This window comes from Cryptomeria japonica, chromosome 1 (assembly GCF_030272615.1).
Source record: "Cryptomeria japonica chromosome 1, Sugi_1.0, whole genome shotgun sequence".
Lineage (NCBI taxonomy): Eukaryota > Viridiplantae > Streptophyta > Pinopsida > Cupressales > Cupressaceae > Cryptomeria > Cryptomeria japonica.
Window position 1 is genome coordinate 674,298,677 of NC_081405.1, and position 102,500 is coordinate 674,401,176.

The window sequence follows — 102,500 nt, forward strand, 5'->3', positions numbered from 1 at the left end:
CCCTTTCCCATGAAAATATTCTCACTTAGTGAAAATTAATTATTCTCATGTAGCACTATGTCCCTTTGTGGAAATAACTATTTTGTTGTTACATTATCCCCCTTAGCCTTTATAATCAAATTCCCTAAATATTTAAGTCCTCTTTGCAATATTTTCCTTCAAATATTTTGACCCACAAAATACAATCCCTGGATAATGCCCTGTTTGACCTAATGTCAAACATTTAATGTGCAATCTCCACACTATGCATTTGTCTAAACCATATTGCTTTTAAAACTCCACCATGCTCTTGAATTTTTATCATTTGTGCAAGATATTTCTCATAATATCAAGCACGAAACATTAAAAAAAAATGTTTTTGAAAGAAGTTGGTCGCTTTTAGCTTGTTTAGCGTCTAAAAAAATCTCATTACAGAATTTAAATAATTCTCAAAGAATGAGGAGTACATTGGGAAAGGCTTTAAGTAATGAAACGGTCATAATCAACCAATAAACTAACTAGAAATCTACTTCAAACTCTAAAAGCATGAATACAAACCACTCCAACTTTTATTCAATTCAAATCTGGTATTAAAAAGTTTGATTCGCTATTCAAATTCACTTTTCGACATTAGTAATGTTTGTTGAGTTGTTATAAAATTGTGCAGGTCGTGATTAACATATCTAGGCTATTTTTGAGCTTATTGGCACTCCAAAAATACTTAGAACAATGTCAACTGGCTATTAAAGTAAGGCAAATTGCCTAAGCACTGATTGGAAGAAAAAACACCATCATTTATAGCTTGCATACAACCCCAAAAATTCTACCCAAAATGTTTGCACGCGAGAAACCATTTTTTTTGTAGATGTGAAGTTTATTTTCTATTGATTTCAATGCTGCAAACTTCATCCAATCTCTCATTCTAACATTACACATGTGAACAAGTAGAAATCTCCAAAAATAAGACAAGAAGAAGCCTCCTCGCACACCCTCATTGAATTAGGGCAACTTCCCACATGTGTGTAGGGTATACCCACTATCCCACACCATATTTGACCTGATTGCTTATGTTCTAAAGGGTAATGGGAGGGGAGCTCTTTGTTTTCATTGGTTTGAATAAAGTTTATAAACTAAAAAATTCTAAAAAATTATTATTTTCATACAGTTGCCCTAAAATATTAATTTTAAAATATTTTTAATAATTGCAACAAATTATAGAGAATTTTTTTTTAAAATATTCTCTTGTGGGACAAATGGAGTGATTTTATTATGCGATAACTGGGCATCCTAGGGCCATGAAAACTTGCAAGCGAGTGTGATAAATTGAATAAAACATGGGTTTGTTTTCTATTTTTTAGCAGCTTGCAAATTTTAGGTACTTCCCTTTGTAAACTAGTCTTGCCGATCACATCACTCAACAAAGAAAACATTAAAATAGCATACCAGATGAGCTCAACATGTTGTGAAATCAAAGATGGAGGAATTTGAGACCAAAATATTAGGTAGGTCGTCTTGGGATTTTTGAGATTTGCAACTTTTTCAGGATGCCAAATCTATTCCAACAACAGTTAGGAACACATCAAAACTCACCCAAAGACCATTGAACTAAGCAAGCTTACTCCCATATGTCCTGATCAATTTTTCACCAAGGTTTTTTTCATGATCATCACCATATTGTAAGATATAAATCCTCGAAGATGGCCTTTGGGGTATCTCTAGCAAGGTGCAATCATTCAAACTCTCTAAACCTTGAAAAGTTCGGGCTCTTAAAAATTACCAAATCCAACCATGGGGTCATGGCACTAAACATGTTCACTCATGAATATGAAGAGAATAAAAATACCGAGAGTCATCTCATGAAAATACACGGGATGCAATATTTTCATGATCAAAATGTGCAACTCGGGCATATTTAGCAACTACCATCAACAAAACCTCCAAAACCCTGTTTGCTTTGGGCACAAGAAAAATATCAAATCAACACCTGAAGTTCTGAAAGTGAACAAGGGTGCACATGAACATAAGGGGAAATGTGAATACCAATCCATTTCACTTGAAAACTAACTAACTTTGAGATATTAATTTATAAATTGAGGCACTTATGTAGACTTGACAATGTGTAAACAACAAACCTTCTATGGACCCACAAATTGAGGTTATTAAAAATATACCATATCTGATCATAGGAGTCTATAAATTGGAAAATGTGATTACTTATGATATCTGAGCATGATCTCTGAGCTATTTTGCATGATAGTCAGTAGGTTGCAAAATATCACCTTCCAAAGTAGGCTACATGGGCACATTTTGTAGAGGTGTTTTTAAATGTTGTAACCAAAATGCAAATAATAGGCACTTCAAATTTTGAAAATTTGAAGGTGACAATAGTTTGATTTCTCTCATCTCAAAGTATGAATTTTGGCATCTAATGATTTGGTTTACTCTTTCACATGGGATTTCACCAAACTTTAACAAATTTAAAATATAGAGCAAAAACATTGCTAAAAGGGCATCCTCTTAAAATACAAGTAATAGGCACTTCAAATTTTGAAAATTTGAAGATGCCAACAATTTGATTGCTCTCATCATATTATGAAGTTTGGTGTCTAGTTATTTGGTTTGTTCTTTCACATCAGATTTCACCAAACCCTAACAATTTTAAAATATAGAGCAAAAATGTTGTTAAAAGAGTATCCTCTTAAAATTCAATAGTATGAAGTATAATTTGACACGAGAAAAATGAATAATAAACCTTAATTCAAATGGATTGAACAAATTCGACTTACTTGTGGTTCATCTATTGTTTATGGTAATCCTTATTAAATGAGGTATTTGACACATTTTCTCTTCATCTAAAATTTGTTGTATCTTTTTGGTAAATTGATGATCTTTTATTTGACATATTTGTTGCAAAATATTTGATCAAATTAAATTATAATATATTTATATTTATTATTGATAATTTTTTTATGTTAATAATTGTCAAACTTTATATGTGTACCTTTGTTCTTAGAGTGAAAGGTTGTATAGAGACATGAATTTCACTTCTTTCTTCCACTGTGGGCCTACAAAACTCATTTCTAAATCAAAATTCTAGAAACCAACTCAAAATGTTTAGTGAATTCCATGAGATGGCATGGATCCAATTTAAAAAGACCAGTGCTAACCTACATTCTTACATTATTTTGATTTATGTAGAAAGCACACTAAAATTTGTAAACTAACAATAGAGATTTTAAAACTTACTATTGTTAACCATAGATCCCTTATATATCACAAAAATGATATCCAATGCATATGTAGATGAAAATTTGACATGTATATCTGAAACTAGCAATATAATATAGAGACTAGCATAAAGATTGTTAATAGCGACCAAGAAACATAACCCTCTAAAATAACCATTGATCAAGAAACACATCTAATGGCTATCACAATCACAAGATAGAAGTTGATAGTATGTCAAAGTAGTAGAGTGAATCATCCAATTAAAAATGCATACAATGACTCTCACAATACAAAGATGAAGGTTATAAAGTAGTCAGATTAGAGTTTTGTTGGTAAAGAAAATTATTTTAGTAACTATGAACAAGTCTATTTAATAGGAACTCATCCTTTCTAAAAAGAAAAAAGAAGATAGATAAGATTAAATGTGAAATTCCACACATGAATTTGAGATAAAATGGTTAACAATCATAAAACAAATTTGGAAATCGTGTATATTTATATTTTAAGATCAAATAAAATTATGGAGGTGTCAATTTTTCAATATAGATGTAGGAAGGAGGGCTCTCAAAACTATAAATACTCTTGCATAATTTTCAAATATAGAGATCAATCCTAAACAAAAAAAGATGAAGGTGGTATTGCAATTGAGGTGAGGCTTAAAGAACTTGAAAAGAATTGAGGTGAGGCTTAAAGAACTTGAAAAGAAGTAGTTTGGTAGTTACAAGGATCTTTTATAGGCAATACTAGCTCAGAACATCCATGAGTTGTAACAACTTTCTATGTAATTTATGAAATCTAAAGAAAGTTGTTAATAGAAGTGTTTTGAATCAAAAGGGTGTTGTTTGGTTGCGGTGGCCCTTCCTTTGGGTTTGCAAACCAATCACATAGTTGAAGCAATGGCAGCTATGGAAAGCCTTTAAATTATTGAGAATTTTCAATTGAAAAAACTTTGGATAGAGGGGGACTCCTTAAATATTATCAATTGTCTAAAAGGTTTGGCTAAGCCCTCTTGGAAAATTAAAAACATTATTATAAGAGTCGTTAAAATTATTGAAGGTTTGGATAGGTGTGTCATAACCCACACCTATAGGGAAGCTAATAAGGTGGCAGACACATTTGCCAACATAGGAGTTAATTTATCGGCCCCTATCAAGTGACAAGGTGAAAGCAATATGTCATTAGAGGCTAAGGAGAAATTATTTTTTGATCACATCAATGGAAATGTGACTCCCTAATTATCTAATGATGGCCCTTAGATCGAGTTGTAACATAAATTATTGTTGAGCTGGTGGGAAGTTTCTAGGTTATATGAGGTGGACTACCCTGCATGCTTTGTGGGTGATTAATTGCATTATGTGCCTTGGCTCTGCGTTTCTCTATTGGTATTGTAGAGTCTCCTTTTTCTCAAGCGAAGGAGGGATTGATTGGATTGTTGAAGCAATGGGGGGCAATATTAATAGGAATGAGCCAACGAGTTGTGAAGGTTGGAAGAAGGAACAAAAAGTGTGAAGAAGATTGCAAAAAGGAGGGTTTACAGGGTATATGGAGAAATTACATGGTAAAAAGGACCATGTTTCCAAGCTCTTCATTAAGGGATGGAACAAAAATAAAGTCACTCTATTTGGGAAGATGATGAAGTTGGATGAGAACTTGGTTGCAGAGGTCACAGGGTTGTCAATGGAGGGTGTCAAATTCTTCAGGGACGGAAAATTTTCTGACAATGCGGTGAAAAAGTTTCCTAAGGATGAAGATGAAAAGGAGAGGCTAGTTAAGCGGGACAAAACTTACTTCATTCCTAACCAAGTAAAAAGTTTCTAGAGTAAAATGCTGAAAGTGATAATGGAATTTGTTATGGTTGATGGGAGGTTTACTAAAGTCTACAACTGCCATTTCGTGTCTCTCAATCATTTTAGATATGGGAATGAGGTTTCTATTCCTCATTATATGGTTTCATCCGTAAATTATTATCTAGTTGACCACATTAAGAACCCTAAGTCGATCCCTTTGGCTCACCAGGGATTAATCCTTTTAATTTATGAGCATTTTGAAGCTAGGGCTAACAGGGTGCAGGACAATGTGGAAGATAAATATGGGGATTACACCCCTAGTGATGGTTTTGATGACTCTAATTATGAGTTTAAGGTCATCGCCTCTACCCCCCCTAAGAAGAGGGTTAGAATCCTCAAGAAGAACAATGATGTTTCATCGGGGGAGGATACCTCTAGTTATAAGTTGAAGCCCAAGGGGAAGTGTAAGAAGATAACATTATCTGATTTTTATATGGTGGGTGAGTTGCCTCCTCAAAATACTGAAAACTAGGACTCGAAACAGATGGACTTGGACTCCCAGGATTTACAAGACAAACCTGAACAAATGCTCGATATTTTGGGCACTACTAGAAGCTCCTCGGTTGATCTATATCATTTCCAACGCTAGGTGTTCCATGAAATTAAGACTTTGCATCTTAAGCAGAGAACTACCTTAGCTAAGTTGGAAGGGGTTGTGGAGAAAGAGGGTCAAGTGAGAATAAAGGAAAAGGGGAAAGGATGTGCTTCTAAGAGCAATGAATGTGCCCTGTGAAAATAAGATGAAAAAAGAATGATGATGGAGTGCCTCAAGAAAAATGGGGAGGCTATTGAGATTTTTAAGGAAATATATGATGAAAAGTTTGGGGAGATTAACCTGAGGTTGCACTCAGGAAGATAATGGAGAATAGTGGGGCTATGTTGAGAGTGTCCATTACCAATATGTTGGTGATGGTGGCTAGATTGGAGAAGATGAATAATGACAAGAACTTTGTGGATCCGGAGAAGGATGTTGGGGTTTCCAGCTCCAAGGATATCCCTCGCACTTTGAGGAGGACCAGACAAAGCATCAAGGCTGTGGAGGCCCCTTTTCCTCAGGATCTTCTCGACCTCAAGGAAGCTACAAAGACCATGATGATGCTGGAGAAAGAGGCTAGTGATTGCCTCAATATTTTCATGTAGCTGGTTTTGGTATCTTTTTTTGTTGTGCTTGCTAGCTCCTCGCTGGCTTTTTGTTGTTCTTTTCTTTGGCTGCTATGTCTCTATTGTCTTTATCTATAGCAGCTTGTTGTGTTTCTTTGTTGATAGGCTTGGTATGGTTGTGTTAATGCTCTATCTTTGGCTTTTTATGTAAGGGGTTTCTGCTCCCCTCAAAACCTATTTTTTCTTAATCAAAAACAAATATATAAGATAGGCACCTACAAGACAAAATTGTTATTCTTTTTGTGACAAGGAGCATTAATGTGAAGCTACACAACAATATGCGTATCAACATACTTAACAAAGTGGGTCCTAAGGCTATTTAGTAGTCCTCAAATACAATAAGTGTTGAACAAAAAAAAAAACCAATTACTATATAATGAAAAATCCTCAAACTAATAGTTGCTTAGGAGCTTGATGTTTCCCTTTTCACCCTATATAATGTTGTATTTATATTTTAACTCTTATACCTTTAATTTGATTTACTGATATCTAAAATCACAAATGAGGTCTTTGTTGCCTAAAAATTCATTAACTCTATATCTTACTGTAGACGTATAAATCTGATCACTTTCTTAAATAAATATTTAATATTTATTTTAACCCTATCCCCATATTTAATTAATTTCTTCATTTTCATCTATTTGATTAAATGAATTACTTAATTTATTTAATTAAATTCACCTAAACCTTTTCTAGCCTTTAATTAAATAAATCACTTTATTTACTTAATTCCCCTTTCTCCCTTTTTAATTTAATTAACATTTAATTAAAATTGATCCTTGCAAATAAACAAATCTAATTTATTTATTAAACCCCCCACTTGTATTTATGCAAGTTGCATCTATTTTGGTTGAAATAAAGTAATTTTATTTTAATTAAAATCCTTTTCCCTCATCCACTTGCATTTTCCTACATCTCCCACTTGCCTCTTAAACCCCTTTTAGATTCTTCTGATCACTTCCAGTTTAGCCTAATTCATCTTCTAATTATTGTCACATTCCTAAGCAAAGAGAAATCACTTCTCAAAGCCTCCAAAGTCTTCAATAACCATTAAAGGCTTTGTGTCTTCAAATGTTTAACCTCTAAAAGTCTTCCAAACCATTAAAGGCTCTTGCATAACCATTTATAGTTAACTCAACCTTCTTGCATGGTTAGAGACTTTCTCTCTAACTTAACCCTTAGCTAACCCAATGGTCTCATAAAGCATTCATGGCTTTAACCTTGGTTATCCTTTTAACCCTTGCACAAGAGTTTACCCCTTGGGTAAAAGCTTAATCTAACCTTAACCCTTACTTCCTAGGGTAACCTTCGTGTCTTCTCGGGTATTTAATGCTTCTTGCATCTCCTCTCAAGCAACGCCTTGTCGACAATTGTCACCATTTCATTGGTGAGAATTGTAAACATGGATTGATTAACTTTCAATCCTAGCCCTTGTTAAGATTATTCAATCTTAACCATCCATTGCCCTGTTTTCCCTATAAATAGAGCTCTCATTCCTCATTTTCAATATATCCAAGTTTTCATGCATCTACATTATAGTCTAATTTACTAAACATTTTAGCCTCTCTTTGTTAGAATATCATCATAGCATTTAGGAATATTTTAATATCATAAGATATTCATGTTAGGATAGTATATCATGCTAGGATAAATTGCTAATCTTTTATCATATCATCATCATCTTCATACTAGCTCAATCATCATAGTTTTAACATCACACACACACACACACACACACACACACACACACACACACACACACACATTGGAATGCATTCATTCATATAAATCAAATATCACTCATTCTTGGAGTTGTCATTCCTAAGTCATTTGCTCAATGATCTGAGAGCAAAACATTGACTTTAGGGATCCCATGAGATAGAGAACAATGGGACACCCCTTGGGAAGCTGAACTAATTGAATTAGTTCTTATACTTGCACCAAGAGTCTCATTGGTGTGTGGGTCTTTTGGATTCGATTTATTTGTTTTTGTCACCACATTTTCCCACATACACTTACTACATCACCCTATTGTTATGACAATTTTCAAAGGAGGATTGTGGAGAGTGTAGAACGTATAGGTTCAATTAATGGGTTGAATAGAAGTAAGGCAAAGCATACTCATTGCCTATCAATTAATGTTTCTTATTATCATTCATGATATCACACATCTAATGATTCTAACTAACTATTATAAACATATGATCGAACCTTTTAGCTTTGGATGAGGCTTCAAGCACGAAGCTCCAGTTGCATGTCTCATTCACCACATAGATTGAATTGTCTCCCTTTACTCTATTAGAAACGGTATATGTTTGTGCCTAGTTCTATGTTGATTTTATTTCAAATGGAGGCCACCTAGAAACTCTAAAGAAAGGATCTTTTAGGTTGAATTATTTCCCCTTTCATAAAGGAAACCATGTCTTTAAGGCTAGATTATTTCCCCCTTCATAAAGGAAATTTTATCTTAAATGAGCATAATGATGAATTTATCAATGAATGCCTCTCTTTTTTTTTCTTCCTCTTTCTATATTTATCTCTTTTCACCCTTTGACAACCACAAATTCTCCTTTAGTATTATTTCCTAACATATATTACTCCTCTAAGCAAGAGATATGACTGTGGTCGACTATTAAATTTTATCACCTTTTGCTAATGTTTTTTAACATGGTAAGTGGTGCATGGGAAATATTTTTTGATGAATAGGCCTTCTCTATTAATTTAAAATATTAAAGTACATATTAAAAAAAAGGCCGAGGGATACAAGATCACCCCACGAGAGTCACACGACCAGCGATCAGACGCAAAAAAGAAGAAGCTATTCATCAAAAAACTTTCTCAAGCAGCCAAAGCAGAGGCAACTGAGGGGGGAGGATTAGGATCATCTTTCTTGCCCCATACATCAGCAGGGTCAAGATTCGGATCTAGCACGAACCACCCATCTTCAGGATCTTTGTCAATTTCTCCTTCCTCCTACCTGGGAGGCAAAATCGCCAGAGCCAAGCGAGGAAACTTGGAAGTGGTGGCAGAGGGCCACCCAAAGCCATCACCAGTGAGAGGAGAAAAATTCACAGGAGCAACAGAGGGCCACCCCGAGGCAGAGCCACGACGCGGAGAAGTCGGCAACGCCTCCAAGAATCGTCTCTCCCGCCCGAGGAGCGGTGAGGAACCTAGGACCGCGGGGTTTGAGAGCAGAGGGCAAAGGAACTATGACCATAGCGGTGGCCACGGGGCAGAGTGTGGTCGTTAGAGACAGAATCCGGTGACACTCTGGAAACCGCACAAGGAACATTGCCACAATGCTGGAGGAGATCCTGAAGGTGGCCCACCTCTAGGGCCATTTTGTCAGCTTGTACCTGAATCTGCATTAATACATTATTACAAATGCAAGCTTTAGCATAAAGCAAGACATTAATATCCAAAAAGTTGTGAGTAAAAATAACTGCATTTTAATCCTTCCAAAGAGTGAATAGGATCTCTATTCTAAAAGCATGTCATATCTGGAAAAATCTAAAGGGGATTCTAGGCGAATCGCCCAGAAGAGCCATATGCCAAGAAAAGGGCTCAGGTTGAAAGAAATCATGAATCCAGCTCCAGTACTGTTGAGCTCTTCTACAGAACCAAAAAATATGCATAAAAGTTTTTGGGTGACCACAAAAAGGGCATCGGGGATCAGGAACCCCCAAATGCTTAAGTTTGGAACCCAAAGGCAACCCTTGGAAAAGCACACACTAAGAAAAGTGTGCAATCTTGGGTTTAGTGGTGGCAGACCAGACAACAAGAAACCTGAATCTCCAGGAAGTCTGAGAAGACTGCAAGTGCCACTGTTGATTGAGAATATGGACCATAGGCAAATGAGGAACCAGCCAAGATAACCCATTTTGGGTTTGTAGTTGATGAAAGGAGTCCAAGGATACCATTTCCAATATTTCCACCAAGGTTTGATAGACCGAATGCCAAGCTTATGTAACAAATTTGAGGGTAAGACCGAGACTAGAAGATCATAAGTCTGTCGATCTGGTCGAGACAGACAAAACTGGACCTGGAGGTCCTCCCAAGACCAGAGGCTCATAGAAGCTCTAGAAAATAGATCCTTAGGTATTCTAATGTCGCGTTTGTGAAAATGCAGAGCACTAACACCTTGGATTTTGGCCAGTGGTAACCCTTGCACCTGAAAAAGAGGTGACCACAAGAGGTTGTGTTGATTCATGGATAGCCCCTCTTGAAAACCATCACCGGCCCATCGAAGCCAAGGCTTGATAGCTTCCCAAGCACGCCACATGATTTTAACCACAAAAGTACCCTGGATCTAAATAGGGGCTTTCATAATGAGCAGGTTTTGAAAACCAATCCCCTTCCAAGTTGGCGTGTTGGTAGGAAAGCCTGAAGAAATGCAATGCCGAAGAAGAATTTTCCAGGCCTCGACACCAGATAAGGATCTGATAATCCATTTAGCACATAAGGAAAGCCCTTGTTTCTGGGTAGAAATAAGGGCAAGCCCTTCAGACTCCTCGGGAAGACAATAGTACTCCCAAGCGACCCTATGGAAGCCTTGATGGTCAGACCCAGAGGCCCAAATAAAGGCCTACAAAACTATTTCCAACTTCATGTAAGAGGCCTTAGAAGGAGCCCAACATGAGGAATAATAGACATGGGTGACAACCAACACCTTGGAGCAAATTTGGAATTTACTAGCCAAAGAGAGAGGCTTGGTAATCCAGTAGGCCAACTTTTTCTCAATCCTGGCTAAAACAACATTCCAAAGATCCATAGACGAAGCTTGAAAGGAAAAAGGAATGCCCATAAAGCAAAAATTTTTGTCATGATGAAGCCATTTCCAATTGTATTGGAGAATCCAAGGTGAGGTGGGCAGAAAAGACTACCTATAACATTGCATCTTGTGCCATTGAATGGACGAACTAGAAGCCAAGCAAAAGGTGTTCAAACAATGAAGAGAGGCCTGCACATTTTCTTCTTCCTCAATGAGAGTGAGAAAGGAATCATCCACAAAGTGACCATTGACAAGTTGAGAAGGTGACTCAAGCAGGGAGATACCACAAACATGCCCAACAGAGATAACATTAGCAAGTAAGTAACCAAACCCTTCCGCCACGAGAACATATAAAGTAGGAGCCAGAGGGCATCCCTGGCGAATGGATCCGAAAAGGCCAAAAGCCTCAGACTGCTGGCCATTAATGGTGATACAAGTCGAGGCATCTCCAAATAACATTTGAATAGACTAGATGAATCGGGGACCAAAGCCAAGGGCTTTGAGCATAGCCAAGATAAAATGCAACTTAATGCGATCATACGCCTTAGCGAAGTCAATCTTAAGGAAGATTGCCCGCTATTTAGAGCATCTGGCCCAGTCCATCCCTTCCCAAGGTGGGTGAGTGGCACCCTTAGAAGAGTCCTTCCCTTGCTGGTCAAGGTTTGAAACCAAAGTAGAAACCACTTGGGAAGATGGTGTCTGCGTTGGAAGTTTTGTCGTCAGCTGAGAACTGGAACCGACGGAAGTCTTTTGGGTCAAAGCCGCTGAGTTTTTACCTTTATGAACTATATTGGTCCATTGATCCTTCTTAGCTCCCTCCACAGGTCAAGAGTCGAACTCCTTAACAGGTCTTTTTATTTTCAGAGTAGCCAAGGGACAATCCCTGATCTTGTGTTCCGTCGACTGGCACCGATAACAGGTGTTGGGTAGGTTCAAATAAATCACCTTCTGGGTGAAGGTATTGCCTCCCACTTGGATATCAACAGTTTCTTTCAGGTCGCATGAAAGGTCAACCTCAACACAAACCCTCTTTTGAGGGCAAGCATTAAAAAAACGGTCTAGCTCAAGCCAAACCACTTTTCCAACAAACTGAGCAATGGTTTGCATGAAAGGCCAATAAGGCAAAGGAAGATCAGGGAACTCAACCCAGACTAGTAACTACAATTTTTTATCATCTAAGACATAAAAGTCGCAAGACCAGTGCTAAAAAACCAAGAGGGAAGACCGAACGGTCCAAGGCCCATGGGAGAGGATACCCTCGACATGGGAAGGGTTTGAAAAACGAAACAAAAAGAATCCCTTCGTGAGATTTTGGACGCCATCAAGATGGACTCCATGAGGAGACCAGGCTTTGACGACCCAATCATGAAGCATGCTTTCATGAGGGATCCTACCCATAAAATATCCTATCAAAGTACATTTTTCAAGCCATTTATAGGCATTATCAAAATCTTGAACATGAAGCACAACATCAGGCGAGGACATACCTCGCGAAAGATTTTTGGAACAAATTTGCGAGGGCGCTTGTTCTAAGGCTCCATGAGGGTTTGTCGTAGCAACTCCAGCACCAGCATCAACTGCTAGGCTAAAGTTGGTCGGAGCCATAATAAATGCAAAAAACCCATAGTAAATGTGGTCTCAAGAAAGAAATACGTAATACGCAACCTCAAACCCTAGCAGAGCTCATTTCACTCTTTCATATTTCATGTGCATGGGAAATATTAATAATACTCGCCATCCTAATTTTGAAGTCATAAAGCATTTAGTGGAAAATGTTTTGCATGAGGATAATCATATTCATTTATTTTTACTTTGTTGGGTTGGTATCACAATAATTTTGGATAGAAACTAAAAGGGATGCAATCAATATTAGTATATATAATCCATTTAAACTCAAGTTGTGGCTTTATTCCTAGTTTTCAAATTAATTTTACCGCACTATGCTTGCCCTTTTTGTAACTGAATACATTGTTTGCCACGTTATGTTGATATATCCACAAGATAAGCCAATGTGATAGGTTGAGGATGGTGACCAGTAACAGATTGCTTCATAGAAGAATTTTTCTTTAATAATCTTACAACTTTAAAATGAATGGATTGGTCTTATAGGAAGTTTCTTGTGTCCAACATTTAATGCATATTTATATTTTTGAATCAGAATCAATAAAAACCCCAAGAGGATTTTAATGAGTGTGATTCTATTTACAATCAATGCGACATGTTGTGCAACCCAATCTCATAAACATAACATCACATACAATGAGAATCTTGTGTCCATGTAATGATGAAATATGGTAACGTATTAGAAATAACAAAGGGCACAATAATATAGAGGGCATAGATATAACATGATTATGTAAGCAATCTTTCAAGTCCGCATCCATATATCTAGTGTGGAGGCAATAAAATGTTCCTACCAATAATGAAGGTCTAGTGCATATATTGAATGAAACATGTTGTTAGATATATAAAATTTGGACAAACTTGACATAGAAATGATAGTCAATGTATATATAAATGAAAAGTTGACACATAAATGCAAAACAAACAGTATAACCCTCTAAAACAACTGATGAACTTAAATAATGGCTCAATTTTGATAGATTTTTGCTATAATATTCCTACCTAGGTCTTGTGATTAGATGACATTTGGATCATGATACTCTCCTAGTTGATACCCTTTTAAGTGTTTTTGAAACTAATTTGACTTATACTTGAGGATGTCATATAATGGTTTTTAATGATTTATCTATGCAAATATCTAAAATCAATCTTAAGTATGGTTTACATTATATCATGTTAGCATTAGTATATACACATGTTTGTTGTGCACATTAATATCATGATGCATGGTCGACAAAGGAGAAGTAAAGACTAATTGGCGGTTTAAAGAAGCACCAAGCATATAGCCACAATGCAAACCCAGTCAGAGAAAAGCAGTAATGATCGAAGCCACTTGACCAGTTCTTCAGCAGGATGATTTATGAAACATTTATAATTGTTCTTAGTGGAGCTTAGATCTAGGAAGAAAGTCATGCTATATTTTCTCAACTGTAGGACAAATGTTATTCTATTTTTTTGCGCTAACTTCTTCTTCTTCTTCTTTTGTTAATAAATCATGTTCGCCTATTCCGTAGGAATGTGGTCGATCAATTAGGAGTCTGTTTTAAGTTTTCTTATAAATAAAGGGATCTCTTTCTCCTTTCGGGGATAATAGTGGAGAACGACTATAATATTTGTAATACGCAGTTTTCTGGTAATGTTATGTGTTTTTCACAGTCAAGATGAAATAAAGAAGATCAATGTGATTTTGAAACACTTAACAATTGTAATCTTAAAGTTCTGGAGATACTCACTCAAGGGGGGCACTTGGTGAGTAATCCTTTGTATGTTCCAGTTAGTTTTCATTCTTCAGCAATAGTTGTTTCAACAATTGTCTGTTCCGGCAGCCACTGGAAACAGTTCCTGTGTCTGTTCCTGCAGCCACAGCAACAAAGTAGTTATTGTTGCTTGCTAGAACATTATCATTTAACAGTAGTTGTTTAAATAATTTCTATTTGTGAGATTAATTATTAGTTCATTGAGATTTTGCGTGTTTACTTTAAAGAATTTCCTTTTCTGCAGTAATATAGATTGTTTGTGATATGAACTTGGTGCACATACAGTGCTGGCCCATTTTAAGTTTACGTCCCTAGTTGATAAGTAAATGAGTCTTTTCTAAAAAAAAGCTAGCTATTCAAGGATATTCAATCTCTAAATTGTATTTTATTACCTAGTTGCCATTCCAGTTGTAAGGACCAACATTTTTGGCATCGTTGTCGGGGATGGTGCCAAGCTAAGAACCTGTTGTAACCATTAGTTTTCTAAGTTTTCTTAGTTAGCTCTTTGAGTTTTCATCATTAATATACATGCATAGGAGGAGAAGAGATACATTAAGAAGAATTCTTCCCTTGCATTCTACTCAAGACATAAGATCAGATCAAGCACCTGAAGTAAACCCTTTTGCAAAAACATGTGCAAAATAGAGGTGTTTTTGATTTGTCAAAAGGAGACCTAGACTTCCTAAACGAACCCCCTGAACAAAACATTTTACCTCTAGTCCTTTATCAGGGACCAATGGCAACAAATTCTCCACCTCCACCTATAAACCCGACATTTGAGTTTCCCATTCCTGACCAGCATGATAATGCAAATTTGAAGAACATACCAGTTTCTTCTCTACCAAAATTTCATGGCTTGGTAACAGAAGATCCCGATACTTCTTGTTTGAATTTGATATCCTTTGCAAAAGTTACAATTATACCACTGATGCTCATAAACTTAAGTTATTCCCTTCTACTTTAAAAGAAGCTACCTTGAGATGGTTTATGAGTCTAGGAAGAGATGTAATAACTACCTGGGAGGAGATGAAGACAAACTTCTTGGATAAGTATAAAGACTACTGCAGGGGAATGGACCGACGTGGTGATGATATCTTCAGGATGACACAAAAAGAAGATGAAAGCTTGGAAGACTATTTGGAGAGGTTTTTGTTTAGTGTCAAAAAATCCAAGCATAACACTCTGAGTGAAGATTCTATGAAGTTGATCTTTCTAAGAGGAATCAACGAGGATTGTGTTGACTCCTTAGATCTCATGGGAGGAGGAGATATTACTCAAGTTCAGTGGGATGACATCAAACAAATCTGTCAAAAGTACTCCAGAGCTGCAGCCAAGAGGGGAAGACACTATAGGCCTGGTTCTTCAATTGCAAAGTCATCTACAACAATTTTAAGAATGGAAATAACTCATCTATTAAAGGAATTTAAAGAGGATATAATTAATAATATGGCGACTCAATTGGATACACTTCAAGCAAGGAAGAAGAATGAGGAAGCAGAGGCTATGCTTGCTGAATTTTGTCCTCACTGTCGACAAAAGAAGAAGGACTGTAGATGTAAACTGCTAGCTAAAATTGATAGCTAGCAGAGCTCCCCAGATTTCAAGCCAGTCTATGGAGATGATGAACAACTCTTTTATGTTGCATGATGAAGGCCTTGGTCTCCAAGACAAGGTATTCCACAAGATCCATTGTCATTTTCTAATCCTTATATGAACTTCAATGCACAAAACAATCAGTGGCAACCTCCATACTCCCAAAATTTTGGAAATTATAACCCTCGGTCTTGGAATAACTCTCAAAATGCTTGGCCTAATTATTAGAGTCCTTCATCTCAATGGCAATAGCCACAAGGGAATTGGTCACCTCCTCAAGGTAACTGGCAACAGTCACCATAATGGAGGGGAGGAAAACAATGGGCAAACCAATCATTAGGTTTCCTGCAGCCACAACAACAGTCCCAACAACCGGCTTTAGTGCCACCATCCCCTAATGCCACTCCATCCAAGCCAACCCAACTGCCAACTTAGCCTGTACCAAATCCAAATAACAAACCCCAACAACAACAACAAGTTTTTTCGACTGATCCTAATAACTATCCTGCATACTCCCTCAATATAAGTGATATTCACTTACGGTCAGGGACAATACTACCTACTCCATCTCCTCCAGTCATAATCGAATTACCATTTGAGGAAATTTCTCAGGACACCACACCTGATAAACTTGGAAACCCTGAGCATGTTCATCAGTCTGAAACTTCAAACACACATGTAAGAACTCCCCCATTTCCTCAAAGATTGGAGGTAGAGGTGTCTAGGCAGCAGGATGATATAGATTTTGATCTTATTAATCAGCTAAAACATATATGTGTCAATATCCCACTGTTTCAAGCTATTAAGGACATCCCCATATGTGGAAAAGCTATTAAGGAGGCATGTTTGAAGAAACCTAGGAGAAAGAAAAAGGACCCAAAAACAATGCATGTAGTAGGATAATTGGTTGATATTATGTTAGGAAAAATTGTTGTCCCTAAATATGTTGACCCAGGTAGCCCTATTGTGAAGGTAATTATTAATGGAACTCAAAATAAAAATGCCTTGATAGATTTAGGAGCAGCCATAAATGTGATGACTAAGGATGTCATGTAGCAACTCAACATTACTAGTCTTAGATCAACTCCAATGATCCTGCAACTTGCTAATAGCTCTACTATTCAGCCTGAAGGGATGGTTGAAGATATTGTTGTCACATTAGATTCTTGGGAATACCTAGTTGATTTTATAATACTCTCTCCTAAGGCTACATTGGGTGGATATCCAATCATTTTGGGAATACCTTGGCTTGCAATAGTTGATGCATACATAGGTTGCAGATCAGGGGATATGACAATTTCATATGGTATTACTACTAAAATACTTGCACTCTATTCTCCAGCACAACCACAACTTGATCAAGAGCAAGTAGTATGACCAGACATAGGAGAAGAAGCAGAGGAAATTAATTATGTTCAACAACTAATGATGTTAGCAAGGGAACCATTCATAACACTTCAAGAGGATGATACGGTACTCTCTAACATCATAAGAAATCATTATGGAGCAGATCAACAGTCATTGGGTATACCATTAAGTGCTCTGCACACTCTTCTTCCATCTGCAGGCTCTTTAGATTCTCCTGCAGCCACAAACATATTTCACACATTGCTACCACAGGAGATTCAAATCTCGTTTGTCTGAAATATCTAATGTTGAGTCAGTAACTCAAATAGAGGTTGCCATAGGAAGAAATCTAAATATTAATAATCAATTAGCAGCAGATCAAAGATTGTCATTAATATAATTACTCAAAACCCAACAACAAGCTTTTGCATGGGATTATCATGACATGAGGGGATTAAATCCTACATTGTGTACCCATAGGATTTATATTAGAGAAGATTGTAAACCAATTAGACAGACTCAATGAAGGATTAATCTTGCTTTAAGGGAAATAGTTAAAGAGGAACTACAAAAGTTGCTTAATGCAGGATTCATTTACCCTATTTCAGATAGTCAATGGGTTTCTCCCCTGGTTATAGTTCCAAGGAAAGGAGGGAAATGGAGAGTTTGTGTGGACTATGAGGAGCTCAACACTTCTACCAAAAAGGATCACTTCCCACTTCCATTCATAGATCAAGTGTTAGATTATATAGCAGGTAAGCAATACTTTTCATTTTTGGATGGGTTTAGCGGTTATAATCAGATCAGGATAGCTTTGGAAGATTAGGAAAAGACCACCTTTACCTGTCCCTTGGGCACATATGCCTATTCAGTTCTTCCTTTTGGATTATATAATGCTCCTGAAACCTTTCAAAGGGTTGTCCTCAGTATACTTTCAGACATATCCCATGATTGTATGGAAATTTGCATGGATGATTTTACTGCTTATGGAACTACCTTTAAGGAGGCATTACAAAATCTGACCAAAGTGTTGCAGTGGTGTGAAGATCACAATTTATCCCTCAACAGTGAAAAATGTTTTATGATGATGCAAGAAGGAATAGTGTTGGGGCATCATATTTCTCAATCAGGTATTCAAGTAGATCCAGCTAAAATTGAAGTAATACTTGCTCTTCCTACCCCTGCAAAAAAAGGATGTAAGAAGTTTTTTAGGCCATGCAGGATACTGTAGGAGATTTATCAAGGACTTTAGTCAAATAGTAGGACCATTGTATTCTCTATTAACAAAGGATGTTGAGTTTGAATGGACAACTGCTTGTGAAGAGACATTTTCTAAACTAAAAGGAGCCTTAACTTAGGCCCCTGTGCTTAAAGGACCTGATTGGTCAATTCCTTTTCACATTCATACATATGAATCTGATTTTGCAATAGGAGCAGTTTTGGGGCAGAAGCAAGGGGTTTTGGAAAATGCAATTTATTATATCAGTAAAAAAACTAAATTATACTGTCACTGAAAAGGAAATGTTAGTTGTCATCTATGCCCTCGATAAGTTCAGGCACTATATAAAAAGTTATCAAATCTTTGTGCATACCGATCATGTAGCCATCAGGTACCTCATGAACAAAAGCTCCATTACAAGTAGATTGGCAAGATGGTTGTTGTTGATGCAAGAATTTGACATTACTATCATAGATAAACCAGGTAAAGCAAATGTAGTGGTAGATTTTCTATCTAGAATTCAAACACCAGACAACCCTTAAGTCATTGATGATTCTTTTCCAGATGAGCATTTGTTTTCCATCAATTTGAACAGTCCATGATATGCTGACATAGCTAACTACCTGGGAGCTAACAAGATACCTCCTCATTTCTCACCAAAAGAAAAAAGATTGCTAGTAGAAAAGAGTTTCAACTTCTCATGGATAGCAGATTGTTTATTTTATATAGGGCTAGATCAAGTTATGAGGTGTTGTGTTAGAGAAGACGAGACATATGATATACTTCACGCCTGTCCTGATGAACCTTGTGGAGGTCACTTTGCTGCCAAAAGAACAACTCTCAAGATATTGACTACAGGGTATTATTGGCCAACCTTGCACAAGGATGTAGTCAAATACACTAGGAAATATGACAAATGTCAAAGAATGGGAAGATCAACTTGGTTTGATGAAATGCCTTTACACCCCTAGGTGATTGTTACACCATTTGACAAATGGGGCTTGGACTTTGTTGGGCCAATTGATCTATCATCAAATGGTTGGTCACACATTCTTGTTTGTACCGACTATGTCACTAAATGGGTAGAGGTCAAAGCCTTCAAGCATGCTAGAGATAATAAGGTAGCAAAATTTTTATATGAATAAATCTTCACTCGGTATGGAGTTCCTAGAGAAATAGTAACATATCAAGGGGCACAGTTTACTTTCACTTTGATTACAGCCCTGGTTAATGAATACAATGTAAGGCATAGAAAATCCACTCCTTATCATCCTCAGGCTAATGGACAAGTAGAGATCACTAACAGGGAGATTGAATCAATATTGACCAAAACAATAGCTCTTAACCGAAGAGATTGGTCTAGCAAATTATTTGAAGCAGTATGGGATTATAGAACCACCTGGAAAACAACAACAGGGTTTACACCATTTGAAATGGTGTATGTGACAAAAGCAATGATGCCTATATAATTTGAGCATAAAACCTTGAGAACGACCATAGCCTTAGATATGACTCTTTCTGTAGCACAAGAGGAAAGGCTCCTACAACTTAATACCTTAGATGAAATAAGAAAGTTTGCCCTGCAGCACACTGAATCAGTTCAAAACTAGCACATGAAGTGGCATGATTTCTATATCAAAGATAAATCATTCAAGCCAGGTGATTGGGCCCTTCTTTGTGATTCGAGGTATAAAGATAATTTGGGAAAATTACAGACATGGTGGTTAGGGCCTTATGAGATAGTTGAAACATTCTCTAATGGTGTCGTTAAATTATCTACAATTGATCCTGATAAGTTTAAATTGTTAGTCAATAGTCATCGATTGCCCCTATACCACAAACCTCTTAGCAAGGATGACTTTCTGCAGCAGTTCTCCACTATTGAGCATGTCGATATTCTTGCAACAACTAGTGATGACTTTGTCGTTACCACTCCATCTTAAATCTTTGATGCATGATCATAATTAATACTTCCAAATCTGGAGGAAGTACATTTCTGCACAATAAATATTCCATTCCGTATTCACTCATTTCTTTCCTTTCACTCCATCCATTTCCTCCTCGTTTTCCATGCATGACGGGTCATTGTCTTCAGTTGCTGTCATTATCGCGTGATGTCAAGTATGCTCGTGTGTATTTATTTTTGTTGTATGTATATAATTAAACCATATTAACTATCATTATGATATTTTGCATAGAGTCCTTTTCAATCCTCCTTTGCATGTGTGGACACCTATTAAACCTTAGGTTGGGGGGGGGGAACATACGCTAATAATGACTCTAGTAGATAATTCTTATGTCCTCTCGGATTGCATTTTAATTTTTCAAATTTCTAGTTTGAGGTGATATTTTGTATTGTGTCCTTCTTTCTGCTTAGAACTATTTTTAGATTGCATCTAGGTTCCGACCAAGTAAAGGCACATTGAGTATATTTTAGTGCAGAAATTGGGCAGATTTACGTCATTATAGAGTAGAAAGTGTTATCACTGCAATGGGTGGTCCACCTATTCGTCATGGGCTGACAGTCCATGAAGTCCTTCTTCAGGACCAAGATTGTGAGCTAATATTCCACAACAGTGGGTGGTTGGATTATTTTTTGAAGCTGACAGAGTTTAATGAGGAAATTGCAAGGGAATTTGCTTGCACACTTTCAGATGGAGAAGCCTAGGTAAAAGGTTTGACAATTGTGGTTACAAAGGAATGAATTGCAGAGGTAACTAGGTTACCAACAGACGGAGAAAAGTACTCAGAATCTAAGTATGCACGTAGTGCAAGAGCTGAATTTACACGTCCGGGAAACCCACCCTTAGTAGTAGATAGATAAGGAGCTAGGCAAGAATCTCTTCTGCCTGAATGGAAAGCAACAACATTGTATGTTTTAAAGTATTTAACCTATGAAGGAAGGTTCTCATGTCTACATTCCCATCACTTCAAGCTTTTGAGTCATCTATGCCACGAAAGAAGGATGAATGTCCCAATCCTATTGTACAACCTTCTTTCCATAAGTGCAACAGAGACCCAAAAAGGTAGGCCTCACTCTATTTCTCATCATTGCCTAATTAAGCTATTAGTTGAAAGATCTTTGAGAGATGTCTCTCCAATGTCTTGGAATGAATTTGTTGAAATTAGGATGTTTAGGGTAGAAAATATGGTTATAGAGGAACCACTTCCATCTCAAGAACAAGAAAATTTGGAAAACCTTGAAAAACCTGGTTCTCCTCTTCTTGAACCCTCATCCTCCAGGATATCATCTAAACAAAAAATTCCTGGAGCATAGGAACCCTTACAAGAAAAAGCTACAACAGGGGTTCCTTCTCAAAGTCTAATAAAAACTAGGGCTACCATACGAAAGGAAAAAGGCAAAGAAAAACAAGTTGACATAGAAAATAAGGAAGAGAGAGGTAAAAGTGAGAATTTACCCTCTCTTGCGGCTAGGAAAAGGAAAGTTGTAAAAACAGTTTCTCCTGTAACCATTGAAGTGGTTGAAGAGTTGGCTACAGGAAGTAGTCCTGTAGCCGCAAAAGGGAAATCTAGGAGAAGCAGTGGTAGGCTCCGAAAAAAGCTTTAAAACCAAGACCAATCAACAGAGCCAAATATTACCATCTTGATTGACTCTCCAAAACAAGAGCCACATGGTCCACCTCACAATGATGTTCCTCCTTCTCCACCTAATGAATCCCAAAGGGAACAAGAAAAAGATGAAGAATTGTAGAACATTGAGAAAGAACTACAACTGTAGGAAGAGGGGCGACTCCAAAACATTGGGCAACCACAGAAAGAAGTAGGTTTTGAAAGGCTGGAAAGCTTAGCATCTGCTGTAGAACAGGTTTTTGAAGCAGGGAGCAAAGTTGAAAAGAAGAAACCTAGGGCACCTATTCATAGACCACCTACTTCCCTTACTAGTCATGCAGTGGGACTTGCTCTCTATGAGGATTGGGAATTGGAAAAGGTAAAAATGCATATGATAATTGACTGGCTGAAGAAAATGATTAAACAAAAAGATGAGGAAATTGCTCAACTAAAAGCTAAGGTGGAAACAATAGCCATTATGGTACCACAATTAATGCAGTGTCGAGCACCTCCTCATGTTTATTCTCTATATTTAAAAGAACAACATATTAGTTTCTAGATGATGAGAATTGTTAGGGATCTAAATCCCTCATTGCAGACACCAGAGGAATTCTACAGTGCTTATCAGACATCTCCTACAACAATTAAGAATTTACTTTGTGAATTTTATGTGCATAACTATGTTGTTCCTAATGATGTCGATTGGAACCCTCTCCTCTACATTGGAGATATCCAAGTGAGGGCTCTTATGTCATGGATGCAGAACAAAATAGCAAGAGGAGAGCAGTTTCAGGTGCATAAAAAGGAAGAACTTGAGCTTTCATTACCATTAAGGGCTGAATCAAGGGAGCCTTGGAGACTTTATTTTGACTGGAAAAAGATTGTATATGAGCCAGATTATGCAAAGGATATCCTACCCTTAAGGGAAGAAGTGTATAAAGAATATGAACAAATTGCTCCAAGGGAAGGACAAGTAGCAACAAGACATTTAGTCCAACGCTGGAATAGCCTGTCAAATGAGTTAAGGCAATCTGAGCCACACTCTATGCAAAACTACCATGCAACCTTAAAAAGAGCACCCAAGTATATACACTTGGGAAGAACAAAGGGACAACATTGGCTGCCTCTCAATTTTTAACCTCCAATCCTCCTATGGCCACTGATGGGATGCAGGGACAATGACCCACCATATAGTGAAGCAACATAACATACCAGGTGGAAGAGATTGGAGAAAATGAAGGGATTCTACTAGAGTTTGTCTGTAGGAGGTTCTGGGCAAGTACTCCAAGCAATTTCCAAATCAATGCCAGAATTTAGAATTTTCCTGTTGCTGGAGGATCAACAAGAAGTTAGGTTAGGGGGAGATGATGAGCCTAAATAATGGCTCAATTTTGATAGATTTTTGCTATAATACTCCTGCCTAGGTCTTGTGTTTAGATGACATTTGGATCATGATACTCTCCTAGTTGATACCCTTTTAAGTGTTTTTGAAACTGATTTGACTTATACTTGAGGATGTCATACAATGATTTTTAATGATTTATCTATGCAAATATCTAAAATCAATCTTAAGTATGGTTTACATTATATCATGTTAGCATTAGTGTATACACATGTTTGTTGTGCACATTAATATCATGATGCAGGGTCGGAAAAGGAAAAGTAAAGACTAATTGGCGGTTTAAAGAAGCGCCTTGCATATAGCCGCAATGTAGACCCAGTCAGAGAAAAGTAGTAATGATCGAAGCCACTTGACCAGTTCTTCAGTAGGATGATTTATGAAACATTTATAACTGTTCTTGGTGGAGCTTAGATCCAGAAAGCAAGTCATGCTATATTTTCTCAGCTGCAAGACAGATGTTATTCTGTTTTCCTGCACTGACTTCTTCTTCTTCTTCTTCTTCTTTTGTTAATAAATATTGTTCGCCTATTTCATAGGAATGTGGTCAATCAATTAGGAGTCTGTTTTGAGTTTTCTTATAAATAAAGGGATCTCTCTCTCTCCTTTCGAGGATAGCAGTAGAGAATGACTATAATATTTGTAATATGCAATTTTTTGGTAATATTATGTATTTTCCATAGTCAAGATGAAATAAAGAAGATCAATGTGTTTTTGAAACACTTAACAATTGTAATCTGAAAGTTTTGGAGATACTCACTCAAGGGGGGCCACTTGGTGAGTAATCCTTTGTATGTTCTAGTTAGTTTTCATTCTTCAACTATTGTCTGTTCCTGTAGCCATAGTAGCAGAGTAGTTCCTATTGCTTGCCAGAACATTATCATTTAACAGTAGTTGTTTAAGTATTTCTATTTGTGAGATTGAGTATTAGTTCATTGATATTTTGCATGTTTACTTTAAAGAATTTCCTTTTCAGTAGTAATATAGAATGGTTGCGATATGAACTTGGTGCACATACAGTGCTGGCCCATTTTAAGTTTACGTCCCTAGTTGATAAGTAAATGAGCCTTTGCTACAGGAAAGCTAGCTATTCAAGGATATTCAATCTCTGAAATGTGTTTTATTACCTAGTTGTCATTCCAGTTGTAAGGACCAACAACAACCATTGATCAAGAACACATCTAATGCCAATTTCAATCATGGGATAAAAATACATAGATTGGTTCTCGCAACATGAAGATGGAGGTTCTAAAGTAGTAAGATCAGGTTTTGTTGGATATTGGTAATGTAGTGACAACATGGGTCTTGGGCCTTGTACTATTTTATGGAGAAAAGAAAATAATTTTAGTAATTACGAGCACATTTATTTCATGTGGGGCTCATCATTTCTATAAGAAGAACAAGACATATAAGATTAAATGTGAAGTCCACATAAATTTGGGATAAAATGGTTAACAATAAAAATATTCTTTTGAACCCACATTATGAATCTGGGATAAAATGGTTAACAATCAAAATATTCTTTTGAACACACATCTATGTATTTTGTAAGATCAAATAAATTTACAAGGTAAAATCTATAAAAGAAAATATAAAATGTGTAAACTAACAAGAGAGAGATGGATTTTAAAACTTATGATCATGGTGGCCTTCGTACCATCATCATTATTTACTATAAAGCATATTTTTGCTAGCTTTGGTCCATCACTCTATGAAAGTGAATACAAAGTTGTGTGGATTGACAACTTCTTCATTAGTAGATGTGTATGCTTGATTATTGGCAATGAGGGATGATTATTATTGTGTACGTTTCTATTTTCTAAATTGCTTTGCAATAAGTAGGATAATCATGACCAAAACTATAACAACCAGTAATTCAAATGCCATGATAGGAGGGCGACCAAGACTAAAACCAATAGTAGGGACAATCATGACCAAAACTATAACAATTGCCAATTCAAATATCGTGAAAGGAGGACAACCAAGAATAAAACTATACCAGTCGCTAAAGTTTCTAACATAACACAAAGAGGATGTAGGGGCATTGACAAAGTATTTGAGACAACCAAGACAAACTAATACAATAGTAACAGAAAGAAAGACATTGACAAAGTATAATTCCATTTTACACAGAGATGAATATTATGATTGCAATTATAGTTGTTATATAGGATTTGATGATTTTTTAGAATATTTGGTAATATGGAGAATCGAACATGCAGCAAACAATGTCTTAAGTGGACATTAGAAATTCAATAAATTTGTGATCTTTTATTTCCAATAAAATCTCCACAATTTTGATGTTTCGACAGATATAAAGAGACAAACAATGTAAATGCAAATTTGAAAAATAAGAGTATGATGCAAAACAACATGAATCTTTTCTTGGCAATGTTCATTTGAAATCCTCATTTTCAATAGGGTTTGACATAAACGAGTTTAAAAATAATAGGCATATATGCATATAATAAGAATAAACTTAAGTCCATACATTTTGTAGATTATTTGTATGATCTTTGAGCCAAAATAAAGAGGGAAAATATTTTGGGGTAGTGTAAAATAAATTAAAATGAATGGAATATAGTAGAAAATATCATTATAATTCCTCACTTGTGGTATTTACTAGGCCTAGGGAGACTATTTGTGGAGCCCTATGTACTGCACGCTTGTTGGTATCGACCCTAGCCCTTCATGCTTTGGCATAAATCTTATTCAAGGGTTTGTAGTAGGCATGAACCATCGTCCTATGGCCAATCCCCATCCTTGTGGCTTCACCATAAAATAAAATCGAACTTATTGTCTTGATTTCTAACAAATCAGTCACCCTCATGGCTCTTCTATGACCTTCTAGGAAACCTACCAAAATTTGGCTTGTCAAGGAAATATGATTGCAAACACAAATGGGTAAATAGAACAAGGTATGGTCGCTTGGGTGCAGGGATACTTCTAGAGTTTAAAATAAAATAAAAGAAAAGAAAAGGACAAGCCAAAATGATCTCTTGTTTGGTGGGTATCACCTCTCCTCACCCTTACTTAGGCCAAGGATGTTGCCATAATTTTTCCTCATTACCTACTACATTTGTTCCCTAATGCTGGATGTGGTTGGGTTGATGGTGCCTTCTTCCCACTTTTTACATGTGCAAACCTTAAGCACATTTTCTTTTAATTATGCAACTTGAAATCGAAACACATTTCAACTTGCAAATTAAACTCAAAAGAAATGTAGATTCTAACATGATAAAGTTTGTTATCTTGCTGCCATGAGTGTTGAATGCCCTGCTCCAATCATGAGACTAGAATGTAAAAACCATATTTATGAAAACTTGGGGATTAGGGCCTTTGCGAAATTTCCATTCCTCAAATATAAAATATAAATTTTAATTTTTGGTAAGATGTTTTTTTATTTTGGAAATTAAGGATATGTTTTAGAAGTATTAATTATAAAAAAAATCTTAAATGAGAAGATTCCTCCATAATTATTCCCTCCTAAATTTTTTATTTGAACATGATGAAAGTGTTCTTTACTTGTTTCAGATATAAAACAAAAATCTATCTCTACTTTCTTCTCTAAATATTAAGGGGAAATATAATGAAAATTCAACCATTAAGTTGAAATTTTGATCCATCTAGATTTTCCTAATCCACCTAATCCTTGTGGAAAATGTTATAGAAGCTCATGATTGTCATACGGGCATTGCGGTACATTTTAAGATATTGATATTTTTGGACCAAATTATTAAGCCAACACAACTATTTCCCTACTTATTCAGTTAAGGTAATCATGATGCCCTTGAATTGAACAAAGTTGATCATGTAGAAAGGGAAGCATTTTGGTGTTCGGCGATCATCATTCCCTCTTGGTTGGCATAATTGTTTTTACTGGTTGTAATTGTTTCTTTTGGCTTCTTGTCCAGATCATTGGCATTAAGCTTGGCTCTACCTTTGATTGTGTTCTAGGTTTTGCTAGCCTTTTTTTTGTGTGTGTGGAGTTGAGATATTGTTGAAAAACATGCATTGAACTAGCAAAGAAAATTTTGGTAGTTTTTTTTGGTTCATCTTGTTATCGCGATTCTTGTTCCAACTTCGAAAATAATCTTAGATATCGATAGTTAGATGTTTGCATATTTGATGAACTTTGTAATCAGTTCAAACATTTTTCATGATTGTTGAATCAGATGTGAATGTTGATTCAATCTTATGCTCAATATGAAAATATTTTGAATATTTCCCTTGATGCTTGCATCCCTTTTTCTTAAGATGTGAGATTACCTTGGAGAAAGTAAGGTTGGGTTTTTAAAGGGAGTTTGTCTATGTGGGCATCTGATTTATCATTGGTTAGAATTTTTTTTTACTTTATATAGTCCTTTCTCTCTTCTCTATCTCTAACCCCAATCTTTTGCCTTTTTATTTAAAGTTTGAAAATCAAATTGCACATAATTAAAAATCTAATGTATATAATCATTCAAAATTGATTGTGTTGGTCGCTAAGAATTTATTTAAAATCTATAAAATTGGTCACACCTTATCAATTTTGAAGATCTTTCTCAAAATTCCTCTAAGTTTTTCAAACTTTCAATTTTTTTTATCCCTTCTAATCAAGACAATCTTACAAGTTTTCTTTTCCTCTACGTCCCTTTAGTTCAAGTTTTAAAGTTCTCCCTTCCTCGTTCCTCAATACCTTCATCTAATAAGTTATATCAAGATATTGTCATGTTGATCTCAACACCTTGATGACATCGTGTTGAAGATATCTTCTTAAAGTTCAATTTTGATCCTTTAGTAGACATCATGTTGATGTAAGAAGTCCTAATGACATCATCTATTCATCAAATTTTCGGACTTCCTCTTCCGTCTATTCTCTCAATATCCATTCCTATTATATTTTTTTCCTTGACTCTCTAAAATCTCATCGAGTTTCACCCCATAATTCTCTAAGTTCTTCAGAGTTGGACTTTCAACCTCTCCTTAACTCGATCTTGTGCTTCCTCTTGAACTCAAATCTTGACAACTTTCCTTATTGACCTTCCCCCTTTCATCATCCCTTTTGGCATGACTTCCTTGTTAACATTGAATCCTTGATGCTCCAATACTAGCATGTGGTATGAGTTCCTTCAACCTATGATAGTCTAAAGCTCCCACCATTTCTTGCTACAACTCCCACCTTCCCTCTTGGATGACTCGAAGCTTCATAATGACTTGATTTGGCTTTACAACTATTAGATTCTATTTAATGGAATCCATATATATATATATATTGTGACACCTATATATGGATACACTGTGTAGTGGGTATAGTTTGTAGCAAGGCAACTATGAAATCCTTGTAATATTATACAATTCAGTACCTTAAGAAAGCCCCCCTTAGTGTTGCAAAATCAAAAGTGAAGGAGGCTTTACCCACCTCATTATTTGGTCTTAGTTGCTCAACCTAAACGTATGTTTCATGATACTCTTCCCCAAATTTGATACCCTAATACTTGGAAGACTATCAAACATTAGGGATACCTTGTAATATTATACAATTTAGTACCTTAAGAAAGCCCCCTTAGTCTTGCAAAATCAAAAGTAAAGGAGGCTTTACCCACCTCATTAATTGGTCTTGAATTGCTCAACCTAAACATAGGTTTCATGATACTCTTTCCAAATTTGACACCTTGACACTTGAGAGACTATCTAGCCTTGAAGATTTGTGGTTCACAACTCAAATCACTAACATGACCAATACCTCTCCTCCTCTAATTACTTATTCACATTACCTAACACCATGTTTGTTTTTGTTATTTGAATGCTTCTTGTGAAAAACCACTTTGTTAAATATGTTATATATTATGTATTAGGGAGCAAAAGACATATTCATATAAAAAATGTGAAAGTAATAAAGACACATTCATATTAAAAAAAGAAAATTAGAAATAAAGAAATCTAAATCTATTTAAATATGAACCGAACTTTTTGGGTAAACCAAACACTACCTACACATAATGAATCCAATTAAATAACCGGCAACAACAATAACTGTCCCTTTGAAACCACAGATCATATCAAGAAATTGTTAAAAAGTCAATCATTCAAGCAAAAACCACATGACACAGAGTCTGGGACAAATGGGTAGTTTATCTGACACTTAGGCAGCTCCGCCACTGAGCGGAGCATTCGAGGCACGCTTCTCTCTTCACAGCGCATAACGCCTTCGCTACTTCGGAGCCCTCCAAGCGCTCATCAATTTCCAGCAAACATAAAAGAAAAACCTCTCACACTTTAGCCAAAACAACACTTTTTTCTTTCCTTCTCTTTTCTGCCTTTTGTTTCGCAGAGGTCTCGAGTTCGAATCCACTCAAACGAAAATGCAGGCGATTCAGTGCTCTCTGTCTTCGTCTTGTGGTTTTACTAGCAATTCAAAGGCTAAGGCTCCTCTCGGCATTTGCAATGGTGTCGTAGGGCCTGCGCAGCTGTCTTTTTGCGGCCTCCGTAAGGAGGTTTTGGGAGTGGAAGGACGAAGGGCTTTTTCGACGGAACATTTTGTTTCGTTGCGAAAGCAGTTGAGAAGAGCGGGATCGCAGAGGAGGAATGGTGTTGTTAAGATTTCTGCTGCTGCTTCGAATAACGGAGGCGCTGTTTCTGCGCCGTTTGATTATGATGTTGTTATTATTGGTGCTGGCGTTGGAGGCCACGGCGCTGCACTTCACGCTGTTGAAAAGGTACTTTAATGCGAATGATTTTTTCATTAATTTTATTATATGTACGGGTTCTCTCAGCAAAGTGGATTTGTAATGATGGTTCTATTGGGAATCACAGTCCTTCGGTGCTTTCTTACCGAAGTGCCCAGGAAAAAGCAGTGATGTAAATCAAATTAATAAATAATTAAATAGAAAATCCAAAGACAGATCAAGTTGCGAGAGAAATGACTTTGTTATAAGAAAACTTGGACCTCCAAAACGTTGTTACTTATATAGATACTTTGATTTGATGGGTTATTAGTTTCAAAATATTTTCTCGAAGCTTTCTTTGGTTACCCTGATTTAAGAGTTCACGATTCATATTAGTGTAAGCATGTCTTGTATTATTCACAAACCAAGTTATGATTCTAGATATCAGCGTAAGTATACCTTATCTCACCGTACTTAAAATAATTCTGGTTACAGTACGAGGCATAAATTAATAGAATACTTATACAAGAATTATCATGAAGTGTGAACTAGTAAATTACACACCTAATAATTGATGTTTATCGTGATACTAATAATATGAGGCATTAATTCTTTTCCTCGTACTCGATTATTTTCTTGTTTTTACTCAGCATGTGAATACTGAATTTCCAAGAGTGGCTATTATATTCTCGATGCACTTTTTTCCCATTTTTTTCTCTCTAAATATGTTATATAACCTGTTTGAAGATGCAGTTCAAGAGAAAATAGTTTTGTATTAGAATTTGTTTGTATGTATATTTTTATTTAATATACAAGCCATTGTTTATTAGTTTTGAAGATCTCTTACGAAGATGATGTTTTTGTTTTTGAGGTACTGTAATAAATTTTTTTTGTCAGGTCCTGTATTGTCTCTTTAAACTTCAACATTGGAATTTGATTAATCATTGATGTTTTAAAAAATAATTAAACTTATATTTGTTTATTTTTGAGATAATAATAAACATGATCTATATTTGAATTTGTTTTATTTGTACAAACTTATTAACATATGAGCTATTATTTAGCTATTTTGAAGATTTAGTTTAAGGACGGATATGATTTATATTTGAATTTATCCATTGCCATAATGTTATGATACATTTCAATTAGAAAAAGGTATTTGTGTTTAAATTCTGTTTATTTGCATTTTCTATAGATACGAGGCATTATATAGTTGTGTTCATCTGGTTCAATGTCCCATCGAAAGGCAATGTACCAAAAAAATTCAATTCTGAAGTGTTAATTTTGTGATTTAATTCGTTTGGAATTTAATCAACAACCTTTTCTTCGATTCTCTCCCTTAATTATACTTATTGAATATTTTTTGGTACAAAGTTTGATTTGATCTAACCTTTTTACAGCCCTGCTTTAGTTCTTTCTTCTTCAAAATATGATTTGGGGATCTGGCTTTTTTCAATGAAAAACATGAATCCAGAGTTCTAGATTTTGATGTTTGTTTTTATTTTAAATTTTTAAATTGATTTTTTTTCAGCAGATAATATGAGAAGTAAGGGCATGTTACATGCTATTATTTATTTGCGTTGAAAATTTGGCTCAAGGAGGAAAGTGTTTTAAATTCTTTTTTTGTTTAAAATTGAGTACTTAAACTCTAAGTTTGGAGATAATGTAATAAGCTTATCACTTGAGAAATGCCAGGTTTTGACTGATTTGAAGAGGTAAGGAATTAATGAATAAAATTGTTTATAATTTATTACTGTGGTTAAGTTAAGATTTTAGGTTTTATTAAGTTTTCCTTTTTCTTTGTTTAGATTTTAACAGTGGAAACTTTAAGTTCTCGTCATGTAAAATCAACTTTGTTTTTTCTTTTAAATTTTTCTAATGAATTTGAACTTTGTTTTTTGAGATAATGTGAAGCATTTCTTTGTTGGTTGATAAATTCTCTTTGTGGGGTATCCTTTGGCTTGGATGTTATGACTAAGGGATATCTTTTTGTCAAATTCAACTAGTTCATGAACTTGACCTTGTTTGCTGAGTAAGCCACACTTAAAATGGCATGTTGCATTTTGCCTGATAAAAAATTGAACAATTAATCATTTAAAATTGCATGTCGCTGTTTGCCTGATCAAAATTTGAACATATAGACATTTAACTTATCTTATAGGGATTTGAATATTGGTCTCAACTATGAAGCCCTGATGATTTAACATTTGCGTCCATCCCATTTGACATATAACACAAAGTATATTTGAACATGTTTTGTTCATTTAATTTTAGTTATGATAGGAGCTTTTTTTCAATTGTTTTGAAGATCTGGCTTGAGGAGGATAAGAATTTGTATTTACTATTTAAATTTTCATTTGTGCAATGATGAATAAATAAACCAGGGATTTCTTAATCGCTTTGAAGATCTGTCTCAAGTAGGAAAGGAATTTATGTTTAAATTTGTTTTATGCATAGTTTTATTTGAATATTGTCCATTATTTAGTTTTTCTCCTTTTTAAATTACTCATTTCAATTACGGAAACTCAAGGTTTTGAGACAATATGATAGATTACATGTTCCAATTTGTGCTACCATTGAACCACATTTAAAGATTCGGCTTAGAAGGAATGAAATTTATGTTGAAAGTTGTTTTGTTTGCATAATTTTGTTTAAAATATGAGGCAGGTCTTGGGTCACGGAGGAAAATAATACATATTTAGACATATTCATTCATGCAATTTTAAGATATGGGGCATTTAACTATACTCAACATATACCTTGAAAAAAGTAATGTCAATTTATATTTAAATTTACTGATTCATCTTAATTATTTGAGATGCTAGGTATTATTTGGTATTTTTAATTTTTCATTTATTCATATTCTGAATTTGATTTGTGAAAATTTCAATTTTGGAGATAATCTGATGAAAAAATGTTCTGGTATGTGTGATTATTGAATTGTTTTGGGTTTCTGGTTCAAAGAGGAAAGAAATTATATTTTGTTTCTGTCAATTCTATATAAAATCTATCTTACATAATTTTTTTGAAGAACTGATTAAAGGAAATGTTAAAATTTGTTCATTCTTGTTTTATTATATATATTGGGCATTGTTTAACTGTTTTGAAGATCTAGCAGGGCAAAAGAATTTATGTTTGAATTTGTTTATAAGTGTGATTTTAGGTTAGAGATGAGGCGATATCTAGTTTTTTTGAAGATCTGTCTTAAGGAGAAAGTATTTTGAATTAAAATTTTTTTTTTATCAATTTTGATTTGGGAAGCATTAATTTTTTGGAGAAAATATGAGGATCACACTTTTGATATTTGCTATATTTAACTAGTTTGAAAATTTGGATGTAGGAGGAAAATAAATTATGGTTAAATCTTTTAATTCTCGCAATTTTATTTAAAATTATAGAGATTATTTAGTTGTGAATATTTGGCCTAGGAAGGAAAGTATTTTAAAGGCAATTTTAAAATTTCGGTTGCAGAAATGTTAAGTTCTCAACAGAATGTGAAAAACATGTGTATTAATCTTTGATACATGCCATTTGTCTGGCTCAAGGAGGGAAGGAAATTTTTTTAAATACAGAACTGTAGTATACTAAGAGTTGGCAATGCAATTTTTTTGTTGCAAGTGACTTTCTATGGCAAATCAACGCAGGTTAATGTTTGAATTTTTGATGAAAAGTTCCAACTAAATTCTAGAGGCCAAGTATCCTATTTGTAATTCGAATTTTTCTGCTTTTGAATTTAAAAAAAAAGTAATATGAAAATTTCTGCAACATATGCAGGGTCTCAAGACAGCCATTATTGAAGGAGATGTTGTTGGAGGAACTTGTGTAAACAGAGGTTGTGTTCCTTCGAAAGCACTTCTTGCTGTGAGTGGTCGCATGCGTGAACTTCAAAGTGAACACCACTTGAAGGCAATGGGAATACAGGTATGCATGTTTATTATTGTTATCCCAAAATCGAAAACTGAAATTAAAGAATTCAACTTGTGTAGATTGTGCTATAGAAATTAATTTAAAATTCCGAAATAGGTGACCATGGTTGTTAAAGAAGGGTGATTTTTTCTTAGTGACTAACTAGAAGTAGCTGTATTAGAAAAGTAATTGATATCCCATGGTTGACCCTTACATGACATTTTAAAGGAGGATGTCACGCCCCACCATTTTTTTGGTAATAATGTTGTCATGTACATCAATTTGTCTATTTGATAGTCGTTTGTCTTCACTCACCCAAAATTTTTCCACGCTCTTCCTCTTCTTTCCCCTTGTGTCTTTTTTTGGCTTCCAAAGTCTATGTGTTGGGGTGTGCCAAATTCTTTTAAGTGTTTATTAGTTGTCAGAGTTTTGGAGCTCCTCAACCTAGCATCCCTTCCCACCTCGGTCCAAATTTCCCTAAGTCCCTTTTGTGCCAGACTTTCGAACTTGCCTTTCTAGTTGTACCTTTCCTTCCCTTTTTGTTGGAGTGTTGGAGTTTCCCATCCTTGGGTGTCCTCCTCATGTCAAACCTGTTAATAGCTTCTTTCATCTCATCAGAGTCAAACTTTTGCACATCCGCCTACCTTATAGGTATGAGTCCCTCGCCATTCCTGACCTTGGAAGTGTGAAACTCCTACCTTACACACTGTTCATCTCACCTATTGCTTGACATGTCAAAGTGCCTTTAAAACTTGCTTTCAACACTGTGGCTTCCAAGAAAGGGTTCCTCTTGCTGGAAATGTTATTTAATATGGGGGAACATGGATCCATGTGTACTCTCTATTGTGAAAATTGAGTAAATGGCCTCAATTGCCATTAATGCAATGGTTAGGGTTGGAGCCTGTGGGTCCTTGCACCATTAATTTTTAGAGTTGTTGCAGGTCTTGGATATCTCCTTCCATGACTCTTCAGTATAGTTTTGTATATGTGGGCATAGTTTTCTACATGATCCAAAGGAAAACAATGCTCCATAGGCATGGGTGTCCTCATTTGTGTATCTCTTTAGTATTCGTTGATTTCAATGCTTGTTTTCGATCTTCTTGTAGGAGGTACTAAGGATTCAGAGCTTGAACATAGAAGCTTATTATGAAATATTTAACAACCCTAATTAGATAACCATTTTGAGCACTTGTGTTCAAACGCTTAGATTTCGTGGATCTATGAATTAGTAGAGGATAAAAACCCTTTTGGATCATGTGAGGTAGATGATGCAACCCCTTTGGCCAAAGGACTATATCACCAAAGATTGTTTCAGAAGATTCCATGGTTGTGACTAGCAGTTGGGTTGAGCTTGACCAATTTGCAGAGGGTCATGAATGTTGACAAAGAGCCCACAGTCCATAAAAGCTGCTGTGGCAGCGTTTGTAACATTTCAAGATTTCTGTGAATGTATGAAAGGCCATGTAATTCCTTTGTGCTTGTAACACGAGTCAAAATATGTATCAATGAATGTAAATCAATATTTGTGATTCGGGTTCCTCAGATTTTATCAATGTTTTGAATCTGCAGTTTATTTTGCTTGTTTTCCCAAACTATAATTTTAGCGTTTTAGGGTCATCACAGGAATGAAAGAGGAAAATCTGAGTTTATAAGGCTTGTAATACATTAAAACTCTAAATTATTGTTCTCAAATATAAATTCTGCAAAGGGCTCTTTAATTAATAGAGGCTGCATATTTAATACAGAATCATAATAAATATTTATTTCTGGTTAAAAATGGGAATACTATTAATATCTGGGAATACTACATTGGTACTAGAGCAGCTGATTAAATAATTTTTGAAGAAGCTTTTAAAAGTAATTGCATTAATATTCTAACCAAGGATACTACAGAGGATGAAGAAAAATGAGTTCATTGAATGTAAGAGTTAAGGATGACTGCCTTTTTGTTATTCAATGTGAAGATGGCCCCACATCTTCATTTATTATCAAGTTGGCAACATCTCTAAATTGGGTGGTGCAGCTATAAGACTTATTGTGAAGCATTTTCCTTATTGCACAAAACCCTCTTAATGCCATTGGGTTGCCTTTTGGTCTTTGAATTGCCAAATTGGCTTCACATTTTTAAATACGTTGGCACCAAGGCTATAATTTGAATGGTACAACTACAACTAACTTCACATTGTCAATTGCATAAAACTCTCTGAGCAACCTCAGTTTGAGAAAAACTTATATCTGTATAGTCTATTGTTTCAGATATTAAGTACTTTCCAAATGCCCCTAATATTGATGGTGAGCTGTGGTCAACCTTTTTACCATATGAACCTCCTGTACAGTTTGAGCATTGCAATGATGGTTGGGAAATTCGTTTGTTCACACAATAGCATGCCATATACATTGTTCTATCATAGGCATCTTGCATGATCCTTATGCCATTATTGGTTAGACTTATGTTTTTATAAGTGGAATCATAATGTTTGCCATTTTTTCTTGTGCTTCATTGTTTTGATTTTTAAGTGGATGTTGATAAAAACAGTTATTCAATTCTGTTGTTTTATATCATGCTATCTAATGCAGTTCTTGGCTTATGGTGAAAACCTATGTTATAAACTTTTAAATGTGTACATGCAATGAAAAATATGTTTTATCATGTTTTTAATGTTCATTTTTGTTTAATTTAATACTTTTCATTAAGCAACAACTGTGACCTGAATATTGTGTACATTTTGGCATTAGGTTGCAGCAGCAGGCTATGACAGACAATCTGTTTCAGATCATGCAAACAATCTTGCATCAAAAATTAGAGGAAATTTGACAAATTCAATGAAATCTCTTGGTGTAGATATTTTAACAGGAGTTGGTACTGTCTTGGTAAGTTTACTTTGTTGTTTCTCCATTGCAATGTGACATATATGCAAATCTGATATGCAGAAATGCAGCACATCCTTTAGTTTTCTGCTACTATAAAAGGAGGATTTCTGATGCTATCATGGCATAATCTTGTATTAAAAATCTTTCCTTAAAATAAATAAATCTTGAATGGGTGTATATATAATGAATTCATATGCATCTTGGCTTCTGGAGGGAAGGAAAATTCACTCTTATCCTTTGAATAACACTTTGGCTTTTGAAACTTTCCAAAAGGGGACATCATCCTGCTTTTGCATTTGGGCGACATTTGTAACTTTATGAATGTATATTGAATTTATCATTATAGTAACCTTTTTGAACCCCATATACTTTAGGATGATTTGGTCCTTTCATCCTCTGCAAACTCTGATTTTTTGTTCCCAAAACAGCTATTAATTACATGAGAGCCATGAAAGTTACCTTTAGCTCAGAAATGTGGGTCATGGCAATTAATGAACTAAAAAATGTGAGTTATTAAATATAAATCTCGTTTATATGTATCATGGATATAGTTATACTGAATATTAGGGTTGTAAGGAATCTCCTTTATGGTTGAGACTCTATCTCTAGGATTGCTGCTAGGTATAGTTATGTTCCTGTCCAGGGGAGGATATCACTTTAGAAATTATACTGAAAGTTAAGGTCATAACAAATATTATTTTATGTTAGAGACTTTAATTTTTCTTCTAGCTTCCTTGTGATCATAGGTTTTGTCCCCACCAAGAGGAAGGTATGTCTATCAGAAATATGCTTTGAAGAAGTAGCTAAATATTTTTTTTTTAATTTAATTGCAATTGGTAATAGAAAGCTACCAAAATTTTAGTAGAAGGTTTTGAGTATTAGACAATCTTGACGTGTTAATGAGTTGCAATAGTTATTTAAGTCTGTTGTATTCATTTGTATGCACTACAGTATACAAGCAAAATAAAATGGCTTTCATACGCGTAATGTTTAACCACAGCAAGTTTTTGCTTCCTAAAAGTGTGAACCTCCCGGCAGAAGCTAAAAGTCAAATGCAAAATATGATCTCAATTCCTATTGATATATCCTTAAAATTTCTGATTTTAAAATTCCTTCTGTTTCTTCTCTAGTCTACAGCTAAGAGAGAAAAACACATTTAATGCACTGTGATTCACTTTGTAGGATCCTATTATCATGCTGTTGTCACTCACATAATTTTCATGTCAGCATTACGGGTTTCTATTAATCCTGACAGATATTGCCAGCAACAACGCTCTTCATCCTACAAGTGATTGTAAGCTGGAGATAAATTGCACTAAAAACATGATGGAAGGGTTTAGAATTGACAAGCATTTACGCATGATGAAAGGGCTTGCACTTGACAAGCATTTACAAATGATAATAGAATAAATGCAGTTAAATTGACATCGTCATATCACCAGTTGACATTAATGTAGATCAAAAAATTTTAAAGTAAGAACTAGATTGAAAGTTCATAAATATCATAGAATATTGGAAAGCTTTTGAAAATTATTGTCACACAAAATTGCTCTAGTTCTTTAATTGTGTCTTTTGTTTTAGCTATACTAAGATTTTTTCTTTACAGGTTTGATGCTCTTTAGGTTCTTGTGGTGACAAAGGTTTAGTACTGCAACTTATCACCCATTAGGGAAACTCTTTGCCCCCTTATGGGTATTTGTTTATTAACTTGTTTGTAAATATTAAAATAGTAGTTTGCAATGGTGTTGTTTTTGCATGAACATATGATAATTATATTGTTCTACATTTTGATGTTAATGTAATTTGAAAGGATGTTTCTCTTAGATACGTTTGGGTGATAACATTCGTTTTGATATTTTAGCGGTTTTTAATTTTTTTGCATGTTGAAAATAGTTGATGTATCCTTTTTTTGGGATTGGTCTTGTTTACTGTAATTCTTATTCATCTTCGTGATCATTTGACTAATTACTTTGGTTCATCTGTTTTTCAAATTAGATGTATTAAAATTTTGATGGTTGTATGCTTTAGGCAATAATCTTGTACTTTCTTGAAATATATTAAATATGTTTTGGTCATCTTATTAAACTGTTGTTCACCATCTTTAAACTTGTTTTTACATTATTAGTTTAAGTGTGATGTTTGGATCAATTAGAAAGGTGATATGCTTAAGTATGCTACTAGTCTTCTTGAGGTGCCTTTTGTGTTAAGTTCAATACAAGGGTGTTTAGTTTGTGTTAATCATATTTAGTGATTTAGAATAATGACGATTTCCACAAAGATTCTAGCTAGTTGTCTTTACATTGTTCATGTTTAATTATAATCGTTACTATTCTTCTGCCCTTATTATATGAGTGTTCTTACTTGATGTTTAATGAGTATGATATCATCCTGATGCAGCTGTTATGAGTTGGAAAACCACTTATTTGATTGCAAATATTATGTTGAACTTGCATTGATTTTCGCTTATCTGCATTTCAGGGTCCACATCAAGTGAAATATGGTAAAGTTGGCTTCCCTGACAAGATAGTGACTGCTAAAGATATTATCATTGCGACAGGTTCTGTTCCTTTTGTCCCCCCAGGCATTGAAATTGATGGTGAGTAAAAAGTGGCACTTATCCATTTCTTATATATGTTAAGTATCCGAGTCTTCTTGAGGGATTAATCCTATGCTTCAGGACGTGAAGAATGCCCTTTGGTATAATGAAAGATTGTACATGTAAAGTAATTGCTATTTGGTGGTTCTCAAGAACTATGGACTTGCTTTCCTTGTATGCACAAGATAGCTATAAGTATAGATCTTGAGATTGTTATTTTTAGATATCACCAAATTATTAATTTCATGTCATCTATAACACCTTCTGGTAATCTCACCTTTTTTATAACAACTTGTGCTTTCTGAAGCTTAGATGCAAGGCGTGTGACTATAGTTAGTTAGAGTACATATGTTTTTGATGTTTAGAACTATGCTGATCAGTTATTTCATGGCCATTGGTGTTGTTGATGTGTGTTTTATGACACTTCGAACACAAAATAAAGTATCCAATAGTCTATCCTCTCTTGAACAAAATCTCCTCAAATGCTAAACTTCGTGATCAAACAACGTGACTCCAAGGCTCCTATAGTTAGGTTTTGGCTTTATACATGGATAGACTCAATGTGTTGATGTGATTTTGCTGGAATCACAATGGGACTTACGTTTATACTTGAACTTCAATTAGAACTCCTTCAATGTGACTGGAACTTGATCATCCGATATTGCAATCTTGTGATGCTTTCTCCTAAACTGACTTGAATTGAAAAACGGACAAAAATAGGAAGGGTTTAGGAAGACTAATCTAATTCCTATGGACAAAGACAATAATGAATGATGTTTTGATAGACAAATCCTTCATGAAACTACTTTCTACTTAACTAGAGATAGCTCACAACGCCATAGAAAGAGTGCAATCTCTTAAGGTAGTGAAAGATCTTCATATTGTAAACAACCCATTCAGACACCCAATAATGGTGCAATCCAAGTGAAGTATTCACAATCGAACTTAACCACAAATAATAATTAGGTTCAGACTAACCATGCACTACAACTTGCAATCAACAAGGTGTAAATGGTATAAACCGAAGGATTCATCAAATATCATCACACTTCTCCATCATAATCAATGAATTTTAACTAAATTTGAGGATATAACAAGAAACCATGCAATATGTAGAAGAAACACCACTATGCATCATAAATTCAATGAAAAGTATGTTTATTAACATGCATTGGCAACAATTTCTGCCTTCTTATACTCTACCTCTAGCCATTTGGTATCTAATGTCTATTAACCTTACAAATGAGGAGAGCAAGCCTTATATAATGCTCTCAATACAATTCAATGGCTTAGATTGATTCTCAAATCAATGGCCAAGATCATATAGTGAAACCCTAATTAGGATTTGTTACAACAAACTCCTTCTTGACCAATGAGATTATTACAATAAATAGGACACATATCCTTCTTTGAATGTGCTCCAATCAGTGATGAGGTTAGGTACATTGAATTTTGTGCCTCCACATGTGGTAGTTATCCTCTTTGTTGGATGAGTCAAATACATTGAATCTAGACGCTTTGACTTGGAATGATGTGATTGGGTCAATGAAGGTGAGTTTTTGCCACCTCAGTTGTTTGCACGCCTTGTAACTCATCACAAGTGTTTGTTGTTCGAGTAATATCTCTTGATACTCAACCTTATCCAAATGCTCCATAAGGAATGTGATGATAGTGGGAGATATTCCCAAATTGCATCATCTTATCTGATTTGATCATTTTCATTCATCCTTCTTCATGCTTGGGAATTCACCTCATGATGTGTCTCACGTTTCAACCTTGGAATCTTTCATTTTGACTGCTCTTGACCTTGATTCTGTTATTTTTACTACTTTCAGATTAATATAAACTCAGAAATCAGAATTTAGTTTGATTAGCTGAAAGATTTAGAGATTTCTAGATTTAGGCATGACATAGAAATGAACAAAGAAATAAGAACAACACATGGTTACCCTGGGAAAACCTCCTAGGAGGAAAAACCCAGCCAGAAAAGATCCTCAGATCTGATTATGAATTATATTCATGTAACAGTTACAACACTTATCTTAGGTCCTTGAAGATGTCTGAAGTGTTTGCTCTTAGGGCTGATGGAATCAACCACAGATCTGCACTTTCATGTATATCAGGTCTGCTCCTTCAACACACCAATCAGCACTCAGACTCAAGCCCTAGATCTGCACTCTTGATGTGTCTTAGATCTGCACTGATTCAGTAACCCTGGCACTTTAATTCTGGAACAGCTCAGCCTTCTTTATGACAGCAAGAACTTGACGTTTGCTTCTTTAATTGGCAGGGATGATTCGCATGAATTCCTTCACCAGCTTTTGCATTAATCAGATTGTATACTTCACATCGTTAGGCATGTGTGAACTCAGATGTATACTTCGCATCCTTAGGCATGTGTGAACTTTGCATCATTAGCAGATATGTATTTCGCTTGAAGGATGTGTATTAATTGTATTTTGAATGAGGCAGATATGTCTTATATATATGTGATGCAAAATCCTTTTTATGTCGGCCTAATATAAATTAAATTACTTCTAATTTAATTTGAATCTCTTTAATCCGAAATGCCTTGATAGATAGGGTCGGCCCCATTTAAGCAAGCACGTTATTATGCATGTAGCGTGGGGTTTCATTATGTAGCGTGGAGTGAAGTGAGGTATAGGGCCCAGTCCTACACGTTGGAGAAAGGGGCTGGCCCCCTTGGGCGGATTCCAATGTTGCCCAAGGCAATTGGAATTCGCCATTCCCTAATTATAATCAATAGATCCTTGTATTGATGTAGGGATATCTCCATGGTGTACTAGCCTCGAGTCTTCATAAATCCAAGATAATTGCAAATTTTTCTCTTCTTCATTGCTCTATCTTGATCTTGTGAGTCCTCCATTGCATCGTTGTGAAGTCCTCTCTTGTAGCTTCATTTCTTGAGGTCTTGATAATGCTGATTCTTGATCTCATCATTGACATATTTGTCTTGTGCACCGCTTGGAATGTAATCCTTGTTGAATACTTGATCCCTTCATCACTTTGTTGAGTTTCCTCCAAGTTGAAATGTCTCTCTCCATCATTCAACATGCTTACTCCCTGCATCAGACTTGGAAAGACAAGGAAAACACCTTAATCATGATCGTGAGTTGATTATAAACCAGAGTTCCGTGACTCGCCATGACTCGCCAAAACTCGGCGAGCCACGGGCTGAGTGACCCTCGGCGAGTCCTGGGTCGCTCGGACTCGGCAAGGCTGACCCGGCTCGGTCTAGGCAAAAATCATTAGAAAATTGTTTTTTTTGCCGAGTTCTATCGAGTCTTTGCCGAGTCTTGTCGATTTTTTGCCGAGTCTTGAGTCGGGTCAGCCTTGCCGAGTCCGCGCCGAGTCCGAGTCTCGTTTCTTTGCTATAAACACATAAATTTATCCTTATTTCCAGAAAAATGAATGTTAACCAGTTCTGATTTCATCTGGAATTATGCTTTGAAATTCTGGGAATGCATTTTCAGATGTGGAAATTGCTCAAAATCAGGGCATATGTCTTCCTTCTACCAATTTGTATCTTAAGTCTGATTTACCTTGATCACTTTCACTCTTTCATCTTGTGTTTGGGTGCTCATTTGATCAAACATCATAATGTTAGAATCACCCTCATTAAGTCGTGGATTTTGTCAACCCATTGACAAACTTACTGCCATCCACCTTCAAGTCGTGGATTTCTCTACTTCGTGGATTTTGGAGGGTCGTGGATATTGGAGGGTCGTGGATTCCTTGAGTCCATGGATGGGTCATCATTATTCAAACATGCAAACTCCAACACCTAGTCAATTAATTTCCTTGACCATGTTGTTGATCTTCATTCTTCGAGTCAAGGGTTGAATGAGTTTGTTATTCCTTCTTCATTTCATTGATCAATCTCACCATCCACCCTTGAGTCATGGATTTCGCTACTTTGTGGAATTCCTAGGGCCGTGGATTTGGAGACCCATGGATGAGTGCATTGACCTTACTTTAAGTTGATTGTCCTTGCATTTATTGAAGGTGATCATCAAAAGGGCCTTCAAGCGTTGAATTCCTTGCATTTGAAGACAAGTTGGAGACCTTCTAAGATCATGGATTTGGTAAGGTCGTGGATTTTTATGACTCATGGACAAACATGCTGATTGCCACCTCAATTTGTTGCTTCATCGTTTGCTCAAGTTGATTGCTGTAATGCCTTTGCTTGCACACTTAGAGGACTCAATGATGAATTCACCCTTCGCCACCTTCACTTGGCATCATCTTCAAGGTTATCAAGGTTGTGGATTTTGGTGAGTCAAGGACAACTCACTTCGACCTCTTCACTCATTGATTTCACCAAGTGTAAAGTAACTTCTTCATAGTGTTAACTTGGTATTTTCCTTGTTCTTCATCATTACTTAGACCTTGGATCACCTTCATTAAGCATTCAATCTGAGTTGCTCAATCATCACTTCTCGATTGTGGATTTGGGGGGCAAACATTGCATTTCGTCACGTTCACTTATCTTGACCTAGTGAACATCCAAGTCGTGGATTCTGGCATGTTAAGGATAAAAGTCACTGCTTCATTTCATAGTCATGGATTCCACCAAGTTGTGGATTTTCTCCAATTGTGGATTTTGGGCACTCATGGAATCACTACTACATTGGGACTTCATCTTTTCTTGAGGTTGACTCTATCACTGTGAGGGTTTCATCCTTGAATTTCCTCTTGGAAATCCAAGGAAAACTAACCTGTACTCTTTCGTATTTCCTTGAACTTCATCCACCTAGACTTGATCAACTCTCGTTTCATTCTAACCTAAGGGTGTCCACTTGTTTGCTTGACTGTTCATTGTTAAATTTGTGACCTAGTTCAGTAATCAGCTTTGTAGCATTTAATTATTTGCTAACATTAAGTAAACCATAATCAAGTAAATGCAAGAATGAAAACAAGAGAGCAAGAGACCAACACAAATACCTTGGGAAAACCTCCAAGGAGGAAAAACCCAGCACTAAAGACCCACATGTCAGATTATGTATTTAACTTTAATTGCATCAATACAATACTTAGCTTGACTCTTCAGATCTCCTCCCTTTTAACATATCAGATCTGCGCCTTCTAATTACACCAAGTCTGCATCAAGGAATACCAAATGCCTTCTATCTTCTTGAACTAATTCGCACAGTCCTCTTCTATATTTTGCACCTTTAGCTGCAGAGCTATTTTGCTGATTGCATTTGATCTTTATTTATATGAGCTCTTAACCCATATAACCCAAGTCGGCCTTAATGCATTTTGGCGCCAATTTGATTTAGTGTGGCGTGGTACATATTTAGTGTGGCGTGGAGATATGGGGCTGGTCCTGTCTTGGGGGCACGTTACCCTTTTAGGATAGGACCCAATCCTATATGGGTTCGGATGTTGCCTTAAGGCAATCCGAACCCTCTTACCTAGTTATAAACAACACTCCCTCTTAACTAGGGAAGAAGAGAATACATAATTTGAACCTTTAGAGTTCCATCTAGCACACAAGCATAGAATGGATCTAGCACACAAGCATAGAATTACATCTTCCACCTAGCACACGAGCATAGGATGGTTCGAGCGCACAAGCATAGAAAGTGTAATACACAAGTGGGTCTTTACATAATTACAATTTTCCATCTAGCACACAAGCATAGATTGGATACTTTTCATTCTTGCACACAAGCAAAGAATGATCAAAATGCTGCAGATAAAGTCACTGAGATTGAAGCTCCCTCTTAACCAGGGCTTCATTTTCCACAATACCAAGTCTGTCTTTGAAGTATTCGAACTTCACTCTGGATAAGGGTTTGGTAAGAATATCTGCAACCTGTTCATCTGTGCTAATATACTTTAGCTGAATGGTGCCTCTTTGCACCATATCACGAATGAAGTGATAGTGCGTTTCCACATGTTTGGACCAGTCATGGAACACAAGATTTACTGACATCTTTATACAGCTTTGATTATCACAATGAATGGTGGTAGGACCACTAGATTGGCCTAATAATCCAATTAGAAGTTTGCGCAGCCACACTGCTTCTCTAGATGCAACAGATGCTGCAATGTACTCAGCTTCTGCAGTGCTTAATGCTACTGAAGATTGCTTCCTACATGCCCAAGAGATTACTGCAAAGCCCAAATTGAAACAGATACCCGAAGTACTTTTCCGGTCCTTGACACTTCCTGCCCAATCTGAATCTGAATAGCCTTCCAAGAAGATTGAGGTATTAAGTGAATACTTCAACCCATAACCACTAGTGCCACGTAGGTATCTTAGAATGTGTTTGGCAGCAACTAGGTGAACAAGTTTAGGCAAGCACATGAACTGACTGAGGGCATTCACAACATAACAGATATCTGGTCTAGTATTGACTAGATACATCAAGGATCCAATCAACTGCCTGTACTCAGATGGATCTGCAAAATCAGAGTTAGCTGCAGAAACACTTAACTTCTTTAAGTTAGATTCCATAGAAGTAGACATGGGTTTACCGTCCATCATTCTAAATCTTCTCAGAATATCAATAGTGTACTTTCCTTGACTTAGAAAAATTTCATTTGGCTTTTGCCATACTTCTAACCCTAGGAAGTAATGCATTAGACCTAAATCCTTCATTTCAAATTCTGAGGCTAATTCTTTCTTACATCTTATTATTAATTTATTTTCACTAGTGAGAAATAAATCATCCACATACAAAACCAGAATGAGCATATCATCATTATATATCTTCAAGTAAATGTTAGCATCAACATCATTCTTACGAAATCCTAAGCTTAGTAAGTACTTATCAATTCTTTCATACCAAGCACGAGGGGCCTGTTTGAGCCCATATAAGGCTTTCTTCAACCTGCAAACATGAGAATCTCTTTTATGGATTACATAACCTTCTGGTTGCTCAATATAGACTTCTTCCTCAATGAGACCATTGAGGAAGGCTGTCTTAAAATCCATTTGATGCAGCTCCCAACCTTTGGTTGCATCAATAGCTATTATAGATCTAATAGAAGTATATCTAGCAACAGGAGCAAAAGTTTCCTCATAATCTATTCCTTCCTTTTGAGAAAAACCACGGGCTACAAATCTAGCTTTATATTTTTCAATACTACCATTAATTTTAAACAACCATTTAGAAGAAACAACAAACTTACCTTTGGGGTTGGGCACAATGTCCTAGACATCATTCTTGACGATAGACCCATACTCTTCATCCATGGCTGATTTCCAAGCATGATGGGACATAGCTTGTTCAACATTGAGAGGTTCAGACTCAATGATATCACACATCACAGAGATGTAGTTGGCGTGATTTTGGAGTCTCTTGCTATCTCTAAAGGTTCCTCTGGGAGCAGCAAATCCTTTAGCATCTTGAATAGTGTTTCTAACCCAAAGTGGCCTCTTCTTGCAGACCACAATATCCTTAGGTATATCTGTAGAGTCCATGGGTTCTGTTGGGTCATCCTGAACTTCCTGATCCGGGAGGTCAGTGGACTCCTTCTGTATCTCAGGGTTAGCATCAACTTTTGAATCTTGATTTTCAATCACCATATCATTATTATCAGATAATGAACCTTTAGATATTTTGAAAGCAATATCTTCTTCAAAAGTTACATCTCTACTTACCTCAACATACCTTTGACCTGAAATGTAGATCTTGAAGGCTTTGGAAGATTCACTGTATCCCACTAAGATGCCTTTCTTTCCAGAGGGATCCAACTTGGTTCGTTTTTCCTTAGGCACATGAACATACATAGGGCTCCCGAATATCCTTAGGTGACTGATGTCAGGTTTGATTCCTGTAAAGGCTTCTTCAGGGGTTACATTCTTTAGAGAACGATGAGGACATCTATTCTGAATGTAAACTGCTGTTTTGGATGCCTCCGCCCATAGAAAGGGTTGCAGGTCTTGATCATGAATCATGGCTCTTGCAGCTTCAACAATGGTCCTGTTCTTTCTTTCAGCAACTCCATTTTGCTGAGGATTGTAGGGAACACAAAACTCCCTCTTAATTCCCGCCTTAATACAGAAATCATAAAAACTACCTGAGGTGTACTCACCTCCATCGTCAGACCTTAAACATTTAATTCGATTTCAAGTAGTGTTTTCAAGCAAGGCTTTGAATTCTTTAAATCTGTTTAGGACTTTTTCAGGCTCTTTAGATTTAAGAAAGTAAATCCATGTTTTCCTAGAGAAATCATCTATGAAGATAACATGATAAAGGAAGCCGCTAGGAGATGCTACAGACATGGGACCACATAAATCTGAATGAATGAGCTCTAACTTTTTTTTAGCCCTACTATCACTTCTATGAAAAGGTTTCTTTACATTCTTACCCATTGCACAACCTTTACAAGCATCATCATGAGATAAACTAAGTTTAGGCATACCTTTAACCATTTTACCGAGAGTGGGAAGGGCTTGAAAGTGTAGATGTCCAAGTCTTCTATGCCATAGCTCGCATGATTCAGGGGCCTCATGGATGAGAGCTTGAATTGGATTAGCTGCAAGCTTATATAAACTATCACATCTATTTCCAATAACACAAACAGTTTTGAAATTAGATTTCTTAGACCAAGCAAGTACTTTCCCTTCAGAAAATGCTATTTGCAAACCCTTATCTTCTAAGGCAGAAATGGAAATAAGATTTCTTTTAATACCAGGTACAAAAAGGATATCACAGAGTTGTAAGGAAATACCAGAATCTAGTTTTAAAGAGGTAGTACCAGAACCTTTTACTGAGTATCGAGCATCATCACCGATTACCACGTGAAGGTTGGTATCCTTTTCTATCAGATCATAAAGATGCTCACGAAAACTTGAGATGTGTCTGGAGGCACCATTGTCATTTATCCAAGTATCACTGTCTATAGGAACATTGCTTGATAGAGCAGAGATAAGAAGATAGTCCTCATTTTGTTCAACAACTTCATTTAAATTGACTTCCCTTTCCTTGGGATCATTCTGACAATCTCTGGCATAGTGACCATACTTATCACATCTGAAGCAACGAATGTGGGAGGAATCTCTTGACTTCTTCCTTGGATCATAGGAGGAGGGCCTAAAATCTTTGCTTCTTTTTTCTTTCTTCTAATGTCCACCTTTCCTAGATTTAGCCAAGAGAACATGATTATCATCTTTGTGAGAGTTCTTGAGTTTTCCTCTTACTGCAATTCGAGATTCCTCTTCAATGCAATCAGATTGAAGTCGCTCAAAGTTGGGATGATTAGCTCTTCCACCAATGCTACGAATGAATGGTTCCCATTCATCAGGTAGACCATTTAATGCAATCATAACAAGATCTTTATCCGAAATTTGGCAATCAAGAGTACTTAGCTTGTCCTTTAGTTCATTGATCTTCATGAAGTAGGCCATGATTGAGTCTTCTTCTTTCATTTTCATGTGAAGAAGCTGCTGCCTTAGAGCAAGGGCCCTGCTGAGGTTGTGTTGACGTGTATTTTGTACACGACCAAACACAGAATAAAATACCTAAAGGTACCTTATCCTCTCTTGAATAAAGTCTCCGAATGCTGAAGATGTCGCGAAAAGGATCAATCGGGATGACTTCAAGGTTCTTTATTGTAGGATCTCTACGTGTGGATAAGCTCTCTGTGGTATGATGTGATTTGCTGGAATCACAAGGGGACTTACACTTGATGACCTGAACGTCTGATTTGCTGGAATCACAAGTCCTACTAACTAACTGGAAGACAAACAAATGGCAAAAGATACAAGGTTCAGGAAGTCTACTCTACTACCTTGAATGCGAGAAGATGGATGAATGACTAGGTGGATTCTTACTGGGCTGGGTCTCACCATCAGGCTTGAACAATTCGACACCAACTCAATGCGATCTTCTAAGGAATGCTTCCAATATGTTCAAATCGTACACCATCTGACAATGATCACCATTCAAGATAATGCATGAACAATGGACGTGTAACGACTTAAGATTAAGCTCATTTTATTCCAGTTGACCATGCAAGGCGCACTTACAATCAGTAAGAGGCTAGTGGTATGGATTCAAGGGATTCCACACAGGTGCATTCAACAATTTCCTTCATTCGATCTAATCATCTACCATCTAGAATTGAAGATTCAACAAGAAACCATGCATATTGCAAGAAACGACACACTTCACCATTACTTCAATGAAAATGGAGTTTATTTACAATCAATGGCAACAATTTCTTGCCTTGTCCTCCTATTCTACTCTAATTGCTATTCTATCAACTGGCTAATTCACTATTAGCTAACTATTCTTCCTCTAACTCCTCTCTCACTCCCTTTACAAAATGAAGAGTCGGGGCTTATATAGTGCCCTTAATACAATTCAATGGCTAAGATCAATTTGAGATCAATGGCCAAGATTCAACAATGAAAACCCTAATTAGGGTTTGTTACAACAAACTCAATTCTAACCAATGAAATAATTGTATTAATTGGACACATGTCTTCTCTGGAAAATTCAACCAATGGATAGCTGGGGTAGGTACATCGAAGTTTGTGCCACCTCCCATGAGTTAGGTACATTGAATCTGGACATGCTGAGGTACACTGACTGGAGAAGTGATGACCGGGATGCCACCTCGTCTGACACTTGGTTGATGCCAATTTGATGTTGCTGAGAAGCTAGCTTTAATTAACTCTTCTGAAGCTATCTGCTTCTTCAACGAACCCCTGCTCTGACTTTTTGTCTTTGATATGCAGGATGATGATGTACCTCACTTTGGAATGCTGGATTGGAGGATAGATGGAGAAGGTCGCCCTTAATGATGCTGGACTGGAAGAGGTTATTCCTGATGATGCTTGACCGAAGAAGGCCGTCCTTGTCAATGCTAGATTGGAGGAGGTCGCCCTTATCCTTGCTTGATCTTCTTTGATGATATTGAGCTGGAGGAGATCATCTTGATACCTACACAACATTTCAAAATTAGTCCCTGAGCATTAAAGGGTAGAAAATAAGACTCAAAAGGAAGATTTAAGATATTAATTAGGAAACTTCATGATAAATCTAGAGTTATCATGTCCTAATTAATCATGCAATACGTAGACTTTTCTAAAAAAATGTCTAAAAATCAAACCTTGAACAAGGGTGTTAAGATGATTTCGCCATACCTCCTCTTGAGTATTAAACTCTAAGAAATGATGTGAAAAAAATGAATTTCGCTAGGCAAAGTTTAAATCATAGCCTCCTCTTGGATGAATCACGCCTCCATTAACCCCCAACACTTAGCAAAATTCGCCTCCAATCTTCTGGATTTCGCTCCTTAAATTGCTCCTCAATTAGTAGAATTTCGCCTCCAACATGCTATATTTCGCTCCTCCAATTCGCACTTCAACTTTGCACTTGAAAAAGGATGAATGAATGATTAAAACTTGAACAAAGCATCTCCTATTATATAGAGCGCTCACCTTCCTCTCTCCAAGGCCGACTTGCCAAATAAGAGGTGAAATAATAAATAAAACCTCAAAAGAGTAGGCCGACTTGTCAAATAAAGGCAAAATAATGCCTTGTGCGCTCAACTTGTAATCTTTTATTTTTATTTTTTAAATTAATTTTAATACCTCTAAGATGCTTATTTTGATTATTTCAAGGTACAAAATTAATTTAAAAAAAAAATGCCTTTAATTTAATGCGAATTTGATTAATCTTTCCAAAGGCTTCGAAGTGAGCAATTTTGAGGAATTTGAAGAATATCAATGCTCAAATATGGTAAAAATAAAGAATGCTACTAACTTCGCCCTGGACCCTTGGCAAGGGTCAGGAGCGAACTTTCAATTTAGATCTTGCATACCTCATTTTTCTTGTCCAAAACTTCATCTAGGCATTTAAATGGCATCTCTCATTGGAGTTTTGAATTTAATTTCATTTGATCTTTAGGAGGAAAGTGTATTTAGGGTTTTTTCGCCCTGGACCCTCAGAGAGGGTCAGGAGCGATTTTTCAATTTTGCTCTTAATCTTTCATCTTTCTAATGCCAATCCACCTTATAAGGGTAAGCAATGATCTCCTTCATCCATTCCATGCACGTTTGATTTGTTTTTGTAAGGCAAAATAGGTGCTTCAAAGATTTTCGCCTTGGGCCCTCAGTAAGGGTTAGGAGTGACTTTTGCAAATTAGGCTAGGATTATCAAGCTTTGGAGGCAAATCCTTGTTCATCATGTTTTGGAAGACCTTCTCTACCTTAGCACAACCTTGCCTCAGCACAAACTTGGGAGGAAAATGTTGGTTTTGTGATTTTCGCCCTGGACCTTCAGAGAGGGTCAGGGGCGATTTTGAGTCTTTTGCACAAATTCTTGATCATTCCAACTTCAAATTACTCTTAAGGCGTAGAACATCATACTTCACTCCTTATTGAGTCTTGAGAACAAAAATATCATCTTGAAATGCAAGGAAAATGGGCATACTTGGAAATTTCGCCTTGGACCTTCAGAGAGGGTCAGGAGCAATTTTTCCCATTGTCATCAAAATTTGCACTCTTAGCATCTCAATTCCACTTAAAGGCATTTCAAACATCATTTCAAACTTGTGTCTAGGCTTAGCTTCATTCAATTCTGGAGGAAAAGGTTTGAGTTTAGGTTTTTTGCCCTGGGCCCTGTTGACGTGTATTTTGTACACTATCAAACACAGAATAAAATACCCAAGGGTACCTTATCCTCTCTTGAGTAAAGCCTCTGAATGCTGAAGATATCGCGAAAAGGATCAATTAGGATGACTCCAAGGTTCTTCGTTGTAGGATCTCTACGTGTGGATAAGCTCTCTGTGGTATGATGTGATTTGCTGGAATCACAAGGGGACTTACATTTGATGATTGAACGTTTGATCTGCTTTGAATATTGCTGGAACACAGGCTCTTACTAGCTTTGATTTGAAAAAAAGGAAAAAGATGAGGGTGAGGAAAGGATCTAATTCTAATAATAAGAATGTAGGAGCAATGAATGATCTTTGATGAAATTCTAACTAAGTCTTGTTTTGACATCCCAGGACCATCTCCACAAGGTTAGTGCGATCTTCGAAGGAAAACTTTATGATGTTCAAATTATCACTACAGGCATAGACACCATCAGGTTGATGCATATCAATGAAGAAGCGATAATTGAAGTTAAGCTTAAGCTGAATGATTCCAGTTGACTACACAAGGCAAGTCTGCAATCAACAAACCGCTAGTAGTATGGATATGCGAATTTCACCATCAATCAAGCACATTTCTTCCACTCATCTAATAACATAAAATCAAACATGAGAAGTATAGAGACCATGCAAATTGTCGAATCGACCCATAAATTTCACCATTTCTTCAATGAAGTTACAAGTCTTTTACAACAACATCTTGGCAACAATCTTTGCCTTCTCTCTCTACTCTACTCTAATTGCTATTCTAATCACCTTCTAACTACTCCCTATTCACTAACTCTATTCTATTAACTGCTTCCAACTGCTTTCTATTGCCTTTACAAATGAAATGCCAGGGCTTATATAGTGCCCTCATTACAATTCGATGGCTTAGATCAATTTGAGATCAATGGCCAAGATTCAACAATGAAAACCCTAATTAGGGTTTGTTACAACCATTACATAACATTTAATGCTTGACCAATGATAAAATTGTATTTTAAGGACACATGTCTTCTCTGGAAAATTCAACCAATGGATAGCTGGGGTAGGTACATCGAAGTTTGTGCCACCTTCCATGAGTTAGGTACATTGAATCTGGACATGCGGAGGTGGAACAATCCGACTGGATGAGCGATGATTGGGATGCCACCTCGCCTAACACTTGTAACTTGGTAGATATTCAACTTGATGTTGTTGAGAAGCTAACTTTAATTAATTCATCTGGAACTGTCTGCTTCTTCAACCAACCCTTTGCTCTGACTTCTTATGTCCTTGATTTGCAGGATGATGATGTACCTCGCCTTGGAATGCTGGATTGGAAGAAGTTATTCCTTGATGATGTTAGTCCGAAGAAGGCCATCCTTGTCGATGCTAGACTGGATGAGGTCGCCCTTGTCCTTGCTTGATCCTCTTGGGGGAGACCGTCCTTGATCTGGCTTGATTTTCCAACTCCGGGATCTCCATTTGATGCCTACACAAAATATTAAAGTTAGTCTTTTGAGCATCAAACCTTAAAGCATGAAATTTAAGACCTTTCAAAGGTAAAACTTAAGATATTAATTTGAAAAAAAGTCATGATAAATAAAAAATTACACATTTTCAAATTAATAATGAATGGAATTTGGATCTTCAAGACTTAGATTTTACAAAATTGCAATGGGATCACAATAAGTCTTGAATAAGAACTTCAAAAATGATTCTTCATACCTCCTCTTTGATTGCTTAACTACAAAACCTTGAAAAAATGAAGGAAGAAAACCGGATTTTGATGGACAAGCTTAGATTATAGTCCTCCCTTGGATGAATTACACCTCCTCTAGCTTGGAAAAGAGCTCCTCCTTCCACTAGCTTCTTCAAAATTTGGAAATTCGCCTTCAAATGCCTTCAAAAATCTGGAAATTATCCTCCAATCTAGCAAGAAATTCACCTCTCCAATAGCCTTCAATATGAATTTCGCCCTCCTTAGTCTCCACACTTAGTAGAAACTCGCCTCTCCAATTTGCTCCTCCAATTCGCATTTTAAAACAATGAATGAATGATTTGCATTTGTCCACAACACTCCTCTCTTATAGAGCGCTCACCTTCTTCAATCATGAGGCCGACCTTGCAAATAAAAGGTGAAATAATAAATAAAACCTCAAAAGGAGTAGGCTGACTTGTCAAATAAAGGCAAAATAATGCCTTGTGCGCTCAACTTTTAATTTTTAATTTCACAAAAATTAATTTTAAATGCCTTTATAATAGAAATTCGATTTTTTGAGGCCCAAAATTAATTTATTAAATGCCAATTTAATTAATTTTTTCAAATATTCCAAAGTTGGTAATTTTGGCATATAATGCGATTTGGAGGATATCAACGTTGAAATATGGCAAAAAATAATGAATGCTAATAACTTTGCTCTGGTCCCTTGGAGAGGGACAGGAGCACTTTTTCGTTTTTAGGCTAGGATTCTCAATTTTTTGAAGTCAAACCTTTGTTCACCATGCTTTGGAATATCCTTACCATCTCATACAACTTTGTCTTAGCATAATCTCGAAGGGAATTAGTTGTTTTCATAAAAAGCGCTCTGGTCCTTCAGTGAGGGACGGGAGCACTTTTGCTAGTTGTCGTCAAAATTTGCAACTCTCGCATCTCAATTCCACTTCAAGGCATTTTAAACACTTTTTCAAACTTGAGCCTTGGCCTCAATTTGTCCAAAATTGGTGAGAAAGGCAGGATAACATGTTAAGCGCTCTGGTCCTTCAGTGAGGGACAGGAGCACTTTTGCCAATTGCTCTGGTCCCTTGGAGAGGGACAGGAGCACTTTTGCAATTCCAAGCCAATTCGTCCTTTGCTAGTCTTCCAAATTATCTTCAATGGATGAATCTTGCCTTCTTTAATTCATTTCAATCACGAAACTTGCCTTGCCTTTGCAAGAAATTTGCATTTTTAGAAAATCGCTCTGGTCCTTCAGTGAGGGACGGGAGCACTTTTTGACTTCTTGGCATACTTCTTTGTCTTTTAAACCTTCAATCGTGTCTAATGCATAGAACATCCTTTCTCCCTCCTATCCAAGCCAAGTTTTGCCATAAAATATCAAACAAAGAAGAGAAACTTGAAAAAGTGCTATGGTCCTTCAGTGAGGGACGGGAGCACTTTTTGTCATTTGGGTTGATTTACTCCTTTGTAGACTGCTTAAATTATATTCAATGGACAAAACATGCTTCCCTTAACCTCTTCAAATCATAAAATCACCTTAACCTTGCAAAGATAGTGCAAATTTGAAATTCAAGCTCCGGTCCTTTAGTGAGGGACGGGAGCACTTTTTACCTTCTAGGCAAAAACTTCATCATTTCTTTGTTTTCAATCAAGTCTGGATGCTCTATAATGTTCATTTCGTCCTTCACCATGCCTTTGATGTCTCAATTTAACCAAACAAGGCCAGGAATGGCTCAAATAAGTCTTTTCGCTTTGGACCCTTGGTGAGGGACAGGAGCGCTTCGCCTTGGACCCTTGGAGAGGGACGGGAGCGCTTTTCGCTCTGGATCCTCAGTGAAGGACAGGAGCGCCTTTTGACTTTTTGAACTCTCTATCGGGATAATTTTTATGGAATATAACATTTCACTTATACTTTAAGTTATATTCCATATATACTTTCAGGATGTTTGAGAGTGGTTTCAGACCTCCAGGAGTTATATTGCAAAATCTAGTTTTTGGAGGTTTTTCAGTTTCCAGACTTGGTCAAATTTCAGGATCAGGACATTCTAGACTTAGCCAAAATTTCAGGATCAGGACATTCCAGACTTAGCCAAAATTTCAGGATCAGGACATTCCAGACTTAGCCAAATTTCAGGATCAGGACATCACTCAAGCCGGACTTGCTATCCTATTGATCTCCCCGACAGCACTCAAAAATGCAAAGGCTAACTAACAAAACCCTAAAAGACCAAAAAAAACAAACCCTAAAAAGCAAAAAAGCAAGAGTCCCCATTTGCAATGGGGCGATGTGTGAAAACGTCACAACAGGCCCTCAATAAGGGTCAGGAGCGACTTTTCAAATTCAAGCTTATCTACCTCTTGTTATCCATCCAAATTATCTTCAATAGGTGAAACACACCTTTCCACATCCATTTCAATCATAAAAATCATTTTGACCTCGCAAGAAAATGTGTCTTTGAAATTTTCGCTCTGGACCTTCAGAGAGGGTTAGGAGCGATTTTTGCCATTTAGATCGAAATTCTCCACCCTTTTCTTTGAAACTTATTTGCTAGGGAAGACTTCACCTTGTTTTGTGTTATGAATAGGTTTTTATGTCCAACAAGGGTTAAAATAGTGTGTCCACAAGAAATTCGCCCTAGACCCTCAGAGAGGGTCAGGAGCGATTTTGTCCTTCCTAGGCAAAAATCCTTCACCTCTTGATCTTCAAACGAGTTTGAGGGCTTCATCATGTTCATTTTACTACTCATCCTGCCTTTGATACCTTAACTTGACCACAACAATGCTAAAGATGACCTTCATGGAGAATTTCGCTCTGGGCCTTCAGAGAGGGTCAGGAGCGATTTTTTGATTTTGGCTTGATTTCCTCTTTTGTTGATCATCCAAATTATATTCAACGGGTAAAACATGCTTTCCTTCATCCATTCCAATCATCAAAATCACTTTGACCTTACAAGAAAAATGCACATTTGAAAATTTTGCTCTGGACCCTCAGAGAGGGTTAGGAGTGATTTTTGCTACCTGGACCAAAATGCTTCACTTTTCATCTCAAAATTTCTTTGCTAAGGAAGATGTCATCTTGTTTCATGCTATGAATAAGTTCTCATGTCCAAGAAAAAGTCAAAAAATGTGCATAGAAAGAATTTCACTCTGGACCCTCAACAAGGGTCAGGAGCGATTTTACCTTTCCTGGGCAAAACTCCTTCAATTCATCATCTTCAATCAAGTCTGGATACTTTATCATGCTCACTTCATCCTCCACCATGCCTTTGACATCTCAAATCGACCAAATAAGGCTAGCAATGACCCTTATAAGATTTTTCGCCCTGGACCCTCAGAGAGGGTCAGGAGCGATTTTCCATTTTTCAACAAGGTCCTCCATCATTCCAAGTCAAAACCTCTTCAGGTGGGTGGAGAAAGTCATTCATTTTCCATTCATGCTCAAAGCTTGGTCTCTTTCCACTGCAAAATGAAGGAAATCAAAATTTCGCCCTGGGCCCTCAGCAAGGGTCAGGAGCGATTTTTCCTTTAGTCTCCAAAAATCATCACTTTTCCTGTCTTCAAAACTTCAATCGCCTTTAGTGACGTCCAATCATCCTCCTGGGAGACCCTGCACAAAACAAATTAGAAAAGTCAGTGACAAATATTACTTAAACAATATTTTCTCCCTGGACCCTCAGCAAGGGTTAGGAGCGATTTTACCCTTTTAGGCTAAGCTGCTCAACATTTAAGTCTCAAACGACTTCATAAAGCAAAGTTAGGTCATTTTCAAGGCCAGGAACCAGTTAGCAAGTCCATCAAAAAACAAGAAATTGCACTCAGGATAAAATTCGCCTTGGATCCTCAGCAAGGGTTAGGAGCGATTTCTCTGTTTCAAGCATCATCTCGCTTTCCAAAAATTGATCAAAACTCACCCAGGCAAGAACACACAATTTCTCTTTCAAAATGCTAACACTTAGTCAAAATTGGACTTTACTCTAAAAACCCTTATTAGACCTAACCTGAGACCTATTTGACTCTCCTGAAAGGCTTACCTTATTTCAACAATCTCAATTCTTTGGGAGGACACTTAACAATTCTCAAAATTTAGCTGGACTCAGCCTGAATGATATCCAAAAGAACCCCTAAGGTTTAGCCCTAGCCCAGGTAGACAACTCACTCACTCAAAACCCTAAAAACAGAGAGAAGAACAAGCAGAGAGAAAGCAACAAATGAAGCGAAAAGAAGGGGTCCCCATTTGCAATGGGGCGATGTGTGAATACGTCACAACAGGTTGTTGACTTCATACATCCCTTCCAAGTGTTTGATCATTTCCCTGGCAGACGCAAATTTTGATATGACAGTGACAAGATGGTTCTTGACAGATTCAATTATGATCTTCCTAGCCTTGAGGGAGTCTTTCTTGAACTGCTTCAGTTCTTCGGCATCTTCAGGAGGGGACAGCCTTTCTTCTTCTACTAATTTTAGCAGATCATTCTCTTCAAGGATCAATAGAATACGGACTTTCCAAACAGCAAAATCAAGGGCTCCATCAAGTCTATCTTCAGCCCTCAAACCTGACATTTTAATCTGAAAACAAATAGCAACTATATGCAACAAATGATTTACTAAAATCTGAAGTTAGTAACACCTTAGCTCTGATACCATGTTAAGTTTGTGACCTAGTTCAGTAATCAGCTTTGTAGCATTTAATTATTTGCTAACATTAAGTAAACCATAATCAAGTAAATGCAAGAATGAAAACAAGAGAGCAAGAGACCAACACAAATACCCTAGTAAAACCTCCAAGGAGGAAAAACCCAGGACTAAAGACCCACAGGTCAGATTATGTATTTAACTTTAATTGCATCAATACAATACTTAGCTTGACTTTTCAGATCTGCTCCCTTTTAACATATCAGATCTGCCCCTTCTAATTACACCAAGTCTGCATCAAGGAATACCAAATGCCTTCTATCTTCTTGAACTAATTCGCACAGTCCTCTTCTATATTTTGCGCAGTCCTCTTCTATATTTCGCACCTTTAGCTGCAGAGCTATTTTGCTGATTGCATTTGATCTTTATTTATATGAGCTCTTAACCCATATAACCCAAGTCGGCCTTAATGCATTTTGGCGCCATTTGATTTATTGTGGCGTGGTACATATTTAGTGTGGCGTGGAGATATGGGGCTGGTTTTGTCTTGGGGGCACGTTACCCTTTTAGGATAGGACCCAGTCCTATATGGGTTCGGATGTTGCCTTAAGGCAATCTGTGTTGATTTTGTAACTAGGTTAGGAAAATAAATAGGATTCGGATTGCCTTAAGGCATCATCCGAATCCTTATAGGGCAGGGCCCTATCTATTGTATTTATATGTAATGTGTAAAACAAATAGGGTTGGGCCCTATTCCAATGTTGTTCGAATCCCAAAAAGGGGGCTGGGCCCTGCTTCATTAAGGAGGCGTGTAAATAGGGCTGGGCCCTATCTCTATGTGCACAAACTCGAATAGGGCTGGGCCCTTTATCTCCTACACGCCAAGCAACATGAAACATGTTCATCATATTATAGGGCCGACCCTATATCACTTCATGTAACGTGTGGCCCTAAATAGGTGCGCTCCCCTTGCAATATAACTTAATCATTATTAGTACGCCAAAATAGGGCAAGACATAAGGTAACGTGTAAGCCCTATAATTGTAATTAAGTCTTGGCACAAACTTAAGGTGAAGCCGACTTGAATTGGTCTCCACGCCAAATATAAATAGAGATTAATGTGTATGCATTCATAACTCAGTTTTCATTATCAATGTGAAGTTAGCTCTGCAAGATCTGCCCACTCATTTTGGAGGTTAGCGAATCCTCATTGAAGGCAAGCGAACCACTTCTGATCAAGGAATCAGCGAATTACTTCTGCCATCAGCATTTGCCATACATGCGATCTTGGACAGTGAATACATTGAAGAGGATAGCGAGTTCCTCTTTAAGGTCTACAAACATCATTAGGTCTGCAATCTTCAGTGAAGAACTACGAAGAGCTAGAAGCTGTATGCTGATGATATTTAAGAAAGAGATAAGTCTGCTATCTTCTGCTGTTACATTGTGCCCTAACTGGGTTACAACTGTAACTCTAATTCTGCCCTAGGTTGACAGTTATATCAGATAAGTAATCTTGTCATTGCATTCTACAATTAATAAAGGGATCTAGATCTGATTTGTTGCTGGGTTTTTCCTCCAAGAGGGAGGTTTTCCTAGGGTAGTCTTGTGTTGTGTGATTCTCTATTTGTATGCTTTACTGTGCAACTTTAGTTTTCTGTTTATTGTGGATAATCTGATCATGAAAACTAACAATCCGAACCCTCTTACCTAGTTATAAACAACATTCATCACACCTAAGACTCATACCTTGACCTGACTTTGAAGGTTGCACTGTGAAGCATCATTCAGTGATCATCTTGACTCCTATCTATCACTTAAGCACTATGACAAAAAGGGAGCTGAAGGCTGTTTGCTCATCTTAATCCAAGACATGGAAATGCTAACTTGATCACATCTTGACAATCAAATGCACTGCAGCTTCTCACAAGCAAAAGGTTAAAGACACCAAAATTATTGCCAAGCTGGATGACTAAGCTAAGACAACCACACCACCAAGCAAAAAGTGGGGTCCCCATTTGCAATGGGAAGATGTGTGAAAACGTCACAACAGGTTCGTCACCGGAGCTTGTCTGAAAGTGCATGCAGTGTACTCAAAAAATGATTCTTGACAAACAAAAATTCGCTTAGTACAAACATGTCACATTGGAAGCAAAAGCAACGAGATTTTTGCAGAGAATGAGCAGCAGCACATAGTTGTGATAATCATAAAATGAATAATAGGCCACAAGGAGATGAAAAACAATTCATCACCTTGAAAAGCTTTTTTCTTTCTTGTTTGAAGACTAGTAAACTAAATATTTGTCATTTCTGTTACTGTTTTGCCTTTAGAAGTGGAGTTTAGGAAATAGAGCCATTATGTTATTCCAAATGATAATGTTAAGTGGGTTTGTAATCTCAGGCATGATGTGGTTGTGGTTGATGAATAAATCAAACCTAATTTTTATGTATCTTTTCAATTATTTATGTGCTATATAATTTGGATTACCTTAGTTTTAGGACATGGTCTGCTAGACAGCCTATTTATAAGTATAGGCACACACATAAAGAAATTGGAAATATTTGTAAAAGCTTCACATGTGGATTATAATCCTTCTAAATTTCTAGAGGAAGTTGCATTCACATCGACAAGAGAGGTCTAATTTTTAAAAAAGGGCTTCTTTAGGTTGTGAAAATATGCGGCTTGCACCAAAAACTGATTCCTTCTGTTGGCTGAAGTTTTATTTGGGACTTGAGAATCAACCATAAAACTAGATGTTAGATCAAGGAAAATATAATTTGGGTGTTCTTTCTACCCTGTGCTTGAAGCATTTGAGGCACCATTGTTTCTTGCCATTTTGGCACATAAAATACAGTAAGGGCATTTTGTGCATCTTTAATGCTATCGTATATATATAATAACTATGAATTATAATGGCACTGACATCTAAGAAAACTTTCTTCACATTACTTAATCTGCAATTTTCACTTTAGAAAAAGTATTTAAGCTTTTGGTTGCAAATATTTATTATTTTATTTCTACTTTCATAGTATAAATCTATATGTGCCCTGACAAAAATAGGTTTCAAATTCCGGGGATAAAATTGCTTTCTTAGTGGCATTACATGGGATGGGGGTGTTCGATAATTTTTTACAATTCTCTATTTGAACTCATCATTATGAATGCAAGTTTATGCTGTACCCTTTTTTAAGGAAAATGGGAAAACTTCACACAAATAGATCATTATCAAAGATTGGAAACCTTTTGGTTAAGGGGCAACCTCCTTCGTAATCACCCATACAATCTTTTCTTTTTGATATGTGAATGCCACTCCCTCTGTATTATATAATCATATTACAAAAACCTTTGTTTCTACAAACAGAAACGATAACAAAGAATAGAGACAGACTATCAAGTAGTAAGAAACACTCAGCTAAAAATACTTTGCACAGCAATGGGATCTTGCTGCACAACAATGAGAATACTTTTTGTAGCAATTGGGATACTTTTTGCAATAGCTAGATCTCTTTGCACAGTTACCAAGATACTTTGTGCAACAATTTGGATACCTTGTGTGGCAATTAGGTCTTGTTGTGCATCACTCTTCGTCCTTTCTGTGAAAGCAGAGCCTCCATTGCCCATTGTGATTCCTCCACTAAATCCTAGGCCTCTAAATGCAACTTCCCAGCTTTTGTTTTTCTTCCTCTTAATTTTACCCTAGTCTTGCAATTAGGTTTCAATATTTTGCTCTCTTTTTGAGAGATTCTAAGAATGTCTGACATGACCAATTCATTTTTAGCTTCCTGTAAGAACTTTCATTCCTTGCTAATCTGTACTTCTTCACCACCCACCTCATTAAGAAATTTCCCATTGTGATGGGAGAGGAGGGAAGATGCTCCTGAAAATTGCGTGCGGTTGCTCCATGCAAAATCAATATTCATTTCTGCAAACAAATGGAGAATGAAGTCATAGAAGATTTAAGGGAGCAATCAGCCACCTTGTGTCCCAAATTGTTACAATCGAAATCTTTGAATGGCTCTTTATAATTTATAAATCGAGCTCAAGTTCCCTGAGTTGACAAAATTTTGATAGAATGGAAGAAATGATTGGAAAAATCTACCATGGCACAAACCTTAACAAATCTGTTTTATGGATCATGTGATTCCTTACAATTTTTAATAAAAGTACCCACCTTTTCAACCAAAAGTTGGATCAATTCTGGTTCTCTCATTACCAATGGATGTTGTACAGGTGGATCCACAATGACACTTTAATGATTGAAGCAACTGCAGGCTCAAAAAGGGGGCTGAAGGGCACACAGAAAACCATGTATTCCATAAAACCAGAACCCTGATCCATAAATCATTGACCTGACCCTAAGGACTCATCAACTAAGGATTTCCAGATTAACTCTTCTCCCAACTCTCAACAAACTACTTTTAAAGTTGAAATGATTAAATCACTTACAACAGTATTGATCCGAATAAAAAAGAAGGAAAAACAGCAAAAATCAGAGCACATGCTAGAAAATAGATCATATGACAGTTTGCTTTGGAGAAAACCTAAGATGGGTGAATAATTCCAGGAAGGGTTTATCTTGAGCATCCAATCACCATCAGGTGTCAATACAAAAAGTACAATGCCAATACAATAGTCTTTTGGAGTATCACAATGAAATCTTTACAATCCTGCCTAACATAATCAGATTTCCACAATCTACAAGACTGCCTCTGCTGTTTCTGGATTTGATTGTGTGATATTCTGAGTATCAACGTTTCAGATCACACTCCATGATCCATCATCAGGATAATAGAGTGATCATTCATCTACTTGAGCAGTCTATCATTTTGATGATGGATCATGGAGTGTGATCAGAAATGTTGATACTCAAAACCTCACACAATTAAATCCAGAAACAGCAGCGACTCCTTTGCCTGCTTTATGCTCCTGCAAACACAAGAACTCTGTCCACCTTCGTTTTTATTGAATTAACTATGAGAGTCACATCTTGAGCCAACCGAACCTTTCTCAATGTTCCTCTTTTATTCCTCCTCCGACCCATCAGCTCCAAGGGAGATAGATGATTGCTTTTTAAATGGGAATGACTGAACATTTGCAACTGCCCAACTGTCCATACATTCCCAGTGCCATCCAAACGACCTTCCTCGGTCCAATGGTTGTTTGCAAGGAATATCAATAGTTGCTCAATCACCATGTGTGCATCTAAAGCCACTACCTCATAAAAATCAATGATATGGCTGCAAATAACCAACAACCCCACATCTTATGGCTTTTGTGACTTTGTCATTGCCCATGCAATAAAAGGACCATCAAACATGACTTTTCCAAATCAATGACTAGTTAATTAACAACAGATCTTTTATTTTGCCATTGTGCACTTGGCAACAACATGCATACTTAAGCAGCAACTGAAAACACTTTGGCAGTACAGTCAATCTTCAGCAGCATAGACAATTTTTAGCAGCACTTCAACAGCAACTGAAGACACTTTGACAACAATACTTCAGCAGCAATATACTAATATCAGAACTCCTCTACAACAAGTGATGAACATATTGTCTCTCCACAAGCACTGTGGCAATGTTTTGGACCATCACCAAGAATTCCCATAGGACTTTCCTACAAGCACTGGATTCCCATAGGACCATCACCATTGCTGAAAATAGCCTATAGCTGCTCTATAGCACTGCTCAAATGTGTCCCCAGCTTTAGAACCTTCCCAATTCAAATTACTTAAACTAGTTTCAGATCCAGACCCTTATACCTCACATATTTGCAATCTACAATGGTTTGAAAAGTACCTAGAAAAAGCCATTCTTCAACTAAGACAACGAAGGTTTTGGAATATCGTTCCAGGTAGAGCACAACCAGAGGGAGAAATCCTCAAAGGACAACTTTGTCCCCATGCAGCACCAGACCAAAAACCTGCAACCAAAATCGTCTTCAACCGAAGTTATATGATCATCAGGAATAAACAAATTAAGTAGCTGATCTATGATCTTCAAAGGAAAATCTCCCAAAGAGAAGGAGGAAGGAGGATTATTCTGTATAGCAGCTTACTTCACATCTGAAATTCCTGAGCGAGTGGCCATTGCCACGTTAGAGGGATTTTGGGTCCAACATTGTCTAATCCCAAACTAAAAGCAAGCTTTTGCCCAATTAGTACAGGGGTAAGAGATGGATTGGCTGAAGCAACTTGTGTATAGAAATATCCACAAGAATGGAAAGGGTTTGACAAGTTTTCAGAATCCTTATAAACACTTATAGCGGGTGGTGGTTCATTCAACTGCCCTTTTGATTTTCCCACTTTAGTCTTTGACAGATGAGCATGGGAATCCAAAAAGCCCTTATGCAGTGAGGGTGTGTTGACGTGTATTTTGTACACAATCAAACACAAAATAAAATACCCAAAGGTACCTTATCCTCTCTTGAATAAAGCCTTTGATTGCTGAAGATGTCGCGAAAAAGGATCAATCAGGATGACTCCAAGGTTCTTTGATGTAGGGTCTCTACGTGTGGATAAGCACCAGTGGTCGTTGTGAATGCTGTTTCATCAAGGGGCCTTACGTTTCCTAATTGTAGGAACAAAATTTCCTAAAACTAACAAGTTCTTAAAAAAGATCAAAAGGTAGGGTTTGCAAGAGATGAATTCTAACCTAATCCTATGAATGACTCAATGTAGGCTAGACTTGGTAAAATTCAACCAATTTCAGTATTGCCAAGCGGTTACAACTCAACTGAAATTGATGCTATCTTCTAAGGTGTTTAATGATTTTCAAATCATCAAGAATTATAGATACTACCATAAAGATACATATCAATAGTTCAATAATGATTGAAGGTTCAAGCAATCCAAATATCTCCAGTTGACCACACAAGGCGTCCTTACAATTAGTAAGAAGCTAGTGGTTTGGAACGTGAATCTCACCAAAGATCAAGCCCAACACTTAGTCCTTCAAACTTAAATACTACTTCGATTGAGAATGATTCAAGAAAGTAAACAACCATGAAAATAACCACAAGAATTGCAATAAAACACCATAACTTCAATATTTTATTGATCTCAAAGCCAAAATAGACAACAATTGCTTGAAATTCTTTCTTCAATGCTCAATCTTGCTACAAAATAACTTTCTTCTCTCCAAAAGCTCTAATCTTCTAACTTCTAACTATCCAATCTCTAATATCTAATTTCTAATTACAAAATGAAAATGAGTGAGGGTATATATAGCATCCTCAATTACAATGAACGGCCCAAATCAAAAGAAGATCAACGGCTGAGATTCTGACACCTAAACCCTAATTAGGGTTTGTTATAAAAAGTTCCCCCTTTTATTGAACAATATTAAATGCATAGCCAAATATTTAATTGGCACAAAAATCTAGGAAACATAGACCAATGATAATTATGGCGCCACATCATCTACAACAACCTCTCTTCTAGAATCTTATTCCCTTTCCAATGCTCTTTCTTAGCATATGCAATGAATCTGGACACAATTCCTTCAATCTCAGCAATAGGAATCTCGGGAAGATTCCTCATTCGTTCCCCCAAGTGGATAACTTGATCAAAGGCCTTGAGAAGAGCTGCATCCCATCCAGGTTCGAGTTCTTTGATCTTCTCAATCAGGAGCATAGTGTTGAACATTTGATCCCGTTGCTCATCTGTGATGACATTCTCATCTTTGCAAAAGATGACCTTGACTCTTTCTTCCAACTCTTGAAGATCCACATCTGTCTCAACTTCGATCCTCTTGCCAAGAATGGTACATAACACCTCAAACACCTTGTCCTGAATTGGATGGATGAAGCCCTCAACTTGATTGCATTTGGTGTTGATGTCCTCGAAAAGAACTTCTTTCATCTGGAGTAGAGTTGACCACTGAAGTAAATTATGAGCTCCTCCATCCATTATCTTTTCTTGTGCTAGGATCTTCCTTGGTGTTTGCCTGATTACTTGTAGAACAGGAATGATAACATCTCTAGTGTGGGCAAAAGTGGCTACTGTTATCATTAGGTTGTGGATGATCTCAAGGACCTGGATAGCTCGGTGGATTGTTTGCATCATTCTTGTTGCAAATTCAATGGCAACTGTGTGGGATTTGTCAATCCAAGAGCTCATAAGTTGAACCAAGCTCTTGACTCTCTCTGCCTCGCCAACTGATTCAAGGGGAAGTGCTTGCACAGGAGACACTGCTGGATCCTGACGTCCCAAGGGCTGATTGAGATGGCTAAAGTAGCCTCTCCAAGCACCGACCTCTCTCTCAAGCTTTCTATTCTTTTCCATTTCTTCCTTAAGCTTGTCCTTAAGTACTTCAAATGAATCGGTTGCCTCATCTAGTGCCTGTTCAGCAATGAGTGGACCAAGCTCAAATGTTTCTACATCGTACTCTTCTGCAAGGATTTCACCTTCATACTTGTCCACTACTGGTGTAGCTATTTGCAATTTCTTGGACCCTGTCTCGTCTTTGATCACCTTGGACATCTTGGTGGCCTTCTTCTTCTCCGTTACTTCCTGAGAATTCCCTACAAGGCTCTCTAAGTCAATCACATTATCTTCATCCTTGATCACAATCACCCTTGTTAGTCTCTCCTTCAACCAATCTGGAATGGCAGATCTCATCTCTCTAACTTGTATTTCTTTAGGCAATGGTTCTTCTTCTCGGGGAGATGTCACTTCATCATCATTCTTGTCTTCATGTAGCTTATTGACTTGGGGAGATCGACTTGACGAATGCTGAGGTGCCTTCCCTTTTTCAGGTCTATCATTTTGTACTATTGACTCCACAGACTCATCCACCTCAGGCATCGTCATCTCTTGTCCTTCAACTTGACTTGTCCTTTTCTCATGTCGAGATGATGTACCTGATGAGCGATCTCGATTAGCCTCTTGCTTCTTCTTGGAGGATCCCCTTTTCTCAGGTCTTTCTTTCCTCTTCGCGCCTCTAGGATGAGAATTGTCTTCACTTGCGCTTGCTCCTCCTTCTTCTAGTCTTTCCTCCAAAGTATAAGTCATTGGTACGTTTTGCTCTCTTAACTTTTGATGTTGTGCATCCACCCATCTGCGAGTACATGACAAAACTAGAGCCATCAAAGCTCTCAAGTCTGTAATCTCAAGCTCATTCCAATCTATCTTCACTGCCTTGTCTTCTCTATCATAGGATGACTGGATATGTCTGCCACTGTCCTGAGCTTGATTGGCCACTCTGTAAACTTTGCACTTCCTGATGAAATCTAAAGGTAATCTGGAGTGCATCTTTCTCTTCACTTCTAAATCACTTGAGAGATTCATCCAAAAGTCTTCTACCTGAAATTCGCGCTTGTACTTCCTACCATATGTCTCTTCTATATACCCATAAGGATCAAAATTCTCCCTTGAGGCAAAGAACGTGAATGAATATGAGGCCAACTCCCTCTCTGCATCATCTAAGGCTAGAGCATTAGGACATACCTCAACTGAATTCCCCAGTATGATGGGCACGAGAGCTCCATTTCTATGTCTGTGTCTGAATGCCTTCGCATAGTCTGCCAATTGCCTAGTCACCTTGAGTAGCACTATCTTGTTTGTCGGATACCTCGGCAACATGTAGGGGGGTGAAGGACACCCATGAACTTTGATATATGTAAACTTTTGAAACTGGATGAACCAAGCACCGTACCTCTTTATAAGTTCTTGTGCATCTTGAGATAGTCGGTTGTGAATCCCGCCTTGCAATATCCTAGTGATGTTCATCATGAAGGTATCATTGACTAACTTGTAGTCACTTCCTGGTGGATGATGCAAATGAACATAAGAATCACAAACTCTGACTTCCCCGGGTCCTCTTCCGATCACTCCTCTGTGAGGTAGTCCTGCATATTCGAAACTCCTGATCAAGGCATATATGATGTATGAGCTCATGTGAAATGACTTGGTAGCCTTTAGTCTTCTTAACTGCACGTCCAAGCAATGGCTAAAAATTCTAGCCTAATGAATTGTTCCTTTTCCCTGAACTATCACTTGGATGAAGTAGAACATCCACTTCTCAAAATAGAAGGCTTGAGGGGCCCCTGTAATTCGATTGAGCAAAGTTATCAAATCTCTGTAGTCCTCCTGGAAGTCGATCCTATGTGGTGTGTTGGGAATCTTGCTCAGGCGAGGACGACTTTTAAGTAACCAACTCTTATTGATGATGTTCAAGCAAGAGTCTGGATCATCTTCATACATGGACCTTGCTCCTTCTAAGCTTTTGTAAATCATATCTTTATGCTCTGGAAGATGGAGAGCCTCACTTATAGCCTCCTCTGAAAGGTAAGCCAAAGTGTTCCCTTCCTTGGACACGATTGATCTTGATTGTGGGTCATAATGGCGAGCACACTTGATCATCAGCTCATGGCACTGGACTGCTGGAGGGAAACCGACCGCCTTGATGATGCCACTTTCAATTATTCTCTTTGCGACAGGTGATGGCTTTCCAATCTAAGGGACCTCTCGAAACTTCTTGACACTGAAGTTTCCCAAGTTGGTATCTCCAATGTTGCTCCACTTTGACACGATCTTAGTCTCCAATTCTTCATTCCTCTGATCTTCCTTCATGAGAGCTGGATGACTAGTGGATGCTCTTGCCTTTGGGGTCGCCATCTTGACACCTACACAACATTTCATAATGAGTAATATATTTTGCAACGTAGAAATATAGAGTAGAAAGGAAGACAAAAGATTTTAATTAGGAAACTTCATGATAAATCTTGAGTTATCATTTCCTAATTAACTACGCAGTTTTCAAAAACTTAAAGTTCAAAATTCAAAATTTCAACATTGGGACTTAGGATGATCTCGCCATACCTCCACTTGAGAATTAATTTTAAAAAATGATGCAAAAATAAGGTGAATTTTGGCTAGGCGAAATGTAGATTGAAGTCCTTCCTTTAGCAAAATGCGCCTCCTTTAGTCTTCTCAAGCATCAACTCCACCACCTTAAGCCTCTAACACTTAGGGTAATTCACTCCAACTAGACCAGATTTCGCACCTCCTCTTTGCTTCTCCAAATTCGCACTTGAAACAATGAGTGAATGATTTGAATAATGAAACACACCCCAAATATATAGAGCGCTCACCATTTCATTTCCCTATAGGCCGACTTGATGAAAATAGGCCAAAAAATTAAAAAAAGGAAGAGGCCGACTTAATAAATAAATAAAAATGATTCCTCAAGCGCTCCCTTTTTTAATTTTAATTTCACAAACATTAATTTTAAATAAAAAATCGATTTTTTGGAGGCTCAAAATTAATTTATCAAATGCTATGCGCTTTTATTAAATGCCAATTTAATTAATTCTTTTTTTTTTTTCAATTATTTCGAAGTTGATGATTTTGGCATTTCATGCGATTTGGAAAATGTTAACGTTGGGATATTGCAAAATAAAGAATGCACATGTTAAGCGCTCTGGTCCCTTGGTGAGGGACAGGAGCACTTTTTCGTTTTTAGGCTAGGATTCTCAATTTTTTGAAGTCAAACCTTTGTTCACCATGCTTTGGAAGATCCTTACTATCTCATACAACTTTGCCTTAGCATAATCTCGGAGGGAATTTATTGTTTTCAAAAAAAAGCGCTCTGGTCCTTCAGTGAGGGACGGGAGCACTTTTGAGTCCATTGCATGAATTCTTGATCACATTAACCTTCAATTTACCCTCAAGGCGTAGAATATCATATTTCACTCAATCTTGAGCCTTGGTAATAAAAATATCCTTTCAAAATGCAAGGTAAATGGTCATACTTGGAAATTGCGCCCTGGTCCCTTGGTGAGGGACGGGAGCACTTTTGCCAGTTGTCGTCAAAGTTTGCAACTCTCGCATCTCAATTCCACTTCAAGGCACTTTAAACACTTTTTCAAACTTGCGCCTTGGCCTCAATTTATCCAAAATTGGCGAGAAAGGCAAGATAACATGTTAAGCGCTTTGGTCCCTTGGTGAGGGATGGGAGCACTTTTGAAAAAGTGGCATGGTCCTTCAGTGAGGGACGGGAGCACTTTTTGCAATTACAAGCTTATTTGTCCTTTGCTAGCCTTCGAAATTATCTTCAATGGATGAATCTTGCCTTCTTTCATTCATTTCAATCACGCAACTTGCCTTGCCTTTGCAAGAAATTTGTATTTTTAGAAAAGTGCTCTGGTCCTTCAGTGAGGGACGGGAGCACTTTTGAAAGTCGCTCTGGTCCCTTGGAGAGGGACGGGAGCACTTTTTACATCTTGGCATACTTTTTTGTTCTTTCAATTGCGTCCAAGGCATAAAACATGATTCGTCATTCCCATCCAAGTCAAGTTTTGCCATAAAATATCAAACAAATAAGAGAAACTTGAAAAAGTGGCATGGTCCTTCGGTGAGGGACGGGAGCACTTTTTGTCATTTGGGTTGATTTACTCTGTTGTGATCTGCTTAAATTATATTCAATGGACAAAACATGCTTCCCTTAACCTCTTCAAATCATAAAATCACCTTAACCTTGCAAAGATAGTGCAAATTTGAAAAAAAGTGGCACGGTCCTTCAGTGAGGGATGGGAGCACTTTTTGCGCTCTAAGCCAAATTGTCTCACTTTCCACCTTGAAATTCCTTTGCTAGAGAAGATTTCATCTTACTTCATGCTATGAATAGAAGTTAATGTCTAATAAAGGTCTAAAATTGTGCATATAAAGAAAAGTGCTCTGGTCCTTCAGTGAGGGACAGGAGCACTTTTTACCTTCTAGGCAAAAACTTCATCATTTCTTTGTTTTCAATCAAGTTTGGATGTTCTATCACGTTCATTTCGTCCTTCACCATGTCTTTGATGTCTCAATTTAACCAAACAAGGCCAGGAATGGCTCAAATAAGTCTTTTTGCCCTGGTCCTTCAGTGAGGGACGGGAGCACTTTTTCTTTTAACTTTCAAAATTCACCAATTTTATGCCTTCAAAATCTTCAAAAATATCGAGTCATGTCCAATTATCATTCCGGAAGACCCTGCACAAAACAAAATAGAAAAGTCAGTGACAAATATGCATAGAATAACATTTGTGCTCTGGTCCCTTGGTGAGGGACAGGAGCGCCTTTGTCCTTTCTGGCTAAAATATTCAAAATTTAGGTCTCCAATCATTTCACAAGGCAGAGTTAGGTCATCTTCAAGGCCAGGAATCAGTTAGCAAGCCCTCGCAAAACAAGAAATTGTACTTAGAATGAAATTCGCCCTGGGCCTCCAGTGAAGGACAAGAGCACTTTCCTCTGTTTCAGGCATCATCTTGCCTCCGAAATTTGATCAAAATTTACCTAGGCAAGAATATACAATTTTATCTTCAAAATGCTAACACTTAGACAAAATTTGAATTTTCCTTCAAAAAACCCTGATGAGACCTAACCTGAGACATATCTGACTTCCTGACACACTTATCTTACTTCAATAATCAACCCTCGGAAGGACGCTTAATAACTTTCAAAATTTGAATGGACTTATCTTGAAAAAAAAAAAATCCAAAAGAAACCTCTAAGGCTTAGCCCTAGCCCAGACAACTCACTCACTCACTCAAAACCCTAAAAGCAGAGAGAAGAACAGGCAAAACAAAAGCAAAAAGAGGGGGTCCCCATTTTAATGGGGCGCTGTGTGAAATGGTCACAACAGGGTGCAAAGAAACCCTTTCCAGAACACAAACTGTGGTAGTCCAAGCAGCAATTTGCATCTATGCCATCTGGGAGGCTTTTGAGAAATTCACCCTCTTTGAGATCATCATCACTTTCTCCTTTTGCTGCCTCACTCTTTCATTCACATTCGTGCATCCATTCCATTGCTTCCTTATGATGATGATCATTCGAAGCGAACCTTGGTAGTAAACATTATGATTTCACCCAGATATATAGTCTTATCGTGCCTCTACTTAACCTCACCTGATGTGGCCCTCTTAATCACCCATCTTCTAGACAGCGGGGAGCAAGCCTAGTGGCAGTTGAATCCAGCTCATCCTCATGGCCGTCACTCCCACCAAGTCGCTAAACAATTTTCTGTGGCATGTTTCGTAATGTATCTTGCTATTGTGATGTAATTTTGCTGCTGTCTACGAACTTGCTGTTTTTGAGGATATGTCTGATTTGTTCAAGCTTCATTTCCTTCTCTTTATTGATAATAACTCTTAATGCAGAATGTTTCACAATTTTTAATTTTTAAAGTCAATTATCTTGGTTTTCATCTCAGTGTTATTTAGTTGAATGCAATAATTTTTAGTTTTGTTTTTTATTTGTACTGTAATCAATGATCTTTTGGAAAGGGAGATGGAAAATTGAACTAGTTTCATGATATTCGTTTGATTGTGAAATTCAGGCAAGACTGTATTTACTAGTGATCATGCCCTGAAGTTGGAATGGGTACCAGACTGGATTGCTATAGTAGGGAGTGGCTATATTGGGCTTGAGTTCAGTGATGTCTACACTGCACTTGGGAGTGAGGTAAGAACTGTGTTTCAAGAACTTATTTTTGTGTTTCATGACGAATTCAATAAGCATGTTCTACATAAACACAAAATCTTGGACTTACTAATTGGAGATACTTTATTGTCACCACAGATTTTACAAGTAAAATTGTAAATGTTAAAAGTAGTTTCAGAGCTCTTGCCAAAATTCAAACTTATCACTTTGAGTTGTGTGTTTTGTATGAATGCCACAGTTACTAAAATCTTTACTCTTGATTTTGTGGAGATATAAATAACGGCATCTGTTGTACTGTTACATTTTACAAGTGGATATCATGCATTCCTCTCTGGAAGCATTTGGTGTCTTGGATGCAGGGTAATGAACTGTTTTAACTCTTAAGAATAATGCTACTGCTAAAGGACATAGACATGAATATACCTAAAATCTGAAAGCATTTACAACTAAGAGAACGATATAAGTCATATCAAATAGGGTTTAGACTAGTCTTAATGCAGATAGTCATAGTGTTGAGAATTGGCAAGGACTTTCAGATCAGAGCCTGAGTCAGGCTTGGCAAGTTTGCAGCCATGACTCATGAAGAAAAACGGAAAATCAACTTAAAATTTTCAGCTGTGTAGCAGCTTCCTTTTCTTCTGAAATTCCTGGCCAAGTAGTGGCCATCTTAGCTTAGGAAGGAAGTCTATCCAACCATCCAACATATACTATGCTTATAGTTCTGTGGAATATGAAGTTTATACTGAGTGTACATTGGGTGGCTGGATATACTTCCTGCCTAAGATAGGTTCTCTAGATATATCTAGCTGCTTTTTTATTCAAAATTGATTGTGATGTTCTGTTATAAAGAGTTAAAACTTCCCATCCTTTAGTGGTCCTATGTTTCATGTTTAACCTTGAATGACCTTCCCTGGTTTAAGCTAATGACAGGTGTAAGTAGGTCTTCTCTTAATGCTAGCTGTGTCAACAGATATGAAAGTCACGGTTAGTTGTTATATTCTTTTGCGGGACAGATTTCACCACAATTAAGCGTCGCTAGTCTATGCTCTGGCGAGTCTGAAAGAACAACAATGATGCCAGAAATCAAGTGTTATAAATTTTGAGGTGCAAGATTTAATGTAAATTATAATACTCTACATTTTGGACATAGTTGAGACAGCATGGATCTGCAAGGACTCAAACATAGGACCTACTAGATGAGTGCTTGGGCACTCTGCAACCAAGTCATTGGCCCTTCACATGTTTGATTGCTTTTCTGAGTGTGCATTGAGATTCCAACACCATCCTCAAGTAGCACACAGCTTGAGCTCTTCTAGGTTGGCTTTGATACCTTGTTAAGAAGCATGGGTTGACCAGGGCTTGAATTTAGGACCTCCGAGGGACAACTTCAAGTGCTTTACCAACAAGGCACTGACCTGAACATCTTCACACGTTTTCCAGAGCATGGATTAAACCTTCAAAAGGCAGCAGGGCTTATCATCAGTTGATTGCTCTTAAAGGAAAAGAGGTATATGTATTATGAACCATAGAAAAAAAAATCTCCAAAAAATCCCAATTATACCCATTCACCCATATGGAAACAATATTTTTTATCCATTGACCCATAAGGAAACTTTAATTTCGTGCTCATCTTAACAGCATCTTGTTTTGAAAATATGTACAAGTAGTTTTGTGCAAACTGAGATGTAGGCTACTCTTTCTCTAGCTAGGGTTTGCTCTTGTTATAGGTTTGTTATAATTGTGGTATACTCAAATGCTATGCCAGGTTACATTTGTTGAAGCGTTGGATCAGCTTATGCCTGGTTTTGACCCGGAAATAGGGAAACTGGCCCAAAGGGTGTTGATCAACCCACGAAAAATAGATTATCACACTGGTGTCTTTGCAAAAAAGGTAATTTTAATCAGTGACAGTCTCATTAGTAAATTTCCAGATTAATTAAGTAAATCCTAGCATAGTACTATTGACTTTAAGAATCTGCAAATTGAAATTGGTAACAAGTTTATTTTATATTGAGTACATTGGTGGACCTGTATATTGTAGATAACACCCGCAAAGGATGGAAAACCTGTAACTATAGAGCTTATTGATGCAAAAACAAAGGAGCCAAAGGATACCTTGGAGGTAAGCTATATAATTAAAATAATTTTTGCTTCTAAAGTTATTTTCACTTGCATGTTGAATACTCTTCTGATATCTTGCAAATTATTCTCTATTTTAAAATGTTATACTGTAGCGAAATTTCTGGAAGCAGCTTTTGTGAGATGAGTGTTGCTCCTGTTATGAGATTCTGGCTTTTGGTGTACTAGGATAGAGGGAATTGAAAGTCAGTTCAAATATGAGGACTCCTTTGTTCTACCTACCTAAGTATTTAAGGATGAATAGGGTTTTTTTTTGCATCTTAAAGGAAAATAGTTTGTGGCACTACCATGCTTCTATACAAAATTTCAAATTTGCTTAATGACATGTTTAGGTACTGGCATGAATGTTGCCCTAAAGCTTCTTACCCATTATTCTGACTGTTCATACAAATATGGCTGTCTGGGTGGTATTACTTTTCTCAAATGTCTTTGCAATCCTCTATTATCATGAAATGAGCCTTTTACGCTGGTGTTGGTAGATGCTGCATTTGACTAGAATATCTTCTTCTTTTTCCAACTTGGCTAATATGCAAGTGACTGTCCTTTCTCTAATTTCTTTATTGGTGATTTCCATCTTTGAACTTTGTACTCAAATTGGTGTGAAACAATCCTCGCTGTGTTTTTCACCTTGTTGCATGGATTGTTGTGATTTGTGAGTGTCTTTGTCAAACATATGATTAGTGTAGATTTTTCCCTTAATATTCTTTTTTTACAGATATGGATGACAATGGTGGTACTTTCAGTTACAAGTGATCCAAGTATTCTTTTTATGTTTGCTGCAGGTAGATGCAGCACTGATTGCTACAGGACGTGCACCATTTACAAAGGGCTTAGGCCTTGAGAATGTAAATGTTCTTCTTACAAGGAAACTCTGCTTTTGTTTTGCTTAGCACAACTGTGGACAGAAAAAATGACAAGGATAAAATCTATTTCCTGATGGCATCAACTGTACAATAATTTCTGGATGCTTCTCTTCATGAAGAAATGACATGATTTTTTTGATTTCTTATTAGTGTTATCTTTGTGGTGTTCTTTTAGATTAATGTAGCTACACAGCGGGGTTTTATTCCAGTTAATGAGCGTATGCAAGTTGTTGATGCAAATGGAGGCAAGGTCTGTATTTTTCTGTAATTTTCACTTCGAAAGCAAAATGTTATATTTAGAAGTTCATTTTGTGCTCCATTTAATATTCCAAGGATATTTGTCGAATGCTCAGTCACTCGTGTATTTTTGTCTTAGTTTGTTTATTGTTAAGTTCCCAGCATTGCTTTTTTCTACAGTTTCCCATCCAATTTATTATGAAATTGCTTTTGGTTTTCAATTGCTCAGGTTCCTCATCTCTATTGCATTGGAGATGCAAATGGAAAAATGATGCTTGCTCATACCGCAAGTGCGCAAGGGATCTCAGGTGAGTAACTAACTGCTTGTTTGGTATTGGTTTATTTTCTGGCAGTTTTGCAATCTTGGATTAAGTGTCACTCACTCTTGAAACTGTTTAGTTTATATCAAATTTGTTTTCTTATTTGTTCTGATGGAGAATTTCTTATTGCAGTCATTGAACAGATTTCTGGGAGAGATAATGTTCTTAATCATTTGAGCATTCCAGCGGCTTGCTTCACTCATCCAGAGATCAGCATGGTTGGCTTGACAGAGGTATAATATATATTGTAGTTCTTTATGATTGCATCTTTTTTAGGAATAAGCATCTGTTGTTCAACTCAGAGAAATGCAACAGTTGGATAAACTGCTATAAAGCTAACACTGTTGCTGACATATTAGCTGTTGCCAGCTTGCCATGTTTTTGTCTGGGTTTGAGTTCAACAAGTGAAACATTCTTGAAGAAGTTAATCAATGAAATTTAAAAAAAAACAGTATCATGAACAGAAATATAGATATATCTTACAGAAGAGTTTAAACTTTCAAATCTTATTTAATCCTAATTTCTAGAATATCACTAAATAGTCTCACAGCATTTTCTTGAAAAAATGCAATAACTATCTGGAAGGTATATTGAGCCAATGACAAAATTGTTCTTAATGAAATCGCAAGTGTATTTGAATCCCTCCGCATGGACCCACTTGCAATTCTCAAATCTTGGACATGTACACCATCTAATGGTTTTGTAAAACACACACGTGTCCCATTCCTTGAATAAATTTCATCAGCCCTTGATAAGGCAGACTATGTCCTTGAGATAGAAGTTCCAAAACCATTTAAAAATTCATTGTATAATTCTTTAGTTATTATAGCACAATTTTCTAGGCAATAGGTTTGTTATGAATGCTTATGCAAATAAGCCTCAAATCAGATATTGAATATTTATATGTCATTCTTTAGTGAAAAAACTCTTTCAAGTCATCTCAGAAAATCGTTTAAATGATGCGGAATTATTTGAACTACATGCCTCATGTGTGTTTGCTTGCATTGCATTTGTGGTTTTCAAATCAGTTTGCGTATTATTTTCTATTCATTGTTTATGAAGTTGATTGTAATTCTTTCTGAGGCTTGTTCCATTCGTTGTTGATCTGCAATGTGTATGCTTTGAGTTTTTTTTTTAATAGGATTCCTAATTTTCTGATTTCACCAGTCTGTGCCATTTTGTTATATTTGGGCTCTCTTAAGCTGTCCTGCAACTTAAAGTGACATTGTTAAAATTGCAGTATCAAACTTCTCCAACAAGGAGCAGATTTTAAATCTCCTTTAGATTTCTTTGCTCCACAAGCAACAAACAAACTTGATTGGATTGTTTTTATACTTGCAACCAACAGGCCTGAATTAATTAATTGCTTCAACTTCTTGAAAGTTGAACCTATAAAACATATTAGAGCATCTTAGGACCTCCAATCCATTGAACTTAAAACAATGAAAAAATCGGTGCATTGTCATGACACAACACTTGCGCTATGAATAATCATGACTCTTCACCTCATAATGTTTTGTTGCAAAGAGATACCAATGTTCTCCTTTACATTGGTGAAGAATTTGATCTAGAATGATACCAGCTGAATACTCGAGTCTTGACAAATTTAACAACAGATCTCTACAATATTTGACTGGAGGATTCAGCAAAAACATCCACACCACCAATATATGATTGAAAAATAAAACGCATTACCAAACAGAAAGGAGGTTGGCAATAAGCTTGTCATATGCCCAATGAACTAGGAAAGCTTGTTTTCTCTCTCATTTCATGCTGCACACCACATTCAAATGACAATCATGTTTGGATGAACATGTGAGCTGCATTCCAATGTGACATAATTTGGAAATTTTCATGTAATGTTAATGATCAAATTTTATCTATCTCTGTCTAATGCACTTCTTTCCACATTATTTCCTCTATTTAGTTCTTCTCACTGTTATAATTACTATAGCTTAAATGTCTTACATACAGATATCTTTAAAAATAAATCAACATCAAGGCACTTATCTTTATAAATTATCATATTGTCTTCTTTACTTTTAAAATCCTCCATGAAAATATTAAAATATGTTTTAGTTTTGGTGTTAAACTATCATATGTTATAAAAGCAGGGTTGCAGGGAGATGGGTTTCCAACCCCCTGGCATATGTTTCCAAAACTTGGATGTGTTTCCCTTATTGGAGACAGGTATGGAGATGTTCCCAGTTGCAGGAAACATCCTGTCTGTGTTGCCAGCCTTCTCCCAGTTTGAAAGCCCTCAAATGCTGCCATTTCTGCCAGAAAAGACCATAACAATGAAAAAACAACACCCTAAAATGCATGGCATTGTTTGTATCAAAAGTAGGAAAGTAGAAAGGAGCACCACAAAACTTGCAGAGAGCCGTACAACAACATTCACAACCAGCGACTAGTGACCAAGTACCTACTCGCATTTTGTATTAATAATTCAGAAAATGCAAAAAATGCTAATACACAGCAACTGTACGTGTCTCCCTGCAACCCTTACACAAGTAGATCCTTTAAACAAACATCAAAATAATTATGTGGGAGTTGCTGCTCACTATAATATCAAACTTTTAACTTTTTTAGAATGAGAGAGAGTGGTTACTAGATACACTACATAATAGTAATTAATATTAATGTAAAATACATAATATTAGTTATTTACAATTAACATTAACATTTAATATTTATAATTAACATTATATCATTCACATTTTTTATTTTAGCATTTTAATATATATATATTAAAAAAATGGTGTCTCCAAGAACCTCTCTCCTTTTTTCTAAAAATGACATACCAGTACCGGTCTCCCGTATCAGCACTGGTACCAGTTTCTTGGTAACTAAGTTTCAATATCTAATAATTATGATATATTTCACATTTTTAATTTTAGCATTTTAATATATATATATATATATATATATTAAAAAATTGGTGTCTCCAAGTAGGCATCTCCTTTTTTTTAAAAGTGACATACCAGTACCAGTCTCCCGTACCAGCACCAGCACAAGTCTCCTGGGAACTATGGTTACAACTAAGCTATCATATTGTTATCTATTGGTTAAAATTTAAAAATGAAACACAAACACTATGGGAAATGCGTTGTTACAATTACTTTATCCTGAATAAAGAGTAGACATTGAGATTAAAAAGATTTGAATATACTGAAGTGAAAAGACCATCAAAGTATGCGAATTGTTTTAGTTTTATGAACAATATATTTTAATATTTTATAAAATAAATTATTGTTAATACTTCTAGTTTGTGGATATTGATGTGTAGTGTTTTTCTTTATCATCAATGGTTTGGATTGCACTCTGTGATCCTTCATCAAGAACTCTTCACTCTTCACTACGATGAAGGATCATGGAGCATGATCCAAAATGTTGATGATAAAAAAGCACTACACAATTGATATCTATCAACTAGATGTATTAATAGCAAATATGGATTGTGGAAACTTGATGTCATTAAATAAATTATTGTCAATTTGGAAAAGGCAACGGTCACTTTTTTACATTTTCTTTTTCTTTTCTTCAAATAGTAAGGGAACACTTACATTATAGATTTTTTTTCCTATTTTATGATATGCATGATAATAAATGATGTGGGCAAGAATTTAATATTGTAAATTTGAGAAGACATTTTTAATAGAAGGAAATATAAGTGGGGTTGCAAACTAAGTGGGCTTAACTTTGGAAGAAACTCTATGGTTAAGTGCGCTTGAGTTGTAGTACTGGGATGGGTGACCTTCCGGAAAGGCCCAATGCTTCACCTCTTTGAGCATCACCTAGATGCAATGAGTTCTAAGTGTTCCATTCATTCTCATGGGAGATGGGTTCTTGTGAATCACTGCTCATGAAACATGGGTCAATGAGTTTGACTCAAAAACTACACAGTTGAATCCTGATAGCAATATCACAATTTGACTTGCTGTGGAAAATATGTCTTACTTATCAAAAGGAAAGATTTTATCTAATCACAAAAAGTACAAGAGACAAGAAAACTGGACCAATGAGAGATCCAGCAAAGCCAGTCAAGTGCTCAGAGATCATCAGGTGTGTCAGCTCCTCTAAATTGAAAATATTTTATGCAGGCTGCAAGGGGTGTAACTGGATATTGTCATTGGCCTTACCATCAACAAGATACTTCAATTTTCTAAGGATATACTGCCAACTGATTTGGTCAAAAGTTTAGAGGATATTTCAAGCCTGGTTTTGTGAAAGGTGAAACTGGACAGACCCGACCACTTGTTTACCTGAGAGACATAGCATTATCATCTTAGAATTCCGTAAGGCATAAACGGTAAGATTCTTTAGCTTTTTCTGACAGCACGAAAAAGGCTGAATTTGCAGCTCACAAATTCAACAATGTTGTTTGAGGCCTGTCCTAAATTCATGCTGAAGACCACTATCTTCAGCTGAGATCCAGACCATAGCACACCTCTAGCAGCAGCACTATCAGGATTGGATTTCTTGGGCCTGGCAAAAAAGAGAGTAGGTTAGTTGAAGTTAATCTCCAGTGGGAGGCAGCCAGCTGGAGAGTTGCAGTTAAAATCCACAAAGTTCCATTTTTTGAGAATGTGAATTGCGCTCTAGATAGCACATTCAGGTCTTGCATTATTTTGAAACAAGTTTTGGCATTTTCTACAATAGTGAACTTGAGAAGATATTAATCACATGGGAATAGGTTAAATTCATTGTTAGCAATACACAGTTAATTAAAGTTAGGTGTCAATATCACATTCAGTGTGTCTTTGAGTAGGTTCATGATAAATGTTTATCCACCTGACAGATTGGCACAGTTACAGCCTTCTTTCCTGTAGTTCCCACTATGGAGTGCATTTTGGCCTAAAAACTAATTTTTGGTGAGACATCCTTGGTGAAAATGCAAGGGCTAACTTGTATTAGAATCATTAGATATTATAGGTGCATGGCTGAAATAACTGGGTCTAAGTTGATTTATGTTTTATTGTTTTATTCTATGCATTTGGGTTTTCCTGCATGTCACAATAAAGTCACTTGATGAATCGTCATTGAAAGTATATATAATTGAATTATCTCTGCAAACTTTGAAAAACATTACTCTCTGAACAAGTTGACCTTCCAGATGTGGAGAGTGTGCCACTGTAAAGAACTTGGCTTCTTGTATGTGAATAAGATACTCATGACTCGTGAGTACCCATTATAGAGAAAGTTAAACAAGAAGACACCACTTAGACTTAGGAAGTTATGATCTTTATGGATCCCTACTTTGCATCTCATTGGCAAGGGACAAATTTGACTATCCTAAACTAAATTATCCTATAGAAGTCCATTTCTATAATTCTATATGTATTATAAGCACGACTGCATGCAAAAAAAGAGTACAAAGCTATTAGTGAAAAATGTACATGGTCTACACCCTATTGAATTAATTACTTATGTGGTACAATGATATGCAAAGAAGCATCTAGAGAAAAGGAAACTTCTAGAGGAAGGGGATCTTCTAGCACACAACACATACAATAAGCTTCAATACAAAGGACTTGTAGAGAAGGTTGATACATATAGGTATGTGCAAAGAACACAAATACAAAATAAAACTACAAGTTCTGATCCAAGTGACTACATTGACCATGCAATAATGTCTCATCACCTGTTTTCTGCTCAGCATTAAAAGTTGAAACCTATGTGTCTAGTTCTCAAATCTTTCATTATCTTATGGGCACATGCTGATCATCTTCAATACTTGTAAAGTATGAACCTTTACAAAAAGATAAGATTTAGCTCATCCCATTTAGGTATGAGGGTGTTAGTTCCAAACCAGGGATAGGGCTGTCCCTCACCTAAGTTGGATTTACCATTTCCCGTGCAACCTGCTTATGCAGATCAGAGATACACAAACACAAATAGGCACAAACTGTGCTTAGAATATGTATAGAGATATTCATTTTAAAATTTAAAGTATTCAAACAAAGCTCAAATGCAAAGTGTCATGGTATTCATGCAGAGTCCACAGGTAATGAGATGGAATTTTATGATTGGGGGATGTATTTGTCAATTACATGCAAGGGAGTGACTCAACCACCATTTAAGAAGCTGCTCATGTGACCATCAAGAGCCATTGTATGCTCCTACAAAATATTGAACATCTAATATCAATGGAGCCTCCTCTACAACGTATCCCTTATAACAGGGTCCTTTATTGCTTCTGATAATGTATTCAATATAATATCTTTAAGAATATCTATGGTGGGGTATGATGGGTATTCAACCATTCTACTATACTAATTTTGATTCTGAAATCAATGCTTTTTCCATAATGATATTTCTTAGTCAATTGTCGTTGCAGCTGTGACATGGGTGGAGTTAAAGAAAAAGTTTGAAAATTTCAATGTAAAATCACTTTTCACAACTCCTTAAGCTCTCCTGCATCCTGATGATGAATCACAGAGTGTGATTCAAAACGTTGATGGTTAAAAATTGCTCACACAATCAAATCCAGAAACTGCATACAAGATTTGAATGGATTGTGGAAATCTTATAGCTTTGAACTCTTATTTTGTTTGAGAAAGTTATGCAAAAAAACCTTTTATTTTGTTGAGGAAGTCATGCAAGAGATCAAGGAAACACACAAATAACTACATATCATTAGTTTCAAATCCTAGCATTTCATGATTAACTTTAAGATTAATTCTTTTCTGGGGCTTCTTTTGGTTGTCAACATTATGGCTACTGTTGTCTTGATACAAGTCTAGCACTTTAGGCAACTCTTGCATTAAATCCTTTCTCAAGTGCAGTATATATAACATTTCTGCTTAATCTTCTGTATATAGATGGCAATAGATGACCATATTAAGGTTCTTTGTAAGCCTAAGCTGCAATTGTTTGTTTGCAACATGGAATCATGGCATAATAATATGGTATTATTATTCTATATCCAGTTGATTCTCATTGAGGGTTATTTTATTTAATATCCACTGAGAAGCCTCTTAGTTAAAAACGATGCAATCATGCAACATTTTCACAATATTTTTTGAAGCTCCTACCAAAAGCAATCTTGAATGGTAAACCATTAAATGAAGGTTCTTGAATTGTAGACATGCAAATGAAGGTTTTACTCTTAGGTGGTGTGCAGATTACCAGTTAACATATGATGACCAAACATAGCAAAATGTGCAGTGTCGCAAACCATACTAAAATTGAAGCCAACCTTTTTCATAGGGTCCTCTTTTTCTTGACAAAGATGGTCAGACATCCCCCTAAGAATTAATACTTTTTGAGAAATTTATGAAATAGGATGCTAAAGTCTTTGATGAATAGGATGTTTCCACAAAGGGTGACAAGAGTGCGTACAGTGATGTTCTGACTTCCGTCTCTCCTAGTGGGTGAACAACTTTCACATGTGATGCTCGAAAATTGCATCATTTCTGTGAATGAAATCCATCTTTCTTTGCAGGAATAAAAAGTCATGTTTGTAAAATATTGAATGACTTGATTTCTGCCACTCTAATGTATATTAGCAGAATGTTAAAATTCATGCATTACAGTTAACTGTGCCGTTTGAATTGATTTTGTATCGAGTGTAGCAATGTTGGATATTTGTATGACAACTCTTCTGGATTGTTTATTCTATACAACAGCCACAAGCAAGGACAAAGGGTGAGGAAGAGGGCTTCAAAGTGAGTGTAGCTAAGACAAGCTTCAAAGCCAATACAAAGGCACTTGCTGAGAATGAAGGAGAGGGTATAGCAAAGGTATGCTTATATTAGTGAACTCCATTCTATGATTTTTTTTAGTTCTTACAGTAAGCAGGATGATTTGATGCTTTACAAAAGCCCTTCCATGCAAGAGAAAAGACAGAAATCCAAAATATATATCCTTGCAATGTTGAATCATCTATTTTCTTCAATTACAAACAAATTGGAAACTTAATTGGAAAAGTTAGCAATTCTTCCTGTACAGAGTCATACACACATGATATCCAGGCACCAAAACATTTGGCATACACTTGGCATTAATATCACTTTATTTATATTTACATATCATGGTTCCAACTGGTCTTTTCCTGGTAGAAAAAGTCACGTTTCTTGAGATAGCATTATCTGACAGATAAATCTCTGATTGGTTAAATTACAGTTGATATACCGTCCAGACACTGGAGAAATTCTTGGCGTTCACATTTTGGGCTTGCATGCAGCTGATCTTATTCATGAAGCATCCAATGCTATTGCTCTGGGAACAACAGTTCAGGTAACTCCCTTTTGAACTTCATAAAAGTTAGATATATCAACTTCAAGATGAGTAAGAGTAGAATTATCTAACAATGACTACAGATGTGCATACAAATATGGATATTAAGGTGCAGGAGTTGGTTTTGGGGGTATCCTTTCAGAATGAGTTCTTGCAGTTAAAACTTAATTTGTTAAACTTGAATAGAAATTCTTACTACAAATGTTTACTTACAACTATCCTTATCACTGGCACTCACATATTTATTCTCGTTTCGTTTATGGGGCTTTTGAACCCTGCACGGACATTATGACAAAGAACTGTAGAAAGTCAACTAGAAATTACTTTTTCTTTCTGAAGGTAGAATCAAATTCTAAATTGTTTCTGGTTTGTCTTGACCCCTGTGAAGAAGGAGGTTACATTCTAAAAGTAATTAAGGGTTGATTATATGTTTATAACTCCACTAAACTGAGGAATATATGTATGGTATCAGCTATCTTAGAACATCTATACTGCAGCTGAGATTCCTTGAAGGCATGCAACTCTAATAAAGCCATGTTGAAAGCAACTAATTTTGATGTCACCCCTGTCATTTCTGACAAAATAGTGCTGCTTTCAGGTTTATGTTATTTGTGGCAAACTCAATTTCAGGGGTGCCGCTGCACACCATATATGTTTTTCTTATTATCACTTTGACTAAAAACTTTGCATTTTAGATTTGAATGGATTTGAATTATAAATATAGAAATGTCAACCTATTTACATACCATCTGTACATTCATGTCTACCATTTGATACTTATAAGGCCTGCCTTGCTATTTTTGTAGTTTGTACATAGTTCTCAAGGAACAAATCTGTGCTTGGTACTAACTGCTAAGTTATAATGCAGTTGGAGCTTAAGTTATTAGTTTATCCAGCAGTTGGTTTGTAATAGGTGTTCGGTTTATGTTCATTAGCAATATGTAAATCAATTTGTCTTGCTCTGCTTTTACAGTCTGCTCTGAAAACTGGATATAGAATTAATCTCTTCATGTGCAGAAAACAATAATATGCGCTGTTTGCTGTATGGTCTATTAATATATATTGTATCATCTTACACTATATATTTACATGTAGTTTTGAATAATTCTCCTGTGTATACAGGTTTGTATATATAGCATATTTTATTTATTTCTACAAGTCCTTTGTAGGATATGTTTTAAAATATCTGTCCACTTTTCATGGTTAAAATGAATTATGAAGCCCTTTTAAGTTAAACCATCAAATTCTGAGCCTTATGAAGAAATAAAGGATGTATAATCACAAATTACTCTTTAAGTTTGAGATACATCCTTTGATTGGTTCCATTTTTAGGTTGTGTTAGCATTTCTAGAAGCAGTGTTGTGTGCAAGGAGGCACATTAACATCAATTGCTGCAAATACCGAAATATGAGCACATTTCAGAGTGCACAAGTTTTTCTCACATTGTCAGTACTCGTACCCAAGGACATGTAATTTGCCTACATTATTAGGTCCACAAATGTTTTAATGTTTACGTAGTGATATAGTTTTATGGAGTTTCTTGGCAGAGAAGTAGGGTGACATGGGGACCGAGGGCTTAAGTTTGGGGAGGGCAGAACATGGGTGGTGAGATGGTGGGGGAAGGGGGTGGTGCAAATACATATTGTACTTGAAAAATTGGTTATAAAAAGATGTGTAAAGACAAATTTACGAGAGTTGCAAATAAAACTTTGGCATACAAAATAAAGTTTAAACTGATAAATGTTAAAAATATGGCAATGATTGCATTGAACATTAACAATGTTGGGTGGAGGTTTGGGTTTAGGGGGCAACGCCCCTTGTGGGGGTTTTGGGGCAACACCCAGAAGTTCCTAGGATGGTTGGGAGGCTCCTCAAAGTCTCTTGAATGTGTCGGGGATGTCCCGGAGTCCCCAAACCAAGGGGTGTCCTTGAAATGTCCTCGAGTATTGAGCAATGATGGTGGGGGGATGTCCCCGTCTTAGAAATGTGAGGATTTGGGGGGGGGGGACGCATCCTCGTGGAACACTGCTTAGTGACTATGGGGATGAACTTTTACAATAGTTTCTCTATATTCTAGCAAGCTTCTATTTCACTTAGGTGCATAGTGATCATGCTTTAACCCAAGGTTAGTTTTTTTGTGACTATAGTGATCTATTGCTAAGCATTCATGATGTCTTGCTTCCTAAAATCTTTATTTGGTCTCTAGTTAGTTAAAAGTTCTCTCGGTGTTAAACTCAACATTATTAGAACATGTTGAAATAGAAAGTGATGTTGAGACACAATTTTTACAATGTTGTTATGAACTTTAAATCAACTCTAAATGATAAGACTAAGAGTATGGTAATTCATAAACACACTTGTAATTGACTGTGGTCATATTTTTAAATAGTTCTTGTGTTAAGTATCATTATAGTGTGGCAAGGTCATCCTTGAAGAAATCCTAGCCATATTTATAGTTGTCACTTTTCATACAATTTATCCATTGGAACCATTACAAAGGTTTATATTTCACTTGTATACTTGTTTATAATTTTTGTCATTAAGATATTTTTATCCTAGTGATGGGTCACATTGCGTGATCCAAAATGTTATGTAAAAATTCTCACATAGTTGAACCATAAGTTGCTGCTAATATTATGGATTGTGATGTTGGGTGTGTGGTTTATACTTAGCAAGTTTGCATGTTTTACACCCTTATATACTCCACAACCTGCCACAATTAGTGGGGTCAGAGGTAATGCCTAGGAATAATGGGGGTTAGTGGTCCCCTTGCAAGGTGTCACAAGGCTAGCCCCTAGCATGGCCCCATGCAGCATGGGGAATCCCTACTTGCGTTTCTAGGATTTTGTAGTGTGTATTGGTTGAGTGGTAAGAGCACCATGAGAAGTCCAAGATTTGCAAATGGTCCTAACCACAATGGGCCCTTGGCACTCAACTCCAAGCTTTCACTCTCCCATGCTACCCGAGACCTTGCTCTTGCATCACACTGGAAGATTACCTTTACACCAACCCTATTGTTTAGGCTTCACTTTGTGTACTAGGAGTCCCATACTTCCTAAACATTCCTATCCTACAACTTCCCCTCACCTTTGGCTCATAACATCCTTTCATTGTACAACTCTATCACACTATCAAAAAACACTCTTAGAGCTCATTCCAACTCATGATATCTTAATCCTAGTGCCAACATTTCTTTGTCAACTCACCTCTCGTGTACAATGTCCAACTTAGTACATTGCTGACTTGCCATCTTGGCTCGTCCTCCTAATTCCCTAAATTTGCTTATGCCTTTCCTTAAAGGCATCAACAAGTTCTTGACTTGCCCACTTTGATTTAGACCACATATCCAAGTCATTTGCCAAGTCTCCTAGACTCACAAACCAACTTGCTATCTACTACACGAGTTAGGTATTCACTTCTCTTAATTCAACTTACTATTGTGGCCCAATCACATTGTCTTTCTCTTTGGCCTTGCCATTCAAGCTTTGCCTCTCATGACCTTTTCATGATTTCCTAACTTACGGTCCTACCATGCAGTTTAGCTCCATGGTCCTATGATTGTTGTCTCAATCCAATGACCTTATCATTGAGACCTATACCTTGAAATCACAGCTTCACTAAAGCACCAAGCAGGTTACAACTCATTACTCTAGAATTCACTGCTAAGTCCTCCTTCACTATTGTCCACCTTTTGGACTTACTAATACGACAGCCCCAACCTTCATGGTTCAATCATGTTTCATCACTTAAGTTCCCTTTACAGGCTCACTTTGAAACTCCATGCCCTCCACTCAATAACGTGGACTAATTTGTTTAGCCTTTCCACTTATTCCCTAGATGGTCCTTGACTTCCTTGACAAGCTTCCAAGTCCAATATGGATAGATCCTCTTGTATTTTTTTTTTCTTAGCCTAACAATTCCTTGAGTTGCACCTTAGTTCATGACTGGTTGGGACTCCCTAAGCCTATCTGCATTTCTTTGTACTTGACAATACCTTGCCACATTCCTTGAGTTGGCATAACACTATCCCAACCTTAGTCCAGTATTGTCTTGCATCTGGCACCCATAGTACGTTGAACCATAGTTTGCAAACTCGAACATGGAGTACTCGGCAAGCGTGAAATTTTCAACTTGGCAACTTAGAAAGTCCTAAAAATTAAAATTTCTTACAAAAAATATATTTTTTTGTTGCAAAATTCAATTACAAAATTTATTAAAGTAAAAAATGATATCTTGAAAGAGAAAATACATGGTTTTATAGCAAAAAAAAGTGTGGAAAACGTGTTTTAACCATGTTTTACTTGCGTCGATGTTTTTACCCATGTTTTTCCGTGTCTATATAAAATCACGAGTTAAACTTGTAGAAATTCACACAACAGAAAAATAGAGTACTCGACAACTTGTAGAGTTTGCAAACTATGCCTTGAATCACTCAAGCCGTTTTCCATTCATTGGGATGACTAGATTCCTTGAGTTAGCTCTATGCTCTTATCCCAACTAGGTCATTTAGACTCCCTGAGCTAGATAGACATGCATCTATATATGCTTGATAGGAGGGATGTTGCATGCTTCCCTACATGGACCAACTGGTAGAAGCTTGATCCTCTTGCATCCCAATGTTACTGTATTAATTCAATGTGCAAGTCCAACTCATCGAACCTCATCACTTGCATGAATTTATTTCTCATCCATTCTTGCCTCATTAAGTTTCTTGGACACTTTCTTTGTGGCCCGTCTAGATACCCTTGGCATCCTGGAATCTAATTCCAAGTTGACAATGCACCTTAAGCTAACAACACCTTAAAGGCAAAATGCCTTAAAGGCCTTAGTACATTTTGCCTCTTTGTTACCCATCATTGACTTGCCACTTGACTTGTACTCCCCAAGTACCTATGAGCCCTTTCAAAGACCCTCAAATTGGGACCCTATCCAGAAAAGCACTTTGTTTTTTCCCCCATTGGAATTGAGGTCCTAGACCTCTTCTAGCATTGATTGTGCTTAGGCAACCTTGAGTGAGTTCCTAAGCATTGCACTTAACTTCCACATGCATTCCCAAGCTTAGCTCAACACAAATTTGACATAGCTTCTCCCACCCTCTTGGGCTTGCCTAATTCAACAAGCACCTATTCAACCGGCAACTCACCCAGGAGTTATCCCATGTATCATCTAGCTACCTAGCTTCATTGATAAAGGCTTTTGGACTACGTGCTAGCATCCACGACGAATCCTTGCAATTCCATCTTGAGGTGGAGTTACTTTGCTTCATTCCTAGGATCCATTTAGAAAACCCAGCTCCGAGATCAATCTTGAGACTGCTCCCCCTTCGTTCTTGGGGGTCAATGTCCTTGACATTGGCTTCATTCGCATAGTCTTCCTTTGGAACCCCCAAAGGCAAGACACGCCCTATACAAGGGTTTGGGAGTGGGAGCCTTGGAGAATTTTTTTGGGTCCTTAAAGGGAGTTTTCTGGCACATGGTTTCATACCTATTATGTTGTTTATTGTGTAACGGTTTACTACAAAAATGTGCCTATTAATACTTGCTCATGGATCAGGGTTAGTCACAAGTGAGAAATATCATGTTGTATTGTGAATGGTTGGGTTGTCATGATGAATGCTGTTTTTGCTGGGTTTTTCTTCAAAAGGGTTTCGTAGAGTAAATCTCGTCATACTGAGTATGCCATTATTTCTTGGTGCTTCATTTAAGAATTTACTAGCATTGCTTCTCTTTGTATAGGCTTATCGTTGTTTTTCTCTTTAAGTGAAAGACTAAACATCTAATTTAATTATTCAATTTGGGATATTATGTTTGAAGATGAGCCATGCTTCTTGTAGTAGTTGGAAATAGATTTGTCTCCAAGTCAGCATATACACAATTTAAGCTTAGGCAATCGTTTTTTGATGAAGGGTAAGCTATGATGTATATTGTTTTCTCAATTCTCTGAAGGATGGTGAGGATTCCCTTTGCAAGAGATCAAATCATATCTAGACCACACCATCTTCTATATTTGATTGAATGATTAAGTCCATACTTAATGAACAGTCAAGTTTGTTCTTCCATATGATTAAATGCTGGAGATCAAATGATTCACAAGGAAAAAGTTGCAGTAAATTATTCTCTTGGCATCATGTTGGTTTCAAGTGAACCTGTTTTCTTTCAGCATGTAGATTCAGTGTTTTAATGTCTTCTGTGTTGGATAGAGTCACAGTAACCTTGTAGAGTAGTTCCTCTGCTTTCTTTCCTCTTTTAGAAACTGAATAGTAGGTTTCATGTCAGATCTGAGATAGAAATTATTGGAATGCTTGACCATAAATGATGCTTAAATCACCGTCCTCCTCTTTAGAGCATGCTGTTCAAGAAATTTGAAATGTTACTTTCTAGATATTTCCTGTGTTTCCTACATGAGTTCTGTTTTAAACTTTTAAAGGATGTGGGGCTAAGGATAAGAGAACCATGGCTTTCTCTCTGTGTTAGATATAGTAATTGGAAATTTCCATGCTTAAGTAGCTTCTGTACTATTGTTAAATTAGTTAAGATGTAAGAATTTAAATTAATATATTTCTGTCAGGAGCATGAAGACAAGATGCAGGGGACTATGGGAGAGAACCCAATAGGTTTGCAGGTTCTCATAGATTACGAGTTTATTGGGTATTGACCGATTTTAAAAAACAAAAACTTTAAAGCTATTAGTCTTGACTTCAAAACCACTGTTGTTGACTTCCATTGCAAGTAATTAAAAATAAACTCTCCTTACAACATGTATGTGATGAATTGTTGGCTGCCATTGCAAGTAATTAAAAATAAACTCTCCTTACAACATGTCGCATCAAAAAGACAGTAATCATGTGATGAATTATAACACATACGTGCACCAAGAAGACTCGACTTATTGAACAATTTGTGGACAGGCATTTTTCCTTTTGTATTTCATGACACCTGAGCCAAAAACTAATAGAATATTAAAATAATGTTAATTTTAGTATTAATGCTCAATAGTGTATATTCTATTTTGGTTAGATCGTCTTCGATCTTCTCAACAGTTTCTTATTAGAAACTTGCTATTCTTGTAAATATCCTTGTATTATTTATGAGCGTCTTGCTCATTCTGATAATTAATCAATTCTTTGAAATCCATTGCGTGTCTCGCATTGTTTTATGGTATCAGAGCTGTAGTGATCTGGAGCGAATTTTTCCTGTTATTCACATTTTCGTGTGAGGACCTGTAATACACATTTTCGTGTGAGGGCCTATAATTCACGTTTTTGTGTGGGGGCTATCGCCTGGTTTTTCTGTGCGTTTGTGCTCGCACTATAACTCCCTGTGTGCCCGCACTATAACTCCCGCGCGAGCTGCAGGGTTGTCGCGTTTCTCTTTCGCGACCTGTTTTTTCCGAGACCTGCAGGGTCGTCGCGCTTCTGCAACCTGTGTGCGGCGTCGCACTCTTCGAACAAACTCCGGTGTCGTCTCCACCGGCGTCGCGACTTGCAACAAACTTCGGCATTGCGCGCGTCTGCAGACTTCGGCGTCGCCACCTCCGGCATCGCGATCTACAACTCGCCCCCTCTGCAAACGCGTGACCTGCAACCTGCGACCTGCACCTTCGGCGACGGTTGTTTTTCTGCATAATCTGCAAAACCCACGACCTTCTGTTTCGATGAAGGTGTTTACCTTATGTTTTTTTCATCGAAAATAAATTTTTCTTACAGAGCCTTGCTGGGTTTTTCGAAACCTAATTTGGGTAGTTGTCCGTTTTTTTTGGGCGCCTCGATTTTTGTGCCTCGATTTTCGAGCCTGCAGATTCAGATTCTGACAGCAGATTCCTTTTGGGTTTTTCGCACAAATTTGTGGGTTGTCTTTGGATTTTTCTGGGTCAGCCGGAAACTTTTTCTTGGGAAACGTGCAAATGGCTTCTCTCACCAATTTGATGTTAGAAGGCAGTCAACGCTTTAATGGTCACAATTACAACATCTGGAAACAGCGTATGTTGACCATTTTTGAATATAGGCGTCTTGACCAGCTTGTGTTGGGAAAAGAGTTCAGTCCTGGTACACCTGGTGCAGATCAAGATAAGTTTGATGAACGCAATCGGGAGGCAGTTATGCTTCTCAAACTCTCAGTGACTGATGATCAGTTACCGCAGATTCCTTCCGGCAAGACAGCTTCCGACATCTGGAAGCATCTGAAGGAATTGCATGAGACATCCGACAAGAGCCGAGAATTCTTTCTAAAGAATCAGCTGTTCTCCATTATGATGGACGAACGTATGTCCTTACAGGAACACCTCACGAGGATTAAGGACATTCGAGATCAACTCGAAGCTATTGGTCGGACTATGGAGGAAGAAGACATGGTAGTAATCACTCTGAAAAGTCTTCCGAAATCGTATGAACATTTCATTGAGACCCTCAATATTACTTCCACCAATGTTGATTTGAAGTTTTCAGAATTATGCACCAAACTTCTACAGCAGGATCACTGGAAACAACAGTTTGGTAGTGGTACTACATCAGCCTCCTCGGAAAATGCCTTCACAACTCAATCCTTTCAGAAGGATAAAGGCAAATTTCAGTCCTCTCAGTCTTCTCAGCAGAAAGGCTCTTCTCAGACACAGGATGGAGCTAAGAAGAAGAATGTGCAGTGCAATTACTGTCACAAGTACGGCCATATGAAGAAAGATTGCCGTCAGAGGCTCGCTTCTGAACAAAAGAAGCAGGGAGGGTCACACCAGAAGGCGCATGTTGCTGAACATTCCGAGCAGAAGGAGTCTGCCTTTTATGCCTTTATGGCTAAGAGGTCTTCAGATCATGCCAGGTCTTCTGCTTGGTACATCGACTCTGGTGCATCATGTCACTTTTCTCATCGGCGTGACTGGTTTATAGACTTCTCACCTTTCAGTGATTCCGTTGTATTTGGCGGAGGTGAGGAGTATACAGTTGTTGGCAGAGGCACTGTTCAGATACAGTCTGGTGGCAGGACTCTCCTTTTTCTGAATGTGTACTATGTTCCTGGAATGGAACTTAATCTGCTCTCTGTCAGCCAGATTATGAGGAATTCTCCTCAACTAGATGTGGTGTTCAGTGCTCACAAGTGCTCCATCATTGATCGGGAGATTCGTCTTACTGTTGCTGTTGGTCTAGAGGATCATGGCCTATATAGGCTTCTTGACACTGGTGATTCTCCTGAAGTGGCTCTGGCAGCTCGTGTTTCTCCTCTCAGCACTTTGTGGCATCAGAGATATGGACATCTCAACATTTAGTATCTCTCTCAACTATCTCGGGAGGGACTTGTTTCAGGGTTACTTGATATTCAGACTCAGCATCTTGGAGTATGTGGCGCCTGTCAAGCTGGCAAACAGCATCGGACTTCATTCACACATGGAAAGTCTTGGCGCGCATCTAAGGTACTTCAATTACTTCATGCTGATATTTGTGGTCCTATGAATACATCTTCTGTTACTGGTTGCAAATACTTTTTGCTTATTGTAGATGATTTTAGTAGAAAGATGTGGGTGTACTTTCTTAAACATAAATCAGATGTATTTAGTATCTTTCAGAAGTTTAAGTCCTTTGTTGAAAAAGAGTCTGGACATAGTATCATTACTCTTAGGACAGATAACGGGGGGGAATTTTGTTCTTCTGCATTCTCCAACTTCTGTGATACCCATGGCATCAAACGCCAGTTGACTACACCCTACACTCCTCAGCAAAACAATGTTGTCGAGCGTCGCAATCGTACGGTTGTTGAGATGGCTCGCTCTATGTTACAACACAGGCGTGTTTCGAATAAGTATTGGGCTGAAGCAGTGTTTACTGCTGTCTACCTGCTTAACCGTTCTCCTACTCAAGCTGTTAAGGGGAAGACTCCAGAAGAGGTTTGGTCTGGTCGGAAACCTACGATTAGCCACCTGAAGGTTTTTGGCTCTGTTGCCTATGTTTGGATTCCAGATGCTAAGCGCTCCAAGTTGGATTCCAAAAGTCAGAAACTCATGATGACAGGATACAGTGATCACCATAAGGCCTACAGATTGATAGATATAGACACTGAACGTCTTATCTTCAGTCGTGATGTTGTATTTGATGAAGACAGAGGATTCTTTCAGTCCCCTTCTTCTGAGCAGAGTTCTGAGGATCAGCCTCACAGTGTTCTTATTCCATTAGGTTCGCCTGATGGGAGGGATGATGCAGAATCTATTTTCGATGATGCACTACCTGAGTTCCCTCCGGAGAATAATCCTCCTCCTGTTGCTCCTGTTCCTGATCCTGCGCCTCTTCCAGCTCCTCCAGATGTTCGCACTTCTACTCTCCGGCCTAAATGGTGGGCCAAGACCATTGGTGATCTCAGGGATACTGAGCTCATTGAGGGTAGAACCTCCCGTAATAAGAGCAAACAGCAGCATACAGTCAATTTTGCTCTCATGGCTAACATACACAGTGTTTTTGAGCCTCAGACATACTCAGAGGCTAAAGGTATACCTGAGTGGGAACAGGCTATGGAAGCTGAGTTCCAAAGTCTTCAGAAGAATCACACTTGGGCCCTTTCTGATCTTCCTTCAGGGAAGAAGCCCATTAGCTGCAAATGGGTGTACAAAGTAAAATACAAAGCTGATGGAACCCTAGACAAGTATAAGGCTCGCCTTGTTGCTCGTGGGTTCTCACAGAAAGAAGGCATTGACTATGAGGAGACTTTTGCTCCTACAGCCAAAATGAGTACCATACGGCTCGTTCTTGCCTTGGCAGCCCAGTTCAGTTGGAAAGTCCATCAGATGGACGTCAAGAGTGCTTTCTTGAATGGTGACTTACAGGAAGAAGTCTACATGACGCAACCTCCAGGATTCAAGGTTGCTGGTTAAGAACAGAAGGTCTGTAGACTAGTCAAAGCACTCTATGGTCTGAAACAAGCTCCTTGGGCTTGGTACATGAAAATTGATAAGTACCTGACAGATCATGGTTTTCAGCGAAGTCCATCTGATGCAAACTTGTATATCAAGCATTCTAGTAATGATATTCTGTTTGTAGTTGTCTATGTGGATGACTTAATCATTACTGGCAGTTCAGCACATTTGATCACTGGGATCAAACAGGATTTGTGCCGCACCTTTGATATGACAGATTTGGGACTTCTACATTACTGCTTAGGAGTTGAAGTCTGGCAGACTGAGAACAGTATCTTTCTCTCTCAGTCCAAGTATGCCAGAAGTCTTGTGGACAGGTTCAGAATGCAGGATTGCAAACCTGCCTCTACTCCTATGGAACCCAGGCTCAAACTTTCAGCTCAGTCATCTTCACCAGTTGTGGATGAATCTCTGTTCAGGCAACTAGTGGGCAGCCTCATCTATCTTACTGCCACTAGACTTGACATCAGTTTTTCAGTGAGCTACATTTCACGCTTCATGATAGTTCCCAAGGCTGATCATTGGATAGCAGCGAAGCGTGTGCTGCGTTATGTGAGTGGCACTCCTGATTATGGACTTCTGTACACTCGGAGTTCTGATCCTATACTCAGTGGTTACACAGATTCTGACTGGGCAGGTTCGGTTGATGACCGTAAGTCTACAGCAGGGTATGTGTTTAGTTTGGGATCTGGTGCTATCACATGGACTAGTAAGAAGCAGCAGGCTGTGGCTCTCTCCTCGACAGAAGCAGAGTATCGGGGAGCAGTTAAGGCATCTTGTGAGGCGGTTTGGCTTCGACGAATGCTTGCGGATATGCATGTATCTCAGGCAGGTCCTACTCCCTTGTTCTGTGATAATCAGGGAGTGCTCAAACTCGCCAAGAATCCAGTCTTCCATGAAAGAACCAAGCATGTGGAAACTCATTGTCACTATATTCGACAGCTGGTTGAAGACGGATCCATCCAGTTGCTGTATGTTCCTACATCGGAGCAGCCAGCAGACATCTTCACCAAGCCCCTTGGTCCTGATAAATTTGTAAAATTCAGGGGGTCTATAGGTGTAGTTAATAGATTGAGCATTAAGGGAGGGTAATAGAATATTAAAATAATGTTAATTTTAGTATTAATGCTCAATAGTGTATATTCTATTTTGGTTAGATCGTCTTCGATCTTCTCAGCAGTTTCTTATTAGAAACTTGCTATTCTTGTAAATATCCTTGTATTATTTATGAGCGTCTTGCTCATTCTGATAATTAATCAATTCTTTGAAATCCATTGCGTGTCTCGCATTGTTTTAAAAACATGCTGATGTGGCACTATCTTTGATGAGGTGGAACCAAAACCATTGGTTGAAGCAGTTAGCTGGCCAAATAAACCAGTGTAAAAAATTTAGTCATTAGAATTGGCCATGCAAGTGCTCAAGGGTTGCAAAGTTAATCCTAGCAACTAGTAGGTCCTCCCCCGAAAAGGCTTTAACTAATACAGCTATCAGTACATAATAGCATATTATATTAGACACCTTCTATTGAAAATAAATTATAATTAATGAATATCTCTTGCCTTCAGTGTTCTGCTTTTATTTCCTTGCTAATTTATGTTCTTGGGTCATTAAAGTAGACATAATAGTTCAGTTAGATTCAACTTGTATCTGTTTTGATGCTGTTGGTGCATACACTTGTTTCAATGCAAGTACATTATCTATAGGACTTAATCACTATAGCTTCTGATACAAATGCCTTTAAGGTAGATAATATTGCTCTTTATTTTCAATATGCTGTAAATAGTTTCTAAGCTTATTTCAGGCATATTTTACCAAGTCTTCTGAAGGTAGATCTAATTAAAACCAATGCCTACGCATTCAACAGGATATAAAATTTGCTGTTCATGCACATCCGACATTATCTGAAGTGCTTGATGAGCTTTTCAAACATGCCAAGGTATGTTTCCATCTATTGCCTATTTATTTTATCTTAGAGGGAAATGATTGGAATTTGGTTCTCTTGAAGTTACAATGTGAGCAGTCAAATTTTACATTGGATCCATTTTTTTCATAGATCTGACAATTGGGACTTCACCTCTCATATTCCCTTCACTTACAAAGTTACATGGCTTCTGTAAATCCTTAATTTGTTTAAAGAAGTTTAAATTATTACTGTTTGTCTGAAGCATCCAATATTTCCTGGTCCAAGTCCTATTGGCAAGAAGCTTGTATGAACTATTTTATAGAGCTTTGTTTTTAATCTGAGGCTATTTCTGCCTATGAGTTATGGTCTGATGTTCAGTAGTTGCAAATTCAATCGGCTTGCATCCAACCTTTTAAAAGACCTTTTGAATGTAAGATTTTTATTTTTTTGAGCATCAAACATAGCACGTCTGATATTGTAGGCCTGAAAACTTTGAATCAAGATTTGGAATTATGTGAAAAAAGAATAAGCACAAATACGTTAAGTTTAGATAATTAGAATATGGTATAAATTCAATGCTTAGTGTATTCTGATCGGGTTGTGACAGGCAAGTTGTCTATGATAGTATTTACTATACCCAAGCCCAAGTCAGATTTGTCTGATGCAATAGAAATAAACTTGCATCAGAATGAGCTTTTACCTCATCGAACTGTAACGTGGTTATAATATTAAGAACGAAAAATTAGAAGATGCTACAAAATGGTATCTTACATGTAAGAGTACTTAAGTGAAATTTGTTTGGTTTGGGTCAAGTTGTTTTCTCCAATGCAATTGAATGTGTTAAAAACAATTTGGCATAAGAACATTTATGAGCTTTTGCTTTCTTTAACAATGGGTCTGGACTTGCAGGTTGAGCAGCCTACTCCTCAACCAGTGCATGCAGAACCTGTTGCAGCCTAGGAAAAGCTTTATCAACGTATCTTCTCTGTCAGATATTGCAGTCAGTTATGAGATGCATGGATGCATGCTGAGCTAAGGTGTATCCAGCAATGTTGGCTTGAATGCATGGTTCCTTGTTACACCATATTAAGTATCTAATAATAGAGGCATATTGCCAAGTAGAATTATGCTGATGCATTTGTTTAGTTCAATTGAAATAAGATCCTGCTTGGACGGTTATATATTTCTTCTATGTTGTAGAGTTAGTTCTCCGAGTTATAGTGCTTCCAAGGTGTTCAAAAGGACCCTTGTACAAATGACGGAACAGGAAAATAGCGTGCACTTTTCTACTGATTCTTGCTATGAAAAGCAAGAGCTTTGGCTAATTTAATTCCATTTTTTCTACTCGTAATTATGATATAAGGCGAGTTCACCTAGTAAGCATCCTTGTTTAATATAATTTTTGTAGAAGTAGCAAGTTATCTAAATGTCCTGTTGTGGCATCGGCTTAAAATACTTTAGCCTCGTTCTTTTCTTTTTTGTGGCATATGGTGTTGTGCTGTATTCAAGATTTTTTGCCATATTTGGAACATCTTTTTCTTCCCCTAGAAGTTTTATATGCACACGATCCTAATCCTGTCAGCTCCCCATATAAATTCTCTGTGAAGTTTAGTGTTCTTGCTCAAGTGGTAAGGTGTTTAAATCTTGCTGGGCAAGCTCCTTGAGTTAAAGTGACTGCTAATGTGGACAAACTACATGTGCCCTATTGGGATTATGAGGGCATATCAGAAAAACAGAACAGGAGCCATTAGTCTTAAGAATGGTATTGGAGTCCATTAGGCTCCATGTATATTAAATATAAATTTAAAATATTAATAACTTAATTTTAAATTCCTGAAAATGTTATAAGAGAGATTCCAATTAAAGATAACTTCGGCAATCTCATGCATTTATATTGGCACCTTTGACCATTTCCTATGTTAATTCCAACTCTTCTTATCTCTTTTTTTGTATGTTACGGTTGACGGTTTAGGGTAGAGTATCCAGGCTGAAATATTATTATCTCTAGTTGTTTAAATAAAGCTGAAGTGCAATCTAGCAGACTCTCCCTGCTACTTTCTAACGTATAAAATCATGAACATTGAAGTTGAATATAGAGTGAGTGAATAAACGACAATACCAAGTGATGATGATAATCCCATCTATCTACTATCTATAGGGTTTGAAGCAATAGGTAAAATAGTAATTGTTTTTGTTTACAAAGCAGCGTTGACTAGGGAATTGATTAAGAAAATAGTAATTGTTATGTATTTCTTGGTAGTTACAACTTACAATAATAGCGACCTAGACATCTTCTGAAAACGAAAAGTGCAGATCTTCTCTCGTTTGGCACTTGCACTTACCATCTTCATTATCAAATTATTAATTATGATATTGACCATTTTGAACCTTTTGGTGCTCTATCCCTTAACCTGCATCATTGCACTTAGCTTCTTTAACACCCTTAAGCGTTTCCCTTGCCACTCCCCATCTTGAATGCTGCAACGTCACTTCCTCAGATAAGGCCTCTGAGTGGGACAGTCGCATCTGCAACGTTCTACAATAGATTTTTTCTATTTCAATTCCAATGTCTGCCTCTTATTTCCCATGCAAATCTTGTCCCGTGCCCAAACAATATTTCCAATTAATGGCTGGGTTTTGTTTAATAAATGAAGGATTAAGGGACATGAGTAGATAAGCAGTAAGCAGATGCACATTGAACAAAATCACAAGCAATACCAGTAAACAGTGGCTGCACAACTCTCTTATTAACTGCGCACTCTCTCACTTAGGATTCACTATTAGCATCTTCCAATGAACCTAACTCAAATCTTTGTCAAATTCAACTGGGAATCTGCGTCGGACAATAATATGGGATGCCAGCACAATAATGGGACATGTCCAATGACAGTACCGACAACACTAACACAAACACCAGGCATTCTGGAAACGCGTATGGGTTCATCTAGTTGACATGGAGCCCTTGGAACATAGTACAAAGATAAAAAGAATCACAATCTTCCTCTTGATCTTCGTCAACTATCAAACTTATCATTGAATAACAAAACATAAAGACACCCATCATACACTTATTTTGTCGCACTTCTAGGTTGGTTTCTACTTTCTATTTTTAATCTAATTTCAAACTAAAAACTAATACTTTAATATTTGTGTTTTACATTCATTTTTGAAAGATAAATTGAATATGGAATACGATAACTAGAAACTTAATTAAAATTATTTATCCTTTTCAAGACGTACAGATGGATGTATATGTGGGCTTTGCTTTTTTAACATATAGGAAAAGATATATTAAAATAACAATAGCTTATAAAGGAGATCTGACAGTTAAAAAAAATTATCCTCGCACACCAACTCCAAAGAATCAAGAAAATTTAAATAGACTGAAAATAAATAATCAAAACCTCATTGATAGGGTATAAGCATTTGTTTTTTTATAGTTTTTTTTTGTTGATTTAAAAAAAAAAGATTATACGTGTCTCAAAAGTAATGTTTGTCCTTATTTTAAAAATGTTGGGCTAATATGAAAATCGTTTAAAACAAAAATAAAAAAGTTCACTTTAATGGATTAAATGGGAAGAATCCGAGAAGAATCAACACATAACAGGAATCAAGTATCTAGAGAAGCATTGTAGTGCATTCACAAAATTACTAAAAGAGTACATTCACAAAATCACTAGTGTTTGCTCACATCCAATATATAGTAAGCTTTGATCATTTTTAATTTTTAATTTTAAATTTGCTCACATCCAATATATAGTAAGCTTTGATCATTTTTAATTTTAAATTTTAAATTTTAATGTCATTCCAGTTGAAAGTTGATTTAGCTTGAAAAGATCAATAATCCAATTTCCTTCCCTTCTAGTGTTATTGACTAAACAACATTGAAACCAATGAATGAGGATGTTGATATCTTTCTTACTGTATGTGGGAAAAACGGTTCAATGAAACTGAAATTGTGAAAATATTCAAAGACTATGCCCACACACCCATGGGACTCTTGGTGCAAGTTATGGAGCTATTAGGAATAACCCAACTTTCCAAGGATTGTTCCATGGTTCTCTATCTCACAAGGTCTTTCAAGCCAATGCCTTTGCTCTCAGATCACTGAGCAAAGTGACTTAGGGATGACAAATGCAAAAATGAGGGATGCTTTAGATCAAATTTGGTATGAATGCATCTTATGAATGCATAATTCTAACAAATGAATTAAATTAGATGATAAGATGACAAGACTAGTAAAAATACTATCCTAACATCATATAGTAGTTATATGATTTAAGCTTAAGATGATAGAAATGTTCTAAAATGATTATTAGATTTATTTCTATTGCAAAGAGAGGCTAAATGTTTGCTAAAATTAAGTATAAGTATGATGCTAAAGGCTTGGATGATAAAATGGAGGGATGGGGGCTCTATTTATAGGAGAAATAGAGCAATGGATGGTCAGGATTGAATGATCTAATCAAGGGTCAGTATTGAAAGTTATCAATCCATGTTTGCAATTCTCACCAATGAAATGGTGACAATTGTCAACATAAGACTGTTTGAGAGGGGATGCAAGAAACATTAAATGCTTGAGAAGACCTCATGGTTACCTTACGAGGTAAGGGTTAAGGTTAGGTAAGGTTATCCATTGGATAAAGCTTTTACCCAAAGGGTAAACTCTTGTGCAAGGGTTAAGGAGATAACCATGGACAAAGCAATGAATGCTTGATGAGACCCTTGAGTTAGATGATGGTTGAGTTAGGCAAAAAGTCTCTAACCATGCCACAAAGGGTTAGTTAACCATTAATGTTTTGAAAGACTTTGGGGACAAATTTGTAAGAGTCCTTCCAAATTTGGGGGTATTCAACAAGTTAGCTTGTTGAAGGCATAAAGACTTTAATGCCTTTGGAAGACTTTACTCCAAATTTGAGAAGTGATCTCAAATTTAGGGAAAGGGGATAATTGAAGGGTTTAGGTTAGAATTTAGGAAGAGGGTTAGGAGGCAAGTGGGAGATGTAAGA

At 36.9% G+C, this 102,500-nt stretch overlaps 1 protein-coding gene across 1 annotated transcript; it reads left to right on the top strand.

Annotated features, from left to right (window-relative positions):
- Nucleotides 1–29,502: 29,502 nt before the first annotated feature.
- LOC131026759 (dihydrolipoyl dehydrogenase 2, chloroplastic) lies at nt 29,503–98,842 on the top strand. The gene is made up of 15 exons (XM_057956700.2): nt 29,503–30,192; nt 33,916–34,062; nt 36,784–36,918; nt 39,397–39,514; nt 72,795–72,919; nt 74,664–74,789; nt 74,940–75,020; nt 75,820–75,882; nt 76,076–76,150; nt 76,367–76,445; nt 76,590–76,690; nt 84,089–84,202; nt 84,585–84,698; nt 97,453–97,524; nt 98,401–98,842. Exons 1-15 carry the CDS (start codon nt 29,839–29,841, stop codon nt 98,449–98,451), a joined length of 1,755 nt encoding a protein of 584 aa, XP_057812683.2. The 5' UTR covers nt 29,503–29,838; the 3' UTR covers nt 98,452–98,842.
- The last annotated feature ends 3,658 nt before the right edge of the window (nt 98,843–102,500 follow it).

Bases quoted from the DNA above. Each gene is read 5' to 3' on its own strand.
- LOC131026759 (XM_057956700.2), top strand. From the start codon at position 29,839: ATGCAGGCGATTCAGTGCTCTCTGTCTTCGTCTTGTGGTTTTACTAGC. The intron at 75,883-76,075 runs GTAAATGTTCTT...GTGTTCTTTTAG, and splicing joins AGGGCTTAGGCCTTGAGAAT to ATTAATGTAGCTACACAGCG. The intron at 84,699-97,452 runs GTAACTCCCTTT...CGCATTCAACAG, and splicing joins CTCTGGGAACAACAGTTCAG to GATATAAAATTTGCTGTTCA.